Here is a 144,179-nt window from a genome sequence, read left to right as displayed (position 1 = left end):
ATGTCTAATAGCAACTGGCCAAATTACAATCGAGTGGTGGGTGGGTCACAGTCAAGTACAAATAAGCCATTCACTGCCAAAGAACAAATATAATCATTCTTTCCGATCAAGTACTTTAACCTCACCCACTTGATTCAAATGACATAACCAAAAGACTTAAAACATCACCTACTTCGTATAACACACAACACCATATTCACACAATTGTTCATACATGTATACATTGTCACAGCAAAATCAATTCCATAAATTTACCAATGGCTCAAGCAAATCATTTGCCCATATTAACTATAGCCTCTTCTGTAAGCCATCTAATACTTGTGGTTTGTGTTTCAATTACATAACGTTAGTCCCAAAATGTCGGCTTCTATTATTTGAACACTCTGAAAAAACACAATCCCATTATCAAGGTCACGTTTATATTGCGCTGGTCCCGCTAACTCTAGACATCTATTTGGCCTAAAATACTTTTATATAGCCTCTGACAATTAGTCTTACCTCCTAGCTATGATGCCTAGATAAGACATCTATTAGGCTTATAAGACCTATATCCAGCCTCTGACAAGTAGTCTTACCTACTAGCTATGGTGTCTAGATAAGACGTCTAGTTGGCATAAACAACCTATATATAGTCTCTGACAAGTACTCTTACCTACAAGCTATGATGTTTAGATAAGACATATAGTTGTCCTAAAAGACCTATATATAGCCTCTGACAAATGGTCTTACCTTAGGCTATGATACCTAGATAAAACTTCTTCTGGCCTAAAAGACCTATATATAGCCTCTATCAAGTAGTCTTACCTTTTACAAAATGTAGCTATGATGCCTAAATAAGACGTCTAGTTGATCTAATGACTATATACAGCATTTCAGAAGTAGTCTTACCTTCTAGCTACGATGCCTAGATAAGACCTCTAGTTGGCCTAAAAGACCTATTTACAGCTTCTGATAAGTAGTCTTACCTTCTACAAAGTGTAGCTATGATGCCTAGGTAAGACATATACTTGGCCTAAAAGACCCATATATAGCTTCTGACAGAAAGTCTTACCTTTTAGCTATGATGCCTCGATTAGACACCTAGTTGGCCTTAAAGACCTAAATACAACTTCTGACATTTAGTCTTACCTTCTACAAAATGTAGCTATGATACCTAGATCAGACATCTAGTTGGTCTAAAAGAGCTGTATATAGCCTCTGACAAGTAGTCTTACCTTTACCTGTAATGCCTAGATAAAGGCTTGTTTTCAGTTAATTAATAATGGTAGCCAAAGGAGGACCAAAAGACCTAGCCTTGTTTTGTGGGTTCTTTACCCATTATTGGGGTGACCAGGTTTGGAAATGTAAGCGAATTCGACACACACGCTTCAATGACAACACGAAGATGTATTAACTTTCAACTCAATATTTAATAACACAACTATAAATAAAGGGGAGGGTAATACAAAGAGGGCATATACGGAACAACTGATATATACACACGGCTTCAAGCTCCAGTCACGAGTGACAAGTGACTGGAGTATGAAGAGCCACAAGTAAGCCAAACTGTTCATACCAAAGTTGGCAAAAGTATTAAACCCAACAGAGCATTGAACAAAATAACACATTACGACTCTAAAATAATTCTGAAATAATCATTATGCATACCATGTCGACAGTACAGTTCATGTCGAAGAGTAGACCTGCTGTACACGCTGTCGAAGTGGAGATGGACACGCCCTACTCCAGCTGGCAACAGAGCATTGAACCGGTTACACTCGACGAACCAAAGGCTTCTTGGCAAGTTGGGTTATAGATTAATGTGTCAGTTCCTAGGAAATTTACTCAGCTCGCAAAACCATTGGTGACACCCACTAGAAAACTGCATTCATGGAGATTTTTTAACAAAGGATAAAAGAGCCGGACCTTCCGACGACCAGATGATGTGTACACTCAGCAACTGCGTGGCAGTAAAGATGTTGACAATAGCTTTTCCATTCATTAAATATCATACACGAATTAGCATAACAGACAATTACCGTGTAGACCCTCTCCTGTAAGCAATTAGTCGGTTCGTTGACATTGGTGGCGCCCTTATTACTCCACTTAAAATTAGCAGACGTATGCGCATTTCACTTTCAGTGGGGAATCGACGTCCCACATACTCAACACAATCGTTGCAAGCATTATTCTGCTCAGGTTATATTTATCATTGCAAATTTGCATGCTTCATGGAATTAATTTCATAATAATTACATTACTATGATCTGAAATTACATATGTGTTTTGGAACCTTGTGACAGACCTATATAAAGTCTCTGACAAGTAGACTTTCGTTCCAGCTATGATGCCTAGATAAGACTTCTCTGTGGCCTAAAATACATATATACAGAATTTGACATATAGTCTTACTTTATAGCTATGATGCCTAGATAAGACATCTAGTTGGCCTTAAAGACCTATATATAGCCTATTACAAGTGGTCTTACCTTCTAGCTATGATGCCTAGATAAGACATCTAGTTGGCCTAAAAGACCTATATATAGCCTCTGACCAGTAGACTTACTTTGAAGCTATGATGCCTAGATTAGACATCTTGTTGGCCTAAAGACTCATTTACAGCCCTTGACAAATAGTCTTATCTTCAAGCTATGATGCCTACATAAGACATCTAGTTAGCCTAAATGACCTATTTACAGCTTCTGATAAGTAGACTTATCTCCTAGCTATGATGCCTAGATAAGACATATATTTGGTCTAAAAGACCTATATACAGCTTCTGACATGTAGTCTCACTGTTTAGCTGTGATGCCTAGATGAAACATCTAAATTGCCTAAAAGACCTATATATAGTCTCTGACAAGTAAACATCCGTCCAGCTATCATGCCTAGATAAAACATCTAGGTGGCCTAAAGGACATATATACAGCCTTTGACAAGTAGTCTTACTTTCTAGTTATGATGCCTAGATAATACATCTACTTGGCCTAAAAGACATATATATAGCCTCTGACAAGTAGTCTTACCTTCTAGCTATGATGCCTAGATAAGACTAAACGAATATGTACAGCATTTGACAAGTAGACTTACCTTCTAGATATGATGCCTAGATACGACAACTGTTTGGCCTAAAAGACCTATATATAGCCTTTGACAAGTAGTCTTACTTTCCAGCTATGATGCCTAGATAAGACATGTAGTTGGACTAAAAGACCTATATATAGCCTTTGACAAGTAGTCTTACTTTCCAGCTATGGTGCCTAGATAAGACATCTAGTTGGACTAAAATACCTATATATAGCCTCTGATAAGTAGTCTTACCTTCCAGCTATGATGCCTAGATAAGACCACTAGTTGGCCTAAATGACCTATTTACAGCTCCTGACAAGTAGTCTTACCTTCTACAAAATGTAGCTATGATGCCTAGATAAGACACCTAGTAGGCCTAAACGAATAAATACAGCCTCTGACAAGTAGTCTTACCTTGTAGCTATGATGCCCAGATAAGACATCTAGTTGGCCTAAAAGACATATTTACAGCCTCTGATAAGTAGACTTATCTTATACCTATGAAGACTAGATAAGACATCTACATGGACTAAAATACCTATATATACCCTCTGTCAAGAAGACTTATCTTCTAGCTATGATGCCTAGATAAGATACCTATTTGACCTAAAATACCTATATATACCCTCTGTCAAGTAGTCTTACCGTGTAGCTATGATGCCCAGATAAGACATCTAGTAGGCCTAAAAGACATATATACAGCCTTTGACAGGGTAGTTTTACTTTCAAGCTATGATGCCTCGATAAGACATCTAGTTGGTCTGAAAGACCTAAATATATCCTCTGACAAGTAATCTTACCTCCTAGCTATGATGACTAGATAAGACATCAAGTTGGCCTAAAAGACCTATATATAGCCTATGACAAGTAGTCTTACCTTCTAGCTATGATGCCTAGATAAGACATGTAGTTGGCATAAAAGATCTATATATAGACTCTAACAAGTAGACTTACTTTGAAGCTATGATGCCTAGATTAGACATCTAGTTGGCCTTAAAGATTCATTTACAGCCCCTGTCTTATCTTCTAGCTATAATGCCTACATAAAACATCTAGTTGGCCTAAATGACCTATTTACAGCGTCTTATAAGTAGACTTATCTCTTAGCTATGATGCCTAGATAAGAGTATATATTTGGCCTAAAAGATCTATATATAGCTTCTGATAAAAAGTCTTACCTGGAAGCTATGATGCCTATAATAGACATCTAGCTGGCTTACACGACTATATACAACATTTGACAAGTAGTCATACTTTCTAGCTATGATGCCTAGATGACACATCTAGTTGTCCTAAAAAACCTATATATAGCCTCTGATAAGTAGTCTTACCTTCTACAAAATGTAGCTATGGTGCCTAGATAAGACATCTAGTTGGCCTAAAAGACCAATATATAACCTCTGACAAGTAGTCTTGCCTTCTAGCTATGATGCCTAGATAAGACCTGTAGTTGGCCTAAAAGACCTATTTACAGCCTCTGATAAGTAGTCTTACCTTCTACAAAATGTAGCTATGGTGCCTAGATAAGACATCTAGTTGGCCTAAAAGACCTATATATAACCTCTGACAAGTAGTCTTACCTTCTAGCTATGATGCCTATATAAGACCTGTAGTTGGCCTAAAAGACCTATTTACAGCCTCTGATAAGTAGTCTTACCTCCTACAAAATGTAGCTATGGTGCCTAGATAAGACATCTAGTTGGCCTAAAAGACCTATTTACAGCCTCTGATAAGTAGTCTTACCTTCTACAAAATGTAGCTATGATGCCTAGATAAGACATCTAGTTGGACTAAAAGACATATTTACAGCCTCTGACAAGTAGTCTTACCTTTTTGTGATGATGCCCAGATAAGACCTGTAGTTGGCCTAAAATACCTATTTACAGCATCTGATAAGTAGACTTATCTCTTAGCTATGATGCCTAGATAAGAGTATATATTTGGCCTAAAAGATCTATATATAGCTTCTGATAAAAAGTCTCACCTGGAAGCTATGATGCCTAGATACGACAACCGTTTGGCCAAAAAGACCTATATATAGCCTCTGACAAGTAGTCTTACATTCTAGCTATGATGCCTAGATAAGACCTGTAGTTGGCCTAAAAAACCTATATATAGCCTTTGATAAGCAGTCTTACCTACTTGCTATGATGCCTAGATAAGACCTCTAGTTGGCCTAAAAGACCTATTTACAACCTGTGACAAGTAGTATTACCTTCTTTCTATGATGCGTAGATAAGACCTCTAGTTGGCCTAAAAGACCCATTTATAGTCTCTGATAAGTAGTTTTACCTTCTACAAAATGTAGCTATGATGCCTAGATAAGACATCTAGTTGGCCTAAACGAATATTTACAGCATTTGACAAGCAGACTTACCTTCTAGATATGATGCCTAGATACCACAACTGTTTGGCCTAAAAGACCTATATATAGCCTCTGATAAGTAGTGTTAACTTCTAGCTATGATGCCCAGATAAAACGTCTTATTGGCATAACAGACCTGTATATACAGCCCCTGACAAGTAGTCTTGCCTTCTAAAAAATGTAGCTATGATGCCCAGATAAGACATCTATTAGGCCTAAATGAATAAATACAGCCTTTGACAAGTAGTCTTACTTTCTAGCTATGATGCCTCGATAAGACGTCTAGTTGGTCTAAAAGACCTAAATATAGCCTCTGACAAGTAGTCTTACCTCCTAGCTATGATGACTAGATAAGACATCTAGCTGGCATAAGAGACATATATATAGCCTTTGACAAGTAGTCTTACTTTCCAGCTATGATGACGAGATAAGACATCTACTTGGCCTAAAAGACCTATATGTAGCTTCTGATAAGTAGACTTACCTTCTAGCTATGATGCCTGGATAAAACTTCTTGTTGGCCGAAAATACCTGTATACAGACTCTAACAAGTAAGTAGTCTTACCTTTTACAAAATGTGGCTATGATGCCTAGATAAGACATCTACTTGACCTAAAAAACCTATTTACAGCCTGTGACAATTAGACTTACATTCTAGCTATGATGCCTGGATAAAACTTCTTGTTGGCCTAAAAGACCAGTATACAGCCTCTAACAAGTAGTCCTACCTTTTACAAAATGTGGCTATGATGCCTAGATAAGACCTCTAGTTGGCCTAAAAGACCTATTTACAACCTGTGACAAGTAGTATTACCTTCTTTCTATGATGCGTAGATAAAACCTCTAGTTGGCCTAAAAGACCCATTTATAGTCTCTGATAAGTAGTTTTACCTTCTACAAAATGTAGCTATGATGCCTAGATAAGACATCTAGTTGGCCTAAACGAATATTTACAGCATTTGACAAGCAGACTTACCTTCTAGATATGATGCCTAGATACCACAACTGTTTGGCCTAAAAGACCTATATATAGCCTCTGATAAGTAGTGTTAACTTCTAGCTATGATACCCAGATAAAACGTCTTATTGGCATAACAGACCTGTATATACAGCCCCTGACAAGTAGTCTTGCCTTCTAAAAAATGTAGCTATGATGCCCAGATAAGACATCTATTAGGCCTAAATGAATAAATACAGCCTTTGACAAGTAGTATTACCTCCTAGCTATGATGACTAGATAAGACATCAAGTTGGCCTAAAAGACCTATATATAGTCTATGACAAGTAGTCTTACCTTCTAGCTATGATGCCTAGATAAGACATGTAGTTGGCATAAAAGATCTATATATAGACTCTAACAAGTAGACTTACTTTGAAGCTATGATGCCTAGATTAGACATCTAGTTGGCCTTAAAGATTCATTTACAGCCCCTGTCTTATCTTCTAGCTATAATGCCTACATAAAACATCTAGTTGGCCTAAATGACCTATTTACAGCGTCTTATAAGTAGACTTATCTCTTAGCTATGATGCCTAGATAAGAGTATATATTTGGCCTAAAAGATCTATATATAGCTTCTGATAAAAAGTCTTACCTGGAAGCTATGATGCCAATAATAGACATCTAGCTGGCTTACACGACTATATACAACATTTGACAAGTAGTCATACTTTCTAGCTATGATGCCTAGATGACACATCTAGTTGTCCTAAAAAACCTATATATAGCCTCTGATAAGTAGTCTTACCTTCTACAAAATGTAGCTATGGTGCCTAGATAAGACATCTAGTTGGCCTAAAAGACCAATATATAACCTCTGACAAGTAGTCTTGCCTTCTAGCTATGATGCCTAGATAAGACCTGTAGTTGGCCTAAAAGACCTATTTACAGCCTCTGATAAGTAGTCTTACCTTCTACAAAATGTAGCTATGGTGCCTAGATAAGACATCTAGTTGGCCTAAAAGACCTATATATAACCTCTGACAAGTAGTCTTACCTTCTAGCTATGATGCCTATATAAGACCTGTAGTTGGCCTAAAAGACCTATTTACAACCTCTGATAAGTAGTCTTACCTCCTACAAAATGTAGCTATGGTGCCTAGATAAGACATCTAGTTGGCCTAAAAGACCTATATATAACCTCTGACAAGTAGTCTTACCTTCTAGCTATGATGCCTAGATAAGACCTGTCGTTGGCCTAAAAGACCTATTTACAGCCTCTGATTAGTAGTCTTACCTTCTACAAAATGTAGCTATGATGCCTAGATAAGACATCTAGTTGGACTAAAAGACATATTTACAGCCTCTGATAAGTAGACTTATCTCTTAGCTATGATGCCTAGATAAGAGTATATATTTGGCCTAAAAGATCTATATATAGCTTCTGATAAAAAGTCTCACCTGGAAGCTATGATGCCTAGATACGACAACTGTTTGGCCAAAAAGACCTATATATAGCCTCTGACAAGTAGTCTTACCTTCTAGCTATGATGCCTAGATAAGACCTGTAGTTGGCCTAAAAGACCTATTTACACCCTCTGATAAGTAGTCTTACCTTCTACAAAATATAGCTATGGTGCCTAGATAAGACATCTAGTTGATCTAAAAGACATATATATAGCCCTTGACATGTAGTCTTACTTTCTAGCTATGATGCCTAGATTAGACATCTAGTCGCCCTAAACGACCATATACAGCATTTGACAAGTAGTCGTACCTTCTAGCTATGATACCTAGATAACACGTCTATTTGGCCTAAAAGACATCTAGTTGTCCGAAAAGACCTTTATATAGCCTCTGATAAATCGTCTTACATTAGGCTATGATGCCTAGATAAGACATCTAGTTGGCATAAAAGACCTGTATACAGCGCCTTACAAGTAGTATTATCTTCTTGTGAATGATGCCTAGATTAAACATCTATTTGGCCGAAAATACCTAAATACAGCCTCTGACAAGCAGGCTTGCCTTCTTGCTATGATGCCTAGATAAGACCTCTAGTTGGCCTAAAAGACATATTTACAGGTTCTGATAAGTAGTCTTACCTTCTACGAAATTTAGCTATGGTGCCTAGATAAGACATCTAGTTGGCCTAAAAAACCTATATATAGCCTTTGATAAGCAGTCTTACCTACTTGCTATGATGCCTAGATAAGACCTCTAGTTGGCCTAAAAGACCTATTTACAACCTGTGACAAGTAGTATTACCTTCTTTCTATGATGCGTAGATAAGACCTCTAGTTGGCCTAAAAGACCCATTTATAGTCTCTGATAAGTAGTTTTACCTTCTACAAAATGTAGCTATGATGCCTAGATAAGACATCTAGTTGGCCTAAACGAATATTTACAGCATTTGACAAGCAGACTTACCTTCTAGATATGATGCCTAGATACCACAACTGTTTGGCCTAAAAGACCTATATATAGCCTCTGATAAGTAGTGTTAACTTCTAGCTATGATACCCAGATAAAACGTCTTATTGGCATAACAGTTCGTATATACAGCCCCTGACAAGTAGTCTTGCCTTCTAAAAAATGTAGCTATGATGCCCAGATAAGACATCTATTAGGCCTAAATGAATAAATACAGCCTTTGACAAGTAGTATTACCTCCTAGCTATGATGACTAGATAAGACATCTAGCTGGCATAAGAGACATATATATAGCCTTTGACAAATAGTCTTACTTTCCAGCTATGATGACGAGATAAGACATCTACTTGGCCTAAAAGACCTATATGTAGCTTCTGATAAGTAGACTTACCTTCCAGCTATGATGCCTGGATAAAACTCCTTGTTGGCCGAAAATACCTGTATACAGACTCTAACAAGTAAGTAGTCTTACCTTTTACAAAATGTGGCTATGATGCCTAGATAAGACATCTAGTTGGCCTAAAAGTCCTCTAGACAGCATCTGACAATTAGAAATACCTTCTAGCTATGATGCCTAGATAAGACATCTATTTGGCCTATGAGACCTATATATAGCCTCTGACAAGTAGTCTCACCTTCTACAAAATGTAGATATGATGCCTAGGTATGACATCTAGTTTGCCTGAAAGACCTATATATAGCTTCTGACAAGTAGATTTACCTTCTTGCTGTGATGCCTAGATAAGACATCTAGTTGGTCGAAAGGAGCTATATATAGGCTCTGACAAGTAGTCTTACCTTCTAGCTATCATGCCTAGATAAGACATCTAGTTGGTCTAAAAGTCCTATATACAGCCTCTGATAAGTAGTATTACCTTAGGCTATGATGCTTAGATACGACATATATTTGTCCTAAAAGACCTATGTATTGCATCTCTCAAATAGTCCTAACTTCCAGCTATCGTGTCTAGATACGAAATCTTGACTTGTGTAGTAAAAATCATCTGGACTACCTGAAAATCAAAATCATAACAACAAATCTGTTTACATGACATTAAGCAAAACTTGACACGTCACAGAAGATATTTTTCATGATGCACCTCATTATGCTAATTCACTGGTGCATAGAAAAATAATACATTTGTATAGAAGTGGTCTTACTTGCTTACAATCTTACAATGGTTACAAGATTTCTACTGGGTGAAAAATTCATGATTCACAAAATTAGTGTGAACAAATAAAAAAATCACAATCTTCATTTTATCTTGAAAATCTCTCTCATATAGTCAAAATACTGATGCTACTTAATTTTTAGGATTCATTTCAACTTTTTGGATGAAAATACACCCTGTAAAGGCCAGTTTACATGATCGAACGTATCAGAGGAAACTGCATCTTCGGTTTACACAGTAAGATTAATATCAAATCAGATACAACCTTGATTATACATATGGGATATAATCTGAGACCAAAGTTCAAGTAGAACCGATTTTATAAAAATCTGTCCAAAATTCAGATGATGGTGGTTTACTTGATGCATTCATCTGTACAGATTAATCTTATCATGCAAACTGGCCTATGGAGGACGCACTGATACCACGTGATCACAGTTTGAGCCACTGGGACTTACTCAGCATAAATTCCTTATATTCTGATGCAGCTGCACACAGCTGATAAAAGATGTGATAGTTTCTTTCTTGTGCTGCTTGAAAATCACGTGAGATTTCTCCAAAAGATACATATATTTGTACCAATTATAAGGTTTTTCTTACTAAATCAAATTTTAATGTATTTTCCAAGTCTACTACTGTTCTTGTTATGGATTGTTTGCCAATAGCCTGGAATTAAATAAGAGAACAAGTCTAAACCAGAATGAATGGTCAATAGATAGTCTTAGCGGAAGATTAACAGCCCGCAGTGGGCTGATTGGTGGTGGCAATACATTGAATGACCAGAACTTGGGTTACCAATCTTAAATGTGGGTCATAAAACCTCTGTCACTATCAAATGATTTCTTACTGTGGCCTCAAATTGGATTTGTACACCTTGTTAGCAATATCACCAGCTAATTGGCCAACATTACAGCTGTTGCCATTTTGCCAAGATAAAATGCCAATACCATATTAGGAATGAAGAACTGCTAACCAGGATTGGAAGAGAAAAAATTAGCAATGTTGTCAATAAATTTGTGAGTAAGTTTGCTAAATTGCTGACCTTAATGTTATTGAAACTTGTTGCAGCATCACCAAACACAAACAGGATTTAAAATATTTTGGAAGAAGGCACGTTTATTTTTACCTACCTCAATGATTGGATTTAAAGCCAATACTTTTTTCTCCATTTGTATACCCGATTCACCAGGCCCGGCATCCAGTACCTCCAGTACAGCGAAGTACCTCATGGCGTATTTGGCAGACACAGTCTTACCAGCATCACTTTCACCAGTCACAATGATGGACTGATTATGTTCAAACCTACAACAAAACAAACCAAAGTCAATACACGTAAAAAGTGAAATGTTTGACTTCTTCTTAATGCAAGCCCCATTTCATACATACTTGATATGTGGAATCCAGGAGACATACATGTATATATTTGTGTCTGTTCATACCTTAGAAATTCAAATATATATCAATTGCTCACATTCTATTCATATACTATTGCATTTACAAAATGGGAGATTAGATAATTAAATAGTTAGTTAGTTAGTATCATTTCTTTTCTCTTTTTTTACGTTTTTGCATTCTAATTATTTTTTTGAAAATATGAATTTAGAAATACTGTTGAAAATTAAAGATTAATGCACTCATACATGTCTTCGTTACTGGTGAACATTTCCCTCAAATTAAAATGAAGTTCACATGAAAACCATTTTGGTGTTTGATATTAAGACCCCTCCTTAACACTTAGCTAAACTATCCTGGGTCAACACCAAGGATAAACAATAGATGAGAAAATTACTCTGGTCTGAGTAAAAAACAATCATGAATTAAGACGTATTTCAGTATTACCAATGGTAAGCCATAGTTTGTCAATCTGTGACGTCATATGTTATATGGGCTATTTTATAAACTTTTAAAGGCTGGTATTAATGGTAAACTATATTTACCGTTGTTATAAAAAAACACTGATATCAAACCCTTCTTGCAATTATTTCATTCAAACATTAAACCCATCTTACTCTATGGTGCAGATGTCTAGGGATCAGATATTTTGGATTTTGGAAAATGGGAGAAATGTTCAATCGACAAAAAAAACGCTTAAAATTTTGTAAGAGAACACTTTGTTTAAACAGGTATACAAGCAATGCAGCATGTAATTGCGAAATAGGGGAATTACCACTATTATTAGAAATTAAATTAATGCTAATTAAATACTGGTTAAGACTAAAATATATGCCAGAGGATAACCTTACAAAACAGGCATACTATGGAACAACGAAAATCACAGCAGCATACAATCTGAGGTTAGATAAGCTATCCTAAACTCGTTCGAAGTTAACATAAACTCTGGTACAATAAGCTAACTTAACCTAACTCAAACCTAACCCTAACCTTATCCAACCTATCCTTTCTAGGTTATCTTACCTAACCTCATACCGAGTCTAACTCCAATCTTAACCTGACTCCAACCCTGAGGGCGCTATTTGTATATAATTTGTCCCGCTCTTTTCCAGACTAGGTCACTTCCTGTCGCCATCTTGAAAGTGGTATACATATGAGATCAAGTGTTGTTACAATCCATAGCCATCCTTCGTTTCTTGATCCCACCTCAATGTTCCGCTCACCTGTACAGCCTAAGGTTGGTGTTTTGTAGATGATTCATGTGATATTTTATGCATAGATAAAATATTTCGTTGTTTTTCATGTACTGAAAAATGTAAAGCTTGATTTGTTCTATAAAGATGTATTGCAATGCAGTGATGGCTGATTCACGATTTGAAATGAATTTTGTGATAACATGTACTCAGTGGCAACCAGTAAGAAAGACTTGGAAATGTGATTTTGAATAAAAGAAATATTGATATGCAAATATTTTATGTCATATATAGTATATTGTCAATTTGATGTCATATTGTGGTCAAATAATAAGTTAGGGAATCAAATCAAACAGCCATATTGTGATCATACATGAAGTTAGGGAGTCAATCTCAACTGCCATTTTCTACCATGCAAACAAATGGACAACATCATCTTCATAATTGCAAGAGATAAAGTAAATCCTAACCCTAACCCCTAACTCTCAAACCCATCACCAAACACCACTGTTTGACTAGTAGTACCCTAAGGTAAACTAAGATAAGCTAACCTAACCTCACTTAGCAAACCCCAGGATAAAAGATTATTGAATCATAACCCTAACAATGATATTCTAATCTTGAGTTTCAAATCCATCACCAATCACCACTATTTGACTAGTAGTACCCTAACCTAACCTAAGATAAGATAAGCTAACCTAACCTCACTTAGCAAACCCCAGGATAAAAGATTATTGAATCATAATCCTAACAATGATATTCTAATCCTGAGGTTCAAAGCCACCACCAATCACCACTATTTGACTAGTAGTACCCTAACCCTAACACTAACCCTAAACCTAACCCTAACCCTAACCCCTAACCCTAACCCCTAACCCTAACCCTAAACCTAACCCTAACCCTAACCCTAACACCCCTCCTTTGCCAACCTGTTCATGGGCGATCTAGAATCCCGCTTTCTAACAACCTACCCCCTTAAACCCCTCCTCTGGTTACGCTTTATTGATGACATTTTCATGATTTGGCCCCACTCACACTCCAGTCTTTTCCCCTTCTTTCAATCTCTCAATTCCTACTACCCTACCATTAAATTTGCCAACTCTACATCTCACAAATCCATTATTTTCCTTGATACCATTGTCTGCCTTGGCCATTCCTTCCCCAGCACTGGGAAACTGTCCTTCATGACCTTCATGTCAAAACCACTGATACACATCAGTTTCTCCACAACTCTTCTGCCCACCCAACCCACTGTATTCGTTCCATCCCTCTTAGTCAAGCTATCAGAATTAAACGTATCGTATCCCACACACCCTTCCGCCACCACCACCTCAGAAACCTAGCCCATTTCCTCTCCCTCCAAGGCCATGATAAAAATACCATCTCCAAACAAATCAATATAAGCCTCACAAAAAATAAAACACCTACCAACCCCAACTCACAAACTCTCTCCCGCCCACCTGATTATCACCTTTGCCCCATCTCTTCCTAACCAGGCCAACATTCTCCATCAATATTTTCCCATCATTACATATGACCCAGCAACAGAAACCAATTTCCCAACACCACCTCTAACCTCCTTTCGTCGCCCCGCCAATCTAAAAGACATTCTTACCCGTTCCGCCTTTTGATCATCAACCACTAAAACAACTCTCCATTCTAGTTCCACCTGCAAATGTTGCCCCACTTCCGTAACCTCCAATCCATTCGTTCTCAAGTTAACAATACAACACTTCCAGCTGACCAATCCCTCACTTGCAATTCACAAAATGTCATCTACATTATCACCTACCTTCCCTGTCACAAATAATATATTGGTGAAACATCAAATCCTCTTCATACCCGCCTCTAACAACATAGATACAACTACACACATCATACACCATCCACCCTCAGCTACCACTTTGACTCCCCACCCCACCACTCCCTCCTTCACTATCTCACCCATTATTATGATTCCGGACACCACTAAACTCAAAGCCCTTGAACGCTCCCTTATCCTTAAACTCAGCACAACCTACCCATCAGGCATTAACTACCACCCAATACACAATCATAACCCCACCCCCTCAACTCTCCCCAAGTAATATAAGCAACAACAAAACTCGATACCACACCTCCCACACCCTTTATCTATTACTCCATTCACACTTACCCCACAATCTCTGTCCCACCCTATCATTACACCCAACAACTAACCCACTTTTCCGTTTATACCACCAGCTCCACCAAGATAAATGATATAAATATGGAAAAATACTTTGAACAATCTCTTTCGCCCCCATCCTCCCTAGATTTGGAGGAATTTTTAGAAGATTTTTTGGATGACTCCCCCATGGATATATCCCCAATTAACTCCCTCGCAACCTTCCCCCAGACCCCTGCATCCCCTCCACTCCCTCAAATATATGCAAATCACCCAACAAAAAACTAACAAAAAACATTTCCCCTCACCCCTCATTATTTCCACCACCATCGTCAGAACACAATAACACTATCCCAGCTCCCTCAATCCCCGACTTAAGATCGATTTTTACCAGTCCTTCGCCCAGTCTAATTAATTCATTACCCCGTCACAAACTCTTCTCCACCCCACCACCCTCCAATAGAAGATCTGCAACAAAAGAGCATCGCAAGAAAGCACCGAAGAAGCCAACAGCACCAAAATGAGCAGTAAACCAAGTGGAATTCCCTCCCTGATGGATATAAAAATTTCAAAACCCAGGAAGTTTTAATAAAAAGTTTCAACTTTTATATAAATATATATATTTATTATATATCTCCAGTATATATATATAACATTAAGTGTTATCAACCACTTTTATTTAACTCCTTATCGTTTTTATAAAAATCTCACATGAAACTTTTTAACTACCTATACTTTACCCCATTTTATGAAAAGACACATATATTTAATACAAACTGATCGTTTGTGAAAATACTCACTTGTAACCTTTTTACATTATCAAAGCTTTATCTTTATATGGAAACATTTTTATAGCACTTGCTAAAATTTTATCATAACAACAAATTGTTATCAACCTTTTAATTTATGCCTTTTATTTATTGTGAAAATACTCACGATACACTTTTTAACAGCTCCTAAGCTTTAGCTTGTAATTTGTGTGGTTGTATTCAGTACATGCTAAAACTGTACTGTACTTTTACTGTTACTATCGAAAAACTTTATTTATATTTTTTATCAATTATGACAAAACACCACAAAAGAAGTTTTAACTATTCTGTCTTTAATCGTTCCATCCACATTTTCTAAGAATTTGTAATAAATGTTAAGCTTTCACTCAAACCTGGTGTTTCTTTTCCAATATTACATAAATCTCAGCCTTTTCCCCCTTATTCACATTCCCCATCCCCATTTACTCTTATTAAATCCACCCCACATATCATATCCACCCTACCACTTCTCACACTCTTCTACCATTATTTCCTACCCTACCCCTTACCCTCACCTCAACCTTAACCTATCCTCTCCTCCCCACATTTCACGTTACCGCCACATACCCTCTCACGCCACTATTACAAAGTATACAATTTATACGTCACCTCGAATTTAGGATCTCTCTCATCTTTTAAACAAAACCCTAACCCTACCCCTCCTCACACTTCACATAACTGCCACATCCCCGCCCCCACACCATCATTCTAAAATGTACAATATATACGTCACGGCCAGTCAAAATGTAGATCCACCTCAAGCTTGGTATTTCTCTCACCTTTTAAATAAATACCTAACCCTAACCCACAACCCAAACCCTAACCCTAACCCTAACCTATCCTACCCTCTCCACATATCACGTTACCACCACATCCCCTATCACGCCACTAGTACAAAGTATACAATTTATACGTCACTACCCGAGAAAAGAGATCCACCTCAAATTTTTGATCTCTCATCTTTTAAATAAAACCCTAACCCTAACCCCTCCTCACACTCCACATAATTGCCACATCCCCACCCCACACCATCATCTTAACATGTACAATATATACGTCACAGCCCGAAAAAAAGAAGATCCACCTCAAGTTTGGGATTTCCCTCATCTTTTAAATAAATACCTAACCATAACCCTAACCCTAATTTTGATGTATCTGAGTTGAGAAATTTTCATTTTAAAATCGACAATTTCCAATTTAAAGTTGAAAATACCAGTTTAGGATCGAAAAATACTGATTTTGAGTTATAAATTGTCATTTCAAAATCGAAAATTTGCAATTTAAAGTGGAAAATTACAAATTTAGCGTCGACAAATTTCAATTTGAGTTAAAAATTGTCATTTTAAAATAAGAAATGTCAATTTAAAAATGCAAATTTTGAGTTAATTGGTCGAATTTACAGAGTGCAGCGAATACCGAGGTCACATCCGACCAGAATTGAGCTCACAATAGAGCTCAAATTGAGAACAATGAGGGTAAAATTGAAAACAATAGAGGCCTGAGAACAAAGAAGCCGCCAAGGAGAATAATAGGAGGGTTGACTGGAGCCAATATGTAGCCAAATTGAGCCACGAAAACAAATGTGGCACCTTCTGGAGCTGCGCAGTAGCGGTCAAGGCCCTCTAGAGTTGCACAGTAGCGTTATTTAGACTCGCCATGGTCGAATTTACAGAGTGCAGCAAAAACCGGAGTAACATCCGACCAGAAATAAGCTCACATGAGACTTTCCAAAAACCAAGGCGCCCCGGAGGCCAAATCGAAGTCACGGGGTCACGGGGTGAAAATGAGAACAATGGAGGTCAAATTGAGAACAATAGGGGTCAAATTGAGAGCAATTGAGGCCTGTGAACAAAGGAGCCGCAACTGGGGAACAATAGGGGGTTGACTGGAGCCAATCTAAGGGCAAATTGAGCAACAAAAACAAATGTGGCACATTCTGGGGCTGCGCATTAGCAAGCAAGGCCCTCTAGAGTTGCGTAGTAGAGTAATTTAGATTCGCCATGGTCGAATTTACAGAGTGCAGCGAAAACCGGAGTCACATCCAACCAGAAATGAGCTAACACGGGACTTTCAAAAAACCAAGGCGCCCCGGAGGCCAAATCGAGGTCACGGGGTCAAATTGAGAACAATAGTGGTCAAATTGAGAACAATAAGGGTCAAATTGAGAACAATAGAGGCCTTAGAACCAAGGAGCCGCCACGGGGAACAATAGGGGAGTTGACTGGAGCCAATCTGAGGCCAGATTGAGCAACAAAAACAAATCTTGCACCTTCGGGAGCTGCGCAGTTGCGATCAAGGCCCTCTAAAGTTGCACTGTAGCGTTATTTAGCCTATTGTTCTCAATTGTATTGTATTCTGATTACCATAATTTGCAGATGTGATCACAAGATGCATTATGTACAGGGAAAAAACTCAACATTCTTTGAAACTTGAGAATTAGAGCAGGTGTGCGGTAAGCAATGTTTTTTCACCTGATTTTCCCTGAAAGAATACGTAATAGTGAAATTGGGGGCGCATCTATTCTCTTCTACTGGGTTAAGAAAGAATTGAGGCATGTGTGGCAGATTAAAAACTGCCATTGTGGTAATATTGGGGTTACATGGCATCGTTTAACATGGTCCAGACGTATGTGATGTAAAAACTCTGGTGTTCCTCAAATTGTTTTGAGTAGCATATGTTTGATTGATTGTTCAATTATACTTTTCTGCAAATGTAGGTTAATGTATGCCAATGTAATGTGAATCGCATACATTAACTGTACAAGTACTCAAGTTACCATGCAGTAAATATAAGTTTATTTTATTTAACAGAAGTGCAGGTTATGAACAACTTTCAATTATTGGTTGATTTTGTGTAAGAACATCGTGTAGTTAATTATGTAGTAACATTTCAGGTCAGTTTAAAAATAATGACAACATGAGAATGTACCTTAAATAATAATCCTGTATGGTTACTTGTGGTTGCTATGTCACTGAGAGTGCTCACGGCTGAAAGGGAATACATCCGGGCGTCCGGAAACCCGTTTGTCTCATTTTTACATTAATAAGTTTGCTTGCATAGTGTCTTTCTAATGTAAGTACAAAATGTTATATTTTGTTTAACTTTATTGTAATGTGTATAAATGTAAAACACGTTTACTAAATTTGAAGAATAGTTTTCAGTATAAATGGCAAGGTAAATACTATGTCAAATTATAAAAAAAATGCTTAATAACCGAGCTTATTCCGTGCAGAGAACATGAAACCCGTCCAACATTTTTTTGAGAATGCCCGGTGGCCGAGGGGAAGACGTGAAGTGGCGTGAAGCTAGGCGATTAGTTGCCGTACGCGAGCGCCGGTTCGTGTTACGCACGCAGAATATGTTTACTATAATTTGACGTAGTATTTTCCTTGCCGTTTATTCGATGTTATTTGCTTACTTTTTTTTTTTTTTTTTTTTTGGTTTAACTATTTTTTATTCCATACAATAGAAATTCTTTACAGCACAATGTCAACATACAACAAACCCATACAAAATAGACACTGAATACCCATTAACAATTGAAGTCTCCCCACTTGTCCAGGAAAATGGACATTGTATGTCTTCTATTTGAAATTTCTAACTATCTTTTGCGTGTAACGTATGTCAGATTTTATGAGATTAAAGCATGGTAGTTCCTTTGTTTAATTTACACGTATAGATATTTCTTTTAACAATTATAATTATATGGTTTAGTAGAGGGGAGAAGTCCTTGTCTCCTAATATAATCTGTTTTGCTGACAATGTTCTTGGGCATCCTAGTTTTGTTCCCCATAGATTAAAAAATGATGTCCAGAGGACTTTAATAGACTCGCATTCAACAAAAAGATGCACTAGGTTATCGGTGGTACCATGACAAAATGAGCATAAATCTGACGATACTAATGGTGAATTCATATGGAATAACATTTCATTTGTGTACAGGATATTGTGGTTTAATTTCCACTGAAACTCCCGTAGTTTGCTGCATAGAGTTACCAAAAAAGGCATGGAATAATGAAATTCCCAATCCTTGTTATCCAGATCACACAAAGTATTAAGAAAGAGTTGACTTTTGGGTGTTGTAAAAACATGGGAAGTGAACAGCTTACGTAATTGCTTTTGGGTGGTATTTTCAAGTATTATTATTTGTTCACCGGTGACTAGACTAATAGGAGGCTCTGGACGTACACAAATTGCACGGCTATTCATCCAGTCTAATGGCAGTGCAGAGATAATGCCATACCACTGAAGTAGCTGAACATAATTGAGCCCTAGTGCGTGGAGATTAGCCCAATTTTTAATTTTACCAATTGTGTCAAATATATCTGCAATATAAATTATTCCTGCATTAAAAAACGCTCTGTAAAAGATACTTTTATTTTGCATGAGGATTTTTTTGTTATTCCATATGATTTCATATTCATGCGAGATGTTTTACTAGGCCCAACTTCACTCCACTGTTTTAGTAAAGTGTAATAGAATAATGGGAGTTTAACATTGAGTAAGTCAACAGAAAAATTACATTTAAAAATGAAATCTCCTCCCACATATTCCAGGTAATTGGTAAAAAATAATTTCCAAGGGTGAAATTTAGGAGATAGGTATCGTTTTACCCACCCAACATTAATGGCTTTTTGCATTGCATGTATATCAATCATACCCAAACCTCCTTGGCCTATGTCTCCTATCAGTGTGCTGCGTGCTACTCTATCGTGTCCTTGCCATATGAATGTATATATTTTAGTATTTATGAGTTTAATATCCCGTTGTAGAATTGGAATATGGTTGAAAATAAATAGTAATTTTGGAATAACAAAAGTTTTAATAATCTGAATTTTGCCAATAATTGTCAAACTACGTCTAGACCAGCATTGCAACACACTATTTAAGCACTTTATTGGTATATTTATGTTCATTTCATATGCTGCTCTAGCATCATAGGAAAAGAAGACACCCACAATTTTGATAGGAGACATAGGCCATTTCACCCCGAACGGTCTGTCTTGACGGAAGCGCCATCCGCCCAACCAAATTGCTTCAGTTTTGTCATAACTGACCTTTAACCCTGAAACCAGTGCAAATTTGTTAAAAAGAGAGAGAAGATTTTCGCCCGATTTTACATCTGCGACAAAGCAGGTAAGATCGTCGGCATAGGCTGAGCTTTTAATTTGTTGTCCACCAATAGATATCCCTATAATCCCGTCACTGTGTTTCTGATTAAGTAACAAAAGCTCCAGAGACAAAATAAACAGTATTGGGGATAGGGGGTCTCCTTGTCTAACCCCCCTAGAAAGGCCGAAAAATCCAGTTGATTCACCCCTGTTCATTACACAGCTCACCGGGACAGTATAACAGCATTGCACCCAACTTAGGACGGAAGGACCAAAATTAAATATTTCTAGACATTGGAACATATTTATTCCACTCTAGGCTGTCAAAGGCCTAGAGCAATTTTGTAGTCAGTGTTAAGCAGGGTAATTGGTCTCCAGTTAGACAGATACCTCTTATCTTTGTCCTTTTTCTCAATGGGGGTAGTAACTCCTAGACGTTGACTACTGGACATGTAACCAAGTTCTGTGGTCGAATTTAGAGAGTTAATTACATAAGAACCAACCCACTGCCAAAATGTCAAATAGAACTCGACCGTTAGGCCATCATTTCCAGGGGTTTTATTTTTATTCGTACTTTTAAGGGCATTGAACGCCTCCTGCAACGTAAGAGGCCCCTCACAAAATTCCTTGTCATTGTTCCTGAGTCTGGGAATGTCATTGAGCTGGGAAAGAAGATGAGTCATTTCGTAGTCTCTGGGGTGGCTTTGTGTAGTGTAAAGACTGGAAAAGAAATTACGAATCTGGGTTTGAATAGCATGGTGGTCTGTTGTTAAATTTCCTGTCGTATCAAATAGTTGGGTAATCTAGGACTTTTTTGCGTTGTGCTTTTCCAAACTTAAAAAATATTTTGTGTTCTTTTCCCCTAGTTCATACCAATCTACACGTGCGCGTATGAGGGCCCCCTAGCCAAATATTCGTACTCCAAATTCAAATCTCTACGAACGTTTGCAATTTCAACTTTTAACTTCTCACAGTCATTCAGACTAAGTTCTATATCAAGAGATTCCAGCTTGGCTTCAAGTAAATTCCTCGACTCTCGTCGTTTTCTTGCCATGCATTTCCCAAATAAAATAGAATTAATTTTTATTTTAAATTTCATAAACTCCCATAGGCCTTGGGGATTGTCTGGGTTATTATATTCCTTCTGCCAGTTTTGTAAATTATTTTTAATCAATTCAATATATTCATTATTTATTAGATAGCTGTTGTTCAATTTCCAATATGAATTATCCAATCTCCCCCTTGGTCTCCGATATAAATAGTAACAGCAGAGTGATCGGATAATGCATTGGCACAATATCACATTTTGATACCGACGTTTGCAACGAATTACTGACAAGAAAATAGTCAAGACGACTCTGAATTAATGTCAGACGTAATCGTCTCCACGTATAACGTCTCCTAGTTGGGTTTCTAATTCTCCAGATGTCTGTTAAATCAAATTGTGTCATGATATTTTCCATGGCTTTTATAGAACTTTCCCATACCACTGGATTACCCCCTGACCTATCAAGTTTATTATATAGAGTTAGGTTATGGTCCCCTCCCCAAATAATTTCCAGTTCCAGGTTTGATTGAAAATCTCCTAGAAAAGTAGAAAGTTCATGGAGAAATATGTGGTGTTCGTCTTTAGAGGTTAGGGCATACGTATTGATAAAAAGATAAGATGTGTTTGCTATATTGATTGAGACTATGACTAATCTTCCGTCCTTGTCAATTTTTACATGGTTAATTTGATAGTCCGAGACACTAATGATAGTTAATGTCCCCTTGCTAGCAGAGCTTCCATTAGAAAATATATAGTGGCCTGGTAAGAGGTTTTGCCAGCTAAGTTCATCTTTTGGGGTAGAATGACACTCTTGAAGCATAATGACATTATATTTACCATCATTTAGCCATTGGAAAACCTTCTCTCTCTTTTTGGCGTCAGCAAGTCCCCGGACATTTAGGGAACTTATATTTATGTTGGCAGATATTTATCCTTTATGTAGAAAACTATATATGGGTAACGGTATGCTGCATTGTAAGACTGGAGGAAAGATAGCTCTGTAAAACCAACAAACAAATAATTAAAGTACAAGTTATTAAAGTTATTTGCTTACTTTACTTTCTATGTAAATAGCAACTATGAGTTCACTTATGTTTGGAACAAAACTGACGCTAATGTATTAAGATATCCGTCTGATACTGGCTTTTGAGGTGATAATGGTCTATAATGAGGTCTGGGGTTTTACTTCCGGGTCGCTAAACCCTACCAAACTGAAAGGCCAGTGCCCCCCCCCCCCGGGCCGTGAATCCTAAACTCATCTGTGAATCATGGTTAACATTGTAAAGGACAACGCCCTCATTTCGAAAACTTGAACGGCAAATGTGCAAGTGACGTGGGTTCCTTTCAGACTGTTATAATTAAAATATTAGTTTATTAGCGTCAAGTCGTGCTTTCAAACAATAACTCGTGGTTGTTATGAATATTAGTAGTATGACCCGGAATTGCAATGACGATGGCCAACGTTCAGGTATCAAAAAGTATCAAAGGGGCATATTTATACAAGCCAAAACATGGGCAGCTTAAAAATCGTCCTGTGTAATACAAAATGTGTTACAATATATTCGTTCAAAATTAATTTACATCTACATATATAAATGAATTGTGTAGTTAATGTGCATATTAACACACTAAATTATTATACAAAGGCGGCAAAGCAGTATATAATTTAAAAAATAAGACACGTAGCAAAGAAAAATCTCGTAAAAAAATATCTGTTTTTTTTTCGAAATTGAATCTGGTTCCGTGGTTTAAAGTAATTCGTTGAAATGTGTTTCTACCAATTTAAATGAAGTTATGCAATACTATGACAGAACCCCACACCCTGCCCGTGGCTTTCGTTGCGTATGGAAGTTATTTTCACGTGTGATGCGGTGTATCCCGCGGCCGTAAGAACAGCAGAATACACCGCATCTCGAGTGAAAATAACTTCCATACGCAACGAAAGCCACGGGCAGGGTGTGGGGTTCTGTTATTATTACATATATTCCATATTTGATTATTTCATATTACAACAAACAGGGATGAATTTTAGGTTGGGAAACCCCATTGCCCATTAATATGTTCCAAGATAGTGACACGGCATAGCAACGTGTGCCAGTGAAGAACGCGTGTCACTACAACAATTTATTAACTCGTAACAACCGGTTAAAGGTTACAACAACAACAACAAAAGTTACAGATAAAAATTAATCAAATTACAATGGCTAATAGTTTAAAGACAACCAAAAACAGACTAAAATGAAGTTAGTAACACTGTCTGTGTGAAAATAAAATAATCAGACGTTTAATCTGATTCACTGTCCGAATAAATAACTCGAGGACGTTTAGTTGGGACCAAGACAGAACCAGAACTTGAACTAGACGACTGTGATACACAGTTTATGTTAAAGTTAAATGTTCCTCCACAGATCTGTGCATTGGCAAACATGCCGTGCAGCTGCGGTACTACACCGTGACTGACAGGATGACTTTCGTCGACAGCGGTCGTCGCTGAGTTGCACGCCACAACTGCGTTTGCGATGTTGCTTGCTGGTCGTGGATTGAAAGAGTCTTGGTTTCCGGATAAAATGTTACTCATTTGACGTTGGTGCTCTTTATTCGGAACTGAGTATTGGTTTAGACTGCTGACATTTTTGTGTCCACTTAGTTGTGCTGCCGTGTTTGGTGGTACACCGGCGTCAAGGAGCCGTTGAACACAGGTTTTACGTGCGCCGTGGTTTGCCAGTTAAGTCTGCTGCGTTCGACATTGACTTCATGATCGTATTCAGCTTATTTATGCCCATAGGTTGATTTCGGAACCATATTCCCTTAGCAACGGTACATGGGACATACTCAATTCCAAGGTAGAATGGCGCTGAACTGCAGTTCATTCTGTCTGGTCGATGAGCTGCGTATGCTTTGTAGGCTCGAACCGGGCAAATGTTCGGGGTTGTCGGTGTAGCATACGCCTTCGGTGCAAAGCTCCTAGTATTACCAGGCTCCCCGTGACGAGTTTTGGTGAGTTTCTCATTATACACTAGAAACTCACCATTTTCATCACTCTGTAGGACTACATCACCCCATTCCATCTGACGATGTCGTTGTTTCCACGCAAACCGAAAAGCTTCGTGTTGTTATACCACGTGGTGTTGATGATGGCTGTTGCGGAGTCTACACCAAGTTGCCCAGCTTTCAGTAACGCCTCCTCTTGATTTTTTGTAATTGGTTGTGATTTGTTGGGCAAATTACCAAATCCAGAAGCCTTCAAATGTTTCCTTTTAGCGGCCAATGTGCGGCGACTTGAAGCAAACGCATCGTCACGAATGATGCTTACCCCGTAATCATTGTCACGCAAATACCGGTCAATCGATTTTTGATACGATGATATGGAGTCCGGCTCATATTCGTCGCCGTTTTTCTTACGAATACCTAGATAAAATTGCGACAGCAAAGCATCTAGCTGGGATGGTGGTATATCCTTTAGGTCACGCTTTTCTTGTGTCATAGACTTCTTCCAATCGTTAAACACAGCGACTTCACGCTTTGTTTTCATCGCCGTATTCTTGTTTTTCTGCTCGCTGACAAACGCCGCAACGTCACCAGCAAAAAACCTCCCGGTACCTCGATGTTGATGGTTCCGGCTCCATAGCAAATGCCGATTTTACTGCGGGTTGATCTTCTGAGAGCCCTTCAGGATAATAAAACTCGGTTTCCAGGTGGTCAACATACATTAAGTTCTCCCAATCGTAGTATTCCATGTGATATGCCAAACAAAATAGCAGACGGATAAAAATAGCAGACGAAAATGTGTTTACAAAATAAAAGTAGTTCTGTCGCCAATGGAAATACCATGCTCATTTGCATATCGACCGTGAAAATGCCGAAAACATTATTGCATGGGTGATATGCAAATTAGTTTTAGTAAAAATAAGTGACTGCCTAAAATTACCATTACTGTTGTTCAAATTTTATTTCACTCGGCAAGTATATTCATGTACCCTAAGGGGAAAATATCGTACTTCTAAATGTTGTTTATTTCTGCTATGTTTCGAAAAACGGTACTCCTGAAGGGACTACTTTGTTTGCTCTCAGACCTCATTTGCATATGGGGTGTGGAAATACCGATTTTGATTTCAGTGACGAATCAAAATAAACTGCAGTACATATGTAATAATTATTTTTATTTATTTATTTATTATATTATAGCACCCCCTGTATGACAGGGGCTATATACATCATGAGATGTCTAAAATAGTTTAAATTTGTTTTTTCGTTAAAGTGTATGCTGTCGGTTGATGAACCTTGTCGACTTCGATTGACAGTGTTATCTTGAAGCAGTCGTCGCACCGTGTAACGTTCGATATGGGTCCTACGCTACGTATACATTATTTGTTTACACGATATATGAATATGCGTTGCGGGGGGGGGGGGCTGTGGTGATTGTTACTGTTAAACACTAATGCATATTGACCCGTGCAGCAATAATGATTATAAGAGTGTGCGAACAGATACAGTATTGGAGATTTTACTAAACTTATTGGAAGAATAACATAATTTTCTATTATATTCATTTGAAGGTAATGGTGACACAGGAGTATAGATCCTTAGTGTAGATCCATGCATATTTATAATACGTATACAATTATGATAAGTGGCAAAGTATATGACTGTCGGTAAAGGGAAAGTATACATAACACAAATATTTTAGTATGGGTGTTCCTAACATCGGTCTGTTAAGTTACTCAGGGAGAGGCGTTGGTGAAGTTTTAAAAATTGTTTCTGCTCATATCTCGGATTATTCCGAGATCGACGTATTTTCAGAGTATGCGACCTCCCGAGTCTACAAAGGTAAGTGACTTCGTTTTCATTCCAAGACCTCCAAGACGGGGAATCGTACCCTTGTCCCTGGACGGGGATGACCCCGAGTGTTTTCATAACAATGCCAACGTATACGTCGTCAAAAGACAAATAACGCACAAACGGAGACATGCTGAATACACCGCGTGATACGTCTGATGACATCACATATGCAGATCCTTCGAGATAAGGCGGGTACGTTTTCGGCGAAGGGACTGGGGAAGTGTACCACTTTGTTGTGTTATCTTCACTAACTGGTCTTTCGCAACATAGAACTGTTCCTTCTGCGAACACGCTCATCGGTGCTTGTTCAAGGCGACGCATCAAGCTGTCGTAATTCACGATAACATGGCTCTCCACTTTCATAACATACTGAGCATGAGCACAGTACGTAGATACCCATCGAAACCCCATTATCATTTTCAATGTACGATTACCATGTGTGTCAAGATAACTCTCTTGCACGATATCTCCGTACTCCTTACTTTCCTTTTCCACCATTGCATCAACAGTCGCATTCCCAGATGATCCCAGCAGAAAAATGCCTACAACCTTTCGCCCCAAAACAACACTAGTTCCGGATGAGCTTATCTTTCGCATGGTTCCACGGAATACTGTTTCATCATATGTTGTGAAAAATAGTGTTACTAAAACGATATCAGAACGTTTGCAGATATAGGGGTTTGCAATGATGAATTCATAATTATGTGGATTGACCACAGAATTGCTAGAGAGTGACAGAGGCACCTCCCTGTTTGAATCCGCGGCTCGTCTCCTAACACTCTTCAAAGTTACATTGCCTTGTTCGGACGGAAGCGTTGTTATATCGATAACAGCCTTTGGTGTTGTTTTACTCGGAATCGCAATTTTACCTGTAGTGCTCCCGAAAATGTTCTTCCATGTCGATTGCGTCATTGCCTTCTCAGTAGTATTTTTGAATATACGTGTACCATTTTCATTACTCGGCGAGGCGGATGATGTCACACAGTTACATACGCATCTTGGTGTGTTGATTTTTCTAGAGTGTTGTATAACAAGGTACCCATCCATGATGTGCAGCACGAATAACGTCAGCACGATTCCATACAAACAAACGGTAATGTGAAACAGACTACGGAGCTTTTTACTCTTTGTCATCATTTTCAAAAATACGTTGCAATCATCACGAGAATCTCAACAAGAATAGCAGGAACGCACAAAACAAACATACCTAAGTTTGAGGTCAACTGCAGAATGGATGTGCTGCGACCAAGCACCAGAACAATTACTCTATGAACTCCGGAGTACAGTAGTAAACGTGATTAATTAGCCTAATAATAGTCTTCCAAACCATTTTGACATCTAAGTTAATTTCTATAGGGCCTTTCGCCCTTGTTGGTTGGACACTAAGATGGACATTAAGTTACGGGGTAGGGCAGAAATGATAGATGCCATCAAAACTATTTGCGTAACTTACTCTATCGGACTGAGGAATATTCATTTCAGGACCTAGGAATAGAAAAATTTGATTCCAGCTCAGTGAACGTTTTCACCCACTATCTCAATATTTCTCATCATTAAACGTAAATTACCGTAAATAGTGACAACATCCTGTCATTACTTACACGCGGTGTCCATAGTTATTCATCGTGTTATAATAAGCTCTTTATTTATTAACACTCTTTATGATAATTTTAATGGTGCTGTGAGTGCTTGGTATATTTGGTGTTTCTTATTTTCCACATTTTGTATACACGTAACGTAAGATTATATATATATATATATATATATATATATGTATTTATAACGTAATAGTATTTATAACGGTATGCGATTTTCTTGATAAGTAAAATCCACATAAACATTTAATTAACATAATAATATAACTGATTGTTACCTTTGGAAATTCGTAGAATTAAAAACCAGGGGATGTGCGCACAATATCGAAATAGTTAAATTAAATACCGATGACAGTAAATTGTAGATGTAAAACACGGTACTGTAAACAATAAATCAATGAACATTGTTATGCGATAAATGACAAACATTCCCAACAACTAGGCTTCAACCTTAACACTTTCTAATCAGTAGCACGTTTTAAAACTGTTTGGACAACATAATCAACAACAGCAACAACAACAATACTGTAATTATACAGTCAGTACGTTTTTATCATAAATGTCAATAAATGTGCTAAAAGCTCCCCCTAGAGGTAACAACATAAGAGGTGGTGACAGGTAAAGACTGGTATGTGCAAATGACGGAAAAGTGACTGCGATGCAATGAAAATCGGTGACAAGTGTAACATTAAAACATGCCACCACAGTCATTCATTGTATTGCCGTTTTATTTGAATGAAATAAATAGAAAAAAAATATTTGGATGTTCAAAAACACATATACAGTAGTAACTTTAATTTAATGGCTACAATTCTCTAATTGGCCTATAACATACCTAAAATACATATTTAAATATACGTATTTTTTATATCGAAATATCAAGCAATTTATGACATTGTAAACGATTAGTACTAATTTTAATATAAATTAGTCACGACCAGGGAAAAGTCATTTAATGTCTTGTTTCCTTTGTTTTGTTTTTTAAATTGTAAATGTTAATTGAGATATACAGTAATTGTCAGACGTCATGGACATGGCGAAATTCTTTCTTCCATGTCGACAATAATTTGAGCGACAGTCCCTCTGGCCTAAAGTTTTTTCAGTAAAATGATGTAAGCAATGCGTTTGCGTTTGACCAGGGCGCGACTTGTACTAATTACCGCCGGCGACTCTTCGTTAGATACGAAATATATCCCTTCTGCAGTGGCGTAGCTGGTCGCTATGTTTATTTTGATTTGTTTGTTTGTCGAGTTTAAAGTCTGGCCTGTTTTAACATTCTAAACATTGAACTATAACGATCAATGAAATAGAGAAATAATTAAAAATGATATAATGAGTCGATGGTTCGTAAATCAGAGTTACGGAATGACAGCCGTGTTCAATTGTATTGACATCCTGTTCAAATGGGTGGACGGACGTTTCAGGCAAGAGTTTCGACCAGGGCGGACGTTTCGGCCTAAATAGAGTTCATAGTAGACTATGTATTCAATATTTCTCTGAACAACTGTATGCCGACATACCGTACTAGACTGTGTATTACATATTTCTATGAACAACTGAATGCCGACATACCGTACTAGACTGTGTTACAGTATTACATATGTCTATGAACAACTTAACGCCGACATCACGTAATAGACTGTGTATTAAGTACTTCTATGAACAACTGTATGCCGACATCAGGTAATATACTGTGTATTACATATTTCTATGAACAACTGCATGCCGACATCAGGTAATATACTGTGTATTACATATTTCTATGAACAACTGTATGCCGACATCAGGTAATATACTGTGTATTACATATTTCTATGAACAACTGTATGCCGACATCAGGTAATATACTGTGTATTACATATTTCTATGAACAACTGTATGCCGACATCAGGTAATAGACTGTGTATTAAATATTTCTATGAACAACTGTATGCCGACATCAGGTAATATACTGTGTATTACATATTTCTATGAACAACTGTATGCCGACATCAGGTAATATACTGTGTATTACATATTTCTATGAACAACTGTATGTTCTATGAACAACTGTATGCCGACATCAGGTAATATACTGTGTATTACAAATTTCTATGAACAACTGTATGCCGACATCAGGTAATATACTGTGTATTACATATTTCTATGAACAACTGTATGCCGACATCAGGTAATATACTGTGTATTACAAATTTCTATGAACAACTGCATGCCGACATCAGGTAATATACTGTGTATTACATATTTCTATGAACAACTGTATGCCGACATCAGGTAATATACTGTGTATTACATATTTCTATGAACAACTGCATGCCGACATCAGGTAATATACTGTGTATTACATATTTCTATGAACAACTGCATGCCGACATCAGGTAATATACTGTGTATTACATATTTCTATGAACAACTGTATGCCGACATCAGGTAATATACTGTGTATTACATATTTCTATGAACAACTGCATGCCGACATCAGGTAATATACTGTGTATTACATATTTCTATGAACAACTGCATGCCGACATCAGGTAATATACTGTGTATTACATATTTCTATGAACAACTGTATGACGACATCAGGTAATATACTGTGTATTACATATTTCTATGAACAACTGTATGTTCTATGAACAACTGTATGCCGACATCAGGTAATATACTGTGTATTACATATTTCTATGAACAACTGCATGCCGACATCAGGTAATATACTGTGTATTACATATTTCTATGAACAACTGCATGCCGACATCAGGTAATATACTGTGCATTACATATTTCTATGAACAACTGCATGCCGACATCAGGTAATATACAGTGTATCACATATTTCTATGAACAACTGTATGCCGACATCAGGTAATATACTGTGTATTACACATTTCTAAGAACAACTGTATGTCGACATCAGGTAATATACTGTGTATTACATATTTCTATGAACAACTGTATGCCGACATCAGGTAATATACTGTGTATCACATATTTCTATGAACAACTGTATGCCGACATCAGGTAATATACTGTGTATTACACATTTCTAAGAACAACTGTATGTCGACATCAGGTAATATACTGTGTATTACATATTTCTATGAACAAATGTATGTTCTATGAACAACTGTATGCCGACATCAGGTAATATACTGCGTATTACATATTTCTATGAACAACTGTATGCCGACATCAGGTAATATACTGCGTATTACATATTTCTATGAACAACTGTATGCCGACATCAGGTAATATACTGTGTATTACATACTTCTATGAACAACTTTATGCCGACATCAGGTAATATACTGTGTATCACATATTTCTATGAACAACTGTATGCCGACATCAGGTAATATACTGTGTATTACATATTTCTATGAACAACTGTATGCCGACATCAGGCAATATACTGTGTATTACATATTTCTATGAACAACTGTATGCCGACATCAGGTAATATACTGTGTATTACATATTTCTATGAAAAACTGTATGTCGACATCAGATAATATACTGTGTATTACATATTTCTATGAACAACTGTATGTTCTATGAACAACTGTATGTCGACATCAGGTAATATACTGTGTATTACATATTTCTATGAACAACTGTATGCCGACATCAGGTAATATACTGTGTATTACATATTTCTATGAACAACTGTATGCCGACATCAGGTAATATACTGTGTATTACATATTTCTATGAACAACTGTATGTTCTATGAACAACTGTATGCCGACATCAGGTAATATACTGTGTATTACATATTTCTATGAACAACTGTATGCCGACATCAGGTAATATACTGTGTATTACATATTTCTATGAACAACTGCATGCCGACATCAGGTAATATACTGTGTATTACATATTTCTATGAACAACTGTATGCCGACATCAGGTAATATACTGTGTATTACATATTTCTATGAACAACTGTATGCCGACATCAGGTAATATACTGTGTATTACATATTTCTATGAACAACTGTATGCCGACATCAGGTAATATACTGTGTATTACACATTTCTATGAAAAACTGTATGTCGACATCAGGTAATAGACTGTGTATTACATATTTCTATGAACAACTGTATGTTCTATGAACAACTGTATGCCGACATCAGGTAATATACTGTGTATTACATATTTCTATGAACAACTGTATGCCGACATCAGGTAATATACTGTGTATTACATATTTCTATGAACAACTGTATGTTCTATGAACAACTGTATGTCGACATCAGGTAATATACTGTGTATTACATATTTCTATGAACAACTGTATGCCGACATCAGGTAATATACTGTGTATTACATATTTCTATGAACAACTGTATGCCGACATCAGGTAATATACTGTGTATTACATATTTCTATGAACAACTGTATGTTCTATGAACAACTGTATGTCGACATCAGGTAATATACTGTGTATTACATATTTCTATGAACAACTGTATGCCGACATCAGGTAATATACTGTGTATTACATATTTCTATGAACAACTGTATGTTCTATGAACAACTGTATGTCGACATCAGGTAATATACTGTGTATTACATATTTCTATGAACAACTGTATGCCGACATCAGGTAATATACTGTGTATTACATATTTCAATGAACAACTGTATGCCGACATCAGGTAATATACTGTGTATTACATATTTCTATGAACAACTGTATGCCGACATCAGGTAATATACTGTGTATTACATATTTCTATGAAAAACTGTATGTCGACATCAGGTAATATACTGTGTATTACATATTTCTATGAACAACTGTATGCCGACATCAGGTAATATACTGTGTATTACATATTTCTATGAACAACTGTATGCCGACATCAGGTAATATACTGTGTATTACATATTTCTATGAACAACTGTATGCCGACATCAGGTAATATACTGTGTATTACATATTTCTATAAACAACTGTATGTCGACATCAGGTAATATACTGTGTATTACATATTTCTATGAACAACTGTATGTTCTATGAACAACTGTATGCCGACATCAGGTAATATACTGTGTATTACATATTTCTATGAACAACTGCATGCCGACATCAGGTAATATACTGTGTATTACATATTTCTATGAACAACTGTATGTTCTATGAACAACTGCATGCCGACATCAGGTAATATACTGTGTATTACATATTTCTATGAACAACTGTATGTTCTATGAACAACTGTATGCCGACATCAGGTAATATACTGTGTATTACATATTTCTATGAACAACTGTATGTTCTATGAACAACTGTATGCCGACATCAGGTAATATACTGTGTATTACATATTTCTATGAACAACTGCATGCCGACATCAGGTAATATACTGTGTATTACATATTTCTATGAACAACTGTATGCCGACATCAGGTAATATACTGTGTATTACATATTTCTATGAACAACTGTATGTCGACATCAGGTAATATACTGTGTATTACATATTTCTATGAACAACTGCATGCCGACATCAGGTAATATACTGTGTATTACATATTTCTATGAACAACTGTATGCCGACATCAGGTAATATACTGTGTATTACATATTTCTATGAACAACTGTATGTCGACATCAGGTAATATACTGTGTATTACATATTTCTATGAACAACTGTATGCCGACATCAGGTAATATACTGTGTATTACATATTTCTATGAACAACTGTATGCCGACATCAGGTAATATACTGTGTATTACATATTTCTATGAACAACTGCATGCCGACATCAGGTAATATACTGTGTATTACATATTTCTATGAACAACTGTATGCCGACATCAGGTAATAGACTGTGTATTACATATTTCTATGAACAACTGTATGTTCTATGAACAACTGTATGCCGACATCAGGTAATATACTGTGTATTACATATTTCTATGAACAACTGTATGCCGACATCAGGTAATATACTGTGTATTACATATTTCTATGAACAACTGTATGTCGACATCAGGTAATAGACTGTGTATTACATATTTCTATGAACAACTGTATGCCGACATCAGGTAATATACTGTGTATTACATATTTCTATGAACAACTGTATGCCGACATCAGGTAATAGACTGTGTATTACATATTTCTATGAACAACTGTATGCCGACATCAGGTAATATACTGTGTATTACATATTTCTATGAACAACTGTATGTTCTATGAACAACTGTATGCCGACATCAGGTAATATACTGTGTATTACATATTTCTATGAACAACTGTATGTTCTATGAACAACTGTATGCCGACATCAGGTAATATACTGTGTATTACATATTTCTATGAACAACTGTATGCCGACATCAGGTAATATACTGTGTATTACATATTTCTATGAACAACTGTATGTTCTATGAACAACTGTATGCCGACATCAGGTAATATACTGTGTATTACATATTTCTATGAACAACTGTATGTTCTATGAACAACTGTATGCCGACATCAGGTAATATACTGTGTATTACATATTTCTATGAACAACTGTATGTTCTATGAACAACTGTATGCCGACATCAGGTAATATACTGTGTATTACATATTTCTATGAACAACTGCATGCCGACATCAGGTAATATACTGTGTATTACATATTTCTATGAACAACTGTATGCCGACATCAGGTAATAGACTGTGTATTACATATTTCTATGAACAACTGTATGTTCTATGAACAACTGTATGCCGACATCAGGTAATATACTGTGTATTACATATTTCTATGAACAACTGTATGTTCTATGAACAACTGTATGCCGACATCAGGTAATATACTGTGTATTACATATTTCTATGAACAACTGTATGCCGACATCAGGTAATATACTGTGTATTACATATTTCTATGAACAACTGCATGCCGACATCAGGTAATATACTGTGTATTACATATTTCTATGAACAACTGTATGCCGACATCAGGTAATATACTGTGTATTACATATTTCTATGAAAAACTGTATGTCGACATCAGGTAATATACTGTGTATTACATATTTCTATGAACAACTGTATGTTCTATGAACAACTGTATGTCGACATCAGGTAATATACTGTGTATTACATATTTCTATGAACAACTGTATGTTCTATGAACAACTGTATGCCGACATCAGGTAATATACTGTGTATTACATATTTCTATGAAAAACTGTATGCCGACATCAGGTAATATACTGTGTATTACATATTTCTATGAAAAACTGTATGTCGACATCAGGTAATATACTGTGTATTACATATTTCTATGAACAACTGTATGTTCTATGAACAACTGTATGCCGACATCAGGTAATATACTGTGTATTACATATTTCTATGAACAACTGTATGTTCTATGAACAACTGTATGCCGACATCAGGTAATATACTGTGTATTACATATTTCTATGAACAACTGCATGCCGACATCAGGTAATATACTGTGTATTACATATTTCTATGAACAACTGTATGCCGACATCAGGTAATATACTGTGTATTACATATTTCTATGAAAAACTGTATGTCGACATCAGGTAATATACTGTGTATTACATATTTCTATGAACAAGTGTATGTTCTATGAACAACTGTATGTCGACATCAGGTAATATACTGTGTATTACATATTTCTATGAACAACTGTATGTTCTATGAACAACTGTATGCCGACATCAGGTAATATACTGTGTATTACATATTTCTATGAAAAACTGTATGCCGACATCAGGTAATATACTGTGTATTACATATTTCTATGAACAACTGCATGCCGACATCAGGTAATATACTGTGTATTACATATTTCTATGAACAACTGCATGCCGACATCAGGTAATAGACTGTGTATTACATATTTCTATGAAAAACTGTATGCCGACATCAGGTAATATACTGTGTATTACATATTTCTATGAACAACTGTATGCCGACATCAGGTAATATACTGTGTATTACATATTTCTATGAACAACTGTATGTTCTATGAACAACTGTATGCCGACATCAGGTAATATACTGTGTATTACATATTTCTATGAACAACTGTATGCCGACATCAGGTAATATACTGTGTATCACATATTTCTATGAACAACTGTATGCCGACATCAGGTAATATACTGTGTATTACATATTTCTATGAACAACTGTATGCCGACATCAGGTAATATACTGTGTATCACATATTTCTATGAACAACTGTATGCCGACATCAGGTAATATACTGTGTATTACATATTTCTATGAACAACTGTATGTTCTATGAACAACTGTATGCCGACATCAGGTAATATACTGTGTATTACAAATTTCTATGAACAACTGTATGTTCTATGAACAACTGTATGCCGACATCAGGTAATATACTGTGTATTACATATTGCTATGAACAACTGTATGTTCTATGAACAACTGTATGCCGACATCAGGTAATATACTGTGTATCACATATTTCTATGAACAACTGTATGCCGACATCAGGTAATATACTGTGTATTACATATTTCTATGAACAACTGTATGTTCTATGAACAACTGTATGCCGACATCAGGTAATATACTGTGTATTACAAATTTCTATGAACAACTGCATGCCGACATCAGGTAATATACTGTGTATTACATATTTCTATGAACAACTGTATGCCGACATCAGGTAATATACTGTGTATTACATATTTCTATGAAAAACTGTATGCCGACATCAGGTAATATACTGTGTATTACATATTTCTATGAACAACTGTATGTTCTATGAACAACTGTATGCCGACATCAGGTAATATACTGTGTATTACAAATTTCTATGAACAACTGCATGCCGACATCAGGTAATATACTGTGTATTACATATTTCTATGAACAACTGTATGCCGACATCAGGTAATATACTGTGTATTACATATTTCTATGAAAAACTGTATGCCGACATCAGGTAATATACTGTGTATTACATATTTCTATGAACAACTGTATGTCGACATCAGGTAATATACTGTGTATTACATATTTCTATGAACAACTGTATGCCGACATCAGGTAATATACTGTGTATTACATATTTCTATGAACAACTGTATGCCGACATCAGGTAATATACTGTGTATTACATATTTCTATGAACAACTGTATGTTCTATGAACAACTGTATGCCGACATCAGGTATTATACTGTGTATTACATATTTCTATGAACAACTGCATGCCGACATCAGGTAATATACTGTGTATTACATATTTCTATGAACAACTGTATGCCGACATCAGGTAATATACTGTGTATTACACATTTCTATGAACAACTGCATGCCGACATCAGGTAATATACTGTGTATTACACATTTCTATGAACAACTGTATGCCGACATCAGGTAATATACTGTGTATTACATATTTCTATGAACAACTGTATGCCGACATCAGGTAATATACTGTGTATTACATATTTCTATGAACAACTGTATGCCGACATCAGGTAATGTACTGTGTATTACATATTTCTATGAACAACTGTATGCCGACATCAGGTAATATACTGTGTATTACATATTTCTATGAACAACTGCATGCCGACATCAGGTAATCTACTGTGTATTACATATTTCTATGAACAACTGTATGCCGACATCAGGTAATATACTGTGTATTACATATTTCTATGAACAACTGTATGTTCTATGAACAACTGTATGCCGACATCAGGTAATATACTGTGTATTACATATTTCTATGAACAACTGTATGCCGACATCAGGTAATGTACTGTGTATTACATATTTATATGAACAACTGTATGCCGACATCAGGTAATATACTGTGTATTACATATTTCTCTGAACAACTGCATGCCGACATCAGGTAATATACTGTGTATTACATATTTCTATGAACAACTGTATGCCGACATCAGGTAATATACTGTGTATTACATATTTCTATGAACAACTGCATGCCGACATCAGGTAATATACTGTGTATTACATATTTCTATGAACAACTGTATGCCGACATCAGGTAATATACTGTGTATCACATATTTCTATGAACAACTGTATGCCGACATCATATACTAGACTGTGTTAAATATTTCTGTAAACATAATAATAATAATAATAATAATAATAATAATAATAATAATAATAATAATCTTTAAACAAATCAACTATCTTTAAACAAACCTATACTGCCAACACTTATTGTTATGCAACGCTAATTTCAAATACAGAATAGTTTATTTTAAAGAACAGAGCCAGGGGCCAAAACGTCCGCCCTGGTCGAAACTCTTCCTCGGCCGAAATGTCCGGCATTCGTTGAAATGTGGGTGAAAGCGTCTGGTCACGACGAGGAAAAGTACGTGAATGTCGGCGTTTGATTGGATAATAAAATAATTGAGAGCAAAACATTGCAAAAATTGTGTGATTCGAGTTATTGTGATTGTTATAATTACGACATCATATTAGAAAAATGTAGTCGCAAAATATTGACAGCCCACTTATTACACAAATCAAATTGCAAGATAAGTTCACAGAAGTGTGAAATCAACATCAATTACAAAATCAAAGAAAGCTTAGAAAGAACTTCCATGTGCTGAGAGTATTGTAACACATTAAATATAATTCGGAATTACTTAGCTGAAAACTAATTATGCAAATCAGAAAATTAATATGAACAGATTTCAGTGTAAAACTAATGAGGTCTGCGCAATGTAACAGAAAATCTATGTACCAAGTTTAATTGAAATGTGATTGGAACCAAGAAATTACGAATTATTACGCTAATTAGGGAATTAATATGAACAGATTTTTACCCCAAACTAATTAGGTTTGTACATTGTCCTAGAACATCTTTGTACTAAGTTTCATTGAAATGGAATAATTAGTACTTTAGATATCAGTGTGAAAGCTTAAAATTGGTTAATTATGCAAATTAGGTAATTAATATGTGCATATTTTAACCCACAATTATTGAGGTTTGTCTATTGTCCTACAGCATCCATGTACAAACATTCATTGATACGTGATTAGTATCTGAGATATCAGTGTGAAAGTTGGAAATTGGTTAATTATGCAAATTAGGTGATTAATATGCACAAATATTTACCGAAAACTAACTGGGTCTCTGCATAATTCTAGATTTATTGAAATGTGATGATTAGTACTTTAGATATCAGTAGAAAAGCTGAAAATTAATTATGCAAATTAGGTAATTAATAAGCACAATTATTTAGCTTAAAACTAATCAGATCTCTGCATAGTCCTAAAGGATCTATGTACCAAGTTTCATTGAAATGCGATGATTAGTACTTGAGATACCCGTGGAAAAGCTGAAAAGTAACTAATTATGCATATTAGGTGATTAATATGCACAAATATTTATCCGAAACAATCAATCTCTGCATAGTCCTTGAGTATGTAAGTACCAAGTTTTATTGAAATGTAATGCTCACTACTTGTATCAAAAGCTGAAAATTAATTAATTATGCAAATTAGGTAATTGTATGTACTGATATTACCATAAAAACTATCAGGTCTGTGCATTGTCATATGACATCTATGTACCAAGTTTCATTGAAATGTGATGATTAGTACTTGAGATATCAGTGGAAAAACCGAAAATTGACTAATCATTATGCAAATTAGGTAATTAATATGCACGGATTTTTACCAAAAACTAATCAAATCTGCGAATATGTTCAGAGCATCTATGTATCAAGTTTCATCAAAATCCAATGAGTGGTTCTTTAGATATCAGTGGAACAGTCATAGAACAGCTAAAAATTAGCTAATTATCATGCAAATTAGGTAATTAACGAGCATGGATTTTTACCAAAACCTAATCAAATCTGCGCATTGGCCCAAAGCATCTATGCACCAAGTTTCATCAAAAACCGATGTATGGTTCTTGAGATAGCAGTGGAACAGTCGGACACACATACACATACAGGCACACTAACTGCAAAGACTCTCATTATGTGCTTCGCACATGGGAGTCAACAATTCAGAAATATTTAGAGAGCGTAATTAAAGAAAATTGTCAACGTGCTGTGCAATTTTCTGTTTGGCTGACAGCCTGACGCATCGGTTTTCGTGTCACGTCCTTGCAACTTCTTACACATAACATGAACTACATGGTCTCTACAAAACGTTATTCAGAGGTAGAGATGCAGGTTCGTGGGCACTTTGGAGTGAAATTTTTGTTTGTTTTGTTTTTTATTATCCAAATAGTCTTGGTTATAGATTGTTAAAATTTTGTAGAATTATGAATAGTGGAAAATACTCAAAAAACGATTTTAAAATATAGATAACAGGTGCAAACATTCTCTTTTGAATGCTTAGCAAGATTTAGCAAGGCTGTACATAAATAATATAAAAAAACATGGTGAAAAAAAGAAATGAAGGGATCTCCATATTATGCACTACTTTTAACAAAACGATAATACATTTAAATTTGGAACTGTTACAGGCATTTTAATTATGAGCATTAGCAAACTTCTTACTGAGAGAATTGTTATGCAAATTAGCAATTATCTCGGCTTCTTTTGAGTGCACATCCCAGAACTTTAAAAAAAATAGCTCCTAGACGCTTTGACTTTTTGTTTTGAAATTTTCACAAACGATTGACAATGTGTTTATCTTCAAAACGCCGTCGGGGCATTGTTTTTGGTTGAACAGTGTTACAAAAATCGTACAGACAACTAGCCTGGGTGTTAATTTATGCATAAACTTAAAGTAGTGAAATTTGAGCTGCTGCCCTGCAAAATTGACAACTGGTAGACAGTTTTCAAAACGGCACTTTCTTCATAGTAAACAGATGTACCCATAAACTAATTTTGACAGGCAACAAAAGCATGGTTTAGAAGCTATTTTTTTTTAAATCACTTTTGGCCAAAAAAGCTCATTTTGTGCATATTTCAAACTACAGTGTCCATGGAAAAAAAATACTAACAAAATTTTAAAATTCATACAATAAGCTTTCCGAAAATATATAGTTTTGTAGACAAAGGAGGTCATCTTGGTTTCCTAATTAACTAATTAAAATACCTGTCAGGTAAAAACTGCGTCTCTACCTTAAAACATTTGAAACACTTACCCGGCGTTTTGCTCTCTTAGAAAGCCGACGCGGTGAATATGGGCTTGTCCGGCATCTTGTTCTTTAAAATCTGATTTCTTTAAATGTAATATTGGGGTAAGGCTCGAATTGTTTGATCAAATAGTATCACCAACCTTATTGTATGGTTGTGAAATATTGGGCTATTCCGACCTTACTCAATTAGAAACGTTTTATCTGAAATGTTGAGAGACTACTTAATTTAAACGATAGTAATGCAAATTGTATGATTTATGGTGAGCTTGGGGAGGTTTGACTTGCTATGCTTGTTGAAAACAGAATGCTGCAATTCTGGAGTAGTATTATTCATAGTAAATCACATAAACTATCTCATTTATTGTATAATTTAATGAAATCTTTGTACGATAAAGTTATATACAAATGTCCTTGGATGACTAAAATCAAGGATATACTTGACAAGTCTGGTATGCCGAACCTTTGGCTGAGCGAGACACACATGAATAGAACATGGCTTGAACAAAGCATGAAATTACGGTTATTGGATATTACACGCAAAATAATTGGAATTCTGAAATGCACGAAAATGGCTTGCGTACAAATTAAAGAATTATTAAAAATTCGTTGTTAATTTCAAAATACCTCTTGTGCCTTGACCCAGCTCACCGTATAGTTATGTAGATGTCGTAATCATAGTTACCTATTATGACTGATCGCTATTAAAATGTTGCTACTCATGATCGAATATGCCCATGCAATTATATTAGTGATGAATTTCACTATCTGTTTGAGTGCGTTGCTTTCCATACAATGAGGTCAAAATTATTAAAACCATATTATTGTTTTAGACCAAATACAAGAAAAATGAAACAGTTATTCAATTCATCAAATCAACTTGAATTATTGAACCTCTAAGTTTTGTAATTAGATTATGAAGCAGTTTTAATTGTTGTAATGGTATAAATATACTAGTATTACATTGTCTTGGGGCTAATCACACACGTTATTCAAATTTATTGTGTAATGTACATTATTAAGTTCTCTCATACCTCTTAGGAGGAAGTAAAGGGAAATAAACATTATAAAAAGTGTGCAAGGTATAAGTTTTCAGCACTTGTCTTTAAACCCAAGCTGTTCTTTTATAAACATTGAGTAAGGACAGATATTCTGCGTAAGAATTTGCGGTATGACGGTATAAGGAGAATGCCCATCTCAACGTTTTCTCATTGATTTTGTCTACTGATGTCACACCTGTGGATCGTTTGGAAACTCATGAATTCTCACACTAATACTATATGCATTGCTAAGCTCGCCAAAAATACGTTTCAAAAAAGCGCCGACCGAAATATATAATATATATCGTTGACATTTTCGTTATATGACGCAGTATTATAAAAGCACAGCGCAAGTATATGGCTTCGTTTCGTACTTTGCCGTTTGGTGTCGCCCATTTACTTCGGCTAGAGTCGGAAACAGTCGCGAGTCGACTGTTTCAGGATATGTGGGCGTGGCTACAACACAAGAAATATCTCAAATTAATTCGGACACGAGTAATCATTTTCAACTAAAAATCAATGACTGTATTTCAGCGGATCAAAAATCCAAATTGGGAAATGTGTGGGTGGGCATTTCACAGTCTTACTTAAAACATACAATTTATCTTGCCATTGTTAAGGCTGGCTGTTATGGTAAACTCTACAAACTAATCTATGAACAGTTTATAAATTGGAATTCCGCGTATTAGGGTTTGCCGCATACAGGTGGTTATGTGAGGGGGGGGGGGCATGATTCAATTTTATAAATACCTAAATCACAAGTATTCAACCATGCAGTAGGTCAGATCTAAACCATAGTCACTCTACTAGGAGTTACTGTGTCTAAATTGAGAAATTTCGGTTGTGAGGAAAAACATCTTCATGAAGGGAACCACTGAAGCTATATGCTATATGGAAAATTTGAAAATTGACACAGACAAACAATCAGTAATATGGATAGCCCTTTTTAGGTAGCAAACTTAATAAATAAGACATTGGAATCATTCTAAATTAAATCTTTATTTGTGTTTCTCGTCATTACACAGCAGTCAAAACACTCAGCACAGTAGTCTTGCATCCATTATTCTGCAAAGTTTGTTTCTTCAAGTAACATGTGGTGGGGGATATCCAAAAGCTGGATATGTAACAAAATTTCAAACCAATTTCCAGTTCTACATCTACATTTGTATCGATTACGAGCATTCAATATATTTGGAAACGTATCTTGTTGAAAACTTAAATTGAATGATATTATGTAAATTTTGAAACATGTTAGGATTCATATCAACAATGTACGCATTCACCGCAATGGACCAATGAACTGTCAGTCTCAAAACTCTGCTGACATCAATTTTAACAATGAACCCATAAGGAGAGTGTGAAGAAAATGACATAAAATCTCAAATTCTGCTCAACTGAATTAATTGTCAGAATCAGATAGGCTCTGGATTTGCTTATTGGCTGTCCACTCAAACATCACCATGGATTATAAAAAAACAGATATGAATGTGCAAGATGGCATTAACCAACATTCATTTTCTATATGAACCATAGCGGTGTTCAAGTTGGCAGCTTTTGAACCTATCACTCACTCTTGATGTATCAAGGGCTGTGATGTTATGTTGATGTAATTTACTTTGTATCGGTAAATATATAAAAATGCTTAAAATGTACAGACTTCAGATGTTGAATGGTTACAGTGCAAAGTGAGGATTACATATTAGATTTTATTAACAGTAAGGTTGGTGGTGGCTATAGAAGTGTGAGCTATAGAATCCTAAATACACCCTTCCATGCTAATAAATGCATCTACACATGTACAGAAGCAAAAACTGAGAAAATCTAATCATTTGCCCTCTTAAATGGTTTAATCTATTTACAAAAAAAAAATAACTCCAGTTTAACAATAAACAGTTGCACAGCATCATCCTTTGCAGCAAATTATCGATCGATTTCACCAAACACAACATCCATGGTACCTATTGGAAAAATAAACAAGAATAAAACAAACATGTACAGTACCGTAATAGCATATACCGGTCTGCTATATTTTGATGAACATTGTAAAAATGCCACAATCATTGCACAGTGCAGTGTTCTGTATGATGAATTCAAGAAGTGTTAACTACAGTTTGTTTTACTTATAACTTTAAACACAGGCAGCATGATGAGTATGGTGTTTTAACAAATATATTAATTTGACACATACTACAACATATATAAGAAACAATACAGCTCTGAACACTGATGCCTATAAAATGAAAACACAATACTGACTGGCCATTAGCATTAGGGTGAATACTTATTTTCCAAAGAGAAAGCAAATCAATATGGACTTAGGTGATTTTTGAGTGGTTACAAAAAGTAAAACGCATAATTTATATACAGTTGATACTTTAAAAGTAGATGTGGATTCACATCTGTTGTTAAGGCCAGTCAATAAGCACCATGTACAAGAATACATAAATTATAGCACAACACACCCTGATTCTTCTACTCAGACACTTATTACTTTTATAGTATAGGTGACTGCATATTTCCTTCATGAACAGAAACACCAGAGAACAGAATTTCTTTTTGTGAATGTATGGTTCCAAGATAACCTATGGTTAATGAGTGATTCCTTGAAATGCTCTAAAATAGTTTGAACCTGCTATGGGTTATTTGCATGAAAATGTGTAATTCCACATGACCTAAATTGACAAATCACAGCAAAGAATCAGTGTGAGGTGGGGTTATTAAATTGATTATAGTACAGCCTTTCGATTTTAAAGTATGATTAACTACTTATCACCTTATTAGTTTGGTCTCCTTAACAGTATACAATAAAGAAATGATAACACACTGAATGCAAATAATTAGTATGTGTCAAGAACTTCTTGCACTGACAAGTCCGTATTAAAGGTAGGTTTTTACTGGAACAAAACACCCCATTAGCTGTATTCAAATTAGTGTAATGAGTTTATGCCAATAAATGGGACAGGTATGGGGACTGCCAACAATTATTATTATTATTAACAGTCTTTGAAGGCCATTTAAAAAGTTTTCATGTTGTCAAAATGAACTTCACAAACAGCTAGTTTTAGGGCCAATCCACAAAAAAGGCTGAAAACCCTATATATTGTGACACCATCACCTTGAAATAGTTGTTGGAACAAGTATTTAATATGACAAATACGAACTTACAATATTGAACAGAATTATTTGATGAAAACATTAACTACACACATAGAATTTCTATAGATGCTTGCTTATAAAGAACAATATTCTAAAAATAGTAATATTTTTGAGAGTCTTTAAGTGTCATGTTTTTTGACCAATACTGGATTTTCTATGAGATCTTAATGCGTGACATGTTTGAATCAAACATCTGCCACAAAAATTCTTTTCATAGTTCAATGTCGAAATATCAATCTTTCCAAGGGGAACATGGCCGTACATCAACATTGATCATCAAATTTGCAGTGTTTTGATGCCACTACAATGCTAGGACATTGTTTGTCTTGTTTTTACATTCAATTTTACACATAACACAGCAGCAGAAAATAATCAATTGTATCACAGTTGTTTTTTATGACATGTGTGACACCAAGTGAGCAAACGCAAATTGATTTGGAAAGAATTTGTTCAGTAATTATCATCCGCTATTCTTACTAAGCTTACACTAACATACTTTACATCCAACTATCTGTCAATTTCACCAAAGACTACATCACAGGTACCTACAAATATAGAAATGCTGGGATTAAAGCAGAGATGCAGGATGGGAGCTATGAATTTAGTTCATATACAGTGTTTAATGTTTTCCAACCTGCATCCTCCTATAGCAAGCAGCAAGCAATTCTGTTACATACATTGTATAATTACATGGAAAAAGTAATTCATTCATGCAGCTACGTAATGAAAAAACACAATTTACAGTAGTCAATTCATCAAATATCAACATTTTGTCACATATTGGTCCAATAACGCAGGAATGAAACAATACATTACATCTATTCGTTTGTCAGCAGGACAAACAAAAAAGTAGCCTGTGTTTGTTTTGCAATTACATAGTTCACAATTATGCAAGCAGTACAAGACAAATTATACAAGGACTAAAATACCGAAAAAATCATAGAGGGAAATAATTACTAATAGTGAATTTAAGCATTCAGAGAGTGGATGTAGATGACCTGTAATTTCATATTACAGTTAATATTTGGAAGCAGTGGCATGAGGGAAATTGTTTCAACATGTGTTACATTACATCCTGATATATCCATCAGACACTAAAAGTTGAAACACTGTATGGTTAAATAATTCTTTATAGGAAACAAAATTAAAACAACAATGTTATGACAAACTTACTGCTTCACAAATAATTAGTGATATTGTGTCAAACAACAAATGTTATCATGTGGTTTGTGGTTCCATTTAAAAACAAAATGTATTAATAGTTTATGCATTCACAGCTTCAATTGTTCTATGTAGTCAGAGAAGATAAATGGCATTGTCATGTACGCACAAGTGTTTTTCATGCTGAGAATTCCAATTCCCCTTGACTTACCTATAATAGCCACTACATCAGCTAACATGTGTCCTTTAGCAAGCCTGTCTAACCCAGCAAGATGAGCAAAACCTGGAGCTTTGATCTTACATCGATATGGTCTACTACTCCCATCAGACACTAAGTACACCCCAAATTCACCCTGAAACAGAGACACAAATCAGATACAGTTCATGTGGTTGCATTGAACACCAGAGCAAACATTGTCTTTTTTCACAAATTATTAAAAAAATATTGGAAGCACAACTGTTTATAGCATGTCCAAATAATTTAACAAGACCCCCGTACACATATAGCCACCTGTTCTAGCTCTAGATGAAGCTAGATACAAACTAATTATGCAGTGGGGGAATTTTATGAACAAATAATCATAAAAGAATAACTTTTCATCTAAAAAAATTCAAAACTAATTGTTTATGATGATCATCAAATATTCAAGGGAATATTTGATGATGACCATAAACAATTTGTTTTGAATTTTTTTCCCAAGATTTTGAAAATCGTTCAAAGAAAGGTTATTGACGTTGAGATGCTGAATTGTTGGAGTTCAAAAATCGTGTTACAAAAACATTCAGTTCAGAAATTACCAAGACTACTTTTGCGAAACCACGGTCAAATTGTAATTCGGTGTTCAATTAACAGTTAACAGGACTTTGAGCTACAGGCTACATTATTTCAGTTTTTGTTGAACGTCTGTCCACATTTAGTAACTCAAGCTTTAATTAACAGTTAACCAAACTGAGTTATGAGCAACATCGATTTTTTGTTTTGAACATTGAGCGTAGTTGGGTGTAGTTTTGCAAAAGTGTCCATGATTTCTGAAATGTTGTCATTTTTGCAGTTTTGCCTTAAGTCGCTCTTTGGGATTTGTTGATTCTCATGCAGGATTCACACTTAAGTTGGTGGCTTCAGACCTATCAATTTCCTGGTGCAATGTTGTGCATCTGTATAGGTTATCTTCGCTGCCAACCATTCCGCATATATTCATTGAATGATTTGTAAATGTTAACGTCAAGAGGCTGAATTTTGAATGTACATCCACCTGAAATATTGGCTCTAAGTGATGTTTTGATTTTGAATGAATCAAACACCAGAAGTGACTTCAGTGACTTTGTATAGGGAAAGCTGTCTCATCACAGCCACATTTTTTATCATGTCTGTATCATGCCGTCCCTCGATGTTCAGCTTGTGCACTCCTTTAAATATAACCATGGGTGAGAGGACTTTGCCAGTTCTTGTCGCAGTCAAAATCACTGTGAGATGTTGTTTCTCAGCTCAGTTGATCTGACGGAAACAGTTTTCCTCCCTACTGATTCCAATGTAGTTTATGGCAGGAAGTGTAAATATATTGGTGTCTCATCCATGTTACCAATCGACAGCAAAGGGAAGCTATACATGTACTTCTCACGCCGGGTGACTATCAAGTCATGGAACGCTGTTATTTTTTTTTTCAAAATTTGTCTGCAGACATTGTCCGATAGAAGTGCCTGTTTGATGAATCAGTGAATGCTGCGCACAGAATTTGTGATCCCATCATTTTGATATTTTCAACTCTGGACAATGAGGCCAGATAATACTTTTTGCCTGTTGACTTAATAACTGTGTTGTGACTGGTACATGGTTGTCATGCAGCAGCAAAATAAACTTGACAAGTTCATCAAATAATTTCTGACAGATTTCTTCCAGCACCAGCGTTTCTGCCATATTTTGTCACATGCTGAACAATAAGAGCACTGTTCTTATAGTCTTTCACTAATCGATAGATGTTTTTTTGGGGGTTCTCAATGCTGCTCTTTGTACATGTTCCATGGCATGTCCCACAACCAGTCGCTTCCATCTCTATAAATATCAGAGCAAGGTATGCGCTCACCGACTAAGAAGTCGCAGTCATGGTTAACAACATTTACATTAACTGGTGGTTGATTTACTGTCTTGCTCTGTTGTGTGGTAGTTCACCAATCTCCCGATTAATAACTGGAAATGTTTTCTTCTTTGGTGGCACAGTTTCAGGATTACTATTAGCTGGTCGTTTAGCAAAATAATTACTAATGCAGTCTATAAAAACATAGATGAGTGACAAAACCACAAAAAATCTCCTTATTTTTTGCAATAAAAACAAAAGTGTCAGACCTGTGGCACAATAACCAGTAAACTACTCCGAAATGAATATGATAAAACATTGATGATCAGCATCAATAAATTCATTTATTGAAATAGAAAGTACAGCTCAAAGCCTGGACAAGTATCAAACTTTAGAAAAACTACACTGTGTAACATATTTTTGGACCAGCATAAAATCTATAAAATGACCTATAGCCATGATTGCAATCTAGTTTATCTAATTTGTTGCGCCAAAGGTACATGAATTTTGATTGGATGTTCATTTGACTTCTGTCAATGTGGCATCACATACAACCAAAACAATGTTTTCCCAACATCGGGCAGGGTTTATGCTTTGTACCGATTTGAATTCAAGAAGAAATTAGACAGAGGGTTTTCAACCCGCCTATTCACATACATGTAGTCAGTCCAGTCAGTCAAAATGACTATTTTGAACTGTAAGCATTAATCTGCGATTTAGCCAATGATGGAGAGAGTATTCTAGGTCAGGGGAAGCCCCATGACATCACAGATTTTTTTCCACATCACGTGACCGAGGCAAAGAAGCCTGCACCATCTTGCCTTATGATCACTTCTGGTTTTCTCCATATACGAGGACTAAGCCAATCGCTATGGAAAAGTGGGGGTGGTCAGGAGCAACCTGGAGTATATTGTGGGTATGAACTATGTTAATAGTCGGGTTGAAAACCCTCTGCCTAAATTCACTACGTTCAATTATCCACCATAGATTCCGGTGAGTCAAAATGACTATTTTGAACTGTAAGCAGAGTCAGACGCCGGGAGGTGGGTTACCGAGCAAAAACAAACAACAAGCCATGCATGGCACAGTCCCCGTTAGTTAACAAATTTAAGATATATAGTTTTGTTTATAGTAATATAGCTGGAATATAACCATGTCAGAAATATGATTATAATGATTGTTTAACATTATTATGATTGTCAAACAAGTACTTGTCCATATTGAGAGATATTGCTCTGGAGCAGCATTAATTAAAACAAAATCAGCCATTTTGAATACCTGTATATATCTATAACATGATGTATAATGAATATTAAAAATTTGAACATAATCAGTCAAAGCAAGTCAGAGATATGGCTCTAGAAGCCCATTCAATAAAAAAAAATGCTAGTCCTTGTCATAATTCTGAACAGGGGCTGATAAAGGGTGTCTCAGCCCAGGACAATATTCCCTACTTACGACTACTACCCCATAACAAACATGCCCGATGACACTAGACCCAAACCCCGATTTTTGGGTGACTAGAAATTACAAAGAAATAGAGGCCAAAACAGTTTTGCATGAGAGCATAAGCCTAAAGCGAGACCTGGACATGTCCTAGAACCGACGATGGGAGAAACTTCTGTACACAAATCTGTAGTAGAGCCTACACTATCAACTATGTGCAGGGATCCCTGTCGTCCGCACCAGGTCAGTAACCAAAATCTGACCCGCTACGACAGCACCCACCCTAAAGGACCCTCCCTCAATGGTTTGGGTGTCTCTTAAGTAATAACTGGTAAAGACGTTTGCCTTCTCCAGAAGCCTGCCCTCAGTACGTGCTTGTGGAGGGCACTTGATGCAAGAGCCAACGAGTTAGTGATCGCACTGACCTCATGTACTCATACTTGGAGTCTCTGTAGACCCTCAGACACTGTTGTAGTGATCCACCTGGAAATAAAGGTTGGGGAGGCTTGTCTGTCCTTCTTACCCTGGCCATAACAAATAAACATGTGCTTGCTGCCATGCCTCGCTCCATAGTACGGTTCTCATAGTAACTCATCGCTCGAACCGGACAAAATGACGCTCCTATCCAATGTTAGCCAGATGAGGAAGGACGATCACCTATGGATCGTGTCCTGGGATTGGTTCATGGCGGGAAACCTGATTTGTGCAAGGTGGTCTGCTTAAAACAGATAACACAACCACAAGTAACAAAAAGACGGTTCCGTTTTTCAGGGTCTAGGACAATCGGCTAGTTTTGTTCCCAAAGAATTCTCGATGGTGGGTGACAAGGCTGATCTATAGCCAACAATCGCCAACTTGTCAGACAAATGGACGAAAAAATCAGCTACCTGGCCAACAGAGGGATGGCATACAGTACTCATTCCGCCCAACCTCTCGCTTTTATCGCTTTTTTTTAACCGCTTATCGCTTAATTTCCGATCGCTCGCTGCTTTCCGACCGGAAACCAACCGCTTTTTTTCTGCTCGTTCGCTCGCTTTTGTTTGCTGGCTCTTGTTCGCTCACTCGCATTTGTTCGCTTGCTCTTGCTATGGCTGGCTTCAGAAACATCGTCCGCTTGCCAAATAACCGCTGGAGTAACGATGATCACACATTGTATCTATAAACTTATGTTTTTATTCGTAATAAATTTAGGTTTTAATGACGATTCAAAATACAACGCGTATTGCTTCTCTGTATTGGGAAGGGTAACAAAAACGCCTTCAAATCACTTGACACATTGTAACGTTCTTGTGTGCGTAGTTCAAGCAGCTATATAACTGGTCAATAACGGCGCTCAAAATAATTTGACACTTTGTTATTTGCAAACGCAACTCACACTATGACCCTTCAGCCTAGGAAGTTGCGAATACCTACTCGCAGATGCGCCTAAAAAATATGTCTATGCGAGTAAAAACTTTTAAATATCCGCATTTAGCTTGCAGTTTTCAGAAACTACTCGCATTTTGCGAGTGAAAATTGAAGCAGTTGAAACATGCCGTGCACGCGTCAGACTAGACGAGATACCGTGCACGATCTTTGAATAATTTACCATGTACTCGGAAAGTCGGCCGGTTCAGCAGAACGAAATCCCAACAACAAACACTGGGACATCAGATCCTACATCTTCGCATCCAGCTACAAAACGGAAGATGGCATGGGATTCAACTTTGGGCACGAGTACGCGATCAAAATCTCGGAAGCCAAAACAAGATTGAAAAATTGTGCGATGGATCGAGCAATACGAGTGGTTAGACGTTATCACAAGTGAAGGCCGCATGGAGTTGACATAAACCCAACATACGATAACACACACAAGCGTACTGAAATTATAGTGAATATCGCAGATGGAATGAGAAGGGAAGTATCGAGCAGTATTAAAAATGCCAACTACATTTCCATTCTTATCGATGGTGACACCGATAATGCTGCAAAGAAATGCGAAATCGTGTACGTACGACGTGTCAACAAAAATGGGAAGGCGACAGTGAATCTGATCGGGCAAAAAGAGGTTGAACACGCACATGCAGATGGCGTACTGAGTGCCACCAAAGATTTGTGTGAATATGTTGACGTAAGTTGGAGCACAAAATTAATTGTTTTTTGCGCACATGGGGCAGCAGTAAGCCTTGGAAGAAACAGAAGTGTCTCTACTTCGTGACGGCATAGCTAACTATTTGGTGTCAATCCATTGCATGTCGCATTGCCTGAAACTTGCGATGTTAGCCGTTCAAAAAAAACGTTGCTATGGTGAGGAATGTACACGATGTCTTGAATATGATATGGGAAAACGTACCATTATTCACCGAAAAGTTCCAGGGATCTCTTGCTATGGAATTAGGGGTGAATGTTTATACCCCAAAGTCAGTTACTGGTACAAGATGGATGCCACACGTGGAACGAGCATTACGTATTTTTCTATCAACGAAACAAGTCGATAAAAACAATCCAACTTCGGCAGGTCAGTACGCCGCTGTATTAGCCCACAGTGAACATCTTGCTTCAACAACACGGAACGCGGACATCAAAGGTCGGGCTACAAAAGTTGTACGTACAATGACCACCCTGAAATTCGCTGCATTTTGCCATTTTTTGTTAGATTTATTTTCGGAGATTGCAACGTTGAGTCACACTCTACAAACAAATGACGTGATTCTAACTCAGGCAATACAAGCTGTTAAATCGTGTATTGCGACAGTTGAGTTAATGAAAATGCAGCCTGTTGAAAATGGTTCCCTGGAGAAGTTCAAGGAAATAATGAACACTGAACAAATAAATTCGAATAATGCCAGTACAGATGACAATTTGGAGCCAGTTACTTTCCAAGAAATCAAACTAAAAGGACGCCCAACTTAAATAATGACACAGTTACAAGCTGACATAAACAACACATGTGATGAAACCGTACAACATGCTCTGAAAACACGATTTGACAACTTGTTGGGTACAGCAAATGCAGAGGGGCCAGCTAAAGCTGTCTACTGTTTGTCTGTGCTGTTCAATCATGATGCATGGCCAGATGATGTTACCAGGCTTATGGTATATGGGCAAGAAGAGTTGGCTTTTCTTTTGCAATGGTTTGGTTCAATCTTAGAGAAAAACGGGTGTGATGCATCAAATGTACCTGCTGAGTGGAGGCAACTAATAAAAGCTTCTGGTGTTTAATCAGTTTGGTGATAAATCACAGTCATCTCTATGGGCCCTGTGCTTAATAAAGAAGCCTTATTGTGATAATTATAAGAATGTATTCCACCTGTGTCACATAATGATCGTACTGCTCGTAACCACAGCCCAGTGTGAACGTGGCTTTTCTGCACAAAGGCGTATCAAGAATAAACAGCGTAATAGACTGCATCCAGAAAGTGTGGGTGATCTAATATGTATCAGCCTGGAAGGGCTCAGCATGGCTGAATTTGATCCTTCAAGTTCTGTTCACATATGGATGCATGAATCAGTGCGGGCCAGACGACCAAATGTGAAACTGGTGTGGCCTGATAGCATCGTACATGCAGTCTCCGACTTTTGCTCGTGTCTTGGTGCGCAAAACAAAACTGCACATATAATCATCGCATAGCTGAATTTCTACAAATCAATTTAACTTAAACTACTAGTATAATGACTGTGACGATTAATCGCTTGTCTGAGCACATGCGGCGAGAAATTATTGGATTGGCAGCAGCCGGACGAAAAATGAAAGAGAGGAAAACATAAAACAAAACAAACGCAGCCAGTGAACAGATACATTTCGAAAATAAAAATACAAAATAAACACAATTAGAGGAGCCGACCATGCGCGTTGGAAATAAATAAAATGTGTTGTGACACACTGGCAGCCCCATCAGACTCTTTCACTTAATATAATTATGCTATTTACCAAAGCACTTATATTTAATACATTGACGAAAAACACGGCAAGAAAAATGTAAATCAGGCTTGTAATTACTAGTAACTCAACTCGAACGCAATATTGATTACTGTAAAAGTGGATAAATTTGAATCTTCATCAAATTCAAACGATCTCGTTGAATTTCAATCAAAAATAAACTTGATGTTTAGAAAGAAAGACAAAAACAACAACATATTGGAGTGCAAAAAAAGTTAGCAGCAAAGAACGAGAAATGCATGTGGGAAAGCGATGAGCGAACTCGAGGAAAATTATGCTAATGTGAGAACAAACCATATACCCGCGGAGAACTCGCTAAAACATCGAGAAAATGTGCCATTTCGAAGGGCACCTTTACAAACAAGCCATGCATGGCACAGTCCCCGTTAGTTATCAAATTTAAGATATATAGTTTTATTTATAGTAATATACATTTAGCTGGGATATAACCATGTCAGGAATATGATTTTTTAACATTAAAATGATAGACATTTGTATCTGATCGTCAAACAAGTACTTGTCCATATTGAGATATTGCTCTGGAACAGCATTCAAAATCAGCCATTTTGAATACATGTATATAACATGATGTATAACGAATATATAAAATTTGAATATATAATCAGTCAAAGCATTTAAGAGATATGGCTCTAGAAGCCCAATTATTAAAACAAAATGGCCGCCAGTCAGCCATTTTGAATCCAATCTGAAAAATAAAATGACGTGCATCAGGAACCCGTAATGTCTAATGTATGTACCAAGTTTGAACAAAATCCATCCATAAATGCCAGAAAAGCTTGATATTTGATGATTTTTTAGCACAAAAATGACCATCATTCGGCCATTTTGAATAGGATCGTCAAACCAATATATCTGTTTAACTATGACATGATGTATGATGAATATTAAAAATTTGAACATAACCAGTCAAAACAAGTTGGAGATATGGCACTAGAACCACATTCGTTGAAGCAAAATGGCCGCCAGTCGGCCATTTTGAATCTTATCTGAAAAACAAAATTATTTGCATCAAGGTCCCATAATGTCTAATGTATATACTAAGTTTGAACAAAATCCATCTGTAAACAGCCGAGAAATGCGTGATTTTTAGGATTTTTCATCACAAAAAATGGCCGCCATTCGGCCATCTTGAATCAGATCGTGAAACAAATTGACGTGCATATGTATAATATCATGTATGATGTATGTGTGAAGTTTGATTGTGATTGGTCCAGGTATTTCTAAGATACAGGTCCTGGCGCACGCACACACGCACGCATGCATGCACGCACGCACGGACGGACGGACACACGGAGGTCAAAACATAAGTCCCCGTTTTCGTACTGCGTCCGAACGGGGACTAATAATGTTTGCGATTGTGTGAACATGATAACGTGCAAACAAGGAACAGAGCTTGTGGTCCAAGGAAACTTAGCGATGACGCAGTTAGATGTATACGGCTGTTGAAAACAGACTCCTTCGACCTCATATGGGCAGGTTCACGTGGATGTTTCATTTTCAACTATTACCAACAACACTATGGTAATAAAGACTTTCCGTTTTCGACATTGTGAAATTTTTTTGTTCTTATGTAGAAAAATACAATATTTTTACCAAGTAAAATCATATTTATTAAAGTTATTGTTCATACATGAGTTGTCGAACACACTACATAGTTTGTAATTTCATCCAGCTCCTTTCAGTCACGATTCAAGACAAATAAAAGGCACAAATATAGAGAATATAGCAAATTATTTTTTCTGTAATATTCATGTGTAATCAGTAATTATGAAAATAATTTATGGGTACATATGGAATACATTTCGTTATGAACTGTTCTTAATATAAATTTCTAATCAGTTTTTTTTTCAGGGTTTTCCCCCCAGAAAATAGGAAAGAATTTCATAATGTCAGGAACGGGAAGTCTTTTTTTTATTATTATATATTTATTGGGAACGGAAAGTCTTTATCGTAGTGCTTCGCCTCGGTTGACAATGAGCTCTTCGGATCGCTAAAACTGTATGTCCACCTCTGTTGGGGTTAACATTTTTATTATTATACCGAATAAGTCTTAAAACAGAAATTGTGGCACTCAATCATGGCAATCTTCCAGGTCATCGTTAGAAATATTTTCGGAGGCAAATTCAATCTCCACTCAAGGCTACCTTGAAGGATTGCAGGAAATTGACCCTTAGCAATTCATATTTATGAATTAATCGGGATTCAGGTACCATAGTGTTTGTAACTGAGTATTCCTAAATGTACGCAAAAAAACATGAACTTTCACGCAAACATTGTCAATGGTTCCCCGACACTGATTCCTTTTTATCTTTCAATTTTTCCAAGACGTCGTCGAGATGCAGGTGCGATTCCTCTTAGCATTGCGTTCTATTTATTTCCAACGCATGTGGTAGGCGCCTTTGATTGCGTTTATTTTGTTCTTTTATTCACGAAATCTATCACTGGCAGTGTCTATCACTGGTCGCGTCTCAATTTAATGTTCAAGCTGACTTTGTTTTGGCTGTAAGTAAATTACATACAGCAAAAAAAAAAAAACATAATTGTAATTCAACAAATTTATGTAACGTGTTAGTCCACTTGCCAGCCGCCTAGTTAAAAAACGTGATCTCCATTGATGTCGGCTTCGATAACTTCAGACAAGTAAGATGGGCGCCGGCCGACATTACATTTGCAATTATTGTATTTGTTTGACAAATTGTACAGTACGGTCATTCTATAACAATCGATTGGTCGTTTTTTCCAGACTTACTGTTCCTGCAGATATTCTTCAATATTGTTATAGGTGCCATGATAGGTGCGATAAAATCTCGACGTCATGTGGAGTTTGTTTACTTGTTTTGGATATGGGTCATAAAAAGTTAGATAAGCTAGATTAGAAGGCAATGCCTAAGACAAGGTACTCATAAATACTTTCTTACGCGTGGAACTATTTTTTGTTTTTCACGATGACAATAATCATGACAATAAACATATACTGTTGAAAATGTTATTTAGTTTAGAGCTCCATGGAGTTACATTGTATCTTTATCATCATATTTTAACATGAGTATTCAATCTGGAACGGCCTTTTCACTTCGCTTTTACGCAAAGGGATATGCAAATGTAACCTTTATGCAGTTTTATTCTTATAAAAACAACTGGTGTCCAGTTTTCAGTTTTTAATTTTCAGTTACGGCATTTCGTCGAACTTTGTAGAAGCGTACATGATTTGTTAATTTTACCCGTAAGAGTATCAGTATGGCCACTTTCACATATAAACGGGGAGACATCATCGAGGCAGTTGATGGAGTGAATCGATGGGCAGTCGCCAAAGGACGACAAATACTTGTACTTTTCCGTTTATATTGTTCTAAGACTTATTTTAAATGATCACGAAAATGTGTATGATTTCTATATGATCGTGGTATAGTAACACAAACGCGCACTCTACGTGATTTTCTAAACTGGCAAGTCAATCGATGTCTAAAAGTAGTTCCAGTCAGTACACATTTGTTTACACATTGTTATGTGGCATAAGATAACAATCTTTATAACTAATTAAATAAGACTAATCTCCTAATCATAAACTGATAACCAAGTGAGGTAGTGGGGTACATTTTTTTAATGGGTTGTTCCCGTAATGACTCGGTGCGGAGAAAACAGAAGTGATCATAAGGCAAGATGGCATGGGCCTCTTTGCCTCGATCCTGTGTTAGATGACGTGGAAGAAAATCTATGAGGTCATGGGGCTTCCCCTCTCTCTCCATCGTTGGCTGAATCGCAGATTAATGCCTACAGTTCAAAATACTCATTTTGACAGACCAGAGTCTATGGTGGGTAATTGAATGTAGTGAATTGTAAAATCAACTAGAAAAAAGAAAGAAGTAAATGCAATTCTGCGAAGTTACAATTTTCAAGCCATTCTACACCACTGAAGCACAAAGTAATGTACCTTAGATTTTTCTTACAAGTTTTATTGATTTTTTTTAAAAAAGAAAAAAAAAATCCTGAAAAGAATCCCTGAAATTAGCAGAAATAATGGAATGATCTTGAAAACACTAATGACTTGTATCATTTGTATACACCTTCAGTAGCATCAAGTAGGTTTCCAACCAGTGATGTAATTTGTGTAAGTAGCATCTCTTCCTGGAATGCGATGACACAGGGTGACTGTATCAGGGAGTTGGCATTGTAAAGAATAGGCTACACAACTTATCAGCAATTGGTTCACAGAAAAGCATGGTATGCAGTGCATATGATCTTGCCATGCACCAGGGTGTGTACTGTGTTCAATGCAACTGGTCACATGATATTCAAATTGTAGCTCATGAATATTAATACAAATTCAAACTTTGCAAAGAATACTAGAAGTTCAAAGTTCATTTCAATCACTGCACTATTTCTTGTGCAATTTTTCTTTTTTTTTTCTTTTTTAAAAGTCTTTTACGCAAGACTAGGTACAATTATGACACAAGATTCATGAGACAACATGTGTGCAACAACTTTTTTATTGCAGTCTCAAAATTAATGGATTAGTGGATTACCCACCTTAGGTGCTTCAATTGCTGTATATGTAGATCCTGGTGGCACTTGATAACCTTCTGTGAACAGCTTGAAATGATGAATCAATGATTCCATGGAGTCCTATCAAATGAAATATATACAGTATTGATCAGATACCGGTACTTTGGGATGGTTGTTGAGACTCCCCTGAACAGTTTAACAAGATTACCCCTGCGTGTGTAACATAAATGACTTTGTACATAAATTTGGTTTTTACTTTGGGGTTACTTCAAAGTTGAGTTTGTGTTTTCTCAAATTTTTGACCAGCTCTTCGACCAGTGTTCACAACAGCTCGCATAGAGCCATGGAAATACATGCTACGATAGTGCACATATTCGCAACATAGAACGTCTTGTGACATAGCTGCACCCCTGAAAATAGGGTAAAATAGAGAGCACTTCCTGTCACGAGGGCGTAGTTCTATTGGCAGTATATTCTGAAATGATCAGCTATTTGAGTAGTACAATTGTGCCGAATTACATGCTTTTATCATGATATTAATAACTGGATATAACAGAGAGTACTTCCTGTCACTAGATGGCGCTGTTCCATTGGCAGTATATTTGGAAATGATTGAGTAGTACAATTGTGCTGAATTTCATGCTTTTATCATAAAATTAATGGAACAAGCAGCCTGTCGGCTGAGATAGCTCCACTGTTAGCAATGCACAGTACAATTAACAAACAGAAGATATTATTAGAAAATGAACAATATGTATAGTATCAAAGCAATGGGACTTGCTGTTTTCAACAAGAAGTCAAAAATATCACTTTTTACCAAAAATGACAAAAATAATCATCAAAATTAGATATCATCACGAAATTAACAAATCTGAAAGAGGTCCACATGTAGTACCAATATATGTAATATAAAAGCAATCAGACTTGCGGTTTTCAGTAAGAAGTCAAAAATGTCACTTTTTACCAAAAATAACAAAAATATTCACCAAGATTAGAGAATTTAAGATATCATGAAATGAACAAATCTGAGAAAGGTTCACATGTAGCATCTATATAATGTAATGTCAAAGCAATTGGACTTGTGCTTTTTAACAAGAAGTCGAAAATATCACTTTTTACCAAAAATGACAAAAATATTCACCAAAATTAGAGAATTTAAGATATCACCATGAAATGAACAAATCTAAGAGGTCTACCCCAGGTACATACAAACCAAGTATCAAAGCATTCAGGCTTGTAGTTTTCAAGAAGAAGTCGAAAGAGTAAAACATTGACACGGACGACGACGGACAATCACTCATATGATAAGCTCCGCTCGACAATGTCAACAGCGAAGCTAATAAAATAGAGGGCACTTTCTGCCACTAGAGGGCGCTGATCCATTTTCAGTAGCAGTATCCTCGGGCAGACATCCGGGTATTTTCACCGCATGGCAACCATTGCGGTGAAAACAAAGGCCAAAAACTCTCAGAAAACGGTACTTTGGGATGGTTGTTGAAACTCCCCTGAACCATTAACAAGATTATCTTTCTATGTGCAATATAAATTTCGTTGTTCAGGATTACTTTGAACCTGAGTTTGTGTTGTTTTCTCGAATTTAGCTATTTTCACCGGCTCTTTGACCGGCATTTTACAGCTGAAATACATGGTACAGTGGTGCACGTCTTAGGAACATGGAACGTCTTGTGACGTAGCTCCGCCCGGAGGATATCAGTAAATGTACAGCTGCAACAGCAAGTTCCAGGCATCTAATTAAAAGTGCACAAAGCTGTCTGCTTTTTGTGCATAAATACTGGAAATAATACTTTGTGTTTAGGCAATTACCTTCATTTCAGCTCTTGATGGTGGTGTTATTTTGTTGTCATCTATTTTGATTTCACCTTCTGGCATTTCATTCAAACACTGGAGAATTATTCGCAAACTTTGTCTCATTTCTTCCACACGACACAAATACCTGGTGATAGAGAATGCAATGAATAAATGTATAATAATGTATAAACAAACCAATGATGCATTATTACACATTACTGAATACTTACTGTACTGTTTGTGCCCATATATACAAGAGATCATTCTCCCAATCTTTAGGGAAGGCAAATTCTCCTTGAATGAAGACACAATGCCCCAAATTTAGTAATATACATATATATAATACTGTAATATTTACCTTTTAAGCCTCTCAAATCAGTGAAATTTAAGTCTTCAAAACAATCAGATAAATAAACAAATACAAAACTCTAGTCAATGTCAAGAACAAGTGTTTGCTGGAAAAGACCTCTTCTAATACTAAGTTTAACTCAACTCATACTCTCTACTGCCCCCTCAAATTAAATTGATATGCCCATAGTTATCTAGAGAGGCATATACTAAGGGATGGAGGGTTAAGATTAAAAGTCTTTCTGTTTGCTGCATGGTAAATCAGTACAAGCTTTACTGCAAAATACACTCCATGCTTCTATTCTAAGCCATGTATCACATTTTCATAAAAGTTTGCAATAATATGGCGCTGTGGAGAGTGCTTTGTTATTAATTTACATAAGATGTGATTTTATATTGTCCATCAACAAATGTTTATCCATTGATATCATTGAATCAACACAATATACTTGGCAACACGCAAGTACTGTAAAGAAATTTAAATATTAACTGAATTTTAAAAGTGCTATTCTTGCTAGAAATTGAAACCTGCTAAATTAAATTCTTGTTAGCATGTACAATGACAATACCATATTTGCTCTTAGCAAGGCATGCAATTATTTCAATGACAGAGGTACATGTATGGTCATATTTAAATAATATAAAATAGTGAAGAATATAAAAAAAATGCAGAAAAATTTGAGTCTGGTGGTGAAAAGGTTAAAAGATGGTGGTTGTCGCACAACACATGTTCAAAATTTGTGTGAATAAACAATGGCGGCTTATGCATTGTGAACATTGTTCCATACCAAACAGCGTGTGGTGTGACGAACACTCTTCAATAGCAAACAGTTGAAAGCTTTTCTTGATTATTGCACTAACTAACAAATAAATTACTTGAGTTGCAAACATTACCTGTCATAGCAGTCTCCATTGGAGCCAATAGGAACATCAAAGTCCATTCTATCATAGACCTCATATGGTGCTGCTTTACGAATATCCCATTTAATACCAGATCCTCTAAGCATTACACCACTGTCAATCAAAATAATAGCAATATAATATGATTCTGTAAACATTAAAATTGGGTTCCACAATCTCTAGGATTGCACAGTAGCCGAGGTGGGGGTGTAAAAATACTCCTGCTTTGCCATGGCGGAAAATACAAACATGTCAGTTTACTGATATTCAATAGAACAGAATTGGTTGATTGGTACACCCAGAAACACAATGTCACACATGAAAATCTACATGTATGTTACTGGATGTCCACACATGTAAAACATGCATCTTTAACTTCTGGGAAAGTGGTCTATATGAATGACCACGCTATCATTTACATGTATTATGCATAGGTGTTATTACTATGAGTTGCATTTTATGTATACCATTGTCTGCCTTGAAAAAACGTAGGTCATGAAAACTTTAATTTGAATAAACCAGTGTTTAATGTCTTTTCATCAACTTTTAGGTGAGAATTGTACTTCACTCTTGCCAAACAAGTAACTTGCATCAAATACAGTTAAACTTGTCAAAATCAACCCCTGGATAAACTGACCTACTGTCAGAACTGACTGATTTATGTTGCCTCGAAATTTCTCCATAGACGCCTATGTTAAAACAGGCTGTGAAATCTGCTCTCGTAATCCGGTCTGTCCAACCTAAAAAGTGTGCATTATGTGAACGTCACAGAAACAGTACCAAATCTCACAATACAAGTTAAACGTCAAATGAAAAAAAATGACAACTGTTTATTAAAGTTTGTTACACTACACGTCCACGTATAACGTGGTGTCTGGCAGTATAATGACCCTCGGATATAAACAAATGATCAGCGCCATCACCTTCAGTTTCGGTGAAGCGCACTGAATTATCACCACTTCAACGAGCAAAAGACACTGAGTTTTCTTCTTTACATAACGATTCTGATTGAAATAGATGACAACAAAGAAATCGGAAACCTCATTCAGCAAGTTTTAGACGCGCAAACACAGTGTAGCGTTGATGAATACCTCCATTTTGATGAACGTATACAGACTGAAGCAATGTATGACGGCGAGTGGAAGCAACAGATTGTTGAGAATTTTATTGTAGACAAAGATAAGCAAGAATCTACACTCCGTTGACAAATTGCAATGACCGTCAAATTATCAACGAGATTACAGAACTTCGCAATAAACAACGACTCCAGTTACTTGACAGTTACAAAATCAGAAAAAAAATCGCTGAATAAAGATGTTCTTTAAAACAGTCAAAACATGATTTTTTTTACATCGTAATTTGATTCATTGACTTACATTGTAACAGAAAAATCGACTGTCTGCATAAATTAGGATAATTACATGTAGCTTATGTGAACTTGCGTTGTGATGTCATTCAGATATGATATGCGGTACTTACCCTATCTGTACGAACAGTTATTTTAATGTTTATTGATTTTGTGTACATACCATAATATTCATGTTTTGTTTGGTAAATTATTTTATTGAAACAATACAATAAATGATTACTAAGTTAGTCAGGCGTGGGATGAAGATCAGTTAAGGATCACGCCCTGGGATTTGATTCTTGGCAAGAAAGTCTATCCGAGTCTTCAAAACAAGTCATTGTTAATGACACAGTTCCCGTCAAAATTTTGTGATCTGACATATCAATTTGATGCTGATGAAGTCATTGCGATTAGATTGAAACCATTAATAGGAGATGGATTTGCAAAAAATTATGATTTAGTGCTTTTACACGAGAATTGAACATTGGGCAGTCATATTGAATCAAATTACAAAAATAATGTTCATGTTGATGTATCTATTGGTAAACTGTCTTTGTACGAAATTTAAACAGAAATGTTCATTGCATTCATAGGCATTGGTATCATGAAAAACAAAATGGCCACCAGTCAGCCACAATAGTTTGAATCACAGAAAAATATGACATGCAACTATAACCCAATATGTATGATCATCATACAAACTTTGATCCAAATTGGCCTAGTCATCTCTGAGAAACAGCTCCGGACATGTAAAAATTATGATTTAGCACTTTTCATGAAAATTGGGCATTGGCCGGCCATATTGAATCGAATCACAAAAATAATGATAGTGCAGATGTATCTCTTGGTATACTATTTTTGTACAAAATTTAAAGAGAAAAGTTCATTGCATTCAAGAGAAAGTAGCTAGGGTACCATGAAAAACAAGATGGCCGGCAGTCGGCTATATTTGTTCCAATCACAAAAAAAAAAGACGTGCACCTATAACCCAATATGCATGATCATCATACCAACTTTGATCCAAATCGGTCCAGTCATCTCTGAGAAACTGCTGCGGACACGTTTAGGTATCAGAAATAGCAAATTTTACATCCAAAATGGCGCCATAATGTATTGTCTTCATCTAAAGTTTGAACGAAATCCGTCAATGAGTGTCCTAGGTATAGCCCAGGACGTACGTACGGAACAAACCCAAATTAATAGTCCCCGTTTTTGGACTTTGTCCGAACAGGGGACTAACAACTTGTAAGTTCATTAAGGAAACACATCCGTCCCTGAAGGACAGAACTCCGATCTCTGAACGCCGCCTACCTGATGCCAGAGTTGAGAGGAAAAAAACGTTTTCATAAAAAATCAATTAATCTCCATCTCCCTTCCGTTACACCAATCGATGTACTAGTAGAGTCATTCTGCAGCACTGTTGCGTATCTCCAGAAGGTGCTGAGCCATTAGCTCCACTCGGTTCTCCAAGTACCAATGGAAGATCTCCTTAGCTAGCTTCGACAACGTGGGAGAATGCGTCCCCCTTGTGATGTACAACACTACTGAGGTGTTGTCAGTCTGAAGCAGGACTCTGTGGTGGTGTGCGACCTTCTGAAAATTGAGCTCAACAAACCCGTTCAGCGAACTGAGGTATGGGACAGGACAGACCCAAAACCAGGATCAGTCATCTTGTCCTTGTCTCTCAAAGGGTACCAATCACCCCCCTCCAACACCCTCTGAGCCCCTGCACAGCCTGGGTCACACAAGGTGCCCAGAGGAGTTGGCCTGCGGGCTTGGTCTCCACAATGACAAAGTGTTTATCCCGGTGTCGGTACCATCAGTTGTTGGCAATTCCGTTCCCCTGGCAAAAGCGGAGGAGTGGGGAGTGCCCGCCTCGGTAATACCATACGAGGGAACTAACTCTGCAATGAGAGAATATCCAGTCTTTGGCTCTTCCGAGACAGTGACCAACGCCTCTGCCACCTCAGAGATGAACGACTGTGAAGGTCTTACCTCAGCCGCCGTTTCCACCACATTGAGCAGGAAGTCAGACCGTGTCAACTCCTGGTCTCCTTCAGTCCGAGATAGGAGCCTCGTCTGGTTTACCAAGGGGAAAGAGAGATATTTTGACTCATTGAAACAGACACATCTCTGCTGAGGGGACACATGTGTTGATCCCAAACTAGCAGCTCTCTAAGTGGCAAGGTGAACGTATCTATGTACCATATCTAGTCGGCACGTTCTTAGTCTTTTAATGGCTTAGGCATGATGCAATCAAAGAAAAGACAAGAAATGAGATTGTAAAAAAAAAACAAGAAAATTCACCCCGCCAAAACGGGAATCAAGGCGAATTCAAACTGAGCCCTTATAATGGAAAGCCCTTAACGTGATGTAGAAACTGCTATTGTCGTACACAAGATTTCTAAAAAAAGCAAAAAAAAGGCAATCTGTCTGTCTTTGTTAAGCTAACACCCAGCTGTTAAAAACATCCCTGTGATCGTGTCGCAAACAAAAGAGAATGGCCTCAGGAGCCTGATCGCCTTGGGGGTGACCCCTTAGGAGAGGCCTTTTTCTTAGAGAATGCTACCCTAGGGTGTTCTTTTTGGACCCGGGTATGTAATCTGCAATCAAGCCTAACGAGTAATAAATGAAATTTATTATTTCTACGGATTTTCTGGTAGGTGATGTAGTGAACAAAATAGTTTTGTAAGGTGATTGTGCTAGTTGGATCAGGTAAACCTAATATTCAGTAATACTTTTGACGAGACAAACAAGTTTGTTGGAAATGTGAGGCAAACACTATAGAATGTGATAGTTGGATGAGAGGAACACAGTAGTTGAAAGAAGAGAACATGATAGTTACATTTGTACATGTGTAACAGTTTAGGTGAAAGCTGTATTGCTCATACAAAAATGTATTACCTGAATCCATAATTGATAGCTTCTTCAGCTGTGATTACACCAACATCTACTGTTCTAAGCTTCCATATTCTATTAGCAGTCAACATCTGTTACACAGAAATCAATATGTAATAATGGCCACGTCAGTCAACATAATACAGAAAATGCAGACTAACTTTCGAATCACAAAAATAATGTTTATGCGTATGTATCCCTTGGTATACTATCTTTGTACAAAATTTAAAGAGAAACGTTCATTGCATTCAAGAGAAAGTAACATGGGTACCATGAAAAACAAAATGGCCGCCAGTCAGCCATATATCCAATCATAAAGTAACTTGACGCGCATATGTAAGACATTATGTATTGTCTTCATGTAAAGTTTGAATGAAATCTGTCAATGGGTGTCCGAGATATAGCTCCGAACGAACGGACGGAACCCAAATTAATAGTCCCCGTTTTCGGACTTTGTCTTTGTCTCTTACATTTGACATAATATTAGTCCAGAAGATAAGGACATGGTACTGTTGCAAAAACGTATTTGAGTAGATTAATCAAATTGTTTCATAAGCAGAATGTTAATTATTTATTTTGTCTCTAAACAAAGACGACATATTGATAAAAGTGTGGTCACATAAGACGTGTGTTCTTCAGAGAGGCAGTCACTAACACAGATTTGACTGATAATATACGACACTCCACATCCATACATGTATAAACTCATATTGAACCAATTACACTTAGTATAATAACTACAATCTTGATCCAACTGTGTATCCAATGTGGATGAGTTTCACTAAAGCCACAAATTTATGATTATTCAGTGATCAAGATATTCCTAGGTCCTTATTCATGTATACAACTCCTACATCTCAAAGTCATCCCAGAATGAAGTTCTGATGGTACCGTAAAAACCCGCAAATAAGCGCCACCCTCAATTAAGAGCCACTCAGTGAAAATTTGTTACATTTGACCCTCCATTAAGAGCCACCAAGAGTTGAGTGGTTTTGTCAATAAGAACCCTGAAATAAGCGCCAGCCGCCCGGTTGTTTACAATCAGGCAGACACCGAGCTTGTCGTGCCTCACTTCCACCTGCATTGTTTATTGCCCCACAGAAGGTGTGAGATAAATAAAGATTATCCCCATAACTTGCCTGATGTCCTGTGTAATTGAGAACGAAAGAATGATAGACGAAAGAAATGCACTGAGAGCGTGAATGTGACTGTCAACTTGTCCATTTTATATTTCTGACACACAATCGACCAATTCACAAATTATTCAGTAGTAACTACTAGTATGTTTTTTGCCGAAACACCGAAGGACACGTTGAGATATTTATTGTCAATGTTGTCTTTATAACCAAGTAAAGAACGTCACGATTTTAGAACGCCTTTATCGGAAAATCAGAGGTATCGAAAATACATTCTCACAGACGGACCGGAACAGGAAGTCAGCAGAAAACAAAAGATTTTTTCCTTATCGTGGGGGAAAACAGAGGTGTTAATCCGGTCATGGCAACGTTTGAGGGATCGTGACGTAGCTCCGACTGTGAGAATGTAATGATTACGCAGCCCACTCTCGCTGATCGTGATTTTGGGTTATTTTTTGCATTTTATTTGAGACGTTCGTTTTTGGATGATTCGAGACAAAATGTTCAGGGAAGTAACAAAATAACTGGCATTAGTTTGGAGAGGACTCTCTTGCCGAAAATAATCAAAATTGAAGTCGAATGGATTAGTTCCACAAACTTGTGCGATCAACTTGTCTTACAGCAAAGTGAAGTCTACGTGACCCGCCTGACCCAAATATTTAAATTAGCTATTTGTGAGAATTGAAAATAATCTGAACTTGTACCAATCAGAAAATACCTTGTAACAGGCCTGGGCTTTCGTGAATGATTTCGTCTCTCCGATTGGTCACAGGAAATTATTTTTAATACATGTAATTGTTACTTTCTCGGTATCGTTTCGTATTAGGTTATATAGGGGTGGGGCTATAGTTTGACCCTGTTTGCGTGGACTGTGAAGTACGTGAATATCATTATAAGCTGGCTTGATTATGAAACAGGAAATATAAACCAAAGCTGTACTGTCAGACGTCTAGCGCAATTAAAACAATGCCCAAGTACCCAAGCTGTACAAATCTATAGAAAAACGTGTTTTTATTTATTGTTTTTGCCATAAATACAAGTGATTGGGCATCATTTTTATCATTCGTTCCATGCTTCCTTTGCAAGTATGTCCTCTCCTGTCGCTGCTGGTCAGATTGATTCTATCCGAAACTATTTTATATTGTCACCAAATCAACCACCACGCCAGCCACAGCCACGCAAGTTATTCCCAGTTTTCAAGAAAAAAGTTTGCCGTACCAAACTTGGTAAACAATTGTACAAGTGATTCGAGTGTTGGGTCAGACACTGAGAGTGCTACAAAATCCGACTTCAGGCATCGCTACGCATTGTCAATGAAACACGACTTCAGGCATTGCTACACATTGTCGATGAAACGTTGAATCGTCGTATTTATTTGATATTTGTTATTTCCATAACAGTATTTTTACAGAATAAATTAATTGCAATGATACATCATTAATAATTACTTGTCTGTTTTGGTTGTGTGTGTGTGTTCACAATGAAAAAGTTTGATGACCCTGGTTTAAGAGCCACTGGCTACAGGGTTGTCAACATGTTACCTCAAATAAGCACCACCCAGAAATGAAAGTGTTACAAAGTGGCTCTTATTTGAGGGTTTTTACGGTAGTATGAAACCTAAAAACCCACCTCTTCCAGTTCATCAATTCGTTGTCCAAATTGTTTTGCCCAATGGTATATATCATCCATTAACCCAATTGGCATATCCTGTGACACACCTCCAGGCCTAACATACGCTGCATGCATACGAGCACCAGACACACGCTCATAAAATTCCATCATCTAAAAAAAGAACAATTGTTAAAAGAAAAAATATGCTTCTGTCAATATTATGAGATTATTACCACAATATCACAAAGTACATATACATGTTATACAAAGGCAGTAGAGTGGTTGTATTGTAAACACGTTGCAGTGGTCAATGCAATCCTATACTACCTTAGTTCAGACTTTGCGATATTCTCATTATAAATTTTTTTTTGGGTGAAGTAAATAGTTGAGAGATATAACAGTCAAAATCCCAGTGAAAAATATTTGTGTATGTGCGATCTTTTGCTTGCGTTGAAGTGATTCTACCACAATCTACATTGTTGATGTGTCTACTTCCAAATAAGGACATTTTCAAACACATATTTATGAGCAGATTGTTATTGGTATTTTCAGAACATGCCATCATTGCATAAACTCATGTATCTCACATGAGTGCATCAACTGCCAATATATGATAAATCGCATCAACTGCCAATATATGATAAATCGCATCAACTGCCAGTATATGATAAATCGCATCAACTGCCAGTATATGATAAATCGCATCAACTGCCAGTATATGATAAATCGCATCAACTGCCAGTATATGATAAATCACATCAACTGCCAATATATGATAAATCGCATCAACTGCCAGTATATGATAAATCGCATCAACTGCCAGTATATGATAAATCGCATCAACTGCCAGTATATGATAAATCGCATCAACTGCCAATATATGATAAATCGCATCAACTGCCAGTATATGATAAATCGCATCAACTGCCAGTATATGATAAATCACATCAACTGCCAATATATGATAAATCGCATCAACTGCCAGTATATGATAAATCGCATCAACTGCCAGTATATGATAAATCGCATCAACTGCCAGTATATGATAAATCACATCAACTGCCAATATATGATAAATCGCATCAACTGCCAGTATATGATAAATCGCATCAACTGCCAGTATATGATAAATCGCATCAACTGCCAGTATATGATAAATCGCATCAACTGCCAGTATATGATAAATCACATCAACTGCCAATATATGATAAATCGCATCAACTGCCAGTATATGATAAATCGCATCAACTGCCAGTATATGATAAATCGCATCAACTGCCAGTATATGATAAATCACATCAACTGCCAGTATATGATAAATCGCATCAACTGCCAGTATATGATAAATCACATCAACTGCCAATATATGATAAATCGCATCAACTGCCAGTATATGATAAATCGCATCAACTGCCAGTATATGATAAATCGCATCAACTGCCAGTATATGATAAATCGCATCAACTGCCAGTATATGATAAATCGCATCAACTGCCAGTATATGATAAATCGCATCAACTGCCAATATATGATAAATCGCATCAACTGCCAGTATATGATAAACAGTATATGATAAATCGCATCAACTGCCAGTATATGATAAATCGCATCAACTGCCAGTATATGATAAATCGCATCAACTGCCAGTATATGATAAATCGCATCAACTGCCAGTATATGATAAATCGCATCAACTGCCAGTATATGATAATCGCATCAACTGCCAATATATGATAAATCGCATCAACTGCCAGTATATGATAAACAGTATATGATAAATCGCATCAACTGCCAGTATATGATAAATCGCATCCCGTCATCCCCACATCAAAAAATAAATACATTCAGAAATTTTAAAATCATTGAATCCCAAATTACATGCATGTTTTTGACCTTGCCTTAGAAAATAGCAAGTTTTAATTAGGTCATCAGATTTCTGCGGTATACAGACTTACTTTTTCTCTTTCTTCAAATAACCAGAAGAATGGAGTCATAGCACCGACATCTAGAGCATGAGTACAGAGGCCCATAATATGATTTAGGATTCTTGTCTGTTCAGCAAATAACACTGTAATGACAACATTAACAAGTTATTGTCAATGACATAGACCTTGTTTGTATTATAGACATGAAATATCACATGACTACAAAGGTGATATCCATAATATTTTCAAACATGTACGAGATATGGCGCCATCAAACTGCAATCATTTGAGCAAGACGGCTGATAGTCAGCCACACATGTTCGATATGATGTCTGATGTGTGTATGAAACTTTAATTAGACTGGGCCAGGCACATCAAAAATGTATTATTTTTAAAAAATGGCTGCCAGTAGGCCATTTTGATCTATTCTGAATAATAAAAGTAAATGAATCATAGTTTCAAAATAACAGTCAGCATTTTGTTTATAAAACAATTTTTAATCTTGCCAGTTCAAACGTATTGATTATCAACTCAAATAAACATGGTTTTAGTGCAAATATTAAAAATATATTTCAAACATACGAGTTGGCATTGGGCCATTCCAGTTTATATCTGCACCCCCACCCCTGTTGATGAGCTTGTGTGTTTACTTCATACAGGGTATAATTTCCATGGGTGTATAAGTCATACAAATTTGTATTTTCAAATCACCATTCACTATACAGTAATGGAAATCCAAAACTATAGTTCCTACTTATGGTGTTGATGAGTTCCAATGTGCCACCATACAGAGTAGAATTTCCAAATCTCCATTCACTATACAGTAATGGAAATCCAAAACTATAGTTCCTACTTATGGTGTTGAGTTCCATTGTGCCACCATACAGAGTAGGATTTCCAAATTTAAATCTCATCATATGCTAATTTACCAAATTCAAAATTTTATATTTGATAATGGAAATCCAAACTAGTCCTGATTCACTGTGTTGATGAGCTCATTCGTGCCACCATCCTTATCTAATTTCAGTAATAACTATTCCATACTGGCCTAATTTTTTTACCATATACAGTCAGAATTCCAAGTTTTTTTAATCATACTGTTGGAAATCCAACCTCATCAACCGGTATGTGGCGAGATAAACTAGGCCATATTTTATTTCGTAGCCATAACTGCCTGGATTTCCAGGAATTTTTTTTTTCCATACTTGTCTAGATTTCCAGATTCTGTTTCTCCATATACAGTTGGAATTCCGGGGTATTTTCCCCATCATACAGTGCGGGAACCCGACCACATCAACAGGGGAGGATGCAGATATAAACTGGAATGGCTCATTCCATGAAAAAAAAATCAGCCCTCCATATAAAAAGTACCTGCCTGTATAAACAACCTATAGAGAGATGGTTTTAACAAGCTGTATAATGTGTGTTGTTAATATGACATTAAATTTCCACATAATCGTTAACACATACCTCTTATGTACTTCGCTCTGATTGGTGCTTCAATATTTAATAGCCTTTCTGTGGCGAGGGTGAAACATTGTTCATTACACATCATGGACACATAATCCAGTCTGTCAAAATATGGCAATGCTTGAGTGTAAGTCTTGTATTCAATTAACTTTTCTGTACCTCGGTGTAGCAGGCCAACGTGGGGATCACATCGAACGACACTCTGTTGATAAATACATAAAATATTAATGGATGAAAAAACATGGAAGAAATGACTTTCAGAAGATGGTTAATCCATCAAGCGAGATATGGTCATCATTAAAGTATAGTAGTGTTGCTAACAAGACACCCTTCCTAGGGTTTGAAATAAATTTTTCAAAACTATAGAATTCAAGTTCCTGGTTCAGGGTGACTTTTCTTTATTTAATGAGACAGGGAAAACTATGCTGTTTCCCCCAAAAAAGTCAAATCAAGTAATTTTTTATTTCACAACATAAAGACATAAAGCTAAAATTCTCGTTGATTTTTGACAACAACTCGGTAATGTTAAGGAGTATATATATATACATGGCTTAGAGAGAATACAACGTACAACTTACAAAAATTGATTTTAAATATTGTCCTCAGAAAAAAAAACAATTGAACAACAAAGTATGGACACATTTTTAGTAGCCCATATGTACAGTTGAAATTATAATGATCCAGCATATAAAAAAGAATTTCTGGTTTATGTAAAATGTTATTGAAGGTGTAATAGAGCAAATATGGTAGCCAAAAAATATGAACAATAAAATAATAATACTAAAATAAAAATGAACAATTGAAATTGGTAATGAAAACATTACCCATAGCTACAAGCTTATAAAAACAGTATCACTAACAAGAGATTCAACTTCAGTATTCTGAAGTTCTCCCAACTGAAATTGCAGAGAAAATACATGGAAGATATCAAGGGATTCAGCTTGGGTATGTAAGCAATTGCAAACCATAGCCTCTTTGAGTCCTGTGTTGTCATAACTATAGCATAGTAATGTATCAATCCTAATGTGGAAATCATTCTACATGCAGTTTACTGTGAGAAATGAAATGACAAGGATGAATTTAGAATGGGCCATTCCAGTTTATATCCGCACCCCCTTGAGGTCGGATGAGGTCGGATTTCCAGCACTGTATGATGGGGAAAATACCCCGGAATTCCAACTGTATATGGCAGTTATGGTTACTAAATAAAATGTGGCCTAGTATATTTCGCCACATACCAGTTGATGAGGTTAGATTTCCAACATTGTATGACTAAAAAAACTTGTATATTGTATATGGTAACAAAATTTGGCCAGTATGAAATAGTTATTACTGCAAGTAGATAAGGATGGCCACTCAACAGAATAGGTCTAATTTATATCTTGACATAGCAGTTGATGAGGCTGGATTTCCAACATTGTATGGCAGAAAAATGGCAAGCTATGGCAGTAATTGAGCTAGATGTATATCTTTGAACTCAAGTTAAACTGCCACTATATCAAATGGGAATCTGTTTTTAAGTTAAAACTTAGAAAAAAGATGAAGGAAAAGATGATTGAATCTGTCTGACAGGTACATTTTTTAATCCACCAATTTGTTACATGTATCATGAAATAAATTGCAAACTATCTCCTGCAGGAGCCACAGGGTAGCCTCACATCAAATACTCCATGGTTATCGTAACTGTGTTTAATTAAGACTGTTATAAAAAACATAAATGATACTACATTGTATTCAATGAAATATTTGTAACTAGTTAACACACTTAATTTGTGGCACGCATGGGTAATAATATACCGTAAAAACTCGATTAATTCGCGGTCTCTATTAGTTCGTGCACCAATTTTATTTTCGAACGCTAATTTTTAAATGCATCCTTTTGATTCGCGGCGTTCAAAAACATGTTTAAAATTGTATCCTATTAATTCGCGGGCCAGAATAAAGTGGATAATATATTGCATGAAGACATTAAAAATATACATATAATTTTATGTTATCAGTACTTGGTGTCGCAGATGATCTCCGTCATCACAGCCTTTCAGTTAGCAAGCAGTTTAGGTTCCGTAAAGATTTGACGTGAAAAAAATCATTCCCCACGTCACTACAGATGTTGGGCAAGATTATTACTTAGTCGATAAATATCCATTGGTCAGCACATCGATTACGAATTTTCGTGATGGAAAGCTTAGTACAGGGATTTTTCATCGCTGGTCCACAGGGTTGCATCGACCATGTGCCCGCCAATATTCTATTACGTCATTTAAGTGAACCGCCCTATGGTGCGTAAATTGACATTTTTGATTGGTCAGGCGATTGACCTCGAGTTACATTTTCATTATACCGGATTCGGTAAAAAACACAGAGTTAAGCGGTCATGTACCTTCTATAAATCTAACCTTGCACACATAATCTTGTACTGATGTGTTTTTTGGCCAAGAAAGACATTCCCTTTCATTTAACTCCCAGTTAACTCTTCACGTCCAAGGTATTTGTGAGAGTTAAAAGATTTTTCGAACAAATGACAAGTAACTATATTGATTTGCGTCAAGCTGGGTGGCCCAAATTTAAATATCAGTGCATGAACTCTGGATGCCATTGCCCAGTGCCGCACGTTATTAGAGTTCAGTCGAAATGTACGTGAATAATGTGATCGAAGTTCGCTGCCCAGAGTTTATTATATTATAGTAAAATTTAATTTGACGTATGGTATGTTTGTGTTTGCATAATTATTATGAATGCAACGCATTATCAAGTCGGTGATATTGAAATATTCACAGACCCAATACCCCGGGTCAGTGCCCTAATAATAGTAAAAAAAAAAAAACTAATTATCATGAAAGCAATACATAACGAAGTACAGAGTCGGTACAATATTGTAAACACATTTGCGTAATTAGAAAAGCAGTGCAATAAGTAAACGACGTTCAAGTTGATATATTCAAGCCGGTACAGAGTTGCATACAAATTGCGTAATTACAGTACTTTCGGATATAATAAAAATTTTACTAGTTTGACGCGCGGGGCACGAAAGAAAAAAAGGTTGCTAAGGTAACGCGCCAGTTCTGTGCGTGACCTGGGGTCAAACTTCAAACTTATTAAAGCACTTTGAATTTATACTTTGCATGATTATATTTGGTCAACGCGAAACATTATTTTTTCTAAACATTTTCTGAGACCATTTTTATCAACGCAGGGTTATTTTTCCAGACATGATGTGCTTCGTAATATCTGCCATAACATCGCCCGGGCGATGCCTAGAAAAATAAAAAAGGCAGTGCAGCCAGACGGCTACTTTGTAGCCACGTGTTCATTGTTTGTTTGTGTACAGAGTGACCTTAGCCATTTCACTGTTTCATTTCAAGTGTAACATGGTGCGTGGTCCTTGACGCAGTGCGTGTTCTCTGCCCGACTATACGCCATGAATGTCGATAGCCACGAGTCTCAGAGGCACTAAAAAAAACGTCCTGTAATCGTGTTCATTGGAAAACAAAACAAATCACTAATAAATTTATGAAAACAGCTCCTTTTTGAATCGATCAAAAAGTACTCTTTTAATTCACGCACCAAAAACCAATAATTTCCGTTTTGACGCTATTAATTCGTGCACTTGAAAAAATAATTATTTTTACTACCGCGAATTAATCGAGTTTTTACGGTACACCGCCTTTTGGTTTAAGAGTATATATGAAATAGTCTGTCCATATAATATTAATATCATTGTTATATTGCTTTGTTTGTGATGTTACAAATGTCATTAGTCTGATACCTATAGTCTTCATAGTAAGACTTTTAAACATTTTATTGACATTGTAGACACTCTAAAATCATTATAACATCACAAAGACCAATACTTAATACTTAATACTAGTATATGCACCAGATCAGTGTTTTTTTAAGGGCAATAAGCAGGTAAATGTTATCGCAGTTCTCCAGCCATTTCACCCCCCCGAAATAGATGTAAGGATAAGATATGAAATTTTACGTGTTTCCCCCAAATTTTTACTTATGTTTCCCTACTTTAGCAAAACCACTGCATGTTGTAAGACAGGTTGCTCAAATATTTAAAATATTATACCACTGCACATATAAGAATTTTTGTGTGTGCTCACTAGCCAAAATGTTTTATTAATTTTGACCTCCGTGTGTCCGTGCGCGTGTGCGTACGTCTATGCATGCGTCCGGACCTGTATCTTAGAAATGCCTGGACCAATCAAAATCAAACTTTACACATACATCATACATGATATTATACATATGCACGTCAATTTGATTCATGATCCGATTCAAGATGGCCGAATGGCGGCCATTTTTGTGCTAAAAATCAAGCATTTTTCGGCTGTTTACAGATGGATTTTGTACAAATTGGTATATACATTAGACATTATAGAATCTTGATGCACATCTTTTTGTTTTACAATCTGATTCAAGATGGCCGAATGGAGGCCATTTTTGTGCTAAAAAATCCTAAAAATCAAGCATTTCTGGGCTGTTCACAGATGGATTTTGTTAAAACTTGGTGTATACACTAGACATTATGGGACCTTGATGCAAATAATTTTGTTTTTCAGATTAGATTCGAAATGGCCGACTGGCGGCCATTTTGTTTTAATGAATGTGGTTCTCGTGCTATATGTCTGACTTGCTTTCACTGATTATGTTCAAATTTTAAATATTCATTATACATCATGTCATAGATAGACAGATATATTGGTTTGATGATCCTATTCAAAATGGCCGAATGGTGGCCATTTTTGTGCTAAAAAAATCATCAAATATCAAGCATTTCTGGCATTTATGGATGGATTTTGTTAAAACTTGGTACATATATATTAGACATAACAGGTTTCAGATGCACATTATTTATTTTTCAGATCAGATTCAAAATGGCTGTCTGGTGGCCATTTTGTTTTAATGAATGGGCTTCGAGAGCCATATCTCTTAAATGCTTTGACTGATTATATTCAAATTTTATATATTCGTTATATATCATGTTAAAAAATCATATTCCTGACATGGTTATATTCCAGTTATATTACTATTAACAAAACTATATATCTTAAATTTGATAACTAACGGGGACTGTGCCATGCATGGCTTGTTTATTTAGCTTTAGGAGAGAGTAGGAAATCAAACGAATGAGGCCACGGTGGTAGCAGGTCGATCAAATTTTATGCAAATGTATGCATAGATTCCATGATGCCAGTTGACTGCAGTTGTCATGTATGTTAGTTGCATGTGGAAAAGGTGAGACGCAGTTTTTTGTATATGGCATTCAGTGCGTACACGCAAATCAGACTTTCACGTGGCATTCTAATCATAATCTTCGCGCAAACCAGACTTGCGTGTGGCAATAAAATACGACTTAGAACAAAGGAAATGTACACGAAAATGAAATGAAAGCACAAAGGATCCAGAAAGACGTAGAGATCAACATAATATAAAATATAATTATGTGACTATACATCATGCATGGTCTCAGAAAATGTTTAGAAAGATAAATGTGTCGCGTAGACCAAATATAAGTAAAGTGTTTTAATACATTGGTGAGAGATCGCATTTCACATGAACAAGAACATGCACTAAGAAGGAAAAGCAAGCCAAAGTCGAAACGGGATGTATCATGGATTACAACATATGCTGCGACATCAACTTGCTTCGGGCGATGCTGACCATCAAGTGTGTGTTGACCGAAGTTTGACCTCCAAGTCACGCGCTAAACTAAAGCGCATTACCTTAGCAACCTTTTCTTTCGTGCTCCACGCGTCGATCTAGTAAAATTTTTATTATATCTCACAGCACTGTAATTACGCAACTCTGTACTGGCTTTGAATGTTTCAACATTGTTTACTTATTGTGCTGCTTTTCTATTTACGCAAATTTGTTTACAATACTGTACCCGCTCTAAATAGTTCAACATTGTAATTGCTTTCATAATAATTATGCAAACTCAACGTATTGGGTCTGTGAATATTGATATATTACCGACATGATAATGCGTTGCATTCGTAACAATTACGCAAATTTAAACATGGACAAATTTAAATCATTGAAAAAGATAGTAGTCAGGTGTCTACCGAAAGTCAAGAAAATATTTACGTGCTAATTTGACTTGCATGCGGACTTGCATGTAGCTTTCTAATGCCAATAACATCTATCAAATATTATAATAAAATGTTAATACAAGTGTTGTAATATCCGGTGTAATAGCTAGATGTTGAGTTGAGTTTTAAATTTGAATGTGAACTATTCCAGTTCATGGGTGCCAATAAAAGTTGAGAACAACTGAAAGGTACAAGTCAGACTCTTTGTAACGAACGGATCGAGAGTATACACATAAATTATTTGCCCCAACACATTGATTTATTCTTTATTCTAAGTTGTGTCCGTATAAATAACTAATGTATTTGCCAACACCGAAAATCTGAGAAAAATCGCGAGATGCAAAATAGCGGCCTGCGTGGGAAAAAATAAATAAGTAAATAATCTCTTCCACAATCACACCAAAAACATGCAGAGAAGATGGCTATTGATTCATTTGCTCAACGTACTGGTGTTGCGTTCTCCCAGTGATAGTACGCAAAGAACATTCAGTTTCCAGGAGTCACTTCACCTACCAGTGCATCCAGTGAGCGCGTTGTTCGTTATAATTGTATTCATGCAACTTGACCCTTCATAGATTTGATGATGATTATTATTTTATTATTCCGTTTGCATTGTTGAAAAGTGTTTACATTCGATTTTGTTTATCGTGGAAGTCGTAGAATACTATTGTTGTTGTGATAAATATACATTCCTCTATTCGCCGAATTTATCAAATATTTTATTCATTGTGATCGTACACTTTATTATTTCATGTATGCATATACTCAATATTTTAATAAATTAATTCTATTTTAAACGTTCTATAAAAATAATAAACTTGTTTATTTCTGTGGAATACATCTAAAATGTAATGGAATCGCCAAGGCATTGTGCGACACTAACGTCGTAGGCTGGTTTCAGCTAGCCTTATTATAAAACTTTCGAATTAACTGTATTTTGTTATGCATTCAAAATGTCGTTGTTGCAAAACATGATATCGGAGGGTACATCGTGATGGTATAGAGGTAAAACATTCCAAAGTAAAATATTCCAAGGAAAAATTGACTGGCAATAGGACATGCCATTAAACGGGAAAACTGAGAACCTGACACTCTTACTAATACAAAGTAAAATGACAACATCAAATATCAACAAACTGTTACTTACTGTTGCTTTTTAATATCCATTTTCAGTGTTAAAGCAATGTTTCGTATACCCATAAAAGCAATGGAATAGTCCAACTACGTCGTCTCAAACGACCACACATCCACGCGTCCGGTGTTTTGAAGTTCTCAGCGTTTGCAACTACAAGTATTTTGCGCCAGCTTTCCCGCATGCTTGTTCGCGCTATAACACCCCGGTAGCTATAGGACCGAAGTTGTAATATTTTAACTTAAAACAGTTGTGTTTCGCCAACAAGCCTGAAACAAATCAGTTGTAAATAATTCACAGACCACTCGAACTAGTACTGTTAATACTTTTTTTAAGGCAAAAAAAGTGGCACGGTGATAAATGTTTCTGCGAAACACTGTCGAATCACGCGAGTGGATGTGCATCATATTTGATACACATACATTTTACATATAGCCAAAATGCATTAACCTTCACAATTAAGAATGAGCAGAGTGCAACACTGTGTTGTATTTTGTGATTTACTGAAACAATATTTGGAAGCTTACCAAAGCTTATGTATAATATTGCATCAATAAGGATCTTTAATCAAATGGGTGGTGCATGTTAATCAATATGAAGTGAAGACTAGTGATTTTTGCTGTATTCTCAACATATTTAATACTATTTCATTGGCATGTATAATAAGATAGCCACAAGCAAGCCCACACGCTACAAGTCTGATATTTACACATACATTTCTTTTGTTCTAACTCTTATTGGCACGCGAACGTCTTTTTTGCACACAGGTTATGATTACGGTAGTATGCTATGCGCAAGTCAGAATTGCGCGTACACGCAGAGTGGCATATATACAACACCTTTTCCACGTGAAACTCACTCTCAAGTCCCAAATAAACATACCCCACGGAAAAATCTTCAAACCCAAATAAATATACCCCCAGGAATAAATATATCCCCCGAAATAATTTCCAAAATGACTGGTAAATTGTTCCCTTGCTCTTACTGGTGCATATGCAAAACTTTTCACTGTCCCTTGTAATTAGGACTACAAATATACAACAAATGATGCATTTCTAGAAATATACAAATCTGTTTGTCAGGCCACAAGATATAATCAAATAGCAAACCAATCGCTACAATAATGATGTATTCCACGAAATTTGATCGATTTGCATGTTATGGTACTGTGCATTGATAAAAACGCACAGGCTGGCCGGCTGCATCGATCAAGTTCCTCTAGTGTGACATTCGTGGCTGTCGAAAAGCAAGATACCGTATAATCTTAAATAGGCACACTCTAATTTAGACGTCGAGGAGTGAAAGGCCTTAATTTGGTTTTACAATAGGCATCATAAAATTTTGAAAAATTACAGTCAATCAAAAAAACTTTTCACATAATAACAAAAAATACTTAGTATATTTAATATAATATACATTAATTTTTTTAATTTTGTTGGTAAAGTATATTCTAAAAAAAAGTTTTGAATAAAAAAAAACATGAATGCATTGCTTAGTAGCAAATAATCACAGTACGCAATCCAGTCATGCATTTCACAAATGAATACCTTACTTGTTTTCGAAGTGCTACAAATGTTGATTATTACTCAGTAGTAATTGCAATTTTCACAATGTTATTCAATGCACACAAGTGACCTGAATGGATGGTACCAATGTGTTCAAATTACCATAGCTCATTTAAATATGTTAATGACAGTTCAGCGACTTCATGGTGAACGCAACACGGTAGAGATTTACTGATGTAGTACGATCTTTTGGCTTTGATTTCGATGGGGAAACAGCACGATTTTTTATTTAAAACTTTTTAAGTTTTTTTAATTTAAAATAATAAATAAACATACCGCCCCAAATAAGAACGTACCGGTACGTTTATTTGAAACTTGAGAGTAGTGGCCACGGTGAAGACCCTTAATTATAAGCAGTCAGCAGCTCTCCCGACTCCTGTAGATGAACGTGGTAAACCGCCCGTTTGATTTCCTTTCCAATTTCTGAAAGCAATTGAACTTGCGGGTTTGGACTAGATGTCAAAAATAACATTTGTTCCCAAAAATATTCACTAAATATCTGTATTTTGACACAAATCTAACAGAGACCACCCCAAGTATCTTAGCTGTGAATATCAAAGAATTTATTAAATATTTCTTTTGAATACATGCATTAAAGGTTGTTTTGAATGATAAAACATCCTTTCAAACAAAAAAGAAAAACACTTTTTCAACAAAATATAATGTGCCAAAATATTACGACTAATATATGTTTGACTCTCAGTCATATTGAAATTAAAGTTTGAGTCATTAAGTGAAACTGATGTTTAATTTCGACTTGCTGCGAGGATTATTTTTAAACAAGAGGACAGCGTGATTACAAATGTTTCAGCAGTCATTGTTTATTAGGTTCAACAATCAGAAATTTATGGAATATTTTGCATGGCAACCCTGTATTTTGTATTTGTGTGACGTTATGTGATCATAGGCGGATACAGGATTTAAAATCGCCAGACTAAGTTAATGATTTTTTTTATATTATACAAAAATAAATTGAATAAATTTTTCAATGGGAAGGTCCAGACCCCAAGAACCCCCCTAGATCCACCACTGGTGATGTACCCCTGGCCTTGTCAAGATTGCCTAACTTACAGACAATCTGATAGTCCCCAGTGCACACACATTTTAATTTGTGGGTGAAGTGAGCATTGTTTTTAGCTCCGCTGTCGACTTTGTTGAGTGGAGCTTATCATATGAGTGATTGTCCGTTCGGCGTTGTTCGTGTCTTCTTGAAAACTACAAGCATGAATGCTTTGATACTTGGTGTATATGTACCTTGGGTAGACCTCTCTAAGATTATTCATTTCGTGATGATATCTTTAATTCTCTAATTTTGGTGAATATTTTTGGTAAAAAGTGATATTTTCGACTTCTTGTTAAAAACTGCAAGTCCAATTGCTTTAATATTACATATATAGGTACTACATGTGGACTTCTCTCAGATTTTTTATTTTGTAATGATACATTTAATTCTCTAATTTTGGTGAATATTTTTGTAATTTTTGGTAAAAATGATATTTTCGACTTCTTGTTGAAAACAGCAAGTCCGATTGCTTTGATACTATACATACTGTTCATTTTCTAATGATATTTTCAGTTCTTTAATTGAAATGTGTATTGCTAACAGCAGAGCTATCTCAGCCGACAGGCCACTTGTTGCTAATGCTAATTCTGTGAGTTGCATGTCCCTCCCCTTTACCGCAGCTGGAGTTTGAACTTGGAAAATTGGCATCATATGACCAGAGTTATATATTTGGTAATCCTGCTCTGTATGGTGGCACAAAGCAACTCATCAACACCATAAGTAGGAACTATAGTTTTGGATTTCCTTTACTGTATGGTGAATGGTGATTTGGAAATAAAACTTTGTATGACTTATACGCCATAGAAATTATACCCTGTATGAAGTATACACACACACACTCATCAACAGGGGGGGGGGGGGGTGCAGATATAAACTGGAATGGCCCAATTTAAAAATAGCTGTAGAACCAGTTTTTCAAACTGATTGTCCAACCAGAAATTTTGTTCTTTTAATTTTGCGCCTATCGTTTATTCAAGCTAGACATACCTCACCACTGAGTTCCATCACTAAACGTAGCACACCATGAGCAGCAGGATGCTGTGGTCCAAAATTAATTTGCAAGTTAGATACATCTTTCTCTGCTGGTGGATCATTATCATCCCACGGTGGTGCCAACCACTTAGATGTCTGCTCATCTGGATACATCACTGCTTTAGCATACTGCTCCATATATTCTGGATCTGGTTGCCATTGTTTAGCACTACCGGTAGAACAACAAGTTGTTATTGTAAATTACTTCAGTTGAAAGTACACCTATTTTGCCGACATTTAACACAATCAGCCGAGACAGGACAAACATTGGGGATCATGTCCTGTAATTTGTGGACTGAAAACCCAAATAATTAAACAAGTAATTTTATTGTATATATTTAATTTTACATCACAAAACTACAACAGAGCTAGAGTTGTTCGCGGTAAAACAGCAACCTTGAAGTCTAGGCAACTTCAACTAGCTATTTCTTACCTTGAAATCAAAAAAAACAAAAATTCCAAGAGCATCGGGGAATATTTTAATAAACATTTTTAGCAATCGCTAGCTTTATTTTATCCGAATACATCAAATGCACGAGATTTTCGACATTTATTGGCAACTTCGTGCTGAAAATGGTTGAAAATGTAGGTGTGGTTCTCTCGCAAAATCATGTTGCTAATACAGACAAATATGGTTCTGTGACCCAGGTCTTGCCCCGATCAGGTGACTTTCAGCAAATCAATGATGTTGTAACAAAACATATTTGACGCTAATTGAAGGGTCGTCGTACCTACCAATCTCCGGCTTCAAGTCACATTTTTTTTTTGTTCTGTGACAGGCTTCAAAATTATTCACTGAAAAACATCGGGATATTTTGACTAACAGAGGGGGTTTGACCTCAGTTCAGAAAGAAAAAATTAAGCTGAGTCCACGGCGAATCAGCTTTCTTTGCTACTAGTAGTTGTGAAATAAGGTAAACCAGAGTAGGGTCGATGATTTTCAGCCCTGAAGGACTTCCGCGTGAATCCTGATTTTTGAATTGTTCATCGTCTGGCCACCAAATATTTATGGCTATAACTAAATTTGACACGTTTTTTTTCTGAATTATTCATGTATGTCAAGCTCTGTTCTATTTTTTCAGAGCATGTGGCCGTTTTAGTCAAAATATTTTTTGTGGGAACACCTAGACGGTACATATAGATCGAGCTCATTCACTGATCGTGACTTAATTTTGAAAATTGGATGTCAAATTTTACTAGCCCGACCGACCGCCTTTGGACAGACGTAGTTTTGGTATCGTTATTTTTGTTATTAATCATTAACATTTTCCTCGTTTCTCTGCTCTGTCGGAAGAAGTTACCTATGCTTTTTTCACGTAACTGTCTCATTAAAATAAAATATTACATTTAGAACAAGCACCCAAAACATGTAACAAGAAGTCCCAGTTGAGTTGCTTTGACGATACAAGTGTCATGCAACTATTAGATTTGAAAAACCACCATTTCGACTACTGATGTGTGACCAGTGTTTGGGCAAGCAGTCAGTGTTTTCAATGAGCGAGCGAGCGATTGAAATGTGGTCGGTTTCCGGTCAGAAATTAAGCAATAAGCTGTTGGTGTGAAAGCGGCTGGGCGAAATGAGTACCGTAATTACATAAACTTTGTAGTATTGATATGCAAATCGAATCTTTCATCAAGTGTAAATTAGGATTACTTTCATGCAAATGTTGTGCTTGTGTTTGTTGTGTTTAGAAACAATCACACGTGGCAATGTTTTGAAATAGAAAAAACGTCGAAATAAAGTATAAAATAAAGTGGAGTTTTTGTTCAGCATAAAAGCAGTCATAGATACTGTCATAATCATCAATAATTTAAAATAAAAAAAAATATTGAAAAAAACCCACATTAAACGTATGCTAACCCCTTAAAGGGTCAAAAATGATTGCCAGACGGTAAACAAAAGCATCATGTGCCATTGTTGTAGCAGAGTCGTTTGCCACGACCCCATTTTCTTGTCTCTTTATTCTAATTAGACATGAATTAAAAGTGTTATTAAGCTGACAGACAGCGAAACTCATAGATTAAATGTGCTAAGTCCAAATTGTGTGGGAGAACATCGGCGAACTTCAGGACTAGGCTGTAGGGATTTTGTTTGATTGCGACAGTGACGCCGACTTGAACCTTGACGGTTTTGACTTTTACAAAGATGTCATTGGACGTACAAATAGAGAACTATGAAATTTCGGAATTTTACTGCGTAAATTGTTATTGATTTTGTATGGCTGTTGAACCTGTAATTGTCAAAACCAGAAATAATTTTAATTCAAATGATTCCTCACTGTCAATTTTATTTTATTTCTGGTTTATTTATAATAATAATAATAAATACAAGTTTGTATAGCACCTAGTATCCATCGCAGTGATGCTCAACGACGCTTAGTTTCACAGATAGGCTTGCTGAAAAAGGTAAGATTTGAGTTTGGTTTTGAAGATGTTAACATTTGGTGCAGAACAGATGTCATTCGGTAATCGAGTCCATAAAGATGGTGAGGAATGGGCGAATGACCGGTCACCATAATTCTTGAGATGAGTTCTAGGTATGGCAAGTGTATTTGCCACATTATAAGCAATAAATTATTTTTGTTATACTTCTAATGTCGCATATTATTCATTTATTTCTGTTGTATGTTTTTATTCATTTTATCCCCCATCTCAGTTCGATCTGCATGTTGTAAATTTTCGCAAATTTGTTTTTTTGCAGGGGATGTCCTGGCATACGCCCACCTTTATTTTTTTGCAATTCCCCCATGTTCAGGACCCTATGCAATTATGGATAAATACGATATATACAATTGAATAAGAGAAGGGGTACTGGAGGAGAAGGGTTAAGATCAGAGTTATGGGTGAGGGGCTCTAAGGAACTCTTACCAGTACCGTTCATTTTAATAATACATATTGAAGACCATCAAGACAAACTTTTTGGGCAACATTTGAGATTGATGCTCTCAAGAAATTCAACCCTTGGAATTAATTTGTTATTTCAAATTTCTATGTCTAAGTTTGAAACCGATTAGATAACACAATTTAGCATTACTGAGACCACAACAACACACATGCATGAATATTTCAACTGTTTACAATTAAATAATACACATTGGCATACACATTTTTCTAAAAAAAACTGCAAGAGGAAGCACTGCAATTCAGCAGCACCACCAAGTGGAGGAGATAGGGTTCTCACATTTGTGTTAGGTTTATAGAGGACATAGCTCTTCTGTGTCGATACAAATCCTAATGTCTGAAAATAACAAATGATGACACCAACTAAAACACCACCACAAAGACTAAACACCGACACAAAGACTAAACACTGACACAAAAAGACCAACGAACCCACAGCTAAATCAAACTGTTACACTCGTTAAAACACGGTATATCTCTTCCTGGAGGATGTGGTGGCCCTGAAAAGGGTCGTTTTGTACAGTTTCTGAGCTAAACAAACAGATATCCTGTTGCACTGAAGAATGATCTAGTGTCAGCTGGTGTAATTTCCTCAACGGCAGAGTATATAGAATATGGGAAATTTTCAAAGCTGATTAAGACAACGGTGGTCGCTCTAAACACCTTTTTACTTTGTTAAAACAAAATTCTCCAGACTATTTCACATACACAAATGCTTTTCACAACAATGATGACTCACTGTACACGCTTAACGCGTGTTCAGAGAAACTTCCACTTCCTGAACTCAAATGGGTTCCGGACTGTGTTGCCAGACCGGAGTACCAGGCAGCTCTAGCTTATTACAGGATTTAGTTATCGGTATATTTTGAAAATTGTACGAAAATTTATACGAACGTGTCACATTCCGGGTTTGTTCGGTACAAATGGTTTGTCTCATTAACCTCTGCATTTTCGTCGCTGATTGTTTTTAAAATGTAGCCAGTTTGTTGTTACAGTTATACTGGCCAACAAGCAATCGACGGCACCAGGTGTCTGGCAGGACAAACACACAATCAATCAATCAAATTGACCGACAGTTTCAAACTAATTTCATGCAATTATGCGGTTCGTTGTAAATATCTCCCTACCAATTTCTTTTAAAACATTGAAATATACTTGGAAAATTACTAACTTTATGACTTTACCTACATTTGTTAGAAAGTAAAATACGCATTTGCATCAAAAGTCCAATTATAACTACATGTAATGTTAAATCACATGCAATTCGACCCTAAATCATTTTGAATCAACACGTCTATATATCATATTTGTCCCCACTGTGTCTGAATCTATTTTCACTGCATTTAGTTATACATTGTCTACAAATGTATCTGTTATGAAAATTGTCTGCGGTCGTAACCCAGTGACGCCTGGACAAAGCTCGCATATGGGTCACCAACCAACCACACAGATCTAGGCGGATGAGAAGGTGGTCCACCACAGAGAAGCCAACGAAATTACCCGTCCACGAAGAACCATCTGCAACGTGCTTAAGAAAATGGAAATAAAACAATGGAACAGCGTCATAATTTGCAACCGCAACGGAGTAATTACAACTTCTTTACAAGCCCTGGGACCAGTCATGAGCGAATTCAAGACAAATTCTGAAGCTGGAGCACGTAAACATTGTGAAAAAGCAATTACATGCTGTAAGCGGAAAATACCGACTGTAGTCGATGCACCTACCCTCGTACACTGCAGATGGCAGGAGAACGTCCTAAAACCGGCGATTGGACCAATCTTAGGGTTGCATTTGGAGAAAATCTCCTCAGACAAGTACCCAAAATCGACGCCATCTTTGAGCGAGGTCGTTCGAGGTGAATTGCCGGCTGCTTGTTATTTGTTTACTCCAATTGGTACAGTCAACCAATATTGGTTGTGTGCGGGCGCTCTAACAACGGAGGTTCCTTCCTATTGATTTCACGTGTGTTGATTTTGAAATCTGAACGTTTTAGTTGCTTTAGTTTGGGGTGGGGGATTTTGACCTCAAAAAGTTTCCATCCTACAAAAACGATTTTAATTTTTAATGAAGTCAAAAGAATCTTGGAGTATTTGTAGTTCGTTTTTTTTCTATCCACTCATGGACAGAATTAACCGAAAAAAAAAAAAATAAAAAAAACATCCAAGAAAGGAAAATGGTTTGATTCGAGTGTAAATATGTGCGTCAAATGAAGTGCATTTGTAAAGTCTTGTTATACCCACCCGACAACCAACTGCTATGCAATACTACTGTCCGATTATCAATTTGTATTTAATGGTGAATGTAGTCTGACGCCATGGTCAATATTTATCAATTACGTTTCAGTGGGCGTGAGGGGGTTTGAAAAAAAATTAAAGGAATTAAGTTTTTTATCCGACATCGATCTTTTGACGTCGTCCCTAAGTTCGACTACGGGCAACCACAGTCAGCTGGCGCATACGTGAATAATAAAATCATTGCAATATTTACTATATGGGGGCCGCCATCTTGAATGCGGCATAAAACTAAATAAGAGACAAGTTGTGAAACGCATTTTTCAGATTCCCACAAATCAGTACAAAAATACCAATCTTTCACAAAAATACGATCCGTTGGGCTTATATTAAGCCAATCGATAACAAAATTCGGTCGAATTCGGCATTTTTGTGTGGAAAAATCCCTTAAATACCAACACCTAATCACGGTGTAGTTGACTTTTCAGAGGTTAGAGCTTCAGAGGCTCAGAGGCATGTGCTGGTATTGTGAAAGCCCCTTGTTTTATATGTGTATAAACCATGATTATTTGAAAATAGTTTGAAATATAGAAATACAATCCATTCTCGCTAACTATAGTGTGTTGTTTTTCTACTCGCTTGAAAAAACATATTTACGTAGAACGGATGAGTATGTTGCTCCCGCGAGAGGGCGTGATCAACGACGATAACACAATTTTGATGATTAAATGTTATAGTATGTTGAGCATTTTCTATGGGGTATTTTAAATCATGTTTTGTAGGTGTGTCTTCGGATGAGTAGATCATCTCTAATTATCACATTCTATATATTGAGAAAACCGTAATAGATCCAGTCTCTGAAATTCAACAAATTAAATTACAATGTGTATTTAACACAATGCAAAAAGCCTCAAAGGTTGAATCTCACAGGTCATTCTTGATAAAATGCTCAATATGAATGGGATTGATAATTATATATGCAGGGGGTGGGGTAATTAGGAGCTTTAAAGTTTCGTTGTCTGTGTATCATGAAAATCTCAAGAATATTTTAAGGCAATTTGGTACTACAAGTGTGCTTTTGGATACTCCTCAGATCTGATTAGGTTATGGACCAAATATGCTAATTTCATAAATTAGATATTTGCATATGTTTGGACCAAACTTAGTAGGGATATGTAATGGCCTTTTTAACACAGATTATTGTGGCTGCTAAATGTAACAAAACTAAACTCATTTGCATACAAATAAAAAAAAATGCAGCTCACTCGACAATATACAAGTTTGACATTTAAGGCGTCCTATAAATTACATACACTAGTTCATTTAGTGAACACCTTTACATAAATTTGGTCATTGCATAAATACTAGTCTTACAGTGATTTGTTTGGTTATTTTTTCCTGCCATCAATGTATTGTACAAAATTGGACTGGACTGTGTATATAATATATACTTTCCAAATGCATAATTATATTTATAGTACTGAATAAATGCAGAAAAATATTGAAATCTTAGTTGACAATATGGCAAAAGCATGTGGCAAATAAATATTGACGAGCAAGCTTGTACCTCGCTCGAATTAACTTGTGTGTGGGTCCTATGGGAACGTCTTCTGCTCAAACAGCATATAAACGCACAACGCGTGCATTGATTTACCGGGAAGTAATTGTGAGTATCGGTCGTCGTTTCGAAGAATCAAAAGTGTCACGATGCAGTGGCGAGAGATGTCAGCCTTTTAAAAATCACACATGAAATGACATCCAACTAAAATGTAACAATACACAAAATCGCTGCACAATGCAAGAACTACTTTACGTTAGGTTACGTTACGCCCGCTACGACCGTCCATATACAAAAATACATTTTACCCACATTTTATTGTTTCTCACTTTTATTTTTCAAGTCATTAAGACCTGGATTATGATGTCTTAAATATTTAAAAATTAAAAAAATGTTATTCAATAATATTAATATTATATATTATCCTTTGATACTCAACCTCTGAGACTCTGAGCCTCTGAGGTTCTGACCTGAAAAGTCCAGCACACCCTGGTGAGAGCATCAATAACAATATTAATCTTTCAGAAGCGGCCTCCCATCTAAGTGACATTGTTTTATGGTGTGATACAAACAGACTAACTATAAATAGAAATAAGACATATTTTATAAGTTTTAGGGGCAAACGGACGAACATGAGGAAGACTGGGTGTGTCTCAATAAGGGGTGACTGTATTGATGAGGTAGACGAGGTCCCTTTTGTCGGTGTTGTGTTAGATAAACACCTCACATGGACCAGGCACATTGAAAAAAAATATTACATCTATTAGAAAAAAAGTATGGCATTTTATACAAACTTGGACATATTGTACCCTAGACACCTTAATTTTGCTTTATAATTTATTCATTCCCCCACATTACCTATGGCCTCGAGGCAATACCTACGTTTCTCATCTAAATTGTACTAGTATTTTAAAGGCCCAGAAAATGATTGCCCGCATTATACTCTCTACGCCATTTACCACACACTTATCACCTTTATTCTATCAACTTAATATCATTGATATTTACAAATTACATCGTCTCTCAATTGCTACTTTAATACATGGTTCAATTCACCATTATTCAGCTCATAGCATGTCAGATTATTTTACATTTGTTAACCATGAATATGATACAGAATATCGATTCATGCAAACACAACATTTAGGACAAATTGCTATAGCATATACAGGCCCCAAAGTCTGGAATGACATTCCAATCGAAATCAGGGAAGAAATTTCAAAATCACATTTTCGTCAATCATTTAAAAAACATTTAAGGGATGAATATGTAAAAATGTATTTTTATTTTTAATAAAAAATTTTCTGGTGGTGGTTTCTCGCATTTTGGTTTTACTTTCAGCATATTGCCTTATTTGTCCTCTATGTACTCACAAATTATAATAATTAATATGTGGAGTGTACATACTTGGTATTTGCTTGCTGTCTTTAACTTCTCCTGTTATATGTTGTTCTGTTTATACATCCTAGTTTTTATTATGTGTGTGTATATATATATATATTATTCATTACAAATTAATAGTATGATGTACAGTTACTTTTCGCCCTGTAATTGATTTATCCAAATATTTTTTAACGGGGAACAGACTGGATTAGCTACAGCTATTTTCTTTCTCCTATACCTATTTCAAATTCTATTTTGTATAATACTCTTAGATTTATATGACTTTGTGTAACTGTGGAAAACCTGCTATGTAGTGCTGCTAATTTAAGTGGCTATTTTAGTAACACTGATGACCTGGGGTCACGTTCACCAGGAGCCGAGAACAAACTTCTTATTTATCGATTTTTATGTTGACATTTGTTCCAAAAGTCTAGTTATTATATTAGAGTCTCAATTATTGTTATGAACATTAGCGAAGTTCAAATATGAGAAATAATTCTTAGTTAGAACTTTCGGGTTTTCAGAGCGCATTATGAGAGTTGTTATGAACATCGTGACTGAATTATTATCGAACAACAAACATTCAGGATATATCATTGTACAAGATTCGTGATTTATTTGTGTATACACTCTGATATCGTGAAATCGTTTATTACAAAATTTATGCACCAGCTATTCAACAGTTATTGTCATTCGCGATGATTTCACTCTGATTTGTAAGATAAATTCTCCATACTCTTCCATTACCCATGATACTGTTCGAGCCTCGTTGGTAGGTTTTTCTAGAATGTTCAAGATGTCGCTGATGTAACAAGTGTTTGTAAACCGTTCCGTTGAAATAAAACGGAGTTTGTGTTCATCGAGAACCGTGAGTTTCTTCAGTGTCACTGGGAATGGACGAAAACCTGTTTCAGAACATTAAACGTTCCCCACATAACAAATGAATTAATATATCTGTAACTATAGTATATTATCAACATATTCGTGATGTAATAATAACAATTGATAGGTTTTTAGTTTAGGATGTCATAAATAAACTAAGTATTCTATCGATCTAGCTATGAAAACTAATTGGCGATCGCGACTGTCGATATTAGTTTGACCAACAACTGTTAAATCTCATTAATACCAAATCACTTCTAATTCCGCTATGCGTATAACCGCATGCGCACACTGCCAGAAGAATACATCATTTCAATAATTACATACATCAAATGAATTTATGATTGGCACAGCTGGGTGATCTCAGGTCGTTACTATGGAGATGTGTGGTTAATTTGATTAAATGATTCGCATAATTATCTTAATTGGTTTAAACATCCGTTACACGTCACTGAATTTCACCATCGATCTTCGCCTCAAAAACCGCGAGGCAACGTTGTTCCAGGATTATCTACAGCGTGCGAAATAGTGTTCCATATTTGCAAGTAACTCGGAGTGTGCCTGACTTTTGTGTTGCATTGAAATCTCCACTACATTAATAGACAGTGCAACTAAATTTCCTATTTTCAACAAGTGTCACGCCCATTTGAGTTATGTGATGTTATTTAAAATCGCAGATATGAAGCATAAATTGTTACCTTTGTGCTGACATGTCTCTTTCAAATCGCAAACATGTTTTGACTGAGCTGAATCGGCAGTTGACACCAAATTGGTAAGGTTAATGCTTTTTTTATTTTACGAGATTTGTTTCTAGAAATTATGCAATTCAGATTTAATTCAAGTGATACTGCATACTGATCAGTCAATATTGTCATTTGCATTAAAAAACAAATTCTGCTCATTATCATAATACCTTCATCGCATAAAAATCACCTGATGTGAGCAGCGTTTTTTCCACATATCGTGTTTCATCCAATTGAGTAAAGAGGCTTTCATACCATGCCAAATAATTTATGTAATTATTATATGTAAAATCAACATGGTTATGTAAATTAACTATTTTGATTATTTTACGGGAAGTTATAAATAAATCCACGCACATCGTACTGCTTTATTTTCAAATTATTTAAATCATTCACAGATGGCTGTAAATATAGTGCATGCTGAAATATGTCAGATTTCTCCCAAAATATTATGTTATTAACGTTTAATAATTAACGCAGAGGTTCTTTATAACAAGTGAATGTGAAGTGATCATATAATTAGGCATGTATTAGCATATAGTTAAGTCATAAGCCGCAAAAAATGCAATGCTTTTTATAATACATCCGGTATTTTATTTCAAGTTTGTTTTTAATGCACCTATCAGAAGTTGTTTTGTTCGTGGCAAAAGAATTAGCCTTTTTTTTGTTAATCACACTCCAACCACTAGGGCCGTAAATGCTTTCACATTATTGTACAATATAATATAAACTATCGATTTATACATATTTTAATGGAGCGTAAATAAGACCTTGTTCGGTGGAATTTAAAATAGGCTAAAATAAAATATATATTGATTAGATAATAATTTCTTTCTAACAGGACCAAGTATAGTGCGACAGATGGGGAATGGAAACTTAAGAATATAATATTCTTAATTCAGATACAAGTGGATTATAAACAATGAAGGGGCAATCTTCTCCGTGGACAGCTCGATTATTTCGGTCAAGATTACTTATTGCAGGTGTTATCTCAGACGCTGGTTCATTGGAAACCGAAACCGAATTTGATGGCTCGCGAGTGAAGCCAAAGGAAGAAGACACAAACGTTAAAGAGTGTATTGACATGGAACAGCAACATTGGTTGTTATGTATTCTGTTTTTTAGTCGACCCCGGCGAACTTTATTGAAATGTTTTGCAGTGTTATGCTCAATTGCTTTGCTTCATCTTCTGATTCCAACTCACGAAGACATAACCCCTAAACAAAGTGAAACATTAGAATTATCGAGGATACAAATGGATGTAATACACAATGTTGATGAGATCGAGACTATTTCGATGATTTCCTCTCCAATTGTAGAATATCCCCAAGCAATGAGAGTTCTGAAAACAATAAACACTGAGAGGAAACAGGTGGAACCTCCTAATGTAGGATATTATCAGAAGTTGAAACCACCACAGCCGAAAAAGTTGAATTATCCGAAATCTCTAATATATATCAACAGAACGGCTATTATTGAAGACGGTATATACTGGGCTGAAGAGTTGGAGAGAAAGGTTCCAGTCGGTAAGCTGTAAATGGAATTAATCAATTATTAGAAAACATAGAGTCGTATGCTCTCGAAAATAGTTGCACAAATAGTTTAATCGTTTCAAGACACTATGTAAAACTAAATTCAAACACAATGTCTTTTTACATGTTGGCATCCACAGTTGACATATATATCTTGGACGATCAGGGATTAATTACAGTTGTGCTATCTTGTTAAAGCGTCACACTTGCCACACAGTGCACTTTAGAATGTTGTATACATTCAAACAACGCGTTTTACACGCGATGTACATGTTTTGTAGGCTCAATACTGAACACTATACGGTGTGGCGCTTTAATTGCGCATCGAATTATTGATAACTACTATTCGTTTTTTTATTCGAATAATTATTCATTGCAGGTCTCGATGACGGCGAAATGAACATCAAATTAAAACAACTCAGGGATTTAAAAATTGAATACATGTCGTGGCCTGAAGTACATTCATGTGGTCGCGGAAACAGCGCCCAACTGCGCATGTCTGATGGATCGAAGCTTTGCGCTCGATATGGTAATGTGTGTCTTGTTCTAGGTATGTACCAACATACATGTACAACGAAATGATTTGTGTGTATAATAGACGCAGTATTTTATAATGTCATATGTAAAGGAATGAACAGAGAATGGACATGTTGAAACAAACATTCAATTACTAGAGAATGACCTCCAAACAATACGTGAGAGAGATTCTAGACAAGTAGTCAAAATACCTTTGGCTCCTGAGAAATAATTACCTTAATTCTATGGATTTGGATATCGTTTGGATACCACTACATTAATGACATTACATAATTAACAATGATAATAACTAAAAAAAACATCCATAAATACTAGTATAAAAATTCAGATAATTTTGAAAAATCAAATCTTATAAATATTTATAGTAAATATTAATAAGTACATATTAAACAAATTGTACTCTGTCATTAGAACAAAGCGTGTTTTTGCTTGTTCAATACATCCGAAATGATGTCAATGACGACTCTGTAGATATTTGGTATAAGTAAATGCTTGTTGATAAATGATGTTAGTTAACAAATGTGTGTGTTTATTCTCTGAAGGTGAACTTCTGTCATTCTATTTATCACGTTATCTCGGAATGGATAACGTGCCGCTAGTAATCTTATCAAGACCCGATCCTGAGACAGAAATGTGGTCAGCCCCTGAAATAAGACGACGTCTACGTGGACGAAGATGGAAATCAGACAGACTAGTTGCACTTATAGAATGGAAACCTTACTTAAACAAAAGGTCAGTGATCTCTGAAAAGCAAATCATTTTGCCTTGTCAATTGGTTTATCTGAGTGCGAAAGGATTCTGCGTCATATTAAATTAAATACAAACTTTCGCCTAAGGAAAACATGTTTGGTTTGTTGGCCAGATATTTAAGTTCGGATTTCCAGACAGTCTAGGCGATCGCCGGATTCATTTAATTTAGGAAATGCAGTGATATATAATTGTTGAAAGCACTACGTAATAGTTTGTACATGGAATATTATTGATTGAATCTCCATATTATTCACTAAACATCAGTGTCTTAATGTTAATGTAAAGCAACGGCATTGTATACTGGGTGAATGAAGGTCATTTTTAAGTTTGCGTTTTTTGTTTTGTTATTTTAAGTAAATCGTAGACATTTTTTGTTTCTTTTTGAATTATTTACGTTATTTGAGTGAATAGCCTCGTAATTCTGACGACACCTTCTATGAAAATAAAATTGCGAGAAGCCAATGTTATAGTTTTTTTCTCCCGTAGTATCACTTTACCAAAGGTTTTTCTGAAAGGATCAAAATTACTTTATGCACATCATCCCCTGATCTATGGTATGTCTGACATCGACTTACTTCATTTGCTGCAATGGACAGATGTTATTTTATTTGACTATCTCACGGCACATCTCGACAGGTGAGCTAATGATATTCATTTTACGCATGGTCATGTGACCAATTTTTACTTTGTGAACAAAGGTGTGATAGTCTTTGTATATTCTAGGTAAAGACGAATGACCAGGAAAATGTCCTCCATGTACACAGAGTCGCCCAACTCACGTAAACACACGCACATATACCTCTTTAATTTTAAGAAGATTTTAAGCCACTACGGTTGTATTCATTTAGGCAAGTTTCCAGTGTTAAAGAGGATAAATGTTTACCGCAATTATCAAAACATGCCCACGATATAATGATCGTAATGTCCACGCATATACCCCACACCCAAACTTTGATTTCCAAGATATTTACATTACAAAGCAATCGTGGTATTGGGTCGATGTTGGTTTATTTATTTATCGAGCCAGACATGTGCATCGAGTTGCTGTTCCTGCACAGCATGACAGCCTATGGTCACGCGGTGTGATTTTGTAGATATATTTCCACACCATAGTAGAAACAAATTTGTAAAAAAAACTTTGTAACTTTGTTTCAGACTGATATCTATATACAAAGGCAGACGAAAGATCAGTGGCAAGATTGGTACAAGAAATCTTGGTGTCAGTGAAGGTAAAAAATTCTGGTTGTTGGATAACCAAACGGGCTTTATATGGGCTTATCAACTTACAAGTCCGTCTTACCGAGACAGTGACCTCCTTCTGAGACACCAAGAGGAGATTCTCAATTCCACCTGCGTGTTCAGAAGATCGACCGTAAATAAAATAACCGAACTATATTATAGCACGAAACCCTTTGCTCACATCAGACGAGCTGTTCATTTTCATGAGCCTTTAGCGGAATTAAATAACAGCCAAGCGATTCCGGACTGCGATGATAACGCTCTTGAAATTGATGAAATATTCCACGAGCGGATAAATAGAGCTTATAAAAGAATACAACAGTGTAAAGAAATGTATGGTCACCGATGAAATATAAAAAAATAATAAACTGAAAATATTATTTTCTTAAATAATTGTATTATATGTATTCTTTATGTAAATAAATTAGACATTATAATTAAAGCGCAGTGGCTGCTGGTATTAATTATTTTTATCCATATATGATTCATCACAATAATCAACTTTGTCTTGTTTGATCAGTTCATATTTATTTGCATTGCACCCATTAAGATCATAGTTAAGTATTTCTTTCAAAACTCGTTATGTGTGATTATTATTATCATTTGTAACTGACATGCGCGTCTGCGCGCGTTGCCGACAATTTTATTACCAATAAACAACAGCCGTTACCTACCGAAAGAGCTATTTCCCAATATTCCGGGAATTAATTGGTGCGTTATATGTACCAATTTTGGAAAGTTTGGAATTTTATCGCACCAATATTTTATATGACCTTTGACCAGTGTAATAGTACATAAATTAACATGACCAATGTAATAATACATAAGTAACATGACCAGTGTGATAATACATAATTTAACATAAATTATTACAAACGGCAGTATAAAAATAACCCAGTCAATAAATGATATCAACATATACAAAATATACTCTCTAACAATTGTATGCGCCTATATATTGTATTTAGAAAATAACACATGCTTGTAATTAATTACGAAACTATAATATCTTTGTCCAGTCGTTCTCTTTCAAAGAATGCATAATATATTACTGACCACGGTGAACGTTTTTTTTTTGCTTTGCTGTATTCGTTATGAATTTGTGGGTTACAAGAAGAAAAGCAACACTGTTTTATTTTTTTGTCATTTTTAACAATTTAGATTGTTTTGAACAGCAATTATCGTTTTTGCAATTTCAGTAAATATCGAGTTATTCAAGTTGAAGACACACGAATACCCTAATGTAAACAATGGGATGGAAACATCCGTTGATCTCATATAATACTGAATCTAAATTAAATCGTAATAATTATACACATTTCTGTATTTCCCTCAAACGATAATATGAAGCCATATTATGAAACGCGATATAATTTCCAACTCTGAGTGCGCAATGGCATAATGGCACTGTAAGACAAATAATGGAAGCTCGCCACATTCTAGAATCATAATAATTTGTGAACAAAATATAAGGATTTCTTTTTTTCCTAAAGTATATACCAAATAGAATGGCCTAATGTCGTGTGACTTGTTAGCAATGTTATGATTATAAATCAATGTGATCGAAAAGTAGATCGAAAAACTAATTCGTCGGAGAATAAACTCGCTTCATATACAAACAAGCACGACGGCTATTGCGACTAACACAGAATAAACGGACTACGCTGGCATAATCAAACTAAATATAAAGTTTAACGATAAACCTAAAAAGGCCACTATTATTACAGATGTTTTACCCCTATATATTCAGATTGTCAAGTTCCGTTTTACGTTTACTATATTTGCTCTCATTACAATTCAATTATGATACCATTGTACATGTCTTAGTAATTCCTAACAATATACATGTGAGGTAATAGCGGACGCCGTGGATCCAGGGGCACACAACAAAATGCCGAAAACGTATGGAAACATTAAATGAATAAAATTAAATCAGGATGAATTCATTACCCACACCATATTTTAATTTTTCATATTGACGTATGTTATTCAGTTTGATGCATGACACAAAATACAGATAACAAACGACTTGATAGAAAAACAAAGAATATTCTGTGAAATTGACATTTACAGTGTTTCGACGAAAAGCCGCCACATAAAATTATTTGCAATATCTTAATATCTTTGCAATTAATGTATTTCCTAATCCATTAGGCAAGCAAGCCTACCACTGATTTGGATATCCTGGCCAATGATATACACAAGGCGTGTCACAAACAAAATTGCATTTCTACGTGTACATCTATCTAGATATTTCACCTGTTACAATTACACTCTTTTCTCGCGTTCCATATCAATATAATGACTATGTTGAGACAAGTGTTGTCCACAAAATTTACCTATGATGTGATACCATCTTCCAATTTGACAAATATCTGTTCAGAAAATAATCGAAAACTGGCATTTATTTTCATTTAACTTGCCGTAGATGATATCATTTAAATAGTTTGCACATAATTCGCACGTGCCGCCACGTTATTATAAAAAGTAAAATTATACGAGCTCGTAATATCTCCTATAGCAGCAATGTGAGGTCATAGCGATAGTGTACAATGTATGTAGTGTAGTGCACATGCTATTAATGTGGTTCTCAAAATGAATAATTCCTAGCATCGCTCAAAACGGGACATCGGTTTTCGGTCTAGTTGTACACGTATCCTATCAACGAAACCCAAAATATGGCAAGAATACACCTACGAATTCCATTGTTTTTATCGAGGAGGCGAGCCGCGATTCTGAAAAGCGTTCCATCTGTAATTGTTCTAACAATCGTGCTATACGTTGTTTTCAACGTCGCATCTTCAATCGGGTCAAGGTTCGACGACGTGGGTGAACAATCTATAAAACATGATGTTGAAAAGGAACCTGGTGTTGACCGTGTATTTGTAGAGCCGCCGCCGACAAACGCCAAACCACGAGAGAAACAAGACAATATTCGGTATGTAGGGGATATAGCTATAGTCGAAGATAGTATTTACTGGTCGCAGGCAGTGGAAGATTTGATACCTACAGGTATGGTGTGTGTAATTAATAGTTTACTATGACAATGTATTGTTATTATATATCTGTACATACGTCACTACCTACATCTAAATTATTTTCCAAACATTAACTGTTTTAGAAAGGGGTTACAGTGTCAGTGAATATCATCACATAATACATTCACATTATAAACACATTATTTCCACGGCGGTGGTAAATGCTTTTAAATAAGAGTGCAGACTAATAGGTTTACAAATTACTTATTAATGATATATTACTAGTTGAATTTCATGCGAGAAGTTGGCATAATGCTTAAATTCATAATTTCAAATTTATTAAATGTGTGCTCAACTTAACCTTTTGTGCTGCGCCGAACGATTTTGAATGATTAAGCACTGTTTTATGAGTAACCTACATTATACGGGCATATGCTTCCGTAATCTATCAAACAGCGCCCCCAATTATGTACAATGTTTATTGCATTGTTTGTTTTGAAATTAATACAGACAAATTTAGATTCGTATCAACGTGTCAAATCTTTTTTCACCTCATCTCATCCAACTAAATCATGCCCCACCGGTGTACCTTTAGGCAAATATATCTACACATCTTGCAATAACAAATCTCGAACATATCTCATTCTTCCCTGCTTCAGTGTGCCCAAAGTTACTATTTGGCGTTTTGACCCGGAAATTGGGATACATTTATCGTCAGTAACGGTGTTAACTTTTATGTGATTTATTTGGCTGACCAATTCTGTTAATACATGACAGGCAGGTAATAGTTAGGTAGGAACATTTGAAAAAAAACACCTATCGTTGCTATGGGAATGACCCAGAACCCTACTTTACGGCAGTAGCATCATTCAAAGTCAATCTTGCTTGAGTGTGCGCTGAGCTGTTTTTGAATCGTAGCAAATGCAAATGTTTCTACCGATTCGCCACTATGCATGACACCACATTTTCCGAATGACAAAATATTTTAACACTTAGTTCATTCAAATGTTCAAGTCTATAAAGTATTTAACTTTAATGGAGGTCATTGCAACTTTCAAGTTCATCAAGTGTTTAAGTCTAACAAGCAAATTCATATAGCATTTTTTCTGATGTCGGGCCAATGTAAGTAACGTCAGACCTAGCCTATTACGTATTAACCTTTCTGTGATTCTTTTTGTCTGGATCGACTTTGTGTAAAGTCAATAGGCCGGTCATACCTATAATCTAGCTTAGTGGAACAATTTATCAAAAAATCCTGAACCATCGTTGCCATGGCAAATGCCAGACCGCTATTAGCCTACAAACTTCTTCTAAATTATTTGGTATTGCAGGTGTTACCGATGAAGATATTAATAAAAAGAATACGTTGAAAAATCTCTCCGCCAAAAAATTGGTACAGATGTCAGACGATGGCAGACGCTGGATGGCTATATTGTCAGACGATAGTCAGTATATTGCACGCCAGGTGAACTGTGAGCTGAGATGTTAGTATGGCAATTAATAACTATCTCTATCGCAATATATTCAGAAGTTTAAATATTCCGTGCGACCTTTATCGGTCAACTATTGCCAAGTACATACCATCCAACACAAAGTACAGATGTTTCATTTCGTAGATGAGCATAGTACACGCAGTTTTCTCATTATGGAAGGGTGAGAAACCACAGTGTGAAGCAAAACACACCATAATTATGTATCCATGAATACAGCTTGAACGCAGTCACATTTGTTATGCGCAAAGAACTAATGTGATTTGAGCATTGTAACAAAACATTCTTTTTGTAGAAGCATAGCAATACTCATTTGATGAAATAATATATATCGCAAATGCAAATTTATCTAAACATAAAAGTAAGTCAAAACGCATGCGCACTAGCGTGTTTTTTTTCTCTGAGCGCGTACTGCTATGTTTTACTGCCAAATCATTATTCTTACTTGCATGATTGAAGTAGATAGCTTAATGGTCGAAAAGTTTGGGATGGCACAATAAAACTATACCGCTAGGTCTTCATACTTTAACCGACACCTGGCCAGTTTTCAAGGTAACGGCGTCGAGGATCCCGAATACACACACTTTACATATGTACTAAGTAGCCTAACTCCAAATTACAGGTATCGTATTGTAAAATTACTCACAATGTATTCTCTTTTCACACGCAGCCGAACTTCTTGCATTTCATTTATCTCAATTGATGGGCATGGATAGCGTCCCCTTCGCCACGCTCTCTAAGATAAATCTTAATTCCGGGCTATGGAAAGGCGTACAGGTCGAGAAAAAAGAGAAGAAACCTAGCAGTAAACGAATGCCTGATCCACCCACAGATGGAGATATTGTATCGCTCACACAGTGGATAGAAGGCCTGAAAAAAGGGTTAGTACACTGGTCTAACGTTCTACTTTCGATTGACGCTTCCCGACATTTTACAGCGTGCGAATAGTCAACTCCGCGATCGAACTACCAAAACAAGTACGCGCAAAAGAAATGTAAACATTTCAATTCGTTGTATTTTAGGGCTACAGTAATTATTTTCATGACTTAATTTATCTGAATGGCATATGAACTTTTAAGCAGAATTTCAATCTTTGATGAATTCATTACTGACACTGACAAAATAATATTCTGTTTTCTTGATAGTCCTATGCTTCCAGGAATCCTTTTAGACCGTATTTACAGGGCCATTGGAGAGCCCCTCTTTGCAGATGACATTTATCTGGAATACCTGTCTAAGGAGGAGATCACTCAACTTGTACAATGGACCGATATGATATTATTTGATTATATCAATGTTAACTATGATAGGTTGGTGTATGCTGTTAATATATATCATATCATAGATCCATCGCGCACAACACAGCACACACTGCATAAACACACATATCAAAATTACAATCAAAGGACATAGATATAACACACGAATGGTCTACTTGATCACATGGTATATTTCCAATAATTTGCTTTGTGCACTTGCATTTGTTAATTTACTTTTGATCGATGATTTGGATATTGTTTGGGTATGTTGTTATTTCTAATTTCAAGTTGTGTTCGTAATGCAAATTCAATTACGAAGTACAATTAGAGAACTTTAATACTCAATATTGATATATATATATATATATATATATATATATATATATATATATATATATATATATATATATATATATATATATATATATATATATATATATTATACATACGTAGACAGAGAAATTAAGACACGACTACATGAGTAAAGTTGACTCTACAGTACTGTTTCGTAAGGGAACAGTACTGTAAATCTGCTCTACAAACTCATCGTTTAGTATCGAGCACTCTCACCTGGAATAATCGACTACCTTCTTATATTATATATATATATATACATATATATATTCAGGCCTTTGAGGGATTAATGTACAGAAAGTGTTATCTATTATTATGTCAACTGTTTCATGCAAATTTTATGATAAAAGAAAATATCAAATTTCTTTTTCTTTTGTACAGCAAAGCCTATAGTGTATATGATTGTTTATATTTCAGTACAAATAGGCCAGTTTATTTGTTTACTACACACTTATTGGCTTTTTTCTAGTTTCTTTCTTTCTTGTCCGCATATTTGTAATTTTGAAATGAAATAAAATTACTTTAAATCTAAAAAAAGGTAAATAAGAATAGGCATTCAGCTGCCTATCATAAACTGATCGACAAGTAACATATACTATCCATAGCTCTATACCATAGTAGTAACCACACATAGAGTTTCAGCCACTGCTTCCAATAACAATATTCAGTCTTCAACGTATATACTCAAAATAGATCCATTTCACATTTTATTATATTCTAGATCCTTTCCATGGCTAATAATACACGGTCCGTCATCGCAACAACCAACCAACAATGTCTATAGAATAGGCTACGGAATTGAAAAGTTGTACTTCTCAAATCATGCGCAAACATTCGTGTGGTCTTACGCCCCCTTTCCATCGGACCCAAGAATACGTGAGCACCACGACCTCATGTTGCACTCCAGCTGTATATTTAGGAAATCGGTCGCTGACAAAATAGCGGAGATGAACACCCACGAAAATCCCGTCAAACTTTTGCTAGATAGAGTAAACGCCGAAGAACCTTTGGCAAATATCACGGAGCCTGTCCCAGGGTGCTTTGTTGATGACGTCAAGTTTGGTAAAATACTACAAAAAAGGCTAAGTGAGATTAATACTTGGATAACGAGTTGTAAAGACGATTACGATAGAAGAAAACGACAGGTGTGACTTAATTACCATTTGTTAACTTAAATAATATGAGTTTGACATGCAATATCTACGAAGGCAAGCATCAACTACGACAAAAAGTGACACTATGTGTTTCCACAATCAAATGCAGTGGAGATTTCACACCAACATTATAACAAATATGTATCTCCCATCACGTGACGTAGGTCACATGTAAAAAGCGGCTTGCTAACATTTCACAATGTTTTATTAAATATGATTTCAAAATAATAGTCTTAAGTGAGTCATTTTTTTAAAACGAAACTCTTTTGAAACTCTCTGAAACGAAAGAAGTCTCTCTGCAAGTGTTACTGATCCTCACGAGACATTCTCTGTCAGACGATGGAAGATAGACTTTAATACAGATGGGAAGCATTTTCAATTGGTCTGTAATGCGCATCACAGTGGCGGATGTAGCTGTCGCAGGAGTGCCGCCCCTCTAAGCCCGTGGTTAGACATATACATGCAATAAGACAATGACGTTATTGTAAAGACGCGCACCCCTAACCGAGTATCCTGCATCCGTCTCTGCACCAGACGCTCGAGTCATTTCCTGTATAATTATTCGTTTACACCAATTTTATAGGTAGACTATTTTATTCATGTAACCACTGGGACCGTGCTAACTTTATGTACCCCCGTAAGTAGGGTTTAACACGAACGGAAGCGGAATTCAAACAGAAATGCATGATGAGATTTGTTGCTGTGAAGACCTTTAGGGTCTGCTTAGTTTTCGATCAGCACAACTTGCGAACATCGTAAATTTCATCGTAAAGTTACTAAAATTGCGAGGCCTTTCAACTAAGTGTTGCTGACATTATAAAAATATTCTTTTGTAAAAAAAAAACAGTAAAGGAGAGTTTAATTATAGTGTGAGGTGATGACAATTATACAATAGAGAAAGGATTAGCGAAAACAATTCTGGGTAGTATCGTTTATTTTGCTGAGCAACTGTGTGTTTTAAAAGGTGTAATTTTTAAAATATATCAATAATATAATAAGTCAAATAAGTGTGTATAAGTTGTACGGTTACTACAAAGACAAACACGTTATAGATCCGTATAATACATCACATTGCAATGTTAACAAATGATATCTCATGAATCAGATTCATTACACAAGTGCAGTAAGGTTTATTTAATCAGAACCTTAGCCTTTACGCCCTGGCACACTTCAGGAAAAAACAACAATTATAAAATTTTATAAAACTGCTATTGGAGGCTCTGGGATTTGATATTTTGTTGTATCCATATTTTTTCACCACGATTCACGGTATGTCACACGCCCTCAAACGAGTATAAGATTCACTTGGACTCATTTGCATCACCCAATCAGAACTCACGATAGAAACGGCAGGTACATTACGCAGACAGGCCACGAGAGAAAGGGTCTACGACAGCGCGGTCCACGAGAGAGCGATTGATGGCGTGATCATCACGTGGTTATCACCTGACTTAACATGACGTTGCTCCAGTGTTGAATTCAATGATCTACTCGTGTTTTTCTTGGGAAAATACTTATACACTGCGTTTGTAACTACGTTTTAAAAACTGAATTACGGGTCGTTCTTTACTGAAAAATCGACACAGCAGGTTTAACGCGAGCAGTCGAGCTAGTAGTACGACCAGGGCTAGACTGGCCCAGTCGGGGCGATTAATTTGTTTTTGTAGTTTAACTAAAATAACAAAAATCGCGAAATGGAGGTGTTAGCGCGAAATCCCCTGTAACTGCGATTTCGCGCTAACACCTTCATTTCGCAATTTTTTTTTATTTTCATTTCGCGATTTATTTTATTTTATTCAAACTACAAAAACAAAATAATCGCCCCGACTGCGCCAGTCTAGACCAGGGCGTGCAATTGCTTGAAACTACAACCGGGAGCTAGCAATGATAAAGGCCTCCAATTTTTTATTTTTATTTTTATTAATGATGAAACGTTACAAGATACATGATCGTTATTTAACAATAAATAAATAATTCTACCACATTCATTTTCTAAACTTTGATTTGGATCCTCAAAACAAACAAAAATAGCTAGTAAATTGTTTGTATCTTTGCCAGTTCTTAACCGATTCACGCAATTTTTTCAACACTTCAAGTTTGAAGCAATGTCCTGTTCGTTGCCATAGAAATATATTATATTAATAATTTGCCTTAATTAAAACTACTTCAAGGTAATAAAGGTAATGTATTGTATATACATTGATCAACATAAACCACTATTTAAACCATATATATAGGTGCCAGCTGAACTAAATGTAATTTATCTGAAGCTAAATACATCTATTCAGACTAAATATATTTCTAAGTTTATATTATTTATTGACAAATATTGTTAGCTCAGTTATATCATTTGTCGATATTTAGCTCCTAATTAGCCTCAAAACTCATACTAAACTGTGTCGTGATTTAAAATGATCCAATATGCAATTTTTTCAAAGAAGTTTTTAACGATATGTCTGCTATTTAGTGTTTTCAAATGGATTCTCATCTTAGAAACTGTTCAGATTTACATACCAGGAGTAAATTGTCCAATGGCCAACTCCTTTAAACGATATATATTCAATTGTGAAAGTAATGCAGAGATATCATAACAAGAATTTAATGTTTTTAATATATAACAATTCATACAATACATGCGAGGATACAGTAATATATGCTGATGAAATATCTTTCCTGCAAGTGCCATGTACTCTATTTGGACTCTAAGGAATATACATTCAATTTTTTATTGTGAAAGTAAAGGGCTACAGTCATTGCAAGTGTTTACAGGTGATTTTGTTTTTAAATTGTTTTACCCAATTACAAAGTTTAGAAGATTATAAAGCCTTCTTTTCAGATGCACAATATCAACACATACTGTGCAGTTTATCAACAAATGTAGGACGATTACTGTGCATGGAATTAATTCTGAAGAAATTATGACTGTGGATTAGCCAAGACCACAAATGCAAGAAGTTTTGATACCTGATGAGTAAAGCCGATGAGACTATATAAGATAAGATATTTCTTTATTACAAACTTATAGAATGAATTACATATCTATTTTGGTTTATAAAATGTAATAAAGGTGTTAAAATAAACATATCAAGTTAGATATCTAAAATCTACAATATAGTTACATGTAATAATGTAATATATAATGAATACAAATTTAGGCGAGATGCAAATGACCATGCAACTCGTGGCCTGGTATGATCTTTTCTTTGTATGGCAAATAAACAGTCCCCAAATACAGCCAAATACAATTTTGCAGGGAAAATATTTGATAAAATTAAAGAGTAAACAATGACCGAAAATTATATTACATGAAAAATTTATTAATAAAATTAAAACAAATGCACAATTCTCAATTAATGCTACATGTATATTATCAATCTCGACGTTCCTAATACAATAGAATAACATAATAATATTAAATAACAGTATACTGAAGTTAAAAATAGTAGCAAATGTTCTGTCAAGAAAAGTACACTACTTTTCCATTTTGCCGTCAAAAAATGATTCATACTACACAATTAAAACAATGGTTAACACTATCTTAATTAAAATATCTTTTGAGTGCCTTTAACTAACATCAGCAGTATAAACTTCTTCATTCTGTACATGTATTGCTGTGTCCAACAAGTTCATTTCGCCAAATTGTAATAAATTTGTAAACTCACTTCATTGTCAAAACAAAATTCAACTTTGTTGACATATTTCAGTGATAAAGATTTCCAAAATGGTTTGAGTTATTTTAACTACAATAAGCATTTTCAATAATATCAATTAAGATTTTAGAATCACTAATACAGCATCCATTTTGATTGAAAAAAATCAGTTGAAAATTCTTCTTTTTAACCAAAGAAACAGAAGAATGGAAATGATGAGACAGACATATACATATTTAATACAAGTGACCCTGTGGTTAGTAGAGCTTTGCTGTAATTGACACATGCTGAAGGGCAGTGGCATTTACTAGGTGGATAGGAATCTATGACAGTTTAGTAGTTGTGGCAATTGTCCCATAAGAGGATACATGTTTGTATTTGTGTATATAGTACATGGATATGTATAATTGATGTGGGTGTACAGGAAATTGAAGCTGAAACATGAGTTGTCACAATTACCAGAATATATACATGTGACTGAATTGAGAATGACAAAGTTAGACAATATGACAACGTGGCATGTCATCTTGAGATGACCTTGAACTTTCTTTGAAAGATCTTGAAAGAGAGGTGACCTCCTGACACTCAAGACACATGCAATCAACATGTGAACTTTGAGATGATCCTGACCAGAGGCCTTGTGATGACCCTGACCTGGCCTTTTGGGAAGATGTTTTAGTCAACCCCCCCACCCTCACCGTTCAGTATCACCCATATAAAAGCAGCAAACACATAAACCTTGAAAAGACCTTGACCTGAACATTTCTGGAAAACATAGTCTTGGAAAATTAACTGGATGGGCCAATGTGTATTAAGAAAGCTCAGCTTCCAACTGATACAGTTGTCTACTGGAGTCCATGCATTATATATATCCAATATAATGTACGAGGAATGTGAGAAAACAAAATTAATAACAAAACAAGCAGCCTGTCGGCCGAGATAGCTCTGCTGTTAGCAATGCACATAACCGAAGATATCATTAGAACATGAACAATATGTATAGTATCAAAGCAACAGGACTTGCTGTTTTCAACAAGAATTCAAAAATATCACTTTTCACCAAAAATGACAAATCATCAAAATTAGATAATTGAAGATAACATCACAAAATGAACAAATCTGAAAGAGGTTCACATGTACAATGTAGTACCTATATATGTAATATGAAATATTACTTTTTACCAAAAATGACAAAATATTAGGGTTGTACAAACCCGTTTGTTTACCTAATCACACCTACCAGAAAGTCAGTGGAAATAATAAATTCCATTTATTACTCGTAGGCTTAAGTACAGATTACAGCCCCAATCGGAAACTATTAGGGATTATACCCACAAAGAACACCTTAGGGTAGCATTCCCTATAGAAAAAAAGACCTCTCCTAAGGGGCCATGCCGCGCGTGGGGTGGCCATGCATACGAGGTGTGATCCGATATTCCCACAAACGTTTATGCTGCCACAACGGGCCCCCATAAGCTTGTGGAGAGGTGGGCGGGTTCCACACACTTTCTGGTAGGTATGATTAGGTAAACAAACAGGTTTGTACAACCCTAATAGTTTACTACATCACCTACCAGAAAGTCTGTGGAAATAATAAATTCCATTTATTACTCGTAGGCAGAGTAGCACGCTCACCAGAGGTGGGGAAGCTCCGGCGGCTGAAATGTATTTTTTTAGACCCCAAAAAGGAAGGTCCAAAAAAACCTGAGAAATCTAAAGCTACTCAACGACAAGGAGTCTAGTCCCAGAATAAAACTAATTAGGTGATTCTTCAGGGACCGGGTGCCCGAAGGTAGACCCCCCCCCCCCCAATTCAGGGAGGCTACTAAAGCCGGTCCACTGAACAATAAATAGGGCCCCCAACAATTTTAATGCATTGAAACAGTATATTGCTCGGGTTCGGAAGCGCTGAACGAAAACCGGCAGTGTCAAGCAAAGGAGGCTGGTTTCGACTGAAGGCACTATTGTGCTAATGCTTTCGCGCATAGGGCTCCTTGGTGGTGCGGGCTGGGTCAGCGAACACAGTCTGACATGTCACAACCAACCTGTAGAGGCCCTTCTGCAGTGCTTGGAGGTCTCTCAGGTAATAGTTAATGAAGACATTCTGAGATCTCCAGAACCCTGCTCGAAGCACCTGCTCGAGCGAGGCCCCAGACATCAAAGCCAATGAGTTAGCTACCCTGCGCACCTTCACCTGGTGGCATTCCAAACGGTCCGATGAAGAAGCAGTTAACCTATACGCTTCCACAACCGTATCAACAATCCACCGCGAAATGGTGATATTTGTGGCTCTGTTTGCCCCTCCCATAACAGACAAACATGTGCTTCTCACTGCCCCGAGACACCTTGGTGCGGTCGCAGTACCAGCTCAGAGCGGGCATAGAATCTGTCCCAGATGGTCCTCCTTGCCCACTATGTAAGTGCGGCGTGGGATGACGGTCGGCTCAGGGTCACGCCCTGGGATTCCTTGCAAGAAAGCCCAGCCAAGTCTTCAAAATAACTAGTGAGTTCATAAAGGAGGCACATCCGCCACTAAAGGACAGTGCCCAGTCAGGAGGATTAGCTAGCCCCTTGGCGCGTGGTCCCTTCGAGTGGAAAGACTAAACAGTTGTAACATAATAGAACTCGAAACCAGTTTCAGTCCAGCAGATTCTATAAAACGGGGAATAAAACTGACCGATATCCAAGAATTGTCGATATAGATTTTCCTTGATCAAAGATATAGGAAACAATTGGCTACCTCGCTAATAGAGGGAATGAGATGATCAATCTTCCTTCCATTACACAAATCAATGTACGGTCTCCACCTGGAATTGTACAAACGCCTGGTGCCGTCCGACTGTGCCAAAGCGAGGAACTTGGACAACTCTGCAGAAAGCCTAGTGCTTGCACAAGTTTATTGATAGCCTCCATGCACGAATATGGAATAGCGCAGGGGTCATCGGTAGAGTGCCGTCCGGCTGGGACAACAGATCAGGAAGATCTGGCAACCCCACGGGAGACTCAACTAGAAGTTCCAGCAACATTAGGAGCCAGATCTTCACAGGCTAATAGGGCGCCACCCAAGTCAGAAGACAGGTGGGCTTGAGTCACAGCCTCTCCAACACTTGGTGCCCAGTTGGAAGTGAGAATCAAAGAAAGCTTAGAAAGAACTCCAGTGTGCTGAGAGAGTATTGAAGACACATTAACAATTAATTCAAAATTACTTGTACATGAGATATTGATGGAAAAGCTGAAAACTAATTATGTAAATCAGGTAACTAATATGAACAGAACAGAACAAAAAAAATTATGAATTATTATGCTAATTAGAGAATTAATATGAACAAATTTTAACCCAAAATTAATCAGGCCTGTATATTGTCCTAGTCTAAGAGCATTTATGTACCAAATTTTATTCAAATGTGATGATCAGTAATTGAGATATCAGTGTTAATTAATTATGTTAATTAGGTGTTTAATAAGCATAAATATTTAGCAAAAACTAATTGGGTTTCTGCATAGTTGCCTTTAAAGGTTTCATTAAAATCCAATTTGTGGTTCTTTATATATCAGCGGGACATTATGCAAATTAGGTAATTAATATCCAATTAAAACTAATCAGGTCTCTGCATAATCCTAGAAGATCTATGTAGCAAGTCTCATTGAAATGTGATGATTACTACTTGAAATATCAAAAGCTGAAAATTAATTAATTATGCAAATTAGGTAATTAATATGTACTGATATTAACCAAAAAACTATCAGGTCTGAGCAGTGTCCTATGACATCTATGTACCAAATTTCATTGAAATGTGATGATTACTACTTGAAATATCAAAAGCTGAAAATTAATTAATTATGCAAATTAGGTAATTAATATGTACCGGTACTCATATTACCCTAAAAACTATCAGGTCTGTGCAGTGTCCTATGACATATATGTACCAAGTTTCATTGAAATGTGACAATTACTACTTGAAATATCAAGAGCTGAAAATTCAATAATTATGCAAATTAGGTACTTAATATTGCAGATTCTTACCCAAAACTAATCTGCGCATTAGTTTAGAGCATCTATGTGCCAAGTTTCATCAAAATCCAATAAGTGGTTCTTTATTGGATCTAGGGGTGTTCCCGTTTGCAAGTACTATGCGTCCTTTCGCCAAAAAAGGGCTATCATCGCTTGGTCTGACGATTGAACCCTGAACGTCAGGTTCCGCATGTGGATCCTGTAGTCCAGTGAGCACCTCTGAATTGGATGAGACCGGAGAGTAGCAAACGGAACTAGACAACAAACTGAAGTCATTTGCCAAAAGGCTGCATCAGTTCGCGCATCAACACCGATTCAGTCGACCAGAGTTGGCTGGCAAACTCTACAAGAGAGAGCATTGTTCCTGAGAGGACTAACAAGCCCTTGCTCCGTGATGAACTGCATACCCAGAAAAACCAGGCTGTTGGACGGTATTGGGTTGGACTTGGCAATATTTATTAAAAAGTCCAACTTGTGGAGGAGAATCTGCGTCAACCGCACATGCTCCACTAAAACCTCCCCGTCTCGTTTGTGTAATAACCAGTCATCGAGATATGGGTTCAGATAGACCGAAGACCGGTGTAGCAGTTGGGTCACCTGTCTTAGCACACAGGTGAAGACAGACGGTGCTGTGCACAGACCGAAAATGAGGGCGGTAAACTTGTAAACTTTGCCCTTTATGGGATTCTGAGATACAGGCTGCATGAGTGGTGAATGGGAATGTGGAGGTAAGCATCGCTCAAATCCAGTGATGCCAGCCAATCACCCGAGTGCACTGACAGAAGTGCCGAAGCTGGTGTTTCCATCTTGATCCCCAAACCCGTTCAGCCGACTGAGGTCTAGGACTGGACGCCACCCCCCCAAACTCTTGGGAACAAGGAAGATGTGGGAAAGAACCCTAGCACTAAATGGGGGTTCCCTGCTAGACGTATCACCCTTTTCTCCAGAAGGCTTGCTACTTCCTGTCGTCTTCTTCTTGAGGAGGAGACCGAAGAGGAATCTAATACCCATGCGACACTACTTCGAGTCCAGGGATCAGAAACTCTTGTGCGCCAAGCTGGAGTGTGCTGCACAAGGCGCGATCCCACTGGAAGGAGTGGACGGGCGTTCGGAGCTAGTGCTTTCCGAACTCTAGCCACCAGTGTGAGAGGATGAAGAAGGGGAGACTGAGCCCGAGGACTCCGGGGAAGGAGACCCAGAGTTGTACCACCAGTCAGAACGCCCACCACCAACGCCACATTGCTTGGGCTTTCTCTGACGCTTCCCGCTAGTCTTCTTCTGCCCTTTCGAAGGAGACCATGAGTGCTTTGATCCTCAATTGGTTCAATTGGATACACTGATCTTCTGCAACCACCAAACCATTCACCGCATCCACTAACCAGCCACCACATAGCCGGTCACGCTCATCCCACGCCAGAGTAGGATAGGCACACGGACCCAGAACTGCCTCACGCTCAGCCGAAACTGTTCCTGCCAATAGGGCAGTATGGACTTGCAAGATATCGTATATAGCAACTCCCTGCGCTGCCAGGAACTGGCCCATCTGCCCGAGGTTCGTTGCTGAGCTCACAGAACAGCACTCTGACAGTCAGAACTAAGCAAGGTGAGCTGACAGTCTAATGCTAAAGAAACCGATTCTATAAAATTGATGGGTCTAAGTTCTGCCCGTAAAGTCCTATGCACTATAGGCTCTGGTGCCGGTCAAATGACCACGGAACGTGGCTTTCCCGATCCACACTACCTGCCTTAACAAAAGTATGGGTCCCGGGATCAGGACGGGGAACCCATGGAGAAGGCTGTGGTACCGTGTGAGTGTCCCACACCAGGGACTCGTCGATTGTTTGTGTAGCCCCAATGAGGTATGGATTCACCCAACGGAAGGCATTGGACGTGACCTCTTCAAAACCAGGTTCAAGCTGTTTGCCTCCCCCAAAAGGGTACCAATCGCCCTCTGAGCCCCCTCTATAGCCTGGGTCACACGAGGCACCCATGAGAGTTGGTCAGCGGGCATGATCTCCAAGCCGGCAGTGGGCGAGGAGAGTGCCGATGAAAACGGGTCCAATGACTCCCCCATCAGGAGGGTGGGGGAGGGAATACCACCGGCCCCACAACCATCACTGCCCGGTTCACAAGCTGCGACCTTGACTGCATATTAGTAAGGGACAGCTGAGCTCCAGTTGGTTGGGTATCCTGTGACTGCCCCGACAAAGTGGGGATGAGGAGTGACAAAGCACTTGCCCCCCTCCTGTTGGAGACTTGGTAGCTGTACCCCCATAAGTGGGTTCCGGGGAGAAGGCCCATTCTATAAAAAAGACACTCCCTTTCCCTCCCTCTGAAGGAGAGATCACTGGAAGAATGGGACACACCTGACCCTAGCCCTGGTAGTGGAGGTACAGACAATATCTCCCCTCCCACTGACTCCCCCCCAGGTCCTCCTGTGTCCTACCCTGCAGAAGGGAGTTGACCTTTGAAACCAGACTAACTATCTAAGCCATCTCTTCACCCTGGGAGAGCTTTTTTTGTTTGCCACCTTGACTAATAACGGTAAAGACAGGCAGCAGGGCCTGTCCCTGTGATTGTGCAATCCACTCAGGCTGCGTCGGTACCGATAAAGTTCTGGTGGATTGAACCGGTTCAGTCTCTAAAGGCCGTGCCGATTCTGTGTCAATGTCAGTGTCCCAGAAGAAACACGCCGTTTATCAACGTCAGTCAGTGGTGACTGGAAACTCTGATCTCCCAGCAAAAGCGGTTGGCCGATGTTTGCTAGTCTCGGTAATATCTGGTGGGGAAGCTAACTCCACGTTGGGAGAATTTAGATCCACCACCGGTGTTCCTGCGCTATCGACCGACATCACACATATGTGGGTCCCAATCGGGCATCTGCTTGAAGCAGGATGAGCATATATTATGTCCCGTCTGTGGCGGGACGTACTGTTTTTTTTGTGACTAAGGCATAATAGCGTCTGCAAAAATTACGAAAGTGGGATTATGAAAAAAAATAGTAAATTCACCGCGCCAGAAATCGGAATCCGGTGAAAATGAACTGAGCCGGTGATTCAACTAACACAGGTAAAAAAAATTGGGCCCTTAATAATGGAAAGCCTTTACCGTAATGAAGTCGATCACCAATACTAGATTCCTAGATTCTCAGTCATAAAACTGTAACATGCACTTTTGTCCATGCGTCATAACACAGCTGAAAAATATCTGTACTCGTTGGTCGCAGAAACAAAAGAGAATATCGGATCAGGCCCCTTATGCGTGATCCCTTTTTCTATAGGAAATGCTACCCTAAGGTGTTCTTTGTGAACAGGGTATATTCCCTAATAGATTCCGATCTGGGCTATAATCTGTAGTTAAGGTAGCGGGACTATTATTTGCATACTTGTTTTCATCTTCTAATTGTGACTAAATGACTACAAATAGACCCAGGAAAGTATATATTTTTAGAATCGCCAGACTTCAAGCTTTTCACAAGTGTATTTTGCATGCCATTATCTGCATTCTACGACGCGTTACTCAATCAAAGGCGAAAAATTACTTTTTCTGTAAAAAAAAATTACGCATTTATGCTGGCGATAAGAAGTATTTTTTTCACTTTTCCTAGTTGTTCAATAGTCTGGTAAATTGAATGTGTCTGGGTAGTTTTATTCAAGCAACGCGTTTTAAAAAATAGTGTCCTGAATTTCAATTACTGTTTTAGTCGCATTGCCCCCAACTCAAACCACAACTCGTTGGTAAATAATCGATGAAATAGTTTGTCTGGACACATTCAAGTTCCTCTCATTGTCACCTTAAAGCTGTGAAAATTTGGTGTTAATCCGACGACAATAAGTATACGTTATTTTCTGTTAAAGACCTTGTATTTTGAAAAACATAAACTCCTAGAAAACGTCCATGAAGTAACAGCAAAGATTTTCAAGCTTGTTTATCGGCACAATCAATTTGTTTTCCCATCAAGGTCTGTTTTACCATGTGTAGGGACATCGGAATGTGTAAGGCTATTGGAAACCAAAAAAATAAAGGAATGGGATAGCTATAATTGGATAAATTCGGCATATGAAAACACCAAAATCAATGATTTTTTTCAGTGGCTATGTGACCTTGTGTCTGACACATTCATATGCAAATGACTAATCTGTGAAACAAACAGAGGCGGAGACAAACCACTCAAATGTTTGGAAACACTCATTGTGTGTCAGATAGCTACTGATAACACATCCTAACATTGCTTTGTCTTGAGTTTATCTTTGAAACTTATAGGCACACAGATTAAACATGTGTTGTTGATTTTGGAAAACACTACTGAGGCTGCCTTGCTTCCCTTCAGAAAATCTACATTTTAACCAACTTACTTGACATTCTATGTTATATTGACTTTATCATATGAAAGTTTATGGTGCATTTCATCAATTAATAAATAAATGTGAAAATCGTAATTTTCAACACAAATAATAGTCTCGCTACCTTAAGCCTACGAGTAATAAATGGAATTTATTATTTCCACGGACTTTTTGGTAGGTGATGTAGTAAACAAAATGACCGCCAGTCGGCCACATTTGTTCGAATCAGGGAAAAAATATGACGTGCACCTATAACCCAATATGTATGATCACCATACCAAATTGGGCTAGTCATCACTGAGAAACAGCTCCGGACATGTAAAAAATTATGATTTAGCACTTTTACATGAAATTTGGGTGTCAGTCAGCCATATTGAATCAAATCACAAAAATAATGATGGTGTAGTTGTATCTCTTGGTATACTATCTTTGTACAAAATTTAAACAGAAACGTTCATGGCATTCAAGAGAAAGTAGCATATGGGTACCATGAAAAACTAGATGGTCGCTAGTCGGCCATATTTGTTCGAATCATGAAAAAGAAATTATGTGCACCTACAAACCAATATGTATGATCATCATACCAACTTTCATTCAAATCGGCCCAGTCATCTTTGAGAAACTGCTGTGGACATGTTTAGGTATCAGAAAAAGCAAATCTTACATCCAAAATGGCTGCCAGTCGGCCATCATTGCTGCGATCATAAAGTAACTTGACGCGTATATGTTGTCTGATTGATTGTTTGATATACAACGACGCGCCCACATATCTTCGCGTCATAAGTATCTGCCGTATGATGGCGTCGAAATGCAGCTGTCCTGACATGGCGTTACCAAAGGAAGTGAATCTCGCTGGAAATGTGCGCGGTGAGTATATGAAAACTGAAACTGTTTCATTTCGTGTATTAGCTATTACCCAACATTTTTATAATATGCACAGGGACTAGAAACTTGTAAAACGCAGCTCTCGCTTCTGACATTTACCGTGACCGCCATTGCACGTTGTCTGAGTTAGCGCCAATGAATAGACTGGACTTTTAGCAAGTTAAATTAATTTAATAAATTCTTTCCATAAATGTAGATGCTAGTGTACCAAGTGTTGTCACAAGCCTGGATGATCTACTGACAAAATTACATCGATGCAATGATGATGAACATTGCTCATGTTAAAAATGGCACTGTTCACTGTGTGGTCATAAAACTGACAAATATTTACTGAAAAAACATTTGAACAGTGTGTACTGTTCAAGACTTGAGCTTCAAGGCAAGTGTAACTTTTATTCGCTTCAGACTAATAATTAGTCTTGCTACTTCAGTAAGGGGTTGCATATGGTGCAAATTGCTATGTATTTTCTTAGTTTAAGAGATCTTTTTAAATCGTTTGTAAATTGACTTTGTTGCTTCTCGTGTGTGGGATATTTATAGAAAAAAAAATTCATTAATTGAAGGAGTATTATGGAAGTTTGAATTTAATCTGGCGTCTGCACCCATGTTTGAAAATAAATTATCGTAGTTGTGTTAATTCTGTAGGTATGGCTTGTGTTTTGTGCAAGTGCTCCATTGCATAAAAATGTAGACTCCTCGTCAATGGCATTGTCTGTTGTGCTGACAAACATTTTCATAATGTTCCAAGTTGAGTGTACATCTTGCTGGTTGTAGTTGTGGTGATTTAAATGTACAGAGCAGTGAAATTGAAAGATTTCAAATTGGAAAGAAAGTGAGAACATCAGATGATGCTGACGGTAATTAAAATGATCTTCTATTTCTTGACTATGCAATAGGAGATTGTCTGTCACTTTCAAGAATGAATTTGTGCCTTATCCATTTTGTTGAATTTTATATTTTACTTCACTCAATTAATAATTAACAATAGTTACAGAAATTTAAATTGGCATGCCACTACACACATGAAATACATATTTTTACTGATGTTCAAAATAGTGTGTACACATAAATTATCTGTTGTCTAAAAAGTACTATTTTGTATAAAGTTAATACATCTATTTAAACAGCAATGGAATGAGTCATTGTTGCAAAGACCTTGTACGTAGGCCATCTGTTCTATCACCCAACTGTGTCCACAGATATGTGATGCTCATAAAGTAGAATTTGTATGTGACATGGGTAATTCTATGTCATCCTTGATTCTTAATCCTTTATGTTGTAATTAAATCTCAATATTTTTAGCCGTATTGAGTGTAGAATATTATATTCACTTTTAAAATCTAGAGTTGTCAATTTTGATCTATTTTATAAAAAATCTTAATTATTGACAAAATCATAGAGATCATATTCATAACTTCAATGATAACAAATGTAAAGAAGGTTAACATGATAGCTATTATTTACAGAATGTTTAGGATATTTGAAAACTACAGTATTCTGACAAATGTAAATGTTGCTGCAAATAATTTTGTAATGGGTGGCAATGGTGAGGCGGGGTCGGGATGTTACTATTATTGAATGTTCGGTATGTCAGTCACGTAATTTGTATTATTTATTAAATTAAACAAAATAAACTCTGAGGCAACCTTATTCTTTTTTGCAGGTTCTATTAGACACTCGAAAAAGAAAGTTGCCCATTGCAAAAAGTGATGACGCCATCAGAAAAAATAAAGTATCAAAGATGTTGTCACCTCCACAGACTGAATGTCCCACTTAAGGTACGGTAATGTTGAGAAAGAACTTTAACACACACATTACCAGGAAACATTCCAAAGACAACATGTTAGCTCTTCCAACATTTACTGCCTTCACAGTTGATAAAGCTAAAGGTATTTTTAGCCTTTTGAGTGGGCCACATTACTTTGTAGACATGTAGTGGTGATAGGCCTTCATTATAATGGCAATTGTGGTACCATTACTATGTCTGCAGACTAGGTCCAGGAGAGCGTGATTATTGTCTGCGAACACATTATACTAGTAATATTGAAATTATTACAGGTCTATCACATGCGGGTAGGTGTAGTAATTACTTTGTAGACACGTAGTGGTGATAGGCCTTCATTATAATGGCAATAGTAGTACCATTACTATGTCTGCAGACTAGGTCCACGAGAGCATGATTATTGTCTGCGAACACATTATACTAGTGGTTATGAAATTATTACAGGTCTATCATATGCAGGTAGGTGTAGTAATTACTTTGTAGACATGTAGTGATGATAGGCCTTCATTATAAAGGGAATAGTGGTAATATTACTATGTCAGCAGACTCGGTCCACGAGAGCGTGATTATTGTCTGCGAACACATTATACTAGTGGTTATGAAATTATTACAGTTCTATCACATGCAGGTAGGTGTAGTAATTACTTTGTAGACATGTAGTGATGATAGGCCTTCATTATAATGGGAATAGTGGTACCATTACTATGTCTGCAGACTAGGTCCACGAGAGCGTGATTATTGTCAACGAACACATTATACTAGTGGTTATGAAATTATTACAGGTCTATCACATCCAGGTAGGTGTAGTAATTACTTTGTAGACATGTAGTGGTGATAGGCCTTCATTATAATGGCAATAGTGGTACCATTACTATGTCTGCAGACTAGGTCCAGGAAAGCGTGATTATTGTCTGCGAACACATTATACTAGTGATATTGAAATTATTACAGGTCTATCACATGCGGGTAGGTGTAGTAATTACTTTGTAAACACGTAGTGGTGATAGGCCTTCATTATAATGGCAATAGTAGTACCATTACTATGTCTGCAGACTAGGTCCACGAGAGCGTGATTATTGTCTGCGAACACATTATACTAGTGGTTATGAAATTATTACAGGTCTATCATATGCAGGTAGGTGTAGTAAATACTTTGTAGACATGTAGTGATGATAGGCCTTCATTATATTGGGAATAGTGGTACCATTACTATGTCTGCAGACTAGGTCCACGAGAGCGTGATTATTGTCCGCGAACACATTATACTAGTGGTTATAAAATTATTACAGGTCTATCATATGCAGGTAGGTGTAGTAATTACTTTGTAGACATGTAGAGATGATAGGCCTTCATTACAATGGGAATAGTGGTACCATTACTATGTCTGCAGACTAGGTCCACGAGAGCGTGATTATAGTCTGCGAACACATTATACCAGTGATAATGAAATTATTACAGGTCTACCACATCCAGGTAGGTGTAGTAATTACTTTTTAGACATGTAGTGATGATGGGGCTTCATTTTAATGGGAATAGTGGTACCATTACTATGTCTGCAGACTAGGTCCAAGTGAGCGTGATTGTTGTCTGTGAACACATTATACCAGTGATAATGAAATTATTACAGGTCTATCACATCCAGGTAGGTGTAGTAATTACTTTGTAGACACGTAGTGGTGGTAGGCCTTCATTATATTGGGAATAGTGGTACCATAAGTATATCTGCAGACAAGGTCCACAAGAGCGTGATTATTGTCTGCGAACACATTATACTAGTGGTTATGAAATTATTACAGGTCTATCATATGCAGGTAGGTGCTGTAATTACTTTGTAGACATACAGTGGTGATAGGCCTTCATTATAATGACAATAGTAGTACTATTACTATGTCTGCAGACTAGGTCCACGAGATTGTGATTATTGTCTGCGAACACATTATACTAGTGATAATGAAATTATTACAGGTCTATCACATCCAGGTAGGTATATTAATTACTTTGTAGACATGTAGTGGTGGAAGGCCTTCATTATATTAGGAATAGTGGTACCATTACTATGTCTGCAGACTAGGTCCACGAGAGCGTGATTATTGTCTGCGAACACATTATACTAGTGGTTATGAAATTATTACAGGTCTATCACATCAAGGTAAGTGTTGTAATTACTTTGTAGACATGTAGTGATGATACGCCTTTAATATAATAGGAATAGTGGTACCATTACTGTGTCTGCAGACTAGGTACACGAGAGCGTGATTATTGTCTGCGAACACATTATACTAGTGGTTATGAAATTATTACAGGTCTATCATATGCAGGTAGGTGTAGTAATTACTTTGTAGACATGTAGTGATGACAGGCCTTCATTATAATGGCAATAGTGGTACCATTACTATGTCTGCAGACTAGTTCCACGAGAGCGTGACTATTGTCTGCGAACACATTATACTAGTGGTTATGAAATTATTACAGGTCTATCACATCCAGGTAAGCGTAGTAATTACTTTGCAGACATGTAATGATGATAGGCCTTCATTATAATGGGAATAGTGGTACCATTACTATGTCTGCAGACTAGATCCACGAGAGCGTGATTTTTGTCTGCGAACACATTATACCAGTGATAATGAAATTATTACAGGTCTATCACATACAGGTAGGTGTAGTAATTACTTTGTAGACATGTAGTGATGATAGGCCTTCATTATAGTGGGAATAGTGGTACCATTACTATGTCTGCAGACTAGGTTCACGAGAGCGTGATTATTGTCTGCGAACACATTATACTAGTGATAATGAAATTATTACAGGTCTATTATTTGCAGGTTGGTGTAGTAATTAATTGTAGTAATTAGGTCTATCACATCCAGGTAGGTGTAGTAATTACTTTGTAGACATGTAGTGATGATAGGCCTTCTTTATAATATGGATAGTGGTACATTAATATGTCTGCAGACTAGGTCCACAAGAGCGTTATTATTGTCTGCGAACACATTATACTAGAGGTTATGAAATTATTAGAGGTCTATCATATGCAGGTAGGTGTAGTAATTAATTACTTTGTAGACATGTAGTGATGATAGGCCTTCATTATAATGGGAATATTGGTACCATTACTATGTCTGCAGACTAGGTCCACGAGAGCGTGAATATTGTCTGCGAACACATTATACTAGTGGTTATGAAATTACTACAGGTCTATCACATCCAGGTAGGTGTAGTAATTACTTTGTAGACATGTAGTGGTGATAGGTCTTCATTATAATGGCAATAGTAGTACCATTACTATGTCTGCAGACTAGTTCCACGAGAGCGTGACTATTTTCTGCGAACACATTATACTAGTGGTTATGAAATTATTACAGGTCTATCACATCCAGGCAGGTGTAGTAATTACTTTGTAGACATTTAGTGGTGATAGGCCTTCATTATAATGGCAATAGTAGTACCATTACTATGTCTGCAGACTAGATCCACGAGAGCGTGATTATTGTCTGCGAACACATTATACTAGTGATAATGAAATTATTACAGGTCTATTATTTGCAGGTTGGTGTAGTAATTAATTGTAGTAATTAGGTCTATCACATCCAGGTAGGTGTAGTAATTACTTTGTAGACATGTAGTGATGATAGGCCTTCTTTATAATAGGAATAGTGGTACATTAATATGTCTGCAGACTAGGTCCACAAGAGCGTTATTATTGTCTGCGAACACATTATACTAGAGGTTATGAAATTATTACAGGTCTATCACATCCAGGTCGGTGTAGTAAATACGTTGTAGACATGTAGTGGTGGTAGGACTTCATTATATTGAGAATAGTGGTACCATTAGTATGTCTGCAGACTAGGTCCACGAGAGCGTGATTATTGTCTGCGAACACATTATACTAGTGGTTATAAAATTATTACAAGTCTATCATATGCAGGTAGGTGTAGTAATTACTTTGTAGACATGTAGTGCTGATAGGCCTTCATTATTATGGCAATAGTAGTACCATTACTATGTCTGCAGACTAGGTCCATGAAAGCGTGATTATTGTCTGCGAACACATTATTCTAGTGGTTATGAAATTATTACAGGTCTATCACATCCAGGTAAGCGTAGTAATTACTTTGTAGACATGTAATGATGATAGGCCTTCATTATAATGGGAATAGTGGTACCATTACTATGTCTGCAGACTAGGTCCACGAGAGCGTGATTTTTGTCTGCGAACACATTATAACAGTGATAATTAAATTATTACAGGTCTATCACATAAAGGTAGGTGTAGTAATTACTTTGTAGACATGTAGTGATGATAGGCCTTCATTATAGTGGGAATAGTGGTACCATTACTATGTCTGCAGACTAGGTTCACGAGAGCGTGATTATTGTCTGCGAACACATTATACCAGTGATAATGAAATTATTACAGGTCTATCACATCCAGGTAGGTGTAGTAATTACTTAGTAGACATGCAGCGATGATAGGCTTTCATTATAATGGGAATAGTGGTGCCAATACTATGTCTGCAGACTAGGTCCACGAGAGAGTGATTATTGTCTGCGTACACATTATACTAGTGGTTATAAAATTAATACAGGTCTATCACATCCAGGGAGGTGTAGTAATTACTTTGCAGACATGTAGTGGTGGTAGGCCTTCATTATATTGGGAATAGTGGTACCATTAGTATGTCTGCAGACTAGGTCCACGAGAGCGTGAATATTGTCTGCGAACACATTATACAAGTGGTTATGAAATTACTACAGGTCTATCACATCCAGGTCGGTGTAGTAATTACGTTGTAGACATGTAGTGGTGGTAGGACTTCATTATATTGAGAATAGTGGTACCATTAGTATGTCTGCAGACTAGGTCCACGAGAGCGTGATTATTGTCTGCGAACACATTATACCAGTGATAATGAAATTATTACAGGTCTATCACATACAGGTAGGTGTAGTAATTACTTTGTAGACATGTAGTGATGATAGGCCTTCATTATAGTGGGAATAGTGGTGCCATTACTATGTCTGCAGACTAGGTTCACGAGAGCGTGATTATTGTCTGCGAACACATTATACCAGTGATAATGAAATTATTACAGGTCTATCACATCCAGGTAGGTGTAGTAATTACTTAGTAGACATGCAGCGATGATAGGCCTTCATTATAATGGGAATAGTGGTGCCAATACTATGTCTGCAGACTAGGTCCACGAGAGCGTGATTATTGTCTGCGAACACATTATACTAGTGGTTATAAAATTAATACAGGTCTATCACATCCAGGGAGGTGTAGTAATTACTTTGCAGACATTTAGTGGTGGTAGGCCTTCATTATATTGGGAATAGTGGTACCATTAGTATGTCTGCAGACTAGGTCCACGAGAGCGGGATTATTGTCTGCGAACACATTATACTAGTGGTTATGAAATTATTACAGGTCTATCATATGCAGGTAGGTGTAGTAATTACTTTGTATACATGTAGTGGTGATAGGTCTTCATTATAATGGCAATAGTAGTACCATTACTATGTCTGCAGACTAGTTCCACGAGAGCGTGACTATTGTCTGCGAACACATTATACTAGTGGTTATGAAATTATTACAGGTCTATCATAGGCAGGTAGGTGAAGTAATTACTTTGTAGACATGTAGTGATGATAGGCCTTCATTATAATGGGAATAGTGGTACCATTACTGTGTCTGCAGACTAGGTACACGAGAGCGTGATTATTGTCTGCGAACACATTATACTAGTGGTTATGAAATTATTACAGGTCTGTCATATGCAGGTAGGTGTAGTAATTACTTTGTAGACATGTAGTGATGATAGGCCTTCATTATAATGGGAATAGTGGTACCATTACTATGTCTGCAGACTAGATCCACGAGAGCGTGATTATTGTCTGCGAACACATTATACTAGTGATAATGAAATTATTACAGGTCTATTATTTGCAGGTTGGTGTAGTAATTAATTGTAGTAATTAGGTCTATCACATCCAGGTAGGTGTAGTAATTACTTTGTAGACATGTAGTGATGATAGGCCTTCTTTATAATATGAATAGTGGTACATTAATATGTCTGCAGACTAGGTCCACAAGAGCGTTATTATTGTCTGCGAACACATTATACTAGAGGTTATGAAATTATTAGAGGTCTATCATATGCAGGTAGGTGTAGTAATTAATTACTCTGTAGACATGTAGTGATGATAGGCCTTCATTATAATGGGAATATTGGTACCATTACTATGTCTGCATACTAGGTCCACGAGAGCGTGAATATTGTCTGCGAACACATTATACAAGTGGTTATGAAATTACAACAGGTCTATCACATCCAGGTAGGTGTAGTAATTACTTTGTAGACATATAGTGGTGATAGGTCTTCATTATAATGGCAATATTAGTACCATTACTATGTCTGCAGACTAGTTCCACGAGAGCGTGACTATTGTCTGCGAACACATTATACTAGTGGTTATGAAATTATTACAGGTCTATCACATCCAGGCAGGTGTAGTAATTACTTTGTAGACATTTAGTGGTGATAGGCCTTCATTAAAATGGCAATAGTAGTACCATTACTATGTCTGCAGACTAGGTCTACGAGAGCGTGATTATTGTCTGCGAACACATTATACTAGTGGTTATGAAATTATTACAGGTCTATCATAGGCAGGTAGGTGAAGTAATTACTTTGTAGACATGTAGTGATGATAGGCCTTCATTATAATGGGAATAGTGGTACCATTACTGTGTCTGCAGACTAGGTACACGAGAGCGTGATTATTGTCTGCGAACACATTATACTAGTGGTTATGAAATTATTAGAGGTCTATCATATGCAGGTAGGTTTAGTAATTACTTTGTAGACATGTAGTGATGATAGGCTTTCATTATAATGGGAATAGTGGTACCATTACTAAGTCTGCAGACTAGATCCACGAGAGCGTGATTATTGTCTGCGAACACATTATACTAGTGATAATGAAATTATTACAGGTCTATTATTTGCAGGTTGATGTAGTAATTAATTGTAGTAATTAGGTCTATCACATCCAGGTAGGTGTAGTAATTACTTTGTAGACATGTAGTGATGATAGGCCTTCTTTATAATAGGAATAGTGGTACATTAATATGTCTGCAGACTAGGTCCACAAGAGCGTTATTATTGTCTGCGAACACATTATACTAGAGGTTATGAAATTATTACAGGTCTATCACATCCAGGCAGGTGTAGTAATTACTTTGTAGACATGTAGTGGTGATAGGCCTTCATTATAATGGAAACAGTAGTACCATTACTATGTCTGCAGACTAGGTCTACGAGAGCGTGATTATTGTCTGCGAACACATTATACTAGTGGTTATGAAATTATTACAGGTCTATCATAGGTAGGTAGGTGAAGTAATTACTTTGTAGACATGTAGTGATGATAGGCCTTCATTATAATGGGAATAGTGGTACCATTACTGTGTCTGCAGACTAGGTACACGAGAGCGTGATTATTATCTGCGAACACATTATACTAGTGGTTATGAAATTATTACAGGTCTATCATATGCAGGTAGGTGTAGTAATTACTTTGTAGACATGTAGTGATGATAGGCCTTCATTATAATGGGAATAGTGGTACCATTACTATGTCTGCAGACTAGATCCACGAGAGCGTGATTATTGTCTGCGAACACATTATACTAGTGATAATGAAATTATTACAGGTCTATTATTTGCAGGTTGGTGTAGTAATTAATTGTAGTAATTAGGTCTATCACATCCAGGTAGGTGTAGTAATTACTTTGTAGACATGTAGTGATGATAGGCCTTCTTTATAATAGGAATAGTGGTACATTAATATGTCTGCAGACTAGGTCCACAAGAGCGTTATTATTGTCTGCGAACACATTATACTAGAGGTTATGAAATTATTACAGGTCTATCACATCCAGGCAGGTGTAGTAATTACTTTGTAGACATGTAGTGGTGATAGGCCTTCATTATAATGGAAACAGTAGTACCATTACTATGTCTGCAGACTAGGTCTACGAGAGCGTGATTATTGTCTGCGAACACATTATACTAGTGGTTATGAAATTATTACAGGTCTATCATAGGCAGGTAGGTGAAGTAATTACTTTGTAGACATGTAGTGATGATAGGCCTTCATTATAATGGGAATAGTGGTACCATTACTGTGTCTGCAGACTAGGTACACGAGAGCGTGATTATTGTCTGCGAACACATTATACTAGTGGTTATGAAATTATTACAGGTCTATCATATGCAGGTAGGTGTAGTAATTACTTTGTAGACATGTAGTGATGATAGGCCTTCATTATAATGGGAGTAGTGGTACCATTACTATGACTGCAGACTAGATCCACGAGAGCGTGATTATTGTCTGCGAACACATTATACTAGTGATAATGAAATTATTACAGGTCTATTATTTGCAGGTTGGTGTAGTAATTAATTGTAGTAATTAGGTCTATCACATCCAGGTAGGTGTAGTAATTACTTTGTAGACATGTAGTGATGATAGGCCTTCTTTATAATAGGAATAGTGGTACATTAATATGTCTGCAGACTAGGTCCACAAGAGCGTTATTATTGTCTGCGAACACATTATACTAGAGGTTATGAAATTATTAGAGGTCTATCATATGCAGGTAGGTGTAGTAATTAATTACTTTGTAGACATGTAGTGATGATAGGCCTTCATTATAATGGGAATATTGGTACCATTACTATGTCTGCAGACTAGGTCCACGAGAGCGTGAATATTGTCTGCGAACACATTATACAAGTGGTTATGAAATTACTACAGGTCTATCACATCCAGGTAGGTGTAGTAATTACTTTGTAGACATGTAGTGGTGATAGGTCTTCATTATAATGGCAATAGTAGTACCATTACTATGTCTGCAGACTAGTTCCACGAGAGCGTGACTATTGTCTGCGAACACATTATACTAGTGGTTATGAAATTATTACAGGTCTATCACATCCAGGCAGGTGTAGTAATTACTTTGTAGACATTTAGTGGTGATAGGCCTTCATTATAATGGCAATAGTAGTACCATTACTATGTCTGCAGACTAGGTCTACGAGAGCGTGATTATTGTCTGCGAAAACATTATACTAGTGGTTATGAAATTATTACAGGTCTATCATATGCAGGTAGGTGTAGTAATTACTTTGTAGACATGTAGTGATGATAGGCCTTCATTATAATGGGAATAGTGGTACCATTACTAAGTCTGCAGACTAGATCCACGAGAGCGTGATTATTGTCTGCGAACACATTATACTAGTGATAATGAAATTATTACAGGTCTATTATTTGCAGGTTGGTGTAGTAATTAATTGTAGTAATTAGGTCTATCACATCCAGGTAGGTGTAGTAATTACTTTGTAGACATGTAGTGATGATAGGCCTTCTTTATAATAGGAATAGTGGTACATTAATATGTCTGCAGACTAGGTCCACAAGAGCGTTATTATTGTCTGCGAACACATTATACTAGAGGTTATGAAATTATTACAGGTCTATCATATGCAGGTAGGTGTAGTAATTAATTACTTTGTAGACATGTAGTGATGATAGCCCTTCATTATAATGGGAATAGTGGTACCATTACTATTTCTGCAGACTAGGTCCACGAGAGCGTGATTATTGTCTGCGAACACATTATACTAGTGGTTATGAAATTATTACAGGTCTATCATATGCAGGGAGGTGTAGTAATTACTTTGTAGACATGTAGTGATGATAGGCCTTCATTATAATGGGAATAGTGGTACCATTACTATTTCTGCAGACTAGGTCCACGAGAGCGTGATTATTGTCTGCGAACACATTATACTAGTGGTTATGAAATTATTACAGGTCTATCATATGCAGGGAGGTGTAGTAATTACTTTGTAGACATGTAGTGGTGATAGGCCTTTATTATAATGGCAATAGTAGTAACATTACTATGTCTGCAGACTACGTCCTCGAGAGCGTGACTATTGTCTGCGAACACATTATACTAGTGGTTATGAAATTATTACAGGTCTATCATATGCAGCGAGGTGTAGTAATTACTTTGTAGACATGTAGTGGTGATAGGCCTTTATTATAATGGCAATAGTAGTACCATTACTATGTCTGCAGACTAGGTCCACGAGAGCGTGACTATTGTCTGCGAACACATTATACTAGTGGTTATGAAATTACTACAGGTCTATCACATCCAGGTAGGTGTAGTAATTACTTTGTAGACATGTAGTGGTGATAGGCCTTCATTATAATAGGAATAGTGGTACCATTACTATGTCTACAGACTAGGTCCACGAGAGCGTGATTATTGTCTGCGAACACATTATACTAGTGGTTATGAAATTATTACAAGTCTATCACATCCAGGTAGGTGTAGTAATTACTTTGTAGACATGTAGTGGTGATAGGCCTTCATTATAATGGCAATAGTAGTACCATTACTATGTCTGCAGACTATGTCCACGAGAGCGTGATTATTGTCTGCTAACACATTATACTAGTGGTTATGAAATTATTACAGGTCTATCACATGCAGGTAGGTGTAGTAATTACTTTGTAGACATGTAGTGGTGATAGGTCTTCATTATAATGACAATAGTAGTACCATTACTATGTCTGCAGTCTAGTTCCACGAGAGCGTGACTATTGTCTGCGAACACATTATACTAGTGGTTATGAAATTATTACAGGTCTATCACATCCAGGCAGGTGTAGTAATTACTTTGTAGACATGTAGTGGTGATAGGCCTTCATTATAATGGAAACAGTAGTACCATTACTATGTCTGCAGACTAGGTCTACGAGAGCGTGATTATTGTCTGCGAACACATTATACTAGTAGTTATGAAATTATTACAGGTCTATCATATGCAGGTAGGTGTAGTAATTACTTTGTAGACATGTAGTGATGATAGGCCTTCATTATAATGGGAATAGTGGTACCATTACCATGTCTGCAGACTAGATCCACGAGAGCGTGATTATTGTCTGCGAACACATTATACTAGTGATAATGAAATTATTACAGGTCTATTATTAGCAGGTTGGTGTAGTAATTAATTACTTTGTAGACATGTAGTGATGATAGCCCTTCATTATAATGGGAATAGTGGTACCATTACTATGTCTGCAGACTAGGTCCACGAGAGCGTGAATATTGTCTGCGAACACATTATACTAGTGGTTATGAAATTATTACAGGTCTATCATATGCAGGGAGGTGTAGTAATTACTTTGTAGACATGTAGTGGTGATAGGCCTTTATTATAATGGCAATAGTAGTAACATTACTATGTCTGCAGACTACGTCCTCGAGAGCGTGACTATTGTCTGCGAACACATTATACTAGTGGTTATGAAATTATTACAGGTCTATCATATGCAGGGAGGTGTAGTTATTACTTTGTAGACATGTAGTGGTGATAGGCCTTTATTATAATGGCAATAGTAGTACCATTACTATGTCTGCAGACTAAGTCCACGAGAGCGTGACTATTGTCTGCGAACACATTATACTAGTGGTTATGAAATTACTACAGGTCTATCACATCCAGGTAGGTGTAGTAATTACTTTGTAGACATGTAGTGGTGATAGGCCTTCATTATAATAGGAATAGTGGTACCATTACTATGTCTAGAGACTAGGTCCACGAGAGCGTGATTATTGTCTGCGAACACATTATACTAGTGGTTATGAAATTATTACAAGTCTATCACATCCAGGTAGGTGTAGTAATTACTTTGTAGACATGTAGTGGTGATAGGCCTTCATTATAATGGCAATAGTAGTACCATTACTATGTCTGCAGACTATGTCCACGAGAGCGTGATTATTGTCTGCTAACACATTATACTAGTGGTTATGAAATTATTACAGGTCTATCACATGCAGGTAGGTGTAGTAATTACTTTGTAGACATGTAGTGGTGATAGGTCTTCATTATAATGGCAATAGTAGTACCATTACTATGTCTGCAGTCTAGTTCCACGAGAGCGTGACTATTGTCTGCGAACACATTATACTAGTGGTTATGAAATTATTACAAGTCTATCACATCCAGGTAGGTGTAGTAATTACTTTGTAGACATGTAGTGGTGATAGGCCTTCATTATAATGGAAACAGTAGTACCATTACTATGTCTGCAGACTAGGTCTACGAGAGCGTGATTATTGTCTGCGAACACATTATACTAGTAGTTATGAAATTATTACAGGTCTATCATATGCAGGTAGGTGTAGTAATTACTTTGTAGACATGTAGTGATGATAGGCCTTCATTATAATGGGAATAGTGGTACCATTACCATGTCTGCAGACTAGATCCACAAGAGCGTGATTATTGTCTGCGAACACATTATACTAGTGATAATGAAATTATTACAGGTCTATTATTAGCAGGTTGGTGTAGTAATTAATTGTAGTAATTAGGTCTATCACATCCAGGTAGGTGTAGTAATTACTTTGTAGACATGTAGTGATGATAGGCCTTCATTATAATGGGAATAGTGGTACCATTACTATGTCTGCAGACTAGGTCCACGAGAGCGTGAATATTCTCTGCGAACACATTATACTAGTGATAATGAAATTATTACAGGTCTATCATATGCAGGTAGGTGTAGTAATTACTTTGTAGACATGTAGTGGTGATAGGCATTCATTATTATGGCAATAGTAGTACCATTACTATTTCTGCAGACTAGGTCCACGAGAGCGTGATTATTGTCTGCGAACACAATATACTAGTGGTTATGAAATTATTACAGGTCTATCACATGCAGGTAGGTGTAGTAATTACTTTGTAGACATGTAGTGGTGATAGGTCTTCATTATAATGGCAATAGTAGTACCATTACTATGTCTGCAGTCTAGTTCCACGAGAGCGTGACTATTGTCTGCGAACACATTATACTAGTGGTTATGAAATTATTACAGGTCTATCACATCCAAGCAGGTGTAGTAATTACTTTGTAGACATGTAGTGGTGATAGGCCTTCATTATAATGGAAACAGTAGTACCATTACTATGTCTGCAGACTAGGTCTACGAGAGCGTGATTATTGTCTGCGAACACATTATACTAGTAGTTATGAAATTATTATAGGTCTATCATATGCAGGTAGGTGTAGTAATTACTTTGTAGACATGTAGTGATGATAGGCCTTCATTATAATAAGAATAGTGGTACCATTACTATGTCTGCAGGCTTGGTACACGAGAGCGTGATTATTGTCTGCGAACACATTAGACTAGTGGTTATGAAATTATTACAGGTCTATCACATCCAGGTAGGTGTAGTAATTACTTTGTAGACATGTAGTGGTGGTAGGCCTTCATTATAATGCCAATTGTAGTACCATTACTATGTCTGCAGACTAGGTCCACGAGAGTGTGATTATTGTCTGCGAACACATTATACTAGTGATAATGAAATTATTACAGGTCTATCACATCCAGGTCGGTGTAGTAATTATGTTGTAGACATGTAGTGCAGGTAGGACTTCATTATATTGGGAATAGTGGTTCCATTACTATGTCTGCAGACTAGGTCCACGAGAGCGTGATTATTGTCTGCGAACACATTATACTAGTGGTTATAAAATTATTACAAGTCTATCATATGCAGGTAGGTGTAGTAATTACTTTGTAGACATGTAGTGGTGATAGGCCTTCATTATAATGGGAATAGTGGTACCATTACTATGTCTGCAGGCTTGGTACACGAGAGCGTGATTATTGTCTGCGAACACATTATACTAGTGGTTATGAAATTATTACAGGTCTATCACATCCAGGTAAGCGTAGTAATTACTTTGTAGACATGTAATGATGATAGGCCTTCATTATAATGGGAATAGTGGTACCATTACTATGTCTGCAGACTAGGTCCACGAGAGCGTGATTTTTGTCTGCGAACACATTATACCAGTGATAATGAAATTATTACAGGTCTATCACATCCAAGTAGGTGTAGTAATTACTTTGTAGACATGTAGTGATGATAGGCGTTCATTATATTGGGAATAGTGGTACCATTATTATGTCCACAGACTAGGTTCACGAGAGCGTGATTATTGTCTGCGAACACATTATACCAGTGATAATGAAATTATTACAGGTCTATCACATCCAGGTAGGTGTAGTAATTACTTAGTAGACATGCAGCGATGATAAGCCTTCATTATAATGGGAATAGTGGTGCCAATACTATGTCTGCAGACTAGGTCCACGAGAGGGTGATTATTGTCTGCGAACACATTATACTAGTGGTTATAAAATTATTACAGGTCTATCACATCCAGGGAGGTGTAGTAATTACTTTGTAGACATGTAGTGGTGGTAGGCCTTCATTATATTGGGAATAGTGGTAACATTAGTATGTCTGCAGACTAGGTCCACGAGAGCGGGATTATCGTCTGCGAACACATCATACTAGTGGTTATAAAATTATTACAGGTCTATCACATCCAGGGAGGTGTAGTAATTACTTTGTAGACATGTAGTGGTGGTAGGCCTTCATTATATTGGGAATAGTGGTACCATTAGTATGTCTGCAGACTAGGTCCACGAGAGCGGGATTATCGTCTGCGAACACATTATACTAGTGATAATGAAATTATTACAGGTCTATCACATCCAGGTAGGTGTAGTAATTACTTAGTAGACATGCAGCGATGATAGGCCTTCATTATAATGGGAATAGTGGTGCCAATACTATGTCTGCAGACTAGGTCTACGAGAGCGTGATTATTGTCTGCGAACACATTATACTAGTGGTTATAAAATTATTACAGGTCTATCACATCCAGGGGGGTGTAGTAATTACTTTGCAGACATGTAGTGGTGGTAGGCCTTCATTATATTGGGCATAGTAGTACCATTACTATGTCTGCAGACTAGGTCTACGAGAGCCTGATTATTGTCTGCGAACACATTATACTAGTGGTTATGAAATTATTACAGGTCTATCATAGGCAGGTAGGTGAAGTAATTACTTTGTAGACATGTAGTGATGATAGGCCTTCATTATAATGGGAATAGTGGCACCTTTACTGTGTCTGCAGACTAGGTACACGAGAGCGTGATTATTGTCTGCGAACACATTATACTAGTGGTTATGAAATTATTACAGGTCTATCATATGCAGGTAGGTGTAGTAATTACTTTGTAGACATGTAGTGGTGATAGGCCTTCATTATAATGGGAATAGTGGTACCATTACTATGTCTGCAGGCTTGGTACACGAGAGCGTGATTATTGTCTGCGAACACATTATACTAGTGGTTATGAAATTATTACAGGTCTATCACATCCAGGTAAGCGTAGTAATTACTTTGTAGACATGTAATGATGATAGGCCTTCATTATAATGGGAATAGTGGTACCATTACTATGTCTGCAGACTAGGTCCACGAGAGCGTGATTTTTGTCTGCGAACACATTATACCAGTGATAATGAAATTATTACAGGTCTATCACATCCAAGTAGGTGTAGTAATTACTTTGTAGACATGTAGTGATGATAGGCGTTCATTATATTGGGAATAGTGGTACCATTATTATGTCCACAGACTAGGTTCACGAGAGCGTGATTATTGTCTGCGAACACATTATACCAGTGATAATGAAATTATTACAGGTCTATCACATCCAGGTAGGTGTAGTAATTACTTAGTAGACATGCAGCGATGATAAGCCTTCATTATAATGGGAATAGTGGTGCCAATACTATGTCTGCAGACTAGGTCCACGAGAGGGTGATTATTGTCTGCGAACACATTATACTAGTGGTTATAAAATTATTACAGGTCTATCACATCCAGGGAGGTGTAGTAATTACTTTGTAGACATGTAGTGGTGGTAGGCCTTCATTATATTGGGAATAGTGGTAACATTAGTATGTCTGCAGACTAGGTCCACGAGAGCGGGATTATCGTCTGCGAACACATCATACTAGTGGTTATAAAATTATTACAGGTCTATCACATCCAGGGAGGTGTAGTAATTACTTTGTAGACATGTAGTGGTGGTAGGCCTTCATTATATTGGGAATAGTGGTACCATTAGTATGTCTGCAGACTAGGTCCACGAGAGCGGGATTATCGTCTGCGAACACATTATACTAGTGATAATGAAATTATTACAGGTCTATCACATCCAGGTAGGTGTAGTAATTACTTAGTAGACATGCAGCGATGATAGGCCTTCATTATAATGGGAATAGTGGTGCCAATACTATGTCTGCAGACTAGGTCTACGAGAGCGTGATTATTGTCTGCGAACACATTATACTAGTGGTTATAAAATTATTACAGGTCTATCACATCCAGGGGGGTGTAGTAATTACTTTGCAGACATGTAGTGGTGGTAGGCCTTCATTATATTGGGCATAGTAGTACCATTACTATGTCTGCAGACTAGGTCTACGAGAGCCTGATTATTGTCTGCGAACACATTATACTAGTGGTTATGAAATTATTACAGGTCTATCATAGGCAGGTAGGTGAAGTAATTACTTTGTAGACATGTAGTGATGATAGGCCTTCATTATAATGGGAATAGTGGCACCTTTACTGTGTCTGCAGACTAGGTACACGAGAGCGTGATTATTGTCTGCGAACACATTATACTAGTGGTTATGAAATTATTACAGGTCTATCATATGCAGGTAGGTGTAGTAATTACTTTGTAGACATGTAGTGATGATAGGCCTTCATTATAATGGGAATAGTGGTACCATTACTATGCCTGCAGACTAGATCCACGAGAGCGTGATTATTGTCTGCGAACACATTATACTAGTGGTTATGAAATTATTACAGGTCTATCATATGCAGGGAGGTGTAGTAATTACTTTGTAGACATGTAGTGGTGATAGGCCTTTATTATAATGGCAATATTAGTACCAATACTATGTCTGCAGACTAGGTCTACGAGAGCGTGACTATTGTCTGCGAACACATTATACTAGTGGTTATGAAATTACTACAGGTCTATCACATCCAGGTAGGTGTAGTAATTACCTTGTAGACATGTAGTGGTGATAGGCCTTCATTATAATAGGAATAGTGGTACCATTAGTATGTCTGCAGACTAGGTCCACGAGAGCGTGATTATTGTCTGCGAACACATTATACTAGTGGTTATGAAATTATTACAAGTCTATCACATCCAGGTAGGTGTAGTAATTACTTTGTAGACATGTAGTGATGATAGGCCTTCATTATAATGGGAATAGTGGTACCATTACTATGTCTGCAGACTAGATCCACGAGAGCGTGATTATTGTCTGCGAACACATTATACTAGTGATAATGAAATTATTACAGGTCTATTATTTGCAGGTTGGTGTAGTAATTAATTGTAGTAATTAGGTCTATCACATCCAGGTAGGTGTAGTAATTACTTTGTAGACATGTAGTGATGATAGGCCTTCTTTATAATAGGAATAGTGGTACATTAATATGTCTGCAGACTAGGTCCACAAGAGCATTATTATTGTCTGCGAACACATTATACTAGAGGTTATGAAATTATTACAGGTCTATCATATGCAGGTAGGTGTAGTAATTAATTACTTTGTAGACATGTAGTGATGATAGGCCTTCATTATAATGGGAATAGTGGTACCATTACTATGTCTGCATTCTAGGTCCACGAGAGCGTGAATATTGTCTGCGAACACATTATACTAGTGATAATGAAATTATTACAGGTCTATCACATCCAGGTAGGTGTAGTAATTACTTTGTAGATATGTATTGGTGATAGGCCTTCATTATTATGGCAATAGTAGTACCATTACTATTTCTGCAGACTAGGTCCACGAGAGCGTGATTATTGTCTGCGAACACATTATACTAGTGGTTATGAAATTATTACAGGTCTATCATATGCAGGGAGGTGTAGTAATTACTTTGTAGACATGTAGTGGTGATAAGCCTTTATTATAATGGCAATAGTAGTACCATTACTATGTCTGCAGACTAGGTCCACGAGAGCGTGATTATTGTCTGCGAACACATTATACTAGTGGTTATGAAATTATTACAGGTCTATCATATGCAGGGAGGTGTAGTAATTACTTTGTAGACATGTAGTGGTGATAGGCCTTTATTATAATGGCAATAGTAGTACCATTACTATGTCTGCAGACTAGGTCCACGAGAGCGTGATTATTGTCTGCGAACACATTATACTAGTGGTTATGAAATTATTACAGGTCTATCATATGCAGGGAGGTGTAGTAATTACTTTGTAGACATGTAGTGGTGATAGGCCTTTATTATAATGGCAATAGTAGTACCATTACTATGTCTGCAGACTAGGTCCACGAGAGCGTGACTATTGTCTGCGAACACATTATACTAGTGGTTATGAAATTATTACAGGTCTATCATATGCAGGGAGGTGTAGTAATTACTTTATAGACATGTAGTGGTGATAGGCCTTTATTATAATGGCAATAGTAGTACCATTACTATGTCTGCAGACTAGGTCTACGAGAGAGTGACTATTGTCTGCGAACACATTATACTAGTGGTTATGAAATTACTACTGGTCTATCACATCCAGGTAGGTGTAGTAATTACTTTGTAGACATGTAGTGGTGATAGGCCTTCATTATAATAGGAATAGTGGTACCATTAGTATGTCTGCAGACTAGGTCCACGAGAGCGTGATTATTGTCTGCGAACACATTATACTAGTGGTTATGAAATTATTACAAGTCTATCACATCCAGGTAGGTGTAGTAATTACTTTGTAGACATGTAGTGATGATAGGCCTTCATTATAATGGGAATAGTGGTACCATTACTATGTCTGCAGACTAGATCCACGAGAGCGTGATTATTGTCTGCGAACACATTATACTAGTGATAATGAAATTATTACAGGTCTATTATTTGCAGGTTGGTGTAGTAATTAATTGTAGTAATTAGGTCTATCACATCCAGGTAGGTGTAGTAATTACTTTGTAGACATGTAGTGATGATAGGCCTTCATTATATTGGCAATAGTAGTACCATTACTATTTCTGCAGACTAGGTCCACGAGAGCGTGATTATTGTCTGCGAACACATTATACTAGTGGTTATGAAATTATTACAGGTCTATCATATGCAGGGAGGTGTAGTAATTACTTTGTAGACATGTAGTGGTGATAAGCCTTTATTATAATGGCAATAGTAGTACCATTACTATGTCTGCAGACTAGGTCCACGAGAGCGTGATTATTGTCTGCGAACACATTATACTAGTGGTTATGAAATTATTACAGGTCTATCATATGCAGGGAGGTGTAGTAATTACTTTGTAGACATGTAGTGGTGATAGGTCTTTATTATAATGGCAATAGTAGTACCATTACTATGTCTGCAGACTAGGTCCACGAGAGCGTGACTATTGTCTGCGAACACATTATACTAGTGGTTATGAAATTATTACAGGTCTATCATATGCAGGGAGGTGTAGTAATTACTTTATAGACATGTAGTGGTGATAGGCCTTTATTATAATGGCAATAGTAGTACCATTACTATGTCTGCAGACTAGGTCTACGAGAGCGTGACTATTGTCTGCGAACACATTATACTAGTGGTTATGAAATTACTACAGGTCTATCACATCCAGGTAGGTGTAGTAATTACTTTGTAGACATGTAGTGGTGATAGGCCTTCATTATAATGGCAATAGAAGTACCATTACTATGTCTGCAGACTATGTCCACGAGAGCGTGATTATTGTCTGCGAACACATTATACTAGTGGTTTTGAAATTATTACAGGTCTATCATATGCAGGTAGGTGTAGTAATTACTTTGTAGACATGTAGTGGTGATAGGTCTTCATTATAATGGCAATAGTAGTACCATTAATATGTCTGCAGACTAGTTCCACGAGAGCGTGACTATTGTCTGCGAACACATTATACTAGTGGTTATGAAATTATTACAGGTCTATCATATGCAGGGAGGTGTAGTAATTACTTTGTAGACATGTAGTGGTGATAGGCCTTTATTATAATGGCAATAGTAGTACCATTACTATGTCTGCAGACTAGGTCCACGAGAGCATGACTATTGTTTGCGAACACATTATACTAGTGGTTATGAAATTATTACAGGTCTATCATATGCAGGGAGGTGTAGTAATTACTTTATAGACATGTAGTGGTGATAGGCCTTTATTATAATGGCAATAGTAGTACCATTAGTATGTCTGCAGACTAGGTCTACGAGAGCGTGACTATTGTCTGCGAACACATTATACTAGTGGTTATGAAATTACTACAGGTCTATCACATCCAGGTAGGTGTAGTAATTACTTTGTAGACATGTAGTGGTGATAGGCCTTCATTATAATAGGAATAGTGGTACCATTAGTATGTCTGCAGACTAGGTCCACGAGAGCGTGATTATTGTCTGCGAACACATTATACTAGTGGTTATGAAATTATTACAAGTCTATCACATCCAGGTAGGTGTAGTAATTACTTTGTAGACATGTAGTGGTGATAGGCCTTCATTATAATGGCAATAGAAGTACCATTACTATGTCTGCAGACTATGTCCACGAGAGCGTGATTATTGTCTGCGAACACATTATACTAGTGGTTTTGAAATTATTACAGGTCTATCATATGCAGGTAGGTGTAGTAATTACTTTGTAGACATGTAGTGGTGATAGGTCTTCATTATAATGGCAATAGTAGTACCATTAATATGTCTGCAGACTAGTTCCACGAGAGCGTGACTATTGTCTGCGAACACATTATACTAGTGGTTATGAAATTATTACAGGTCTATCATATGCAGGGAGGTGTAGTAATTACTTTGTAGACATGTAGTGGTGATAGGCCTTTATTATAATGGCAATAGTAGTACCATTACTATGTCTGCAGACTAGGTCCACGAGAGCGTGACTATTGTCTGCGAACACATTATACTAGTGGTTATGAAATTATTACAGGTCTATCATATGCAGGGAGGTGTAGTAATTACTTTATAGACATGTAGTGGTGATAGGCCTTTATTATAATGGCAATAGTAGTACCATTACTATGTCTGCAGACTAGGTCTACGAGAGCGTGACTATTGTCTGCGAACACATTATACTAGTGGTTATGAAATTACTACAGGTCTATCACATCCAGGTAGGTGTAGTAATTACTTTGTAGACATGTAGTGGTGATAGGCCTTCATTATAATAGGAATAGTGGTACCATTAGTATGTCTGCAGACTAGGTCCACGAGAGCGTGATTATTGTCTGCGAACACATTATACTAGTGGTTATGAAATTATTACAAGTCTATCACATCCAGGTAGGTGTAGTAATTACTTTGTAGACATGTAGTGGTGATAGGCCTTCATTATAATGGCAATAGAAGTACCATTACTATGTCTGCAGACTATGTCCACGAGAGCGTGATTATTGTCTGCGAACACATTATACTAGTGGTTTTGAAATTATTACAGGTCTATCATATGCAGGTAGGTGTAGTAATTACTTTGTAGACATGTAGTGGTGATAGGTCTTCATTATAATGGCAATAGTAGTACCATTACTATGTCTGCAGACTAGGTCTACGAGAGCGTGACTATTGTCTGCGAACACATTATACTAGTGGTTATGAAATTACTACAGGTCTATCACATCCAGGTAGGTGTAGTAATTACTTTGTAGACATGTAGTGGTGATAGGCCTTCATTATAATAGGAATAGTGGTACCATTAGTATGTCTGCAGACTAGGTCCACGAGAGCGTGATTATTGTCTGCGAACACATTATACTAGTGGTTATGAAATTATTACAAGTCTATCACATCCAGGTAGGTGTAGTAATTACTTTGTAGACATGTAGTGGTGATAGGCCTTCATTATAATGGCAATAGAAGTACCATTACTATGTCTGCAGACTATGTCCACGAGAGCGTGATTATTGTCTGCGAACACATTATACTAGTGGTTTTGAAATTATTACAGGTCTATCATATGCAGGTAGGTGTAGTAATTACTTTGTAGACATGTAGTGGTGATAGGTCTTCATTATAATGGCAATAGTAGTACCATTAATATGTCTGCAGACTAGTTCCACGAGAGCGTGATTATTGTCTGCGAACACATTATACTAGTGGTTATGACATTATTACAGGTCTATCATAGGCAGGTAGGTGAAGTAATTACTTTGTAGACATGTAGTGATGATAGGCCTTCATTGTAATGGGAATAGTGGTACCATTACTGTGTCTGCAGACTAGGTACACGAGAGCGTGATTATTGTCTGCGAACACATTATACTAGTGATAATGAAATTATTACAGGTCTATCATATGCAGGTAGGTGTAGTAATTACTTTGTAGACATGTAGTGATGATAGGCCTTCATTATTATGGCAATAGTAGTACCATTACTATTTCTGCAGATTAGGTCCACAAGAGCGTGATTATTGTCTGCGAACACATTATACTAGTGGTTATGAAATTATTACAGGTCTATCATATGCAGGGAGGTGTAGTAATTACTTTGTAGACATGTAGTGGTGATAGGCCTTTATTATAATGGCAATAGTAGTACCATTACTATGTCTGCAGACTAGGTCCACGAGAGCGTGACTATTGTCTGCGAACACATTATACTAGTGGTTATGAAATTATTACAGGTCTATCATATGCAGGGAGGTGTAGTAATTACTTTGTAGACATGTAGTGGTGATAGGCCTTTATTATAATGGCAATAGAAGTACCATTACTATGTCTGCAGACTATGTCCACGAGAGCGTGATTATTGTCTGCGAACACATTATACTAGTGGTTTTGAAATTATTACAGGTCTATCATATGCAGGTAGGTGTAGTAATTACTTTGTAGACATGTAGTGGTGATAGGTCTTCATTATAATGGCAATAGTAGTACCATTAATATGTCTGCAGACTAGTTCCACGAGAGCGTGACTATTGTCTGCGAACACATTATACTAGTGGTTATGAAATTATTACAGGTCTATCATATGCAGGGAGGTGTAGTAATTACTTTGTAGACATGTAGTGGTGATAGGCCTTTATTATAATGGCAATAGTAGTACCATTACTATGTCTGCAGACTAGGTCCACGAGAGCGTGAATATTGTCTGCGAACACATTATACTAGTGGTTATGAAATTATTACAGGTTTATCATATGCAGGTAGGTGTAGTAATTACTTTATAGACATGTAGTGGTGATAGGCCTTTATTATAATGGCAATAGTAGTACCATTACTATGTCTGCAGGCTTGGTACACGAGAGCGTGATTATTGTCTGCGAACACATACTAGTGGTTATGAAATTATTACAGGTTTATCATATGCAGGTAGGTGTAGTAATTACTTTGTAGACATGTAGTGGTGATAGGTCTTCATTATAATGGCAATATTAGTACCATTACTATGTCTGCAGACTAGGTCTACGAGAGCGTGATTATTGTCTGCGAACACATTATACTAGTGGTTATGACATTATTACAGGTCTATCATAGGCAGGTAGGTGAAGTAATTACTTTGTAGACATGTAGTGATGATAGGCCTTCATTGTAATGGGAATAGTGGTACCATTACTGTGTCTGCAGACTAGGTACACGAGAGCGTGATTATTGTCTGCGAACACATTATACTAGTGGTTATGAAATTATTACAGGTCTATCATATGCAGGTAGGTGTAGTAATTACTTTGTAGACATGTAGTGATGATAGGCCTTCATTATAATGGGAATAGTGGTACCATTACTATGTCTGCAGACTAGATCCACGAGAGCGTGATTATTGTCTGCGAACACATTATACTAGTGATAATGAAATTATTACAGGTCTATTATTTGCAGGTTGGTGTAGTAATTAATTGTAGTAATTAGGTCTATCACATCCAGGTAGGTGTAGTAATTACTTTGTAGACATGTAGTGATGATAGGCCTTCTTTATAATAGGAATAGTGGTACATTAATATGTCTGCAGACTAGGTCCACAAGAGCGTTATTATTGTCTGCGAACACATTATACTAGAGGTTATGAAATTATTACAGGTCTATCATATGCAGGTAGGTGTAGTAATTAATTACTTTGTAGACATGTAGTGATGATAGGCCTTCATTATAATGGGAATAGTGGTACCATTACTATGTCTGCAGTCTAGGTCCACGAGAGCGTGAATATTGTCTGCGAACACATTATACTAGTGATAATGAAATTATTACAGGTCTATCATATGCAGGTAGGTGTAGTAATTACTTTGTAGACATGTAGTGATGATAGGCCTTCATTATTATGGCAATAGTAGTACCATTACTATTTCTGCAGATTAGGTCCACAAGAGCGTGATTATTGTCTGCGAACACATTATACTAGTGGTTATGAAATTATTACAGGTCTATCATATGCAGGGAGGTGTAGTAATTACTTTGTAGACATGTAGTGGTGATAGGCCTTTATTATAATGGCAATAGTAGTACCATTACTATGTCTGCAGACTAGGTCCACGAGAGCGTGACTATTGTCTGCGAACACATTATACTAGTGGTTATGAAATTATTACAGGTCTATCATATGCAGGGAGGTGTAGTAATTACTTTGTAGACATGTAGTGGTGATAGGCCTTTATTATAATGGCAATAGTAGTACCATTACTATGTCTGCAGACTAGGTCCACGAGAGCGTGACTATTATCTGCGAACACATTATACTAGTGGTTATGAAATTACTACAGGTCTATCACATCCAGGTAGGTGTAGTAATTACTTTGTAAACATGTAGTGGTGATAGGCTTTCATTATAATAGGAATAGTGGTACCATTACTATGTCTGCAGTCTAGGTCCACGAGAGCGTGATTATTGTCTGCGAACACATTATACTAGTGGTTATGAAATTATTACAAGTCTATCACATCCAGGTAGGTGTAGTAATTACTTTGTAGACATGTAGTGGTGATAGGCCTTCATTATAATGGCAATAGTAGTACCATTACTATGTCTGCAGACTATGTCCACGAGAGCGTGATTATTGTCTGCGAACACATTATACTAGTGGTTATGAAATTATTACAGGTCTATCATATGCAGGTAGGTGTAGTAATTACTTTGTAGACATGTAGTGGTGATCGGTCTTCATTATAATGGCAATAGTAGTACCATTAATATGTCTGCAGACTAGTTCCACGAGAGCGTGACTATTGTCTGCGAACACATTATACTAGTGGTAATGAAATTATTACAGGTCTATCACATCCAGGCAGGTGTAGTAATTACTTTGTAGACATGTAGTGGTGATAGGCCTTCATTATAATGGAAACAGTAGTACCATTACTATGTCTGCAGACTAGGTCTACGAGAGCGTGATTATTGTCTGCGAGCACATTATACTAGTAGTTATGAAATTATTACAGGTCTATCATATGCAGGTAGGTGTAGTAATTACTTTGTAGACATGTAGTGATGATAGGCCTTCATTATAATGGGAATAGTGGTACCATTACTATGTCTGCAGACTAGATCCACGAGAGCGTGATTATTGTCTGCGAACACATTATACTAGTGATAATGAAATTATTACAGGTCTATTATTAGCAGGTTGGTGTAGTAA

The 144,179-nt window shown here is 36.7% G+C and overlaps 4 protein-coding genes across 6 annotated transcripts; 2 read left to right on the top strand and 2 right to left on the bottom strand.

Annotated features, from left to right (window-relative positions):
- Positions 1 to 24,706: 24,706 nt before the first annotated feature.
- Positions 24,707 to 25,189, bottom strand: LOC146746164 (uncharacterized protein KIAA1958-like). The gene has a single exon (XM_085499025.1). The coding sequence runs from the start codon at positions 25,187 to 25,189 to the stop codon at positions 24,707 to 24,709; it is 483 nt and encodes a 160-aa protein (XP_085355151.1).
- An 18,880-nt stretch (positions 25,190 to 44,069) lies between these two features.
- On the bottom strand, positions 44,070 to 87,633 carry LOC100374503 (NADH dehydrogenase [ubiquinone] iron-sulfur protein 2, mitochondrial-like). 3 transcript variants are annotated; one of them, XM_085499449.1, is made up of 12 exons: positions 87,484 to 87,633; positions 82,813 to 83,026; positions 71,965 to 72,166; positions 70,525 to 70,637; positions 68,588 to 68,740; positions 65,829 to 65,914; positions 61,571 to 61,690; positions 60,344 to 60,473; positions 58,544 to 58,639; positions 46,770 to 46,911; positions 45,884 to 45,942; positions 44,070 to 44,199 (listed from the first exon to the last, which is right to left on the bottom strand). In XM_085499449.1, exons 1-11 carry the CDS (start codon positions 87,591 to 87,593, stop codon positions 45,905 to 45,907), a joined length of 1,404 nt encoding a protein of 467 aa, XP_085355575.1. In that variant the 5' UTR covers positions 87,594 to 87,633; the 3' UTR covers positions 44,070 to 44,199; positions 45,884 to 45,904. The 3 variants fall into 3 exon arrangements, with proteins under 3 accessions (XP_085355575.1, XP_085355576.1, XP_085355574.1); XM_085499450.1 differs by having other exon boundaries at positions 45,894 to 45,942; XM_085499448.1 differs by lacking the exon at positions 45,884 to 45,942.
- An 8,257-nt stretch (positions 87,634 to 95,890) lies between these two features.
- LOC146746163 (four-jointed box protein 1-like) lies at positions 95,891 to 97,045 on the top strand. The gene is made up of 2 exons (XM_085499729.1): positions 95,891 to 96,011; positions 96,531 to 97,045. The coding sequence occupies exons 1-2, from the start codon at positions 95,932 to 95,934 to the stop codon at positions 96,961 to 96,963; spliced, it is 513 nt and encodes a 170-aa protein (XP_085355855.1). The 5' UTR covers positions 95,891 to 95,931; the 3' UTR covers positions 96,964 to 97,045.
- A 2,247-nt stretch (positions 97,046 to 99,292) lies between these two features.
- Positions 99,293 to 103,846, top strand: LOC102802461 (four-jointed box protein 1-like). Its single transcript, XM_006824393.3, has 5 exons — positions 99,293 to 99,626; positions 100,924 to 101,076; positions 101,753 to 101,963; positions 102,228 to 102,392; positions 103,417 to 103,846. Exons 1-5 carry the CDS (start codon positions 99,293 to 99,295, stop codon positions 103,844 to 103,846), a joined length of 1,293 nt encoding a protein of 430 aa, XP_006824456.3.
- Positions 103,847 to 144,179: the final 40,333 nt, after the last annotated feature.

The sequence above is a fragment of the Saccoglossus kowalevskii genome, chromosome 5 (genome assembly GCF_978046115.1).
Source record: "Saccoglossus kowalevskii chromosome 5, keSacKowa6.1, whole genome shotgun sequence".
Classification (NCBI taxonomy): domain Eukaryota; kingdom Metazoa; phylum Hemichordata; class Enteropneusta; family Harrimaniidae; genus Saccoglossus; species Saccoglossus kowalevskii.
Note: the sequence above shows the minus strand (reverse complement) of the source record. Positions and strands in the feature narration are given on the sequence as shown.

What these genes read in the sequence shown, in the direction of transcription:
- LOC146746164 (XM_085499025.1), bottom strand. Translation starts at nt 25,189, where the DNA reads ATGAAAACAAAGCGTGAAGTCGCTGTGTTTAACGATTGGAAGAAGTCT.
- LOC100374503 (XM_085499449.1), bottom strand. Translation starts at nt 87,593, where the DNA reads ATGGCGTCGATTTTGGGTACTTGTCTGAGGAGATTTTCTCCAAATGCA. An exon ending in GAATTGATGAACTGGAAGAG is followed by an intron (nt 65,915 to 68,587) that starts GTGGGTTTTTAG and finishes TCTGTGTAACAG; the next exon opens with ATGTTGACTGCTAATAGAAT. An exon ending in GCTATCAATTATGGATTCAG is followed by an intron (nt 61,691 to 65,828) that starts GTAATACATTTT and finishes TTTGATTGACAG; the next exon opens with TGGTGTAATGCTTAGAGGAT.
- LOC146746163 (XM_085499729.1), top strand. Translation starts at nt 95,932, where the DNA reads ATGTCTGACATCGACTTACTTCATTTGCTGCAATGGACAGATGTTATT. An exon ending in CTCACGGCACATCTCGACAG is followed by an intron (nt 96,012 to 96,530) that starts GTGAGCTAATGA and finishes ACTTTGTTTCAG; the next exon opens with ACTGATATCTATATACAAAG.
- LOC102802461 (XM_006824393.3), top strand. Translation starts at nt 99,293, where the DNA reads ATGGCAAGAATACACCTACGAATTCCATTGTTTTTATCGAGGAGGCGA. An exon ending in ATAGAAGGCCTGAAAAAAGG is followed by an intron (nt 101,964 to 102,227) that starts GTTAGTACACTG and finishes TTTTCTTGATAG; the next exon opens with TCCTATGCTTCCAGGAATCC. An exon ending in ATCAATGTTAACTATGATAG is followed by an intron (nt 102,393 to 103,416) that starts GTTGGTGTATGC and finishes ATTATATTCTAG; the next exon opens with ATCCTTTCCATGGCTAATAA.